This window comes from Trichinella spiralis (assembly GCF_000181795.1).
Source record: "Trichinella spiralis strain ISS 195 chromosome Unknown Scfld4, whole genome shotgun sequence".
Taxonomy (NCBI): domain Eukaryota; kingdom Metazoa; phylum Nematoda; class Enoplea; order Trichinellida; family Trichinellidae; genus Trichinella; species Trichinella spiralis.
Window position 1 is genome coordinate 3,317,295 of NW_003526943.1, and position 133,335 is coordinate 3,450,629.

At 32.1% G+C, this 133,335-nt stretch overlaps 32 protein-coding genes across 32 annotated transcripts in view; 16 read left to right on the forward strand and 16 right to left on the reverse strand.

The window, feature by feature from the left end:
• Nucleotides 1–784: 784 nt before the first annotated feature.
• Tsp_00891 (putative N-chimaerin) lies at nt 785–1,557 on the reverse strand. The gene is made up of 4 exons (XM_003376585.1): nt 1,477–1,557; nt 1,367–1,448; nt 1,020–1,165; nt 785–889 (listed from the first exon to the last, which is right to left on the reverse strand). Exons 1-4 carry the CDS (start codon nt 1,555–1,557, stop codon nt 785–787), a joined length of 414 nt encoding a protein of 137 aa, XP_003376633.1.
• A 1,241-nt stretch (nt 1,558–2,798) lies between these two features.
• On the forward strand, nt 2,799–4,121 carry Tsp_00890 (zinc finger protein). Its single transcript, XM_003376586.1, has 2 exons — nt 2,799–3,325; nt 3,434–4,121. The coding sequence occupies exons 1-2, from the start codon at nt 2,799–2,801 to the stop codon at nt 4,119–4,121; spliced, it is 1,215 nt and encodes a 404-aa protein (XP_003376634.1).
• Nucleotides 4,122–4,716: 595 nt separating this feature from the next.
• Tsp_00889 (phosphatidylinositol 3-kinase catalytic subunit type 3) lies at nt 4,717–11,260 on the forward strand. The gene is made up of 9 exons (XM_003376587.1): nt 4,717–4,966; nt 5,021–6,408; nt 7,757–8,100; nt 8,210–9,680; nt 9,744–10,009; nt 10,106–10,283; nt 10,367–10,565; nt 10,660–10,889; nt 11,126–11,260. Exons 1-9 carry the CDS (start codon nt 4,717–4,719, stop codon nt 11,258–11,260), a joined length of 4,461 nt encoding a protein of 1,486 aa, XP_003376635.1.
• Nucleotides 11,261–15,142: 3,882 nt separating this feature from the next.
• Tsp_00888 (homeobox protein CDX-1) lies at nt 15,143–18,934 on the forward strand. Its single transcript, XM_003376588.1, has 5 exons — nt 15,143–15,208; nt 15,695–15,979; nt 17,426–17,494; nt 17,610–18,201; nt 18,657–18,934. Exons 1-5 carry the CDS (start codon nt 15,143–15,145, stop codon nt 18,932–18,934), a joined length of 1,290 nt encoding a protein of 429 aa, XP_003376636.1.
• Nucleotides 18,935–23,135: 4,201 nt separating this feature from the next.
• Tsp_00887 (homeotic protein labial) lies at nt 23,136–25,920 on the reverse strand. The gene is made up of 3 exons (XM_003376589.1): nt 25,914–25,920; nt 24,247–24,657; nt 23,136–23,374 (listed from the first exon to the last, which is right to left on the reverse strand). Exons 1-3 carry the CDS (start codon nt 25,918–25,920, stop codon nt 23,136–23,138), a joined length of 657 nt encoding a protein of 218 aa, XP_003376637.1.
• A 1,032-nt stretch (nt 25,921–26,952) lies between these two features.
• Nucleotides 26,953–28,795, reverse strand: Tsp_00886 (hypothetical protein). Its single transcript, XM_003376590.1, has 4 exons — nt 28,649–28,795; nt 27,655–28,516; nt 27,332–27,393; nt 26,953–26,979 (listed from the first exon to the last, which is right to left on the reverse strand). Exons 1-4 carry the CDS (start codon nt 28,793–28,795, stop codon nt 26,953–26,955), a joined length of 1,098 nt encoding a protein of 365 aa, XP_003376638.1.
• Nucleotides 28,796–32,678: 3,883 nt separating this feature from the next.
• On the reverse strand, nt 32,679–33,644 carry Tsp_00885 (homeotic protein deformed). The gene has a single exon (XM_003376591.1). It carries the CDS (start codon nt 33,642–33,644, stop codon nt 32,679–32,681), a length of 966 nt encoding a protein of 321 aa, XP_003376639.1.
• A 2,727-nt stretch (nt 33,645–36,371) lies between these two features.
• Tsp_00884 (transcription factor WhiB) lies at nt 36,372–37,569 on the forward strand. Its single transcript, XM_003376592.1, has 4 exons — nt 36,372–36,395; nt 36,417–36,535; nt 36,767–36,829; nt 37,386–37,569. The coding sequence occupies exons 1-4, from the start codon at nt 36,372–36,374 to the stop codon at nt 37,567–37,569; spliced, it is 390 nt and encodes a 129-aa protein (XP_003376640.1).
• Nucleotides 37,570–37,714: 145 nt separating this feature from the next.
• Tsp_00883 (exocyst complex component 5) lies at nt 37,715–38,481 on the reverse strand. Its single transcript, XM_003376593.1, has 3 exons — nt 38,425–38,481; nt 38,268–38,328; nt 37,715–38,214 (listed from the first exon to the last, which is right to left on the reverse strand). The coding sequence occupies exons 1-3, from the start codon at nt 38,479–38,481 to the stop codon at nt 37,715–37,717; spliced, it is 618 nt and encodes a 205-aa protein (XP_003376641.1).
• A 2,506-nt stretch (nt 38,482–40,987) lies between these two features.
• Tsp_00882 (hypothetical protein) lies at nt 40,988–41,485 on the forward strand. The gene is given in 3 exon segments (XM_003376594.1): nt 40,988–41,014; nt 41,026–41,130; nt 41,273–41,485. 3 exon segments carry the CDS (start codon nt 40,988–40,990, stop codon nt 41,483–41,485), a joined length of 345 nt encoding a protein of 114 aa, XP_003376642.1.
• Nucleotides 41,486–43,756: 2,271 nt separating this feature from the next.
• Nucleotides 43,757–44,141, reverse strand: Tsp_00881 (hypothetical protein). The gene is made up of 2 exons (XM_003376595.1): nt 43,973–44,141; nt 43,757–43,899 (listed from the first exon to the last, which is right to left on the reverse strand). The coding sequence occupies exons 1-2, from the start codon at nt 44,139–44,141 to the stop codon at nt 43,757–43,759; spliced, it is 312 nt and encodes a 103-aa protein (XP_003376643.1).
• Nucleotides 44,142–44,389: 248 nt separating this feature from the next.
• Nucleotides 44,390–47,151, forward strand: Tsp_00880 (conserved hypothetical protein). Its single transcript, XM_003376596.1, has 5 exons — nt 44,390–44,752; nt 45,129–45,500; nt 45,659–45,844; nt 46,012–46,464; nt 46,582–47,151. Exons 1-5 carry the CDS (start codon nt 44,390–44,392, stop codon nt 47,149–47,151), a joined length of 1,944 nt encoding a protein of 647 aa, XP_003376644.1.
• Nucleotides 47,152–50,229: 3,078 nt separating this feature from the next.
• On the reverse strand, nt 50,230–51,356 carry Tsp_00879 (hypothetical protein). Its single transcript, XM_003376597.1, has 3 exons — nt 51,290–51,356; nt 50,849–50,981; nt 50,230–50,332 (listed from the first exon to the last, which is right to left on the reverse strand). Exons 1-3 carry the CDS (start codon nt 51,354–51,356, stop codon nt 50,230–50,232), a joined length of 303 nt encoding a protein of 100 aa, XP_003376645.1.
• A 2,673-nt stretch (nt 51,357–54,029) lies between these two features.
• On the forward strand, nt 54,030–56,826 carry Tsp_00878 (gastric triacylglycerol lipase). The gene is made up of 8 exons (XM_003376598.1): nt 54,030–54,095; nt 54,129–54,195; nt 54,353–54,538; nt 54,646–54,760; nt 55,441–55,591; nt 55,659–55,751; nt 55,813–55,968; nt 56,458–56,826. The coding sequence occupies exons 1-8, from the start codon at nt 54,030–54,032 to the stop codon at nt 56,824–56,826; spliced, it is 1,203 nt and encodes a 400-aa protein (XP_003376646.1).
• A 391-nt stretch (nt 56,827–57,217) lies between these two features.
• Tsp_00877 (Ion channel family protein) lies at nt 57,218–59,178 on the reverse strand. Its single transcript, XM_003376599.1, has 4 exons — nt 58,933–59,178; nt 57,937–58,129; nt 57,526–57,825; nt 57,218–57,477 (listed from the first exon to the last, which is right to left on the reverse strand). The coding sequence occupies exons 1-4, from the start codon at nt 59,176–59,178 to the stop codon at nt 57,218–57,220; spliced, it is 999 nt and encodes a 332-aa protein (XP_003376647.1).
• Nucleotides 59,179–60,562: 1,384 nt separating this feature from the next.
• On the reverse strand, nt 60,563–67,689 carry Tsp_00876 (phosphorylase B kinase regulatory subunit alpha, liver isoform). Its single transcript, XM_003376600.1, has 25 exons — nt 67,618–67,689; nt 67,201–67,296; nt 66,859–67,023; nt 66,086–66,385; nt 65,850–66,029; nt 65,527–65,727; nt 65,346–65,468; nt 64,480–64,575; nt 64,239–64,425; nt 64,047–64,181; nt 63,866–63,975; nt 63,633–63,780; nt 63,484–63,568; nt 63,271–63,350; nt 63,016–63,213; nt 62,632–62,944; nt 62,471–62,549; nt 62,259–62,336; nt 62,045–62,200; nt 61,863–61,992; nt 61,584–61,673; nt 61,410–61,510; nt 61,139–61,339; nt 60,879–61,031; nt 60,563–60,757 (listed from the first exon to the last, which is right to left on the reverse strand). Exons 1-25 carry the CDS (start codon nt 67,687–67,689, stop codon nt 60,563–60,565), a joined length of 3,672 nt encoding a protein of 1,223 aa, XP_003376648.1.
• A 3,025-nt stretch (nt 67,690–70,714) lies between these two features.
• Tsp_00875 (deoxyribonuclease II family protein) lies at nt 70,715–76,416 on the reverse strand. The gene is made up of 12 exons (XM_003376601.1): nt 76,289–76,416; nt 75,888–76,111; nt 75,649–75,819; nt 75,319–75,522; nt 75,033–75,259; nt 74,544–74,606; nt 72,383–72,483; nt 71,799–72,022; nt 71,584–71,748; nt 71,314–71,472; nt 70,972–71,198; nt 70,715–70,822 (listed from the first exon to the last, which is right to left on the reverse strand). Exons 1-12 carry the CDS (start codon nt 76,414–76,416, stop codon nt 70,715–70,717), a joined length of 2,001 nt encoding a protein of 666 aa, XP_003376649.1.
• Nucleotides 76,417–79,787: 3,371 nt separating this feature from the next.
• Tsp_00874 (deoxyribonuclease II family protein) lies at nt 79,788–82,751 on the reverse strand. Its single transcript, XM_003376602.1, has 6 exons — nt 82,632–82,751; nt 81,169–81,392; nt 80,955–81,119; nt 80,598–80,801; nt 80,321–80,547; nt 79,788–80,031 (listed from the first exon to the last, which is right to left on the reverse strand). Exons 1-6 carry the CDS (start codon nt 82,736–82,738, stop codon nt 79,924–79,926), a joined length of 1,035 nt encoding a protein of 344 aa, XP_003376650.1. The 5' UTR covers nt 82,739–82,751; the 3' UTR covers nt 79,788–79,923.
• A 2,180-nt stretch (nt 82,752–84,931) lies between these two features.
• Nucleotides 84,932–86,746, reverse strand: Tsp_00873 (deoxyribonuclease II family protein). The gene is made up of 5 exons (XM_003376603.1): nt 86,637–86,746; nt 85,750–85,973; nt 85,522–85,686; nt 85,218–85,427; nt 84,932–85,164 (listed from the first exon to the last, which is right to left on the reverse strand). The coding sequence occupies exons 1-5, from the start codon at nt 86,744–86,746 to the stop codon at nt 84,932–84,934; spliced, it is 942 nt and encodes a 313-aa protein (XP_003376651.1).
• Nucleotides 86,747–89,831: 3,085 nt separating this feature from the next.
• On the forward strand, nt 89,832–91,367 carry Tsp_00872 (putative U3 small nucleolar RNA-associated protein 11). The gene is made up of 8 exons (XM_003376604.1): nt 89,832–89,891; nt 90,155–90,216; nt 90,262–90,364; nt 90,497–90,613; nt 90,667–90,751; nt 90,844–90,944; nt 91,097–91,207; nt 91,272–91,367. The coding sequence occupies exons 1-8, from the start codon at nt 89,832–89,834 to the stop codon at nt 91,365–91,367; spliced, it is 735 nt and encodes a 244-aa protein (XP_003376652.1).
• A 260-nt stretch (nt 91,368–91,627) lies between these two features.
• Tsp_00871 (protein POP2) lies at nt 91,628–94,118 on the reverse strand. The gene is made up of 6 exons (XM_003376605.1): nt 93,798–94,118; nt 93,220–93,413; nt 93,005–93,166; nt 92,768–92,945; nt 92,639–92,716; nt 91,628–92,176 (listed from the first exon to the last, which is right to left on the reverse strand). Exons 1-6 carry the CDS (start codon nt 94,116–94,118, stop codon nt 91,628–91,630), a joined length of 1,482 nt encoding a protein of 493 aa, XP_003376653.1.
• A 579-nt stretch (nt 94,119–94,697) lies between these two features.
• Nucleotides 94,698–96,190, forward strand: Tsp_00870 (survival of motor neuron-related-splicing factor 30). The gene is made up of 5 exons (XM_003376606.1): nt 94,698–94,751; nt 94,802–94,975; nt 95,511–95,610; nt 95,673–95,914; nt 96,041–96,190. The coding sequence occupies exons 1-5, from the start codon at nt 94,698–94,700 to the stop codon at nt 96,188–96,190; spliced, it is 720 nt and encodes a 239-aa protein (XP_003376654.1).
• Nucleotides 96,191–101,207: 5,017 nt separating this feature from the next.
• Tsp_00869 (putative malate dehydrogenase) lies at nt 101,208–101,848 on the forward strand. The gene is made up of 3 exons (XM_003376607.1): nt 101,208–101,230; nt 101,409–101,544; nt 101,693–101,848. The coding sequence occupies exons 1-3, from the start codon at nt 101,208–101,210 to the stop codon at nt 101,846–101,848; spliced, it is 315 nt and encodes a 104-aa protein (XP_003376655.1).
• Nucleotide 101,849: 1 nt separating this feature from the next.
• Nucleotides 101,850–103,215, forward strand: Tsp_00868 (forkhead box protein B2). Its single transcript, XM_003376608.1, has 3 exons — nt 101,850–102,099; nt 102,992–103,037; nt 103,176–103,215. The coding sequence occupies exons 1-3, from the start codon at nt 101,850–101,852 to the stop codon at nt 103,213–103,215; spliced, it is 336 nt and encodes a 111-aa protein (XP_003376656.1).
• Nucleotides 103,216–104,269: 1,054 nt separating this feature from the next.
• On the forward strand, nt 104,270–107,139 carry Tsp_00867 (ecdysone receptor). The gene is made up of 8 exons (XM_003376609.1): nt 104,270–104,297; nt 104,450–104,758; nt 104,881–105,021; nt 105,074–105,177; nt 105,237–105,377; nt 105,431–105,592; nt 105,652–105,883; nt 106,535–107,139. Exons 1-8 carry the CDS (start codon nt 104,270–104,272, stop codon nt 107,137–107,139), a joined length of 1,722 nt encoding a protein of 573 aa, XP_003376657.1.
• A 704-nt stretch (nt 107,140–107,843) lies between these two features.
• Nucleotides 107,844–108,987, reverse strand: Tsp_00866 (conserved hypothetical protein). The gene is made up of 2 exons (XM_003376610.1): nt 108,924–108,987; nt 107,844–108,571 (listed from the first exon to the last, which is right to left on the reverse strand). The coding sequence occupies exons 1-2, from the start codon at nt 108,985–108,987 to the stop codon at nt 107,844–107,846; spliced, it is 792 nt and encodes a 263-aa protein (XP_003376658.1).
• Nucleotides 108,988–109,779: 792 nt separating this feature from the next.
• Nucleotides 109,780–113,355, forward strand: Tsp_00865 (putative H/ACA ribonucleoprotein complex subunit 4). Its single transcript, XM_003376611.1, has 16 exons — nt 109,780–109,795; nt 110,068–110,165; nt 110,513–110,590; nt 110,644–110,735; nt 110,859–110,976; nt 111,035–111,166; nt 111,193–111,355; nt 111,411–111,541; nt 111,892–112,075; nt 112,149–112,165; nt 112,291–112,411; nt 112,593–112,711; nt 112,777–112,880; nt 112,950–113,004; nt 113,068–113,163; nt 113,290–113,355. The coding sequence occupies exons 1-16, from the start codon at nt 109,780–109,782 to the stop codon at nt 113,353–113,355; spliced, it is 1,590 nt and encodes a 529-aa protein (XP_003376659.1).
• Nucleotides 113,356–113,608: 253 nt separating this feature from the next.
• On the forward strand, nt 113,609–114,438 carry Tsp_00864 (nucleolar MIF4G domain-containing protein 1). The gene is made up of 3 exons (XM_003376612.1): nt 113,609–113,712; nt 113,828–113,898; nt 113,972–114,438. Exons 1-3 carry the CDS (start codon nt 113,609–113,611, stop codon nt 114,436–114,438), a joined length of 642 nt encoding a protein of 213 aa, XP_003376660.1.
• Nucleotides 114,439–122,776: 8,338 nt separating this feature from the next.
• On the forward strand, nt 122,777–125,797 carry Tsp_00863 (nucleolar MIF4G domain-containing protein 1). The gene is made up of 6 exons (XM_003376613.1): nt 122,777–122,793; nt 123,454–123,655; nt 123,909–124,082; nt 124,332–124,502; nt 124,967–125,035; nt 125,303–125,797. The coding sequence occupies exons 1-6, from the start codon at nt 122,777–122,779 to the stop codon at nt 125,795–125,797; spliced, it is 1,128 nt and encodes a 375-aa protein (XP_003376661.1).
• Nucleotides 125,798–128,709: 2,912 nt separating this feature from the next.
• Tsp_00862 (solute carrier family 25 member 38) lies at nt 128,710–129,816 on the reverse strand. Its single transcript, XM_003376614.1, has 2 exons — nt 128,991–129,816; nt 128,710–128,729 (listed from the first exon to the last, which is right to left on the reverse strand). The coding sequence occupies exons 1-2, from the start codon at nt 129,814–129,816 to the stop codon at nt 128,710–128,712; spliced, it is 846 nt and encodes a 281-aa protein (XP_003376662.1).
• Nucleotides 129,817–130,363: 547 nt separating this feature from the next.
• Nucleotides 130,364–131,636, reverse strand: Tsp_00861 (nucleolar MIF4G domain-containing protein 1). Its single transcript, XM_003376615.1, has 9 exons — nt 131,581–131,636; nt 131,393–131,458; nt 131,286–131,342; nt 131,206–131,230; nt 131,083–131,155; nt 130,913–131,019; nt 130,734–130,812; nt 130,634–130,683; nt 130,364–130,438 (listed from the first exon to the last, which is right to left on the reverse strand). Exons 1-9 carry the CDS (start codon nt 131,634–131,636, stop codon nt 130,364–130,366), a joined length of 588 nt encoding a protein of 195 aa, XP_003376663.1.
• An 855-nt stretch (nt 131,637–132,491) lies between these two features.
• Nucleotides 132,492–133,335, forward strand: part of Tsp_00860 (nucleolar MIF4G domain-containing protein 1) — a 13,817-nt gene continuing 12,973 nt past the window's right edge. Inside the window, exons 1-6 of the mRNA XM_003376616.1 lie at nt 132,492–132,560; nt 132,615–132,758; nt 132,841–132,945; nt 132,979–133,047; nt 133,133–133,251; nt 133,314–133,335. The exon at nt 133,314–133,335 is cut by the window's right edge and continues 115 nt beyond it. Coding sequence (XP_003376664.1) covers nt 132,492–132,560; nt 132,615–132,758; nt 132,841–132,945; nt 132,979–133,047; nt 133,133–133,251; nt 133,314–133,335 — 528 coding nt within the window. The remainder of the gene's footprint in view (nt 132,561–132,614; nt 132,759–132,840; nt 132,946–132,978; nt 133,048–133,132; nt 133,252–133,313) is intronic.

Below are 133,335 nucleotides of genomic sequence, written 5' to 3' on the forward strand. Positions count from 1 at the left end.
GGTGCCGAAAGAAAGATGAACAATGGAATCGCAATTAAGCGTCCAAAAAGTCAGCGTCATGCTATATACCTGCCACAACTCCGGTGGTCAGCTGTTGAAAAGGCATCAAAATGAAATGTTTCTGACAACGCGGCTGTTCAGATGAGGCGAAGCCGCACAGTCCAAGCGACTGCGCAATCAACCCGATTCCTTAATTGTTTTTCGGAGATTTAGGCCACCAGATGCGGAGTCAGGTGAAGAAAAATGCATAAATAAGAGTGAGGAGGGAGGAGGGACAATCACACAACACACAAAATCACACGGAACACGCCGTCTATCTGATCGCTTGAACCGTTTTCTCTCTTGCTATCTTACTATTTTATTCCTTGCTTGAATTGAATAAATCGAATCTCATCACACACTTCGTCACCGATTATCTATAAATAAACTCATACAGTCCACTACAAAAGAGATCTTCAAGTTTGAACGAAAAATTTCCAAGCATTTTGGTCTTCTGAGCCGGAGTCGAACCAGCGACCTATGGATCCATCATGTGATCAAACATCCACATCCAGCGACTCAGAAAACATGACACACCACGAAGAGATCTCGTCCTCCACGTTCGACCTTAACCCTCCTGTTATCCTCCGGGTCATATTGACCCGTTTTGATTTTAAACATAAAAATTAGTACTAAAATTATTGTCTGCTGATGCTGAATTTTTTTGACTTTTCCTCATTTCACCTTATCTACATATAATGAAATTCCTGCGCCTCTGTCATTTACAGCAACTGCTGTATGCACTTTACGTATATGCGAAATCCACGGGGTCCCGTTGGCCCCATGATAGATCTTCTACTGCTGTTTTATCAGTATTGAAGGTAATGAAACATCTATCACTTTTAAGGTTCTATAGTTTATGGGATATATGGGTTAAAAATTACCTAAGATGTATAATCCTTCCGAAAATGTTGCAGTTGATGAGCGACTGTATCCTTTCAAAAACCGATGTCAATTCAGACAGTACATGCCAAAGAAACCGGCAAAGTATGGCAATAAGTTTTGGGTAGCCTGTTGTTCAAAGTAAAGCTACGCATGGTATATGCAAATATACACTGGAAAGCCATCAAGTGGAACTCGCGAGAAGAACCAAGGGATGCGAGTGGTACTCGACATGGTAAAGGGGCTAAAAGGTCATAATGTTACATGTGACAACTTTTTTACATCGTATGGACTGAGAGTAGAACTGAAAAAAAAAGAATTTGACTTTGGTTGGAACTGTAAAAAAAAGAAAACAGAGCTACCAAGGGAACTGCTGCAACTACAAGGCAGAACATTGGACTCTTCAACATTTGCCTTTTCTGAAAACTGCACCATCATATCATACCTCCCAAAAAAGAACAAGAATGTTTTGGTACTAAGTACCATGCATAATGACAACCAGGTTTGCGACGGAAAGGGAAGCAAGCCTGAAATTATTCTGCATTATAATAATACTAAAGGTGGTGTGGATAATTTAGACAAAATGACATCAACGTATTCCAGCCAAAGAATGACTGCATGATGGCCATTAGTCATACTTCACAACATCATTGACGTATCGGCATACAACGCCTACGTTCTATGGACAGAAAAACATCCAGCATGGAATGTAGGACGGCTGCATAAGCGTCGATTATTCCTGGAAGAACTTGGCAAGGCTCTAGTGCAGTGTTTCTCAACCAGGGGGTCGCGCCCCCCTAGGGGGGCGTAGGAAGGTTCCAGGGGGGGCGTGAGAAGTAGGAATTTTTATTCCTGCAGAGGTGTTTGAAATTCAGCTTGGTCCACTTCAGCTAAATTTTAACCGCCAATTGTTTCTGGTCATCTTAGTTTTAGCGTAACCGCGTTAGCTGTGCGCAATTTATAATTTCCCTTTGCACTAAAATCGCATTTGGAAATTCATCTGATGTGACGAGATACGTGAATAATTTTTGACAGAGGCATATGCACGATATTTATCAAACTCATAGAACAAAGCCGTATTTTGTCTAATGGTGGAAACAAGCAATGCGGTGAAAATTTCGCCTGAAATCGACCATCACACTTTATTTTCTCATTCTTTCCTTCATTCGACATCGCGGCAACACCAACTTTTGTCTCACGTGTGCATATATTAGCTGTTTATTTGTTTCAGTTTTCAAGAGATTTTGTAATATCAGTTGATTTCAGATTGTCTGAAATCACATCAATTCAGGTTTGGTTTTTTCCGCTCCTAAGTTTCTAAGTATTTTATTCTTATCAGTAATTAAATCTCCCACTATGATTATGGTTTTTAGCTTGGCTACTCATAATCGTGAACACAACGGTTTTATTACATTTCGCACCATGGTTGTTGCTTATAGAGTTTGTTATTATTTCCAATAGGCAAGTTATTTATTAGCGTACTGCTATGTACCACGAAGACATCCAGTTGGTAAACGAGCTGCGAAAACTAGTTAGATCGGATTATCCATACGACAGGCTAGAAAAGGAGGAAGTTAGTTAGCGTCTGTGTATATTCACATCATCAATAAAGTTATATTGGACGTTGGCGTGAAATACAATACGTACAATGGCGTCGAAAAAACGCAAATATGATGCAGAGTACATCAAATACGGCTTCGTGGCTATTGAAAAAAAACGGCGTTGAAGTGCCACAATGCGTTCGTTGTATGCCTTGATACACTCAGCAATGATGCTATACGGCCGACCCGACTGCAGCGGCATTTGCATCACCGCCATCCTGAGTTATCAAAAAACCTGTGGAATACTTTTGCGCTAAAAGAGATTCCCTTTCTCAAATGATACTTGACAAAAAAGGCAAGTATAATCAGGAGACTGCCAAGGCTGTGAAAGTATCATATGAAATAGCCATGTTGATTGCCATGAATAAGAAACCACATGCTATTGGAGAAAATCTTGTTAAGCCCTGCATTGTGAATGCAGTAAAGATTCTGCTTGGGGATGACATGGCGAAGCAATTTAAAAATATTTCTCTTTCTGATTCAACAGTTAAACGCCGAATCGATGAATTAGCTGATGATATAAAACAGCAAGTTCTTGAAAAGGTAAAGTGTTCTCCTTTTTTTGCTATAAGTTGTGATGAGTCCACAGACCAGGCAAACTGTGCACAGCTCATTGTATACGCACGGTTCATTGCAAATAACACAATTGAAGAAGAACTACTTTTATCTGAACCACTGAAAACTACAACGAAAGGAGCTGATGTGTTCCAAGCTGTGTCAAAATTTTTTGAAGTAAATGGCTTGATGTGGGAAAAACTTGTTGGTGTATGCACTGACGGTGCACCCGCAATGCTTGGCTCTCGGTGTGGCTTTGTGAAGATGGTCTAATCAAAAAACCCATCTATTTTTGCAATGCACTGTGTAATTCATCGGCAGGCTTTGGTCGCTAAAACTTTGCCTGATGATCTCAGAGAAGACCTTAATTTTGCCGCGGAGGTTGTCAACTATGTGAAAAGCAGTGCATTGAACACTCGATTATTTGCGTCACTCTGTGAAAGTTTGAATGCTGACCACATGGCACTTCTCTATCATACAGAAGTTCGTTGGTTATCAAAAGGAAACATGCTTGGTCGGATTTATGAACTGAGAGAAGCAGTGGCAGAGTTTTTGGAGCAACGAGGAAGACGCACAATGTGTCGAGCTTTCAAAAGTGAACATTTTCAGCTTAGCCTGGCATATCTTGCAGATATTTTTGAAGCACTGAATTTACTGGATTTGAAACTGCAAGGAGCAAACGCGAATGTTATGGCTCACTATGACATTGTTCAAAGCTTCATTGCAAAAATTTCCTTATGGTTAAAACAAGTTGAAAGAGGAAATTTGACATGGTTTTCAAGACTCAACGAGCTTTTCAGTGATAAATGTATCAGCGAAAATTTGAAAAGAAAAATAAAAGGGCACCTTAGAAGCCTACAAGATGAGTTTTTTTACTATTTTCCTGACGTAGAACCTGAAAACCTGATATATAAACTTGTGAGGAATCCATTTTTAGTTAATGTCGAAGACCTTCCACACGATCTTCAAGAAGAAGCCATTGAACTGCAATTCAACAGCTTAGCTAAAGATAGCTTTGAAAGTATGCCATTAGAAAACTTCTGAGTGAAGTTACAAGCAGAATATCCTAAATAAGTTCACAAAGCTTACGTATATTGGTTCCTTTTTCCTCAACGTACCTTTGTGAAACGGGATTCTCAGCTCTCATGACGCTTAATACGCAACATCGAAACAGGCTAAACGTTGAGAGCGACCTGCGATGTACCTTATCACCCACTCCACCAAGAATAGACAACTTAGTCGCAAATAAGCATTGTCAATATTCTCATTAAATTTTTATTGTGAATCATTCAGGAATGTTTTACTGTGGAAACTAGCTTGGCTTGATGCAACCATGAAGCAAAATGTTGCTTTGCGTACACTGAATACATACCGTACTACTTTTTATTAGAGGGGGGGCATTAACTGCCGAACTTTTATTAAGGGGGGCGTGCGCTGACACAGGTTGAGAAACACTGCAATAGGCAAAAGCACTGACAGTTCCAAAACAGTGATAGCTGAACAGCAAATGATGGACGCTGAACCTACTATAAATAAAGGAACATAAAGCAGATCTCACTCGGTAGACAGAAAACTGTTCTAAGTGCTCTGTTGATCTTTCTGTTTTCCTTGCGAATAATCTACGACTCAGCAATTGGACATGGACTTCGACACCGTCTATCGAGAAACGAGATCCGGGCGAAATGAGAGACAAATTATAGTTCTACCAGATCCTGATGTATCTGAACCAGATACAGTTTCAGAAGATGAATTACATCATACTTTTCAACAGTCTGACAGTTCAAGTGATGAGGAAGCCATTGATGAAGACGATGCTTCCGCCAATGCGAGAAGAAAATCATACATCTGGCGTCGACGACCATTCAACCCTAGAACAGAAGCTTTCATTGGTAAATAATCACTGCTATTATCTTACATTGGTGTTATACCATAAAACTTTTCAGAATCAGATGAGGAAATACCACCAGTCCTTAGGCCAATTGAATACTTTCGCATGTACTTTACACCACAGCTTCTTTCCCACATCTCATTTGAGACAAACCGTAAGGCCACTCAATGTTTGTATTCCAACTTGGCGACAACTGTAGCAGAAATAGAAGTTTTGATTGGAATGCTAATCACGATGGGCGTTAGTGAAATGCCACGGTATCGCATGTATTGGGCGAACCAAACACGTATGGACACTGTAGCGAATTGCATGAGTCGCAATAGATTCGAAACCCTATTGCGATTTCTCCACTTCAATGACAATGACAAGGTTGTCATGGACCGAAGCCATCCAGATTACGACAGATTCTACAAAATCCGGCCTCTTATAGAAAGCATCCGCAAGACCAGCTTAGAAGAAACACCGGGAGAACTACAAAGTGTTGACGAACACATAATTCCATACAAGGGCCGGTGCAAAATGAAATATTATAACCCCAGAAAGCCAGATAAATGGGGCTTGAAGGTGATTGCAAGATGCGGGAAAAATGGATTCGTCCATGACTTTTGGCTGTGTGATGGAATGGCGCCAAAAGTAGAAAACCCTTTTGGCTTCTTCGCGGCTGACGTTGTAATGAAAGTTTGTGAAACGTTTCCGAAGCACAAGGGGTACAAAGTTTTTTTTGATAATTACTTTGCTTTTCTCGAACTGCAAGAAGCACTGCTCAGAGACGGCATCCACTCTGTTGCAACCATACGATCCAACAGACTTCGCGGCTGCCCGGTGATGCCTTCAAACAAATTGAAACGAAAAGGCAGAGGTGCCACTGACTTTTGTTGCACCAAAGATAATAAATTGTGCGTTGTGAAGTGGTTTGACAACCGGGAAGTAATTTTGGCATCAACGTACAAGTGCGTGGATCCGGTAACGCCAGTGAGACGTTGGGATAAAAGGCAACGTCAATTTATTGACGTTCCTTGTCCACAAATTGTAAAGGAATACAACCAGTTCATGGGAGGTGTGGATTTGACGGGTATGTTGATCTCATTGTACAGAATCGACCACAAGTGCCGAAAATGGCACAGACGGGTATTTTTTTGGGCAATCCACGTGTCACTGACCAACAGCTGGTTGAAATATAAAGATGATTGCACTAAGAATGGATCAGCGACCAGAGATGTCATGGACTTGATGGAGTTCGTGTTATCTGTTAGTGACAATCTAACAAAATACGAAAAAACGTATGTGACGCGCAAGCGCGGACGGCGGTTATTGGAACCTACGGCTGAAGAAGAAGTGGATCCATCTAGATCCATTAGACGAACGTTACAGCCAGAGCATAATACACGTACGGATCAGACTGGCCATTGGCCAGAAATGATGACAACTAAAAAGCGCTGCCGTGTTTGTCAAAGAACATGTCAAATGCGTTGCATGAAATGTGATATACATCTGTGTATTGTTACCGGACGAAACTGTTTTTTTAGTTATCATCAAAAACAGTGATTTACAAAATGCCCATTCATTTATATAATAAAGTGCTATCAAATAGAAGTACATATGAATGTGAATATGCGCGCGATGACATGCAAAAAGATTGTGTTGTGTCATGAAACACCTATCCCGTTAATCATCAAAAATGCATCCTGTAACTTATCAAACATGGCAAAAAAGCCGCATGACTCATTTTAAAGGTCGAACTAATGCATTCAGGTAAAAAAATGAATAATTAACTTTTTACATCAAAACATCTATTTTTACCGTTAATGCCCAATGTTGCTTTTAAGCAACATTTAAAAAAAACAGGAAAAAAATTGGTCCTGAGACTTCAAACTTAAAGTGTGTTCTATTTCGATGTATTTTGACAAAACAAAACAAGAAAAATAATTGCATCCTCTGAAAAAATTTGGCATGAAAGGGTTAACACACTAACACATGACGGGTCGCGTTATTCCGTGGGGTTGCTATGGAAGTCTGTTACGAAAATTTTCCCAACAGTTATTTCAAGTTGATCGCATCACGCTGATTTAGAACAAGCAACTGTGTATTTTATTTTTATCGTAAAAATTTAAATTTGAAATTTTAGCAAGTATTTATTGACCAAATTAAGCATATGTATGATTAATGTGATGAACAATAAGAGAGGAGCAGCAACAATTTTTATATGAAATTCTACTTGATTATTATAAAACTACCGTACTATTATGCGCAAAGTTGTTTGATTTTTTATTTGGCATTTTCGTGTTGTCATGAATTTAGCAGACTTTTAAAGTAAGAATTATTATGCAATTTTTCGATTTATTTGAATTAATTTAAGTTTATGATTATTTAAATTTTAGATTCATCAATTTGCGTTATTACAATTGTGTAGATAACATTGTATGGGAATGTAAAATTTTTTAAAATTTCCGATCTTTTTTTTACCACTGATTTTATATAACGACATCACATTTAGCAATAAGACTTTTTAAACCAAAACTTTGAATAAACTTGGGAACTTCTACGTGGGAGTCATTTTTGAAATTTCATTGTGTAGCACTTTATGAAAGAATAAATTATTAATACTTTTATATAATAAAAATTTTTTCACTTACAGTTAAACTGCTGAATTTATTCGAAGTTGTCTTTTTTATTTTTTCAAAGAGCATTTAAAATTACCTATAAAATGATAGTTTTATTATGTGCTTTAGTTATTTGTCTTTGATCATATGCATTGACCATGTGAATTTAATTTTGTTCAATGATATTTCAGTTGAAATTGATGCTTCATTTGCTCATGGCACCCAATACTATGACCAACGATCGGGTCAACTATGTGTACAGTTGTGATGTTCATAAGCCGGTGAAATTTAAAATTGGTTGCTTGGAAGGCCTTCTTCCAAGATTTTCTTTGAACGATATATTAAGGGATCCAAATGCGGTAGATTGTCTTGCTTTGCAAGAAGAATGCCAGCCAAACATTTACGTAGAATGTCAGTTGTACTGTTTGGGTAGACCTGTTGGTCTTCCTATTGTCACTAGTTCGAAATATTTTACTACCTTCTACTGTTGGGATGAATGGATTACACTTCCGATAAAGTACAGCGAGTTATCTAGGTAAGTGTATAGAAATGTTCAACGGGTATATATTGATTATTTGTATTTTTGCTGTAATTTTATTTTGTTGTTTGATAAACGATCATTGTAATTTTTTGTGTTCTTTCAGAGATGCGCAGCTGGCTTTTACAATTGTCGACGTGCACAGCAACATGAAACGGCACGTCATCGGCGGCACCAGTATAACATTGTTCAGCAAAAGGGGCATACTGCGCTGTCGCCAGTACGACCTGAAGGTATGGCCGTTTCAGAGCGGCGACGGTACACCGGCCAACAGAACCCCGGGCAAGATGAAAGTGGGCGCTGGCTGCTGTTCAGAAACGGTTCGTCTGATGAAACGGTCGAAGCGCTACTTTTCCGGCCTGATGGAAAAGGTCGACTGGCTCGATCGGATCACCTTCCGACAAATCGAACGGATCTGCGCTCAGGAGAAGAGCCTTGGCAAGGATTTGTTCCTGTTGGTCGATTTTCCGGTCTTCCATTTCGGTGGCAACGATTTCTGCATGGTCTATTTCGAAACCGACATGGATAATTCCAAACTGTTCAACCGGTGCCCGACGTTGACGCGTTTCGTCGATTTGAGTTTGGATTTGGAAAATGTGTGCGAATTGAAGAACTACTTGTTGGCCAGATCGACGCGCAGCGTGATGGCCGACCGCGACATCAAGCCGAATCCCACGACCCGGGATCAGCTTGCCCGGGTGGTCAATTATCCGCCCAATTGCGAATTGAACAACGAGGACAAGGCGTTGATTTGGAAATTCCGCCACTATTTGAAAAGCAACGGCCGGGCGTTGGTCAAATTCCTCCAATGCGTCCAGTGGCAGTCGCCAGCCGAATTAGCACAGGCTGAGGAACTGCTGCACGAATGGGCGCCGATGAGCGTGGCCGACACGTTGGAATTGTTGTCGTCGAAATTCCAACAGCCCCTGGTGCGTGAATACGCGGTCGGCCGGATCCGCGATTCGTCGCCGGACGTGGTTCATACTTATCTGATGCAGCTGGTGCAGGCGTTGAAGTTCGAAGAGCAGGAACGAATCCGTGCCGGAACTGATCCGACCTTTGTGCAAAATATTCAGAACCAAGCACCGCTGCAGTCAAACCGTACGACCGGCGACGACGGTCCTGCGCCGCAGAGTTGCTCGAACGGGACCACCACTTCCGTCGAGCGGTCCAGTGAACCACCGTCTGACAAGGAGACCGATTCTGGCGTGGGCTGTACCCAGTCGGAACAGTCGCATCCGGAAACTGACGGTACCGATTTGGCTTCGTTTCTCATACGCGTCGCTTGCAAAGATCCCACGCTAGCCAATCACTTGTACTGGCATTTGAAAACTGAACGCGACTGTCTACATTTGGAAATCATCTCTAGAGAATCCGGAGGCAAAACGTCGGACAAAAGTTCACCGGCTGCGGATGAAAAACAACAACAACTGGAATGGAAACTGAGAGCCTACCGTAAGCTCTACTCGACTATGGTCGACAGGCTTTTGAAAGCTCTGGCACGCGGAGGGACCGAGGCTAAGCGCCGACGCAAGCTCATAAAACGCCAAGAGCAATTTGTCGCCCATTTGCTAGATGTGAGTGAGTGAATTTTTTGAAAATTCTCATTCCACTGCATTTTCAACTGCTTCATTCAACAGATCATGGGTAGAGTTATGCGAGACAGCGGACCCAGAAATCAAAAGCTGGCACATCTTAAAAAACTGTTGGCCGCCGAGGACGATCGTTTCAATTTGCACAATATGGGAGGCTTGCCTCTCCCTTTGGATCCTGGTGTCAAGCTGCAGTCCATAGTGGCCGAAAAGGCGACCATGTTTAACAGTGCAATGTCACCGGCAAAATTGACATTCAAAACCATCGACGGTGAAGAATACACAACAATATTTAAATATGGAGATGATTTGAGGTGAATTCTTTCTTCTTTTTGAAATTGTAAAAATCAGTGCTTCATGCAAAAACCTGTATTTGCTTTCTTCATGTTTTTATTGAATATTTATTTTAGACAAGATCAGCTTGTATTGCAGACGATATCGCTGATGGATGAATTGTTGCGGCGAGAGAATTTGGACTTAAAGCTGACACCTTACAAAGTGATCGCTACTGGTTCCAGTCATGGCTTTGTCCAATTCAAAGAGTCGATCACACTACGCGAGGTGGTTCACAGATATGGCACCATACAGGTAAAATTGTTTTTGATCTGGTGAATTCTTCTCATTTCAATCAACAAAAATAATTCTGGTATACATATATATGTATATTATAGGAATTTCTTCGTTGTCAAAAGCCAGCAACAGAAGATGCCCTGTACGGTGTTCATCCAGAAATTATGGACAATTACGTCCGTAGCTGTGCTGGTTATTCAGTGATAACGTTTTTACTTGGCGTTGGCGATCGTCACCTTCACAATTTGATGCTCTGCAAAAATGGCTGTTTATTTCACATTGATTTCGGCTACATATTAGGTGAGCTTTTTTTTGTAAAGTTTCTCCCCATTAAATGCTGCATATAAATTGTGTTCACGATTTTGGAATGGAAAATAAATGTAATAAAATTTAGGTCGTGATCCGAAGCCTCTGCCACCGCCAATCAAGTTGACAAAGGAAATGGTGGAAGCGATGGGCGGATTGCGCAGCATTTATTGGAGAGAATTTGTGAAATTCATGTACACCGCATTTCTTCTCCTGAGAAGACATGTAAATTTATTTGTAAATATATTCGCTCTCATGGTGCAATCCAGTTTACCTGACATTGCGTCTGAGCCGGAAAAAGCCGTTAGCAAGTTGCAGGTATATAAGCAGTATTGAATGTTTTTGAAATTATTTATTTAATAATCCACAGATTACTTGAAAAGTTTCTTATGATGTTGACAAGTCATTCAAAATTTGAAATTCATTTATTATTATTCATTAGACAGTAGATAATTGGATGAAAAAAAAATTTTTCATTCAAGTGAATTTATATTCCATTCAATTTAATTAATGCTGTAGGGAAATTTCTGTTGAATGAATTATTTTTTTTTCAGGATCGGTTTTTTCTTCGTCTCTCCGATGAAGAAGCGGTATATCATCTTCAGCACATGATTGAAGTTTCCATCAATGCCAAGATGGCTGCAATTGTAGATCTGATGCACGACATTGCTCAATTTTTACGCAAATAATCGTGCTGTGTTTTTGAATGAATTGAATTTTGTAAACTAAAAATTCTACAAATTCAAAAATTACAATTTGTTTCGAATTTGTTCAATTGCAAAATTACTTCAACCTGTATTATTATTATTAATCATCTTAGAATTAATTGTAAGTGAAAAGTAAAAATTTTACCTTGAAATTTTTTTAAAATTGTTTTTCACTAGACAGTGTTAAAAATGGATGGTATATTTTCTGTGGAAGCTCTGTTTCTTCTGCAAACAAGACGAGTATGAATACAGAACAGGCTCAATGTGTGTATACAGAATTTGCCATTTGTATGTGTATTGAAATTTCATTTGAAAATAGCTTCAAGAAAAGTATGCACGTATGAAATTTCAACAAATGCCGTTTTGAACAAAAAGTGAAAAGCAATTACAGCATGCGCGACGAAAATGGCACCCGGCAGTGTGATAAACAGTGTTAAACGTAAAATTTGGGGATACAGAAAAAGCACAGATTCACGGTGAGCAAACAATGATTTCAACATCGTCGACAAACAATTAATTGTCAATGGAATTTTTTAAATTTATTATTTGCATAATTGCATGTGTATTCATTTGCAAATAGATTCGAAAAACGTATCTTATTGTCATTTGAGAACAAAAATTGAAATTAACCTCGACAACAAACAGTGTTATTGTTTGCTTGAATTGCAATTTTCATCACATTAGAGCAGCAGTTCCAGTAAATAATATATTTTCGTGCTGTCAAATTTCAATAGATGCGATAAATTTTTTCTAATTTTTAATTAATATTGATAAAATTTTAAATTGCTTGACATATTTTTGAAACTATTTGAAAATAATACTGAAAATCAGATGAATATTTTAAAAAGAAAATTTTAAAAATATTAATAGTAATTGAGAAAAAAGGATCACATCGATGATGGCGGTATGTAATTATTGTATGCAAATGTTACATTTGTAAAAATAAATGAATAAAAAAATCATTTTATCGATTGTCAACAAAGATTAATTGAAGCTAATTTTGCTGGTAAAACATTCCAAACACAAAACGAGCAAATGCAATAATGCATGATCGATCGAAGTAAAATTTTTCAACTGAACAGTAATAAATTGCATATTACAAAACAGTGTAACTTGAAAGGAAAAAAAATAATATCTATTTTGAACATTTTACTTTGAAATGTTATTTTATTAATACAACTTAAATTGAAATTGTTAATGATACTCGTTGATGAATAAAGTTAATAATATTGAAGATGATGCATTATTTTTTGTTTTTTTTTTTGAAAATTAAGCATGCCGTTTTAGTAAAAAACAATTTTGGAATATATTCATGTTCATATTAATATTGAATAAGTGGCAATAAAACTTTGTTTTCAAAAAATATAGAAAATAATTATACTTGGAAGATAATAAGGAGAATAAAATTCAGGAAGCATATTGTTTTTGGCATTTATTACCATACATATATATAAATATATTACGTTATGAATAGATGATTATTGTGTGCTTGGTGGCAAGTGGCCGGCAGTTGAATAACTGCAGAAGCCCTGAGAAGGTGGAATTTTTTGCGCTGCTTTTCATTGTTGACCGGCACGTTAGCTTTCTGATTTATGGTAACCATTAAGTGCAAACGCCAGACTATCCAACCGACCCTGAAGACAATGCTAAGAAGCGATTGCGTCTTTTTATAAAAATGTGACCGAACAAGTTGACCCACATATAGCAATTAATAAAACCACATAAAACAATCAATGGAAGCAATAATAAAGCATCGTCAACTGCATCTGGTCATTTTCCCGACCAAGCTTTCAAAACAAAAAAGAATATAAGTAAAAATTATTAAACTTATTTTTTTCACTTTTCCATTGCATCTGTCCGTCATCAAGCTTATTTTGTTTCCTCTTGGCTTTCTTCTTTGTTTTTCGATTATTCACATCGGTTAGCCATATTTATTCCACATACGTAAGAAAGATGGATGTCAGTTTTTTATTATAATTTTTATTTATTACAATATTGTAGAAATTATCAAAAAGAAAACACCAAATAATAAAAATGACATAACTGAGAGTGTTTGAATAATAATTATTGTAATAATTTTTATATCTCTACTTCAACAAACAGAAATAGAAGAAAAAAGCATTTACAACAGAGGAGTGAGCATTTGACATGAGAAAGCTGTCCAACTGTTGGCAGTTTGCTGTTCTGTTCGCTTGTCTGATTGAAAGATCAATATTGAACTTTTCGCAAATGATAAACAAAAGCCGATGGCAAAAATGCGATGATGAAACAAAACGCTATTTTAAAAATTTGCATAATGATTCACAGGAACAATTTTGGTTTTTTTTGAATTGATCTTTTTTTATTCTATTTTTCTGTAAGCATTTTTCTACAGTATTGATGACAAAACAGTCAGGGTCAGAGGAGGCCAAGCGGAAAAACTGTACGTATGGGAAAGGCGAGAACAGCGGCCACGCTTAACGATCAAGATCAAAGAACGCCGCACCGGTTGTGCAAATTACCCTAGCAAAGCATGCCTATCTTGCATTCCAAATCTACATTAAAATCCACCAATAAACATGTATACGTTTTGCTTGATTTTTTTTCAAAAAAAACATTTTCATATATCACCATAATCGCTTGTACAATAATACGAAGTATTTGGTTTTTTAGAGCAATAGAACTTCAACCTAACGGTGACCACGCGACACAACCCTGTGACTGACTAGTCATTATCTAGTGCCAGTCACAAAATGAGCATAACTTCAACGGGGAATTAGTTGACGCTAATTGCGTTGTTTTGCACAAATTAATTATGTCTTTATTTTTTATTGTTGACCAAATAATCAAATTAACAAATTATAGATTTCAAATCCAATCAGAAACAAATCAAGCAGCTAATTTATGAATCAAAAACAGAAGTGAAATTTAATATTTGATTCTTTTTTTATATGTATTTTAAAATTTTTTTAATAAAAAAACAACCAATACAACAACAACAATTACTACATATAGCTGCAGATTTTTTCTGTTGCTGTTTCATTCAAATTTTTTCAAACAATAACATGCTATAAATTTTGAATATTCAAATTGAAAAAAATTCTCATTTTTTGTAGTGTAGTAGTAGTAGTAGTAATATTTTTCTTTTTTCAACATGAAAGTTTGATTTGTAATTGAAAAATTCCATTGCATCGACTCACACGGGCGGATCGACAAACAATGTCTTTCTTGCACGCAACGACCAGATGCAATTTTTGCAAACAGGAAATGAATGAGTCATACAATTAATGTTTCTCCAATGTTTCCATCATATGTTCCATAAATTAATTTTAAGAACATCTGAAGTCATAATATAAAATTGGCCACAAATTTCCATCGTAGAAATGGTCAAGAAGGGAGGGGAGCACCAGAGGGAGAGATAATACTTAGTTTTTTTTAAATTACCATAATATATAAATAATATTTTTTAATCTAAACTAAAAAATATAAATGTATCAATTAATTAGTTACATAAGAGGGAGAGAGAGGTAAGTAGGTAGGATAGAATTAATTAATTAACTAATTAATTAATTATAAAGGTGCAGAGGTGAGAATGGAATTTTGTTAATTTGTTTATTTTGCTTGAACAAGCAAACACAATGGGATAAAATAAAAAGAACAACAGTGACGACAAAGGGGGAGGGAGAGAGGGAAACAGTAGCTAGCAGGAGAAAAGAATAAAGCTGAGAAAAGCCGTTGGTTGGACAAAGCGGATGCCAGAAGGCCAGAAGTGACAGAAAGCGATACGTATGTTATAGCAAAGATTGTCCGGCCGGCAGAGAAGGATACGTACGTCGGCTAATTGGATTGACCAATTGGCTCACAGCTGGGCGCCGGTGAGGCGAAATGCCAAAGCGGCCGGCCGGCCGGCTGCTTTTGCTGATCTGCTCGATCTCCGTCCTTCTGGGCCTGGTGGCGGCGGAACACACGCGTTGTTCGCCCTCGCCAATCTCAACCTTTTGGCGAATGATCAAAAAGATGCCGCCGCATGCCGGTCGACATTTATTGGTCGTAGATCAACGTTGATTGGTTGACCGCTGACCGATGGTCAGCAAGCGTTGCCGGCCTCGACGAGCTGTGCTGAACAAGCCGAGCCGGTAAACACAATGGTCGGCGAGATCAAAGCTTTTCAATTTAGGTACATCGGCGCGTAAACTGCGCTGCGTTCACGTTGACACTGATGATAAATGCTGCCGGGCGTTTTGTCGCTCTGTCGCCATTCGACCGTTTATATTCTCACTGAGCAGTCGTCATCAGTGTAGACTTTGTTGCTCTTTCACTTCACTGCTTTTTTTCGACAGCTTCTCCCTCCCCTATTATACACCGCTTTGCTCTCACTGGTTTTCATTTCATCGACATAGACCACAACTTTTATTCAAATTTCATCCACTACCTCAGTGTTGTACATTTGGAATTTGTGAAGAGATGCTTTTGCCAGTCAACTCTCTGGTCAACAGTTCGACAGAATGTGCGACCAATGCTAATGGGCAAAATTGTTCCATGTGTTCACCTCCATCGCTGATGCACCCAAAGTCGACATTCCCGATCGACTTGACCGTACAGCATTGCTCTGTTAGCGGTCATACACCGTCGCCACCGTTGAACTTTTCACCCACGCTCAGTTTGAAAGTGGAACCACCGTTCGACTACATCAACCCTCGGCTGAACTCTTCTGAACGGACGGTAATAACTGAAGTATATTCTTTTTTTTTCCCCTATATTCGCACCATATCCAATAACCGAAAATTCCCTTTGAAACTATGCAAACGAGATCAATTATATGACATCTGTTCTGCACACAGCGCGGCTGGCTCTTTCTTAGTTACCCTTCTTCACACCAACGGCGCAAATGTTCTTCTCCTTCTCCAATATCATTTGTTTGTGCTGTGGGTGTGCATACGTGCGTGCTGCATTTGCTATTGCTTTTTGTTCTTGCTAACAACAACAACAATCGACGATCACATTTCTCGATCATCCAAGCTTTTAGCTTTTTGCCAAATTTCCACCTCACCACCACATTCGTTGCATGTGAAATACCAATATTCAAAAAGTGATCAACCATTTCACTGGCTGATTCATCATTTCCATTGACAATCAGCCTTCTGTATAATCGATCTTCTCAACAATTTTCCAAATTTTCACAACTGCTTGAAAAAAAAAACAAATTCCAACACAACTCTTTATTTATTTATTCAAAGTTTACCAACATTTCGTTACGGTATTCTGATACTGTATTTACTGTAATGAGAATATATGGAAAAAATTGTAATTTCAAAACAGCAGCAACATTGCTGTCACTTTGATTGTACAATAGAATTAAGCGAGTTTTAAAAGGAAATTTGAAATCATTCACCTTTAGGTTAGTTGGTTGGTGTAAAAACGAAGAACAAATATTACCATTAACCAAAAAAAGCAAATTTTAATCGCGTGACAATGAGAATTGCATAAAAAGCATGTTATTTTTTGCTCAGCACGCCAGCATAGATCTCTAAACATACACGTGCATATGTATGATGATGATGCTGATGGAAGGGATATTGTAACTAAAAAAAGTGGTGCTCATCTTTCACCGGCTCATAGAGACGACAGTCAGTCTAGTATTACTGTGTGGTTGTTCCATCTGAGAAACAGGATTGGTCTGGAAAATTAAAAATCCAATTTTTCACTTTTGTCGCACGTTGCGATTATTAAATTAATATCCACGTTCCAATTTCGACAGCCAAAGGGAAAAAAGAAGAATAAGAAGCGCGTTTTAGATAAAGAATAAATGTTCCCTCTTTTCTGAACGCGTTGTAAATAAGCATCTGTCCGTGTGTCCCTTTCAACGTGGACTTGTTCTTAAAAAGTGTGATGGTATCCTTTTTTTCTGTTTCACTTGATTACAGTAAAAATTACGTCAATGACAGCACATTTCAAGGTTGATAATTAATAATTTTCTACATAAAACACAACCATTGTCTACATACAACTATTCCAGTATTATCATGCAGATGCATTTTTTGTCATCAATCAATAGCAACAGTGTTCAGTATTTTTGATTAATTTCTTAAATTGGAAACGGAAAAGAAGCATTTTGATTGAACGTTCGTTCTTCTCTTCTGTAATTTCAAAAATTTGTTCTTCTTACAGTTTTACAGTTTCTCAGCGCCCCCACCTCATGATAGTGATTTCAATGATAAGGTTATCTACGAGCAGAATGTATTCTGGTGGGTTTATTTTGAGAGAATTGAGAAGCACTGTTTTCTTGCAACCAAGTAAACAGAAGTGAACAAAATGTAAATGTTGGTCTTTCATAACGGAATTTTTGTTACAGATGAACTTTGATTCGACACCGGTGAACGCAAATTCAGCGTACGACTTTCACAAGCTGCCTTTGTTCAGCAACGGGTTGTTTCCACAACAACACTACTTTTATCCAAATGTGAAGCAGACACGCCTCGAACAAACCCCATACCGCCAAGGGTCGAACAACTGTACCTCGTTGAATTGTGGCTTCAATTATGCGGTCGCATATCCGAGCTCCAACCCAGCCTATGAATCTTACAGTTGCAAACCGACTGCCACAAATCCGGCAATTTCGTGCGTACTGAATTCCACGGACAATGTCGAGACGGGTGGATTGTTTGTTCCAAGACCAACAACAACAACAACAATTACTACTACTACAACGAATCCGTACGTCAAAGCCACTTTAACGCAACCAATGCCGACCAAGTCGTCCATATCTTGGATGCGTGGAACGACAAATGAAGCGGCTGAAATTGCAAAAGAGCACAGCAAAACTCGGACCAGAGAAAAATATCGCATGGTCTATTCGAGTTTTCAAAGGCTCGAATTGGAGAAAGATTTCTGCTACAATCGCTTCGTCACTACTGAACGCAGACGTATTTTATCTAAACTGCTTGGTAAGCTGATGTTTCATTGTTATTTAATATAAAAAATTAATTTAGTCAGCAAAATATCTATATATTAATGTATGTATCTATGTATTAATTGCAATTAAACTTTTCCTATATTAAATGCATGTATTACACACCATTATGTAAATTTACACAAGTCGTGCTTTGTTTATATTCATTGTCTGTATTCATGTCACTGAAATAAACAATATAATTCAAAATTTTTGCAATTTTAGAGAAAATTAAAAGAAAATAAATTAATTGCAAGTTATTTCTTTCTATTCATTTTGAAATGTTTGCTATTCTCGTGTTTATTGTTCCATGAAATGCACATATTAAAACAGTACAGTTAATTAATATTGTAAATTATTTGAAAAATTGTTGTAAATGTTTCGAGTATGCTGATAGTTGCTATTGTGTAAGGGTTATTGAATTTATTTTTGCTTTTCTCTTGTTTTGAGGACTCACAGAGAGGCAGGTGAAGATATGGTTCCAAAATCGACGTGCCAAAGAGAAAAAATGCAATAATCGAAATGCAACCATGACGCAGGGAAATTGTTCACCAGTTGTTGTTGAACCACTGGCAAAGGGAAGTTTGCCAAATCTACTTCGCCCACAGCAAGAAAAGCTACCTCTGCTTTCTGGTACTACTGAACACCATCAATATACGACGACTGGATCATCTTGTCTATTACAATCACCGGACAGTGTACATTCGATGTCCAACAGTGGAATATAAATGCACTATATTCCGGCAGATATTTTTTGCTGGCTCTGTTTTTTTCTTTTTGAAAATATTCTTTTTTTTTGTTTGAAACATATTTTAAATATGTTTTTTTGATTCTGCGCAATTTATGTAAACACTGACGTGCCAAAGTTTTTTGAATAAAAATATTACTTAAACTGTGCCACTGTGAAGTTTACGCTTTTTTCAAGAAAAAATCTCCGTAAATACGTAAAAATAAAATAATTTTTAATTGGTGATTAAATTTCAGAGCAATGATTTACAATGCTAATGCAACGTCGCAATGGACTTGTCTTAATGTTTTGAGTTTAAACTGTTGAATAATATTTAATTTTCCCTTTGAAACTTTTTCATAAAATTTATTTTAAATTAAAATGTATGAGCATGTTGACAATAATTTTTACAAATAAATTTTGGATATAAGTTTCTCATTGATTACTTATGCTCGATTATTATTCACAATTCTGACTAATCGACGGAATGAACAATACAATATTTGGACAGTAATTTTGTTCAGTTTTCTTTCTGCAAAACTGTTCAAAATTCATACTTCAAAAATTCACCGAAAATAAATTAAATTACATTTCAGTAGAATCATCAGTATCATGAAGAATGTAATCATGTGGGTGCGTTTCATCATTTTCTTCGTTTACTTTAAAATATTTTGTGCATTTATTTATTATCATCAGTTTCTGCTTAGTTTAATTTAATATTTTCAACAGTACACTATGTGAAAATGAAGTTAAATTGACATTGGCTCTGATAGAACATTGAACTCAGTTCATTTAAAAAGTTTTGTTTAGAACATTTTTTTAAATAAAATAAATTGTTAATATTTTAATAAACGTTTAATAAAGGCGTGTTTGTTTCAAAAATTTAATTATACAATAATAAGAACAAGTTTGGTAGAATTATTTGTAATATAATACTGAATAATATACAAAAAAGTTATTGATTGGTGGTTACAATAAAAGATGGTTGAAAGGATTATTTCTTTTTGTGCATGCATATTTATTAAGATATTTTCGGAATCTTTTTATTCAGTTTAAAGAATATTTTATTAGCATATTTAAACTAAATTTTCCAGTTCCAATTATATTTCGAATTGTCATAAAAAGAAAAAAAATTTCTTTGCTAAAAATTCAATTGTGAAATATTTAAATTTGCACAGAACTTGCATTGACAAAATTAGCAAAGCAAAATGATTGCATTTTAATTTTTATTCAATTAAAACATTAATAAACTATCAAATTTCTTGTTAGCATTAATTGCATGATTTAGATTTGGAATGTAAAAATATAATTTGAAAATAAATAAATTCAAAAACGTAATAGTAGTAGTAGTAGTAGTAGTAATAATAGTGGTGGTGGTGGTGGTTTAAATTTGCAAAAAGTAGTTTAATGAAAAATAAAAATATGATAAAAGTGCGCGGCTTGGAGAAAATGAAAAATGATCTTCATTTTGGCGTAATAATCAGAAAAGTGCATGAGTGATAAGTTTGTCAGGGATGTTCAATCATCATGATTTGCACAAATGACGCAAGATTGATCGCTTCCATGGGCAGTGAAGTTTTCTCCATTGTTCAAATCGGATGATCAAAGCCATTTTGCGGTTTATTAATTGTTATAAATGAAAAATATGCAAGCAGGAAGTTGAACAACTTTATTTTCAACAAATTCTTTATAGAAGCCGCAAAAACAACAGCTGCTCGCTCAAGCAGTAGAATTTATTCACACAACTTTGACAGCAATATTCACTTGAAAATTGGAAAGGAAATTTTCATATAAATTCAAAATTTTGTAATATTCAATTTATGTTCTTTTTATTAAATCAAATTTTAAAAAAATTAACCAATTTTAAATTTTAATAATAAACATTCAAACTTACATTACGTATAAAAGTATTGTCAGGTTTAATTTTAGAATATTTTTCCATGCAATCTTAGGGTGACTTGAAGGGAAAAAAATTTTTTTTTTAAAGTAAGATTTTAATATCAAATATTTGTTTAAAACGAATTAAACCGTTCTTATGTACTATGTAAGATTTTCACTGAAAAACATGAATGCGTTGATTGATTTGTCCAAATTATGATTCTGTTATTTAAATTTCTATGAAGAAATTGATTAAATATTACAATTGTTCAGTTGTTGTGCATGGAAATTTAAATAAATGACGTGCACGAGATGAACACAGACGAAGCTTCGTTCTATGAGGGGATGTTCGGTGAAAATGGACAAAATCGTCCATTTGTCGGCTTTTGATTTTTGCAATTAAATTATTCAAATCAGAGCATATTTGCATACAAGTAAGTGTTCGTCATTGTTGTTGAAAATGAGTGAGGTAATTTTTGATCAAGGAAAAAAAATTATTGCTTGCCGTCGTTCGAAAGTGGAGCTGCTTTATCTAAAAAATCAGCATTACATATTTTTGACAAAGCAATAAATCATGATCGACTTTGGCCGTAGAGTTCATCACATTCTCACATTTAGGAAAAGTTCAACGAAAATTTTTAAACTTGAAAAAATACTTTTCTCGCACATCATTGGAATTTATTTCCTTGTATTATTATTATTTAAAAATTTGAATATTTCATTATACACATTGTTTTTCGTTCGAAGCACTTCAAAGTTGAAAAGTGAAAAATTAAAAATTTAACCATTGAAACTTTATGAATAAAAATTTTTTCTTTTTGTTTTTTTCTAATTTTATTCGCATAATTTAACTCTATTAATTTTCTTTTGTTTCCAAAATTTCATCTCACATAAACATTGAATTATTCTCATGTTGATTTGCCTAAAACTAAAAACAACTGTTGAAAATGCATGCAAATTATGACTACTAAAATAGTACAAAAAATATTAAATAACCAATAAATGTTTTGACAGTGAATATAAAAATGATTTATATTCAAAAATGAATTATTTCTTCTTTTAGCGTTTCGAAAGTAAAGAACTTTAAAATTTTTCAAAATTGATTTTAAAAAGCATAAAACATTTACACAAAATTTAATGAACAAGAAAAGAAATTAGTAAAATTTGATAACTTCTTTCATAATTCATTTCAATTCAGTTCAGTTACAAAAAGTAACTAGTATAATTTTTTTTGAAAATAAAAAAAACATTATTTTGATCATTTTTACAATTATATTCTTTTTTTTATTGCTTCATTGATTCAATGTTGAGACTAGAATAAAAAGAAAGAAATTTCCATAAAATGAAGTTCCATAAAAAAATTTTAATATAAACAAACATTTTATTTGCATACGATTTTGAAAAAAATGAACAACAAACAAACCGACAGCCAACGACAAATCACATAAATTTCAATAATTAATTCATCGTTCGTATGCAAATTTTGTTTTTTAATCAACTTGATCAATGAATTTTAAAAGAAAAAAAGAAAATCAGTGACGGGATTAAAATAAATTAACCGCAAAAACAAGAATTCATTCAGAAAAACTATTTCATTGACGTAATCGCTTTTTTCTTCTCAACAAAAAAATGCGTAAATAAATAAAAAAAATAAATTAACATAATCAGACATTGTTGAAACACGTTTTCACAGTTGTTTTTCTGCATTTCGAAAAAAAGTGTCGGCATTGTTGAAAAAATATTATGCAAGACGAAAGAAAATCAAGTTGACCCATTTTCTTCGCAAACAAACAAATAACCAGATTTTCCTTTCGGATTTGAAACAAAAAAAACCGTACCTAGTTTGGACTATTGAAATTAAATAATGTGCATATATTTGTTTTTTTTGGCAACAATGAAACATTCAATTTCCGGGTTTGCAAATTGCAGAGGTGAGTTTTGATTTGCAACATCCCGTCAATTTTCTCCTCTAATAAATAATAATAGGAGAAATTGCTTTTTTTTTCATTTTCGAGTTTTGAAAAAAAACGAGCAAATATTTTTTGGATTGCAATTGCGTGCGCAACAAGTTAAGTAAGTATTCTTGTTATTAATATTAATATTTTTTCTGCTGCCGCTGTGACGATCGACAATCGATCGAAGAAAGACTTGGTTGGTTTTGTCGGTTGAACAAATTATTATTATTATTATTATTATTTTAAAAGAGGAAAAAAATATATTTTTTTTCACCAACACTTCAATGATAATAATAATAAACTAGTTGGGTGGGGTCGAGGCAAGGGGAATGAAATTTAAAGTCAAAATAATGACCAGAGAAAATTTTACTATTCCCGATGACCAACAGCAAGCAAGCAAATAATAATAACAACAACAACAGCCAGATTAAAATAATGCAGAAGAACTTGCTTGTCCGGGGAGAAGTTTGTTTGATCAAAGCAATCCGCCGCCTCGTTTTGACACTTTTCAAAATGGGACGCCAGACGGGCCGAGCGAGATTTGCCAGACGGCAAGCCTTTTGTTAACGTTTCTGACGTGCGAGCGAAAATCGAAAACGCCCAGCATACTGTAATTTTGTACATCGACCGACGAAAAGAATTTTATCAATTGGAAAAGAAAAATTAAATTTTTAAAATAAATATATTTAAAGAATTAAAATTATCAAATCTTAAAAAACAACGGATGACAATGATAGGTTGTGTAATTTGAAACATTGTCAACAACAATAACAACAACAGTGTTGGGCAATTTGTAACAGTTGGCGAATAAGAAATTATCCACACTCGTCAACCTCATATTCCGTTTATATATTTTCAGACATGTTTCCACTGACTGGCAGGCGCCAAAACGCTGATCGATATAAACACACACACGTCAATGAACACAAAAATTGTTCGCCTTGCTCTCATCTATCTATCTATCTATCTATCTATCTATATTTATCATTCTCTCTTTTACTTTCAACATCGGCAAGCTTTTTCATCTTTTCTTTTCAATAAATTTCACCATCAAAAAAGACAACACAACATATATTATATATATATATATATGCAACAATTGATTTGCTGTTTTTTTTTCAATTGAAACTAACTTGAAAAAACACAATCCGCGGCAACTTGTGAAAAGATAAAAAATATACTCTGCCATCTAACAACCAATCTATATTATATATATATATATAAAGCGACAAAAGTTCAATTTTGTTGAACCTTAAAAAAAATTACAATTTAGCAAAATGCAAATTTCCATCTTTGGAAGCTGTTGTCGATTGGTGTTGTTGTCGTGGTTGATGATGATGATGATGCAACGAATGTTGGGTGTGGAGCAACGGGGATGAGAAGAAAAGTTCCGAAACCGACGGAACAACCACCGAAGAAGAAGAAGAATGAGCGGCAATGGAAGCCGACGAAGCAGAAGCAGAAGAAGCATGATGATGACCTGACGACGACAAAGCAGACGGCATCAAGGTGAATCCCTTCTCTTTCAGATGCTTCTTCTGCTTCATGCGACGATTTTGGAACCAAATCTTCACCTGGGTCTCGTTCAAGCCGAGCTGGGATGCGATTTCAATACGACGGGCACGGGTCAAATAACGATTCGTGTGAAACTCTTTCTCCAATTCTGTCAACTGCTTCGTGGTGAAGTTGGTGCGGTTGGGCACGGATGTACATCCACTGTTCAACAAGTTGCTGTTGTGCCCTTCTAACATAATCCCTTGCTCGTTAGCCGACGAAGCGGACGAAGAGCATCGTCTCTTCGACGGACCGGCCGCATTAGTACCACCAACACCAACACCACCACCGCCGCACTTTGTCGAAATTGAATTTTCCGGAGAGCCATTCACATTCACTGAAAAATACAAAAAATAACTAAATTATATGCAAATCAAATTCATAATAACAATATTTTGCATGCAAACAACTCGGGTATAAAATTGTTGAAACAAGCTATTTCTCCATACACAACTAGCACAAGTAACAAATGATGAAAAATAATGTTGTCAATTATATTTTTATTATGAAAAATTTTCTAAATTTAAAAAACCAACTGCTATCGATATATAAATGCTTTTCGCAATAACGTCATATCGTATACAAAAATTAATTAATATATCCACCAACATTGAATATTTAATTAAAGAAAAACAATGTTTTTTTTAAATTAACTTAAAAAATATAAATAAATGGATGAATATTTTAATCCTTTTCAAAGAAACATTTATTATTATTATTTATACTTATAGTATTTATTCTTTTGAGAGCACAGTTGCTTCAGAGCTTGTGATTTCAAGAGTAAAAAAAGATCCTTATCAGCAGCACATGCATTTGGATAATTTTTCATTTTGATCATCTGCGCGTAAAAGCAGCAGCAATTTCACTGATGTTGTTTGTTCAAATTAATAAATAGATGATGATTGTTTCGCCGAAAAGAAAAAGAAAATTTTCATTCCATGTTCACGTTTATAATAAAATGTTTGAAGAAAATTATGCAACTGCTTCTTCACAACACTACAATGACATTGTAATATAGGGAGGGCATGTTGTGCATAAAAAAATCAAATATCAAGGAATTATCACAAAATCAATATTAATACGCCAAAAAAGTGAATGATAAAAATCTAAAGCTCCTGTTGATTAAAGTTGACTTTATTATAATCTAGCAATTCCAATTGTCAATGTATACAAAAAGTCGATCTTGGCGAGGTTGTTTTCGATTATAATAAATTACCTGAGAAACTGTGCATTGAGAAAGATCAAATTGAAAAAAACTTCTACCATAGATTATGCTGCAAAGTGAATGTATGTATATATTATCCACACAAGAACATTGCAAAATTGAATCATTGTTGCATATTAAAATTGTTACATTTCTAACTTTGAATTAAACATACAAAAATATTAATTAAAAAAAGAAAGATCAATCGAAAAAATGTAAAATGCAAAACTAAAATTTGCTGTTAAAAACCAGGTGAATTTCTTATAACTCTGTCATGTTAAAATTCCATTATCAAAAGAAAAAAAACGCTTTGGCATAAAAAATAAAAATACTTTTTAATATTAAATTGCTTTCTGCATTTAATCACATCACTAAAGACGAGCACTTACTTTCCATTTGGACATTAATAACACTTGATGAGACACAAGTATATTTTCACGAGTTGATGATTATTTTAGATACATTTATATTCATGCAGATATATTTTTTTCAGCGTTTGTACTATTCGAATAAATGCAGAAAGAGACAAATTATAAAGAAGTAATAAAATTCATTAACAAAACTGACACAGCTACATTTTGATATTGTTGAAAACTGTGCAGCTGCAAGTCAATGTAGCACAATTAATTAATTAGCTTACAGATCGATTGTTGATGAAGAAAATATTATTTTTGAAATTGTTTTATCCGAAGATAAAATTTAAAAAAGACAAAATTAAGCAAGTCACCATGTTGCGATGATGAACGTTGCTTTTATCGATCCGTCATTTGAGCGAATCAAGATCGCTTTCCAATTTTTTTTCATAATTATTGATAGAATATACACATATATGCAGTGCAAAGAGAAAAGAAGCCGAAAAAAATTTCCACTAAACAATCATCTCTACAGTGCCAACTAGCATGAATAAACAAGAAGAAGAAGAAGAAGAAGTAAAGCGTTTACCTTTAATGTCACAACCTTCTCTTTATCGATTCCTCCTAGGGTTCAGTTAAATTACCAACTAATTAATCGCCACTTTGATATCAATAATTCATATATGCTTGACTTTCAAAGGCATTCGTCTAATAATGGGTTGCTTATCTTAAATGCATGTGAATATGATTTTCTGAAAAGCTTTCCACAACTTCTTGAATATAAACTATGCAACTTCACGTGACAAAATTCAATTCTTTTCAAATGCTACAAACTAAAGTGCAAATGGAAACATTTTTTTTTGAAAATGCAAACCATATTACAGTATGCCTAACAAAGGCGTTTTGCATTCTCAGTGGAATAAGTAAAAAAAAAAGAAATTTTTCCTATTCAACAACAACAACAACTATTCACCCCGTTTTCCGTTGTAAAATTTCACACAAAAGAAAAGAAAAAGCAAACGTAAAATTACATTTGAGAAGAATTATGCAATAGTTTTTTTTCTTAAAAAAAGAATTAGTATGCATTGTTGATTTTGAGTTGCTTGAAATAAAGTTTAAAAAAATGATCAGCAGCATCATAATTGACCAGCAGATATCAATATGCTTAAAAGTGAACAGTGTTGATATCTTTTCAAAGTATTCAACATGAGCAATAAATAATAATTTGCAATTTGTAAACAGGTTAGTTAAGTGATGAAGTCAATTTTGAACGGTGAAGCTCATCAATGGCGGAGGTCATTGACAGAGGAGCAAAAAGAGCGAAGCAATTGGAGACATAAACATAGAAACAAGGGAGAAAAAATGAAAATTATTCGAATATGAATATGAATAAGAAGAAAAAGAAAAAAGAGCCTCTTTCCGCCGGTGCTTGGTGATGATCTACATCTACAAACCGGCGGTTTCGATTGAACAGGAAAAGCGCGCGTCGTTGGAGCCGGAACGTGACGACCCAAATCTGTCACAGCAATTTTCTAGTCCCAATGCCTGGACCAAAAGCTGGTCGTCACAAAAATGAACAACAATCACTGTAGAAAACAAGAGGAGCAAAATGGGGGGACATTGGGGGAGAGAGAGAGAGAGAAATTTTAATTTAGGAAAAAAAATTGAACAACAACAATCCGATAATATGTTTCTTGCAACGGTTGTATTTGAATGAACAAAATAAAAAATAAACAAAAAATATATATACATGCATGCATACACATATTCATCTTACCAATACGAGGTGCACTGCGACGAATTTGCATCCATTTGTACGTTGTCGACGACGGTCCGGGGTTGGAAGAAGAGTTAGCCACGGTCAAATCGGGGCCGGTGTATTGTAATGACGCAATTGAGCTGGACGAACCGAACGGTGCTGGTCGTGGGTGATTGTTGTAGTCGACGGTGGTTCCGTTGACCACGCCGCCGCCGCTACTGCTGCTGTTGGAGGTGTTGGTGGTGGTGGTGGTGGTGGCATCGGTGACGGTATACGGTAAAGCCGAACAAATGGTCGATGGAGTTTCGTATGGACAAAAACGCAGTGGGCTTGTTATTGTTGTTGTTGTTGTTGTTGTTGTACAGATAACGTTGGCGGGCTGGTTGAATTTCAAATGGCCACAGTCCAACGATGACGTGGGTAACATAATTCTGTGCTGTTGTTGTTGTTGTTGTTGACAACTTGAAGATGTGGATGTGGACGATGGTGTGGAAGTTGAAGACGATGGCGACGACGATGACGGTCGGTTTGTGGAGGAAAATTGGCAACGGTTGAATTGATGATAGAACGCAGTGTTGGAATTTTCCTCTGCTGCCGTCGATGCACAGCCACCAGTAGAAGGGGACGGGTTCGGTTTGGCATCGTCGAAAGCGGATACATACGAAGGTAGTGTTGATGGTGGGGATGTCGGTAATGATTGCTGTTGCTGTGGATGCTCGACAACCGTGGACTGTGGCGCCTCCTCGATGGCCGCATTGCCATTCAAACTGTTCCGATTATATAACAAATAATTGCCATTTCCGGAAGCGTAGCCACCGCCACCGCCTCCACGTTCGTGGACTTTTTTGAAAATCATCTCGCAGCTCATCGGTAAAGTTTTCTTGTTAATTTAAATAAAAAAATAATTAATCAAACAGAAAATCGAATAAATATGCAAATTACAATATATAAAAATATGAATGAATAGAAATTTAAGGGGAAAAAAAATTTTTTTCGACGACCAAAATTCGACCACGACAACGACGACGACGACGACAACAACAACAGGAACACAACAATACGCGCGAGAAAAGCGGCCGACCGAGGCGTGACGACGGCGCACAGTGGGCCGTCCGGCGGCCGAACTGCGGCGGCGGCTGTCGTTGCACGGCGCAATCATAAATCAGAAAAAAAAAATCCACGCTGACAGTTCAAAGAGACCCGGCGTCCGCTTTTCGACCAATCAGAAACGTCGGCCCGATTGCACGTTCAGCCTGCGGCTTTGGTCTCAGTCTCTGTTTTTTTTTCTTCACGTTCACATTCACTACCACCAATAGCACTGACCAATCATTGATTAATATATTTGAAATGATCAATTAATTTATTAAAAATTTAATACAATTAATATAGAAAAATAAAATCTCACTTTGGCGGCAAGCCTTTCTTGTCCGATGACACCGACCTGAAGAAATATGCCGCCCCGCCACCGCCTACGCTACCCAGCTGCGTCGACGCGCCATGTCGTCGTCGTGACCTCGCCTGCTCCGGACGTCAACCCTCATAGAATGAACAAAAAAAAACAATCGTCCAAATACAGTATATCAACATTACAGAAATCGGAACTTTAAAATTCATATTTATCTTCATCCATGTATATATGTATTTATTTTTATTCGATAAATTTTTTTATCAAATGCTTGTGATGATGATAAATTTATAAACTAGTGCAACAAATTGTATATATATATGTATATGTATAATAATAAAGAGTGCTGACATTTATCTTTGTACGCTGTGTCAGGGCACAGTGTGCATTCAGAATTTGACCTAAAGTTCCTCTGTGAATAAAAATTGTAATTTCATATAAAATGATCACATTTCAAACATTTCTCCACAATATAATTTATTGATTATTGTTTTTTTTTGTTGTTGTTGTTGTATTTTTACTTGTTCATTATTATTAACAAGTGATCAATAATAAATAGATTGATTTGCCATAAATCAGTTAAGATTCGATGGTATCTGAAATGAACTACAGTATAACTTGGTGAAAAATTGATAATCAAATGACAAGTCGGCAAATTGGCCAAAGAAGTCCCATTTTATTGCAAAAAGGAAATCAGCAGAATGTCAAACATTTTCTGACTGGTCGACAATGGATTCTGTTCACTTGATTTAGTTTTAAAATTAGAAATTTCAATAAATTTCCTTATAACAATTATAATTGAAGATCGAAACTTCTTTTTTTTCTTCAAATCTTCTTCATTCACACCACTACAGTATTTTCTTCAATTTTCCATTTGTTTTTAAATGATTATTAAAATTTTTTTTTATTATTTTAACAAAAATAAAAATTATAATTTTTGTTATACTCAAAAGAATTTTTAATTAATCGTTTCCAAGATGTGATTTTCAAACGGCAACAGTTGCTTCGTGTGTTGTTGTTGTTGTTGCAAAAAAAACAATAAAAGTAAAAGAAAGATGAAAAGCATGCTGCTGTTGTGAAAGCATCTGCGATGGGGTAATTTTGAGAAAGAGAAAGAGAAAGAAAAATGCGCATTTCTCTGTCTCGGCTTTCAAAGAAACCGATTTTTCACCGCTTCAACATCTGCTTTCGACTTTTTATTGATGATACCACAAAGCTCATCATTCAAAATCGTAGTTGAAATTAAAATTTAACTAAAATATTCAACTTTTCCAAAACGTTCACTTTCCACATTATTCAAAAAATTGTTCCAACATTTACGCTCCAACATGCTTACTGTATATATGAAATTTGCATGCGAATAATAAATTTTGTTTTATTATTGAAAATTTAATTCTTTTTTTTTTTCTGTTATTATTATTTAAACAACATCTCTTCTGGTATATTTTTTATTTTAATCAATATAAAATAAATAAATAAATCACATTTGACAATTTTTTTTAATCGTCACTCACTTCACACCTGTATTCGGTGGTTTTTTTAATTGTTTGGTTTTTTTTAAATTTACCCTTTCAATTTTATAAAATTAAACATTATTATTTCGAAATTCGGTATGATTTATTAAATCAGAAGTTATTTTTTTTAATAAAATAAAAATATCATAATTTATTTTGCGTTATTATTTGCAGTAGATGCACTGTAAAATATTGAACAGACGAACAAATTGAACGGATATTGAATTGGCCGAAATTTGAATTTTTTTCAACAACATCTGTAAGAAATATACAATTAATGTTGAATGATGATTTTTGTTCACAAACATAGTTTTGAAAAAGTACGAATAAAATAATTTATGCATTTTATAATTTTTTTGCAAACCTCACAGATACATGTTATCTCTGTCATGTCATTCTTTCCAGTAATAACTATTCAAACATTTTTGAAAATTTAATAAATTCAAACTGTACAATAAAGAATGGAAAACAAATTTGCTACATTTTACAGTAGATTTATTTTGAAACAAAATTGAATAATAACTTTATATAAAAAATATATTATTACACAAAGAATGATTATTTTTGAAAGTTGGGTAAAATAGTTGTTTTGTTAAAAAGTGCCATTAAATGAAAATATTTTCATAAAAAATAAATTATTCATACTGCTGCATATTTAATTTCTTTTATAAAAAATAACTTTCACCGATTGCCGATTAATTTCTTGCTTTACTCTTTCGTATTATTTGCCTTGTCCTGAATAGGAAAACCTTGTTATTTTGTTTTTGTTTGTTTGTCTGGCAATTTGCAAACGATGTTTGTTTTTTCAACAGAAATTAATCAATTTTGTAAATAAAAAATTTTAATCGGTTCTGTTTGAGCGACGGGCTACGCAAGAATCAAATAACAACTATTTGATTTTCTGTTCATCGATTTGTTTGTATATTATTATTATAATTACTTTATTAAAATTATTTCAAAATTATGACAATAAATTATGTTTCATATTTGAATTTCTTAAAAATTCAATTCAATCGTGAAAATGAAATTTCCTCCAATTAGCCGGCTGGTAGATGGAATTGGTATTGCCAATGCCAGCCAATCAGGCGTTCTATTATTATTATTATTATTAATTCTTTTTTACAAAAAGAATCAGTGTAAACGAGTTTTCATCTTTCGAAAAATCTTGGAAAGCATTAGCTGACAATCGTAAATAACCAAATTCAATATTTCATACATTTGAATAATCAATTTTTGTTGCTAATAATCAAAATGTAACTAATGAAACTTTCATTTGATTTGTTTCATTGTTCTTTGTAACAAGATTTGATAAAACGATTTCTTTTATCAAGAGGAAAATTTAACAGCACATTTCAATCAAATTCAAATTATTGCAACAACGAAAAAAAACATTTTGCTTTCATAACCAAACTTGAAACAAATTTCATTCAAATGTCCACCTTAAACAAAGCATTCGCGCTCATTTTATAGTTATTAAAAAAATAATTGCTATTTATTGATTGATGCATGATCAAAATGAAATGTTTTTGTTTTTAAATTGCAGCTAATCAACAAATTTCCGTTATTATGTTTTAAATAAATCCAATCCCACCCGTGTACAAGAAAAACGAACAAAAAAATTCAATATTTTTTCTAAATATCATCAAATAACACACAGTTTATGAAAACAACAAAAAACCAATAACCGGAAATGTAACAACAAACAAATCCAGCATATTTGTATACTATTATACATTTGCATATATGATGTTAATATTTTCATCAAGAGAGAGGCGTATACGGTAGAAAATGCACCGAGTAAAAAATAAAAAAAATTAAGATTGAAAACAATATGTCACACGGGTTAAAAGAAAAGAGACTAGAAAAAAAGAAAACTGTTCTAAGTGAACTATAACAATAATGATAAATGAATAAATAAAAATATTAATAAAATTGAAATAAAAAGTGAACCAGACAATAATGAATATACAACATTTAGTAGGTAGGATAAATAATTTTGAGGTATTTATATAAACAAAATAAATATATATATATATTATGGCATGGACAACAAAAGAAGAAAAAATGAAATAAATAAAGAGGTCGATAGATGTGAAAGGATTAAAGTAGATTTTCGAAGATTGTCAAAGAGAGTCGTACAGTGAGCAATGATGGAAGGCGGATGCAGCGGCATTTGGCATCCATGGTTGAGCGCATTCCAACGAAGAAGGCAAACAACTGTCGTTCAAACTGATCATCGGAGGCAATGTGGTAAGTCGAAAGGGGGTTGCATTGTTATTATTATTATTATTATTATTATTACTGTTGTTGTTGTGGGATGATGAACAATTTGCTTGTAATACACCAGCAGCAGCAGCGGCGGCGGCGGCGGCAGCAGCAACAGTTGTATTCCTCTGTTCCAGTACAGTATTGTTCAACAGCATAGACTCTAAGCCCAACTTTGCACTGGTGGTGGTGGTCGTGGTAGTTGTGGTCTGATTTCTGAAATCTTTGCCATTGTGATGACTGTTGTTGTTGGGGGTGGTGGTGGTCACTTTGGACAGTTTCTCATAGCACCCGTCGTAAGCGAAAAAATGACCCAAAGCCGACGACGAAGGACCACCACCACCACCATTACCGTCCAGCGATTGGCGTCGATGATTGGTCGTCGAAGCCATCGCGGCAGCCGGATACGCAGCCGACATCATCGTCTGAAACACCACCGACGGAGACGGGGACAAGCCGAGCTTGGCGACGTCGAATTTCTGCCGTGCGGCCGGCGACACTACTGTCGACGGGGTGGAGCTCAAATCCAACACTGCGGGGGCGGTCGATTTGCGATTTCGTTCGTCTTTTTTCATCTTCATCCGTCGATTTTGGAACCAAATTTTAATTTGCCTCTCGCTCAGCGACAACGATTCGGCCAATTCTTGACGTCTCGGCTTGCTCAAATATCTGCTGAAGTGGAATTCTTTTTCCAATTCGACCAACTGGCGATTCGTATACGCGGTGCGTGTGCGTTTTTGGACCAGAGAAAATGATTCTGAAAAATTCGATACAATCTCTTCACACACGTTATGGTTGTGGTGGTAGTATGAGAACTTTTGCATTTCTCTCTCTGCCTGCCTATCTGTCTGCCTGTCTGTCCGTGTGCGCTACACTACAGTATGACAATTCTGCACTAGATAAAATTCAAAAGGGAACCGACACGTCAAAAATATTTCACAAATTAAAGCAACGGGACCGACCAGTCAAAAATAACGAAAAACCTGTCCTGTCTGTCCATTTCTATCTCACTCTCTCTGTGTCGTACGTGTACGCACCGCCAATCAGCACGAAGTTGAAAAAATTTGAATATTCAAAAGAAAATTATACAAAAGATTGAACAATATAATAATATTAATAATAATAATAGCAAATTATTACACAACGGCGTTTAAAAATTTTTTTAAAAAATACTAAGAATTTTCTTTGGAATACACAAATTTTTTTTTCTCACTCTCAACAACCGACTGATTTCCTCACTGCGAGTGTTAAATTTATTTGAACTGTTGCCAAATCTCATAACAACTTCACAAAATATATACACACATATTGTGATAGACGTTATAACAATATCGAGTGAAAATGTCGAAATCAAAAAGAAAAGAAAAAGGAAATTTCGCTTCGGGCAATTTAACAGCACATTTATTTTCAGAACACATTCGAAACCGGTTTGAATTTAAACGATTTTTTAAAAATGGAAAAAAACCACAATTAATTTTCAATCTGAAAATAACAAACATTGTACTGTATCGAATAATTTCACTACACACACATTTATATTGTACTTTTTTCATTTTTAACTGACATGGATGAAACAAGCCGTGTACACATACACACACATGTTTGATTATTATTATTAGCTAATGTTGAAAACAACATTTCACCAAAACTTATTACCCACAAATATGCGTTTTTTCTTTACTTTACTTTAGTGAAAAATTAAAATTTTTTCTACAAACCTGTTCAAGGTTAATACTATAAATGAAATCAGCGAATGCAAATTCGGCATTATTGTATTCAATAAAAACTGGTCCATAATTGCACCTCTGAATAACAACAGCAACAACTAACTGTTCATATTAAAGTTTAATATTTCACCATGATCGACAAGAAAACAAGTAGAACAACACATTTTGAAAACCCATAAACCTGACATCAATGGAAAAAGCCACAACTGATTTTCTACATGAAAATTTGAAAATATCATTCATCACTATATGTTATCAGATTACAAACGAAAAATTATTTCTTATCAACTTTTTTTTCTTTTTTCAAGTTGATCATTAAAAAAGTGAACTGGTAAAAATTCAGTATTTTCCAAATTTTCAACAAATAATAATATTTAAAAAATGAAAACGACACAAAATAAGCAATTGTTGAACACTTTTTTCTTCACTGATTAATTTATTATCGTAAATTACAAATTTACTTTCTAATCTATGTTCCACTCGATTGTGCATGCACACACCAATCTAGTGTTTTCAAAATGTTGAACTTTTATTAAATAATAATAATTGAAAAATTTTAAATTAATTTACAAATGAATGAAAACTTTCAAGTTCAAGATAAGAAAAAAATGTATACTATTATTTATTCAAAAGAACTGCTTTCTCCCTATTCTAATTTCAAGTTAATTCATCAAAGCTGACGGACGGCTGTTGTTGCTAAAAAAGAAATCGGTGAAAACACATTCTACATAAAACACACAACATAACATAACATAATATTGAAAAAAATTTTTTTTATTCCATTTTCACTCTGCTGTCCATGATAAATTAATTATTATATTATGAATTTGTAATAACTTTCAATATCCCTTTTGTTTTACAGTCAATTAAAACCCAAATTTAATTATGCCACAAATATTCATTCTTATTCACAAAGAATTGCAAAATATTTAAAAGAAAAATTAAATTATTAAAATAAATTTCAAAACAAATATTAATAATAATAATAATAATCGCTTGATTTCAAAATGTTTTGCTTTTCTTTCTAAATCTATTCTAAAAAAGATGCTCAGATTATTATTATTATAAAAGTAACACCAGGCAATTGCAAACTGACTACGTAAAAGCGAGAGCACGACGCGTTGTTTCTTCTCATAATCAACAAATTCAAAAAAGCTGAACATTTCACCAACCAACCAACCAACAAATATGCAAAACGCAGTTGTTGTTGATTATATATGCTAAATTATGTAAAGATTAAAAAAATAATTTTTTTCAAAATTCATGAGCCGAAAGATTTGATGATAAATGATTTTTTTATTTCTGAAACAAGTTCAATGTCACATGACAACATCAGCATATATATAAACAGATCAAAATCTCGCTCAAGGAAATGTTGCTGAGTGAAAAAAAAGCCGATTAATTAATTAATTAATTAATTAAATTAATTATTGTGCAATCAGAAATAAATAATCAGCTTATAATGTCAAAACACTGTGAATAAACGACAACGTTCAAATTTACAACAAATAAAATTTCACAGCACTCATTATACGGGAAAGTGATTGATTATGAAAACAAGACTAACCTCCCTCTTTCTCTCTCTCTCACATACACACGCAACATGAGCTTTAATTTGAATAATAATAATAATAATTGTAAACAGTTTAAATATAAAAATCAATACTTTCTTTCTTCCAATATATACATATATCTGTTGTGTGTGTGTCTTTCTTCTGTTCGCTTGTGTGTTTGTGCTTATTTTTTTTTTATAATTTAAATAATTTCTTGTATGATTGGAATTTCTCCAGGGGAATATAAACTACTTATTGGCAGAAATGAACGATGATGTGTCAATCGAGGAATCAAGTTTCTGCTTTTCTGTTTCAGGAGCCCTTCAGCAATCTTACTCTGTGTGTGTGTAATCCTTTCATGAAAGCACAATGCCGACAATTTTTGATTGAACTTATTATTACTGTTCAAAAATACATATTTCGTCCAATTCATAAGTTTTACAAATAATACCACCATTTCTCAAAAGAAAAAATTCCAATTTATACTATAATTCATAAAACGTTTTCAAATTTGAAATATGTATTTTTTTTCGTAAACAAAAGAAAAACTCTGTTGTCCTGTGTACATAATAATGAATTGTGAAGAATTTGAATGAATTAAATTAATTTTTGAAAAAATCATTAACAACCAACGTTGCATATTTAAGAAGAAATGCATCATTTCAGTTGGAACGTCCAGGATGAGGGGGAAAAAATGGCCTTTTCATGTTCTCCAGCTGGCGTTGCAAGGTCAACTGCTTCAGAACAAAGTGTGCATCATCTATCTATCTATCTATATATTCATTGACGCATTTTATTTCATACAATAATTGTCTGCTTTTGCACTTTCACTGATGCATTTGCAAAAAAAAAATACTCTTTTCTAGATCATTCTTACACAAAGCCTAGTATTAATTTGCATTTTTTTTGAAAAAAATATCTAAAACCGTTGTATAATTTTCAAATAAAAATATTTTAAATAAATTATTCAAAATTGGATGTATAACAAAAAAAGGCGTTTTTTAAAAAGTTAAATTCGAAACGTGGAATAATAAGAATATATATGTATGTATGTTTTTGAATGCAGCTATTGCTGAAAGGCGTTTGTTTGTGTCATCACATTGAAACAATTAACAATTGTAAAAAAAATTTAACAATACGTAATATGTTGCATAATTTGATGATCATTCAATTTGAACAGAAATAAATTTCCGTCCGCTTCTTTCACAAGTGATTATTCAGTTATTGGAAAAAAAATTTTTTTTTTCATTCGACATGTAAAATTAAAAAAAAAGAATTAATTGAGAAATAAAGTAGAAAAAAAAGCCGTTTGCTCGAAATGCACTGTGTTTTCTGCAACAGCATCCCAATCAACAACAGCCCTTGATATAATTTATCACTTTCTTCAAAATGAAACGTCACTCCACATGCCAATACATCTGAAGAAACCGAAACTTGTACAGCATATCACCCCGCATGTAAAAACATAAATCATGAGAGATGATAAAAAAAAGAAATAAATAATTTTTACACTGTTCAACATTTTTTTCGCAATTATGAATCGGATGTTTCGTCAATGATTAATTAATTGATTAATTGTTAATTGACAAAAGAAATAAACAAGTGTTTTTTTTTTCAAATCTTACCAGAAGAAAGTTTCCTGTCGTTTGGAATTATTGGCGGTGATTGGGATGCTTCTTCATACGTTCGCTGTGAGCGCAGCTTTCCACCCGGACGACTGTCTTTCATCCAAGGGAAAATCAACTGGGCGCTGGTTGAATCAGATAAAATATTATTATGCTGTTGTTGTTGTTGTTGTTGTTCTTTGTCAAAATCCTCAACAATATTGTCCCTATGGACAATAGCTGCGGTTCGACTTTCACTTTCCGACACCGGTGATTCACGATCAACAACAGCACCGGCAGTTGTACTTGTAGTAGTTGTAGTTGTAGTTGTGGTATAATATTCACCGGATGTTGTTGTTGTTGTAGTATTATTCGTGTTATTATCATTTTGGTTGTTGTTACCATCATCATTATTCGACGATTGTCCATTTCCAGGTGAAGTCAAATAATCATCCACTTTGACAACAACAGTTTGTTGTTGTCGATGATGATCCATACGTTGTTGTTTTGCTAAGAATAAAAGAAAATAAATATATATATATATTAAATATTCCACTGGATACGACAGTATTTGTTGTTCTCGGTAGTTGGGGGTGGGTCGCGTTTTTGCGTGAAATCAATCACCTAAAAAAGCACGCAGAAAAAAGTAGTTGAAAAAACTTTACACTCTCACGAAGATCATATTTCTTGTTTAATTATAGCCTAGTATAAAAACAAAACGCCCAACAATCGACTAAAAGCCAGCCAACCAACCAACCAGGCAAGCAGGCAAGTCATTGAGGCAAGCGAATCAGTAAAGCAGTGGGCTAAGTTGGGCAGACGCGCGTTGGGCAAAAGGCAGTTGAAAAATTTTTTCCACAAGTCGAGGTATAGGATGAGGGCCGATTGGTGATCATCAATCCCCCTCCCCTCCCCGTCTAAAGTTTGTTGCAAACGTGCTGGTCCGGTCAAACGTTACAAGCTGTCGACCAATCAGTGAACGACAAATTGATCACGTGACGCAACTGTTCGCTAATCAGAAAGCGCCGCAGTGGATAGCATCGAAAATTTGCATTTTTAAGTAGAAGAAAAAGAAATTTACATTTTTCTGTTTTGTTTTGTTATTTTAAATTTCACAACAGTCGGTTCGGGTGTAAAAATTGTACCTGTTGCCTGATGAAAATCAATTCTATTTCGGTTTGAATTTTTTCTGTTTCTACTCGAAGAATAAATATCGCTAATGTGAATATAATGAATTGTAAATTTAAATTTAAAAACAATAAAAGAAAAAAGAAAAATAAACAATGATGATAAGTGGTACGATTATAAATTATTAATATTGTTATTAATTATACATGCCAATCGGCTGTCAGTGTCGGTTGGCGCGCGTTTGGCACGGCCGAGTGGATTTTCGCCGCCGCTGTGGCAATACATCAAAAGAGCGGCGTCCTTTTTTATCATCGAGGCCACGGCAGCAGCGGCATCAGTGGCGGCTGCGGCGTTTCCCTTTGAGCCAATGACGATGAATGATGATCGGCTGACGTGTTGGTGACTGGAAAAAGTTCGAAACGAAAGCAAGCGTTCACCACTACTACTAGTAGTAGTAGTAGTAGTAGGTAAATTGGCCGTTGTGCATTTCGGTAATGGACACGTCTAGCCGCCCTTCGGGCCGTTATCTATTAATCTTTTCTGACATCACCAGCGGCAAATAAGTGGAAGAGAAATTAGGCAGTTGGAGCAGTGGCAAACAGCACACCACTCCACTTGGTGGTGGTGGTGGTGGTGGTGGATGTTGGTGGAAAATATTCCATTTTATTAATTAATAAACATTCAGCAGAAGAAGCAGAAAAGTTCTCTTTGTGAAATTCACGCTTTTCAAACTTATCTTCAATCTGATTGGTTAGTTTTGAAAATCGTTTTCATATTCAAATTTATTTTCTATCAACAAAAGAAGACGGAAGAAAAAACAACAACAACAACTTTCTCTTTCACGCACGCAACTACTTTTTTGTTCATTCATTCAATGTATCAATTGTTTTCAACGTTAATTGTGTTTTGTTGGTTGATAAAAAGAAAAAAAAATTTTTTTTTCATCTCAACAACGCTCTCCACATATATCGAACGTTTGCTTCTTCTTCTTCTTCTTCTTCAGGTTCAACATTGCCGCTGCTTGTTGTTGTTTGTTATGATTTGCAATTTTCTGTTGCTTTTGACTTGCCCTGTAGATTCGGGCTTTTGTAGATGGGCAAATTTCTTTTCAGAAGCTCGTTTCTACAGGCATGTCAGAAGCGCGTTTTCTTCTTCTTCCTTGTGACCTTGGACAAAAACAACAAATGAATCGAATTCATCTTATGCATCATCATCATCATCACGTCACGGTAAAAATATGTATTTTTTTAAAATTATTATGTGAAATATTTTTCAAAATTTTTGTTTTTTTTCGAACGATGAATAATAGTTAATAATTGTTGCCGGCGGAAGAGGAACAATTGCACAATTGGTTCACAATAGTAATAGTAATAGTAATAAAATGCTGTTCGCGAAATGGTTTGTTTAATCGTTTAATGCAACTGTTCCGATCAATAGAAAATGGTGAATTGAAACGCATTTCGTTCAAATGAGACAATAAATTGTTCGTCTTTTGATCGGCCGCCATTTTAATGTCCACTTGCATTGGTCGACAAGAGCGTTTGGAGGCGTTGTTTAACAGCAACGAATTTACATTCTAGCAAACAACATTGCCGTATAAAAATAGAAAAATATATTTGACGACGAAAATTTAACGAATAATAAAATTATTACAACGAACGAACGCCCTGGTGAAAAGTTGTCGCTGCTGTTAAAAGTTTTGTGGAACATTTGCACATTTTTCACTCGAAGACTCTGTCACACGGTGTTCATCAGTGGCAGGCAGTATAATTTGGCAAAATTGACTTTTGTTATTTCGATTTCAATGCATCCATCACCGTTGAACAGTTTCATAAATTTCCCTACAGTGATTTATTGTTGACAGCTTGCGGATGACAACTGGCGGCATTTGCACAAAGTGGATGAACAATTTTTCAATTATCAAAAGCAAAAATCCATCCATAAATCGGCACACAAAATTGATTTGTTACTAAAAATAAAATAAATTTCAAAGTACCTGTTTATGTATGCATAAATTAAAATTTTATGATTACGAAAAAAAAAATTAGAACAACAACAACAACAGAACGCGAGTTGGAAAATTAATTTTCCTCCACTTTCAATCAATCAATCAAAAATAAGCAAACATTTGTTTTTTTAAATTGTTTATTAGAAAATGCCAACCAGAAGGCCATCATCAAAAGTGGATAACAGCTTCGGGCAGGTGCCGTGACGGTTCGACTTCGAGCGTCCTCAGTTGACAAATTGGCTCGTTATGCACTGATTGAAAGACCCCTACCCGCCACTGCTACTACTACTGTTTGTTGTTGTTGACGGAAGGCCCGCCATTTTGTTTTTTTTTCTTTCTCTCTACATTTTTCTTACACGCGTACTTTTTTTTTTCAATCATAGCATAAAATTGAACGTATGAAAAAATAATAATAATAATTCTGTATTACAGAATTGTATAAATGGGGGAGAAAAATTTTATATCAGTAAATTTCTTCTCGAAACCAAATTTTCATTACAAACAATGAAAAAAGCATATATTTATTGTTTGTCCGTCTTTGAACAACCAGACAGACGTGAAAATATTAACGGCCAGCTCAATGACAAATCGCTTTTTGAAAGTGATTCATCATTTTCCACTGCACCGACGGCAAAACGTCTTTGATATATATATACTTGGATTGATGAGAAAATTATTTCACGATGAATTGTAATTTATTTTTTTCTTCTTTCAAAATTAATTACATCCACATATATTGCACAATCCAGTAGATTTTTTTTTAAATTTAAAACTTTAAACTGGAGAAAGTGAACTGCACCAAACCAATGCGTTTGAAAATTTTGAAATGACAAAAATTAATTGATGATGAATGTTTCTTCTTTTCATATTGCAATCTTTAAAATTTACTGTACAAATGACACTGCATTAGAAAAAATACAAAGTTAATAAACTAATTTCAATTTTATTTAAAATGTTAATTTACTCTATAATTGCAGAACGTTTTGCTAATTTTTGTAAAAGGAATTTTAACGATTTTTTTCATTTCACTTTATGCATTGCTGAATATTAAACGTTTTTGAAGTTTGCAATGAACTTTACAATATTGAGTAAATTTGTTTCAAATGCGGTTTCATCCTGCATGCACGTATTTTGTTTCTTTGTGAAAATTTCTACTGTTTTTGTTTTTTGCCGAATCTGTATTTCCTATTGTTGAACATTTTAAATGGATTATTAATGTAAACGAGCTACTATTCAAATGAATAACTTTGGAACACTTTTTTTTTATCAGCATTATAAAAAAATCAAATTTTTATTATAATCTTAAGAATTGCAAGGACACTCTCTACGAACAGAAACTCGATGAAACAGTCTCGAACGTAATTTTCACCCTTTGCATTGAACAATATACTTTTGCTTTTCTAAATATTATTCACTTAATGTATGAATAGTTTTTTTTTAATTTATTCATGCGTAAATTTTCACTGCTTTGTGAGAAGAATATTTTTAATATAACTAAATTACTGATGATGCATAATTTTTTACAAGAGAACGAAAATATTCATATTACGCTAGTGCAAAGAAAAAAGAAGCGGTGCAATAAACGAACGTTAAATTAATTTCAGCCGAATTGCCATTTCAAAAGCTGATGGCAACTGCCAGCTTGCATATGCGCAAGAAGATCAACGTTATCAGTAAAATCTTAATGCGCCCATTGCAAGCAACAGTTTTATCTCAAAGAGTTGGAAAAAAACTTTTAACGTCATTGATAAATATCTGCCTTCTTAACGTAAAGTTCATTTTCAATTTTGCTCTTGATGTTTGCGATCAAAAAGTGCATATCTGATTTTAAGATAGCTCAAAAATGAAAATGCTCCAATTTGAAACACTGAAATTATGAAACAGTTATTATTGCTACTTGTGAAACGTTTTTCAAAAATTTATTATACCTTTGTAATGCTTAGCGATTAAGATACAATTTTATAAAATATTTCACTGACTAAGATGATCATCGTAAATTAAAATTGCTTTTAAAATCACATACACTAATAGATGAGATAAATTCATCACTGGAGTAGTGTATTTAAATTTTTACTTTTTGTGTGCCATTCATTTAATGCTAAATTTCTTCATTCTTTTTCATTATTTAGTTTGAAATGGGTAAATCAAAAAGGACATGTAACTTAAGATGATCAAAAGGGAGAAGCGCATTTAAAACAGTTTTGCATCAAATATAATTGTTATGAGCGTAATCGCTTGACCTAAATGGTAGCAGTAGACTACAGTAATTGTTTCTGCTGTTAACATGACTCCTTTATCATGATTAATAGACGTTCCAACAATGTCTATTCAATCACATTGAATGATGCAATTACCTCAAAGCAAAATGAACTGTTTCTCAAACACAATAATCAAAAAAAGCTACTGCAGCTTCATTTGTCATAAAACAACTATAATACACGCAAAATACGAACATTCCTCCCTGTATTAATTTATCTTTTGCATTTTCTATTTTTATGTTACAGTATCTATTATTAATTCTCAAGCTTAACTAGTGTATATTTCGTGAGTAAAATTATGAACTTGACTTTTTAAATTTCCTTAATTTTTTACATAACTGAACTCTACATCCAATTTAATTTAATTTTCAAAATATATATTTTTTTATTAATTTATATCATTAAAAACAGTTTTTAGAACTTATCGTATAATGCAGTTTTATTGATGATTAAAAGTAACAGGATCGTTGGAAATTATTCGGCAGTGAACCTGGTGGCCTGTACTTGAACGCAAGTTACGGTGCTTACTGTACAATGAGGAAGTAATGGCTGAGTTGGCGAGGAAATGCGCGTGTTATTTGAGTGATTGTGCCAGTGTGTAACGCTCTGTTTCGTGTGTATTGTGTTATGGCTTATCATTGCACCTTTGATTCTGTTCCTAAGCCTTCATCTTCTGTAACAAGCCGCTCCTTCGAGCAGGCTCGTTCACTTCCTCCACCGTATTATTGGCGCGGTTGTCGCTATTCTGCGACGGGCCGGTATTGACCGGCGGGTTTCCCTTTCTTTCTGATTCGCGCTTTCCTGATGGCATAGTAGCAATCAAACAACAGGCAGTAAGTATATTTTTTATTTGCAACCGCGAGCAAGAACCGACGACGATGTGTTACCACAAACTTCTCCGACAGCACGACGAAAACTCCGCACACGTACGTCTGTACTATCGTACTCCACCTCCGATCTTCAAGTCCAAGTCTTCTTACGGTAGCTCCACTTTTCTTCCGCTTCGTTGTCTGGAGGAATAGAGTTGTTGGCTCGGTCCGCATCCGCTACACTTCGCTTTGTAAAGTCATTTTCCAGCGATTTGTCTTGCTTTCTCTAACGTTCGGAAACGAACGTAGCTCGGATTGCGGTTAGGTAATCATTGTTGATTTGACCGGCCGCCGAATAAAAATTACAGTCTACTAGCTTACAAGCGACAACGGTTTTGTCGCTAACATTCTTGTCTTCCGAGCCGGAGAAGTAGGTTCTGCCGAAGTCGAACCTTCAGGAAGTAGGGCTAGTGGTGTCGAGAATGAGAGTTTCGCCAATGAAGAAAAGGGTCGAAATCCGCCGTTCGACTTTGAAAGTGAGGATGGAGGAATTGGAACTCCTCTGGAAAGAAAACGCTTTTTATTTGGAACTTCACTTATATCTGCAAGAGGCATTGACTCTCTATGGGCAATTGGACGCTCTCCAATTGGAATTTGAAGAAGAACTCGAAGCGGAAGACTCAGAGATCGAAAGGCAGATTTGGACAGGTCTAAGAAACCGTTTCCTGAGCTTGCGAGCGCAAGTGGAATCGTCCATGGCCGTCAAGGAACCGACGGATTCGGTTGGCCGTGAAGACAGAAAGGTTCGCCTGCCACGTTTCGAACATCCGAAGTTCGATGATGACGTGTGTTCTGGGATCAGTTTGAAGTTAGCGTCCACCAACAGGTGGATCTGTCTAACGCGACGAAGTTCACCTATCTTCGTGGTTGTCCGACCGGCGTAGCGTTGGATGCGTTACGAGGTCTGTCGGCAGCAAACCAGGGGTATGAGCTCGGGGTGCAGCGGCTCAAGGAGCGTTTTGATCGCCCTCAGGTGGCAGTTCGAGAGCACATCCTCAGATTTTTCCACAACTTGAGCAGGACTTCTGATCTCTCGGACATTTGTGATGAATGTCATAAGAGGGTGTGCTCCTTGACGACTCTGGCAACGGCGGCCTTTCGGTGGCGGATGTTATGATCACAACCGCGCGCGAACGACTTCCGAACTTAGTTCGTATTCAGTGGGACAAGTTGACCATGGAGGATGGTAGCTTGGTAGCGGACCTAACCGTCTTCCTGCGGTTCCTTCAGGAGCAGTTTGAGCTCTCTGATACCGCGAGAAGAACGAAAGATCTGAGATTGGAAGAGAAGCGGTCGATATGTGCATTGGAGAAGCCGAGAAGTTATAGTAAGAGAAGAGGCTGTGACCTTTTTCCATTCCGCGGTAGAAGTCGTCTGCGGTTTCTGTCAGAAGCAGCACACGCTTGCGGAGTGCGCGAGATTGAGACAGGCGAGTCGCCAGAAGCAGCGGGAGATAGCAACCCGCTATCGGCTTTTTCTGCTTCAAACCAGGGCACTTCTCCTCGGCCTGCAAGAGTAATCGTCGCAGGAAGAGTCCGTCTCCGAGGGACAACAATTCGGTTGTGCCTATCGATGCCGCGACTTCAGAGAGAGTGCAGGAGATCCCCATGGCTGAGTACAAGTCATTCGCCGTTTTGGTGATGCACGCCAACCTGACTTCAGAGAAGCTGCGAAAGATCAACCGTTTTCAGAGGATTAAGACAATGGCCTACAGTGCTGTGGGTCCTGGAATGACCGTGACGTACCTGTTGGACACAGGGGCAGAATACTCGTTCGTCAGGGAAGATGCTGCGTCAACACTGGGCGTGTTCAGAGAAATGCAGCTAGTGATGGTTGAAGGGTTCGGTGGTGCAACCCACGAGCATCCCAGTTCCCAGGTGGTGCAATTTTGGCTGTCTGACTTGACGGCAGCCAGAGTACAGAGCGCTATCCTCTGGAGGCGCTGACCGTGCTGAGTCTCTGCTATCGAATTCCGGATTCGAAGATCCCGACGAGCGAGTGGGAGCACTTGCAATTCTTGGATCTGATCCTCGATGACGAATAGTCTGACGAAGTACACGTCGTGATTGGCATCGACTATTACTATCGATTCTTAGGAGACGCGATCCGAAGAGGAAGGCCAGGTGATCCGGTTGCCGTGGAAACTGTTCTGGGGTGGATTATCTGCGGTCCAGTGAATCCTCACCCAGCGCCCAAGACAGTTGCTGCATTCAGCGCTGTGGTGGAGCCGAAAGTCGAAGACTTGCTCCGAAGCTTCTGGGAGATTGAAGGGATGGGCGTCCCTTTCAGAAGCGAGTCACATGAAGTCGAATTGCAGTGGCGAGTTTGGAAGTTAGAGCTTAACGAGTTGCACTGCATCGCTATGTCCAGGGCGTATTTCCCGTTCTTACCGGCAGAAGCGAGCCGTTTAGAGCTCCATGGGTTTGGTGACGCCTCTGAAGCGGCGTACGCTGCAGTGGTGTACTTGAGGGCGGTGAAAACCCCAGATGACGTCCAGGTGAGTATCGTGATACCGAAATCCAGAGTGGCGCCGCTGAAGAAGTTGAGCACTCCTCGGCTAGAGCTGATGGCTGCTCTTCCTTGTGCCTGACTGGTCTGTTACGTGAGAAAAGAGCTGGCATTGGACGTGGAAGCATGTCATTGTTGGAGTGACAACAAGGTGACGGTCTCACCGCCGCAGGATGTGGCCAATGTCATCAATCCGAGTAGGTATTCCAGTTCTGAGAGGTTGATCCGAGTGACCGCATGGTGCCGACGTTTTCGGCATAGTACGACCCTGCCTGCAAGCTCAAGAAAAACAGGAACTGGGTTGACGTTGGACGAGTTGAAGGAAGCTGAGAGAATTTGGATCCGGCAAGAGCAGATCCACGCCTTCAGCTCGAGAGAGTTGCTGGATAAAGCGATGACGAAGATGTTGTGCGGTCTCAACCCTTTTCTGGATGAGTTCGGAGTCTTGAGAGTAGGTGGACGTCTTGGCAGAGCTCAGTTGGAAGAGGAAACCAAATTCCCAGCTCTGCTCCCTCGAAAAGGGATGATCGTGGATTTGCTAATCAGACGGGAGCACAATCGACAGTTACATGCCGGTGTGGCTCTTGGAAAACGCTGGGCCTCTTGGAACCCGCAGGCGGATGAGCGCCTCATTGACGAGCTGACCTACGACCAGCGGTTCGAGTTGAGATCGTGACTGCTGCAGTGAGCGGTGCCGTCGTCGCACGCGGTTATCCGGCGGATTGCCATATACCGATATATATTTTTTTCATTCTCAATCTAATTCTAAAGTTTATAAAATGTATTTCACACTAAATAGCTGAGGTTGAAATATGTTGTTGATGGATCTTCAGATTAACTGTGAATCTATAATTTGGACTAATAGTAAAGTTTTATAAGAACATCTATGATTCTAATTCTTCTTAGAAATTTTTAATCTGGTTTTAAAGAGGCTAAATGCTTTTATTGCTTAGTACTAATCTGATGGCCCTATAAATAAGCAAGCATAACTTTTGATGATTTAAAATTAAGTAAAGTAAGTGCAAATCAAAATTATGCAGTGTGAAAGTTATAAAGTATAAATTTAGTAGTTTATCTTAATTTACTGACACTTTGTAAATTCTTGTCATTTTGATCACATTTGTTTTTAATTTTTAGTGCTACTCTTTTTATTAACTATGCTTTAAAAGATGTTCACTCTCCTCCTTTAAGCATTACTTTAGCAGAGCTTTACTGATGGGTTGAAAAGTTTATATTCAAAACTGCGCTTGACATGTTAGTCGCATTCTTTACTTTGTGATGGTTTGATTTCAAATAATTTTTTAATTAAAAAGCTCTTTTTAATTCATAAAATTTTTTTCTTCACTTATCTAACAGAAAAAGTAATATGAAATGTTTTTAAATAACTTTGAATTGAAAATGACGACATTTTATTTAAATATAAGAATTATATTTTCTTCTTTACATTGTCTTCGGTCAGTAAGCATTTGAAGAAATTAATTATTTAAGAGTTGTAACAATTATATTTGGTTCATGCTGACAGTTCATACATGTTCCTGAAAATTATTTTTTATTTGTAATAGTGTGGGCGTTAATATCAGAAGCTTATGGTTATCATTGCTGATGATATGTAACAGTGGTTTTCAAGATATACTGTGAGCTTGACTGTAATTGGCTAAGTTACATACCATGAATAAGTCAAATTGTTTTTGATTTCTCAGCACAGTACCAATGGACCCTGATCAATCACAAATTAGAGACATTTGTTGGCATAATGTTAGACTGACAATAATTTCATCAGAATTTTGTTGTGTTTTAACTGATATCACGTAGTGGTGAAAACAGATATTCCTAAAATTCTTCTAAATGCTCCGTGTAGATGCCTAGGATGTAAGTTGATTCATTTGTAAAAGATTAGGGAGCAAGGAATCTTTTCCCTTTCACATTTCAAGAAGATTCGTTTTAATATCACATGCTTTCTTTCTTTGGCGGTCAATGTTTGACAGGTTCATAAATTCAGGCATTGTGTTGGTAGCAGAAATGAATTTGCTGTAAAAGCTCATTTTAGAACAGTGGTTTCCAAAGTTGAACTGGCCATGGACTCCCTCGGTTGTCCTCATGTTGCCGTGGACCCCTTGCAGTTCATTTGATGTGTAGGGAAAAGCAAGGAGTACGGTAAGGGGACTTGAAACCAGAGTAGTTGTTGTATTGCATATAATGAACTGAATGTGTAAATGAAGCATTGACATGGCATGGCATGTCATGTTATGTCATACAGTTCTTAGCAATTTTAATTGAAATTAAATAAAATGAAGGAGTGGACATCTGAAAATGTTTTCGTGGACCCCCAGCAATGCCTTTATGGACTCCACGTTGGTAACCACTGTTTTAGAATTACTATCAAGTTAAGATTATAAAATATATAACACGTAATGAATATATACATAATCACATTACGTTTTACTTGTTCCCTACACCTGCTGGAACCAGCCAACTTAGATCAACACTGATGAAAAACTTTTTAGAGCAGTAGCACATTTTGCGTCTGAACTATTCTAATGACATTCAGTCTTTCATGTGGTGATTGGTTGAGTGAGAACGATGTTGTGTACGTCATTTATTGTTGCGCTGTTTACGATTTGTGTTATATATGTGTGCATATAATTGTGGTCCACATTTTCTTCACTGCTGTGTTTATTCATCTTTGTTTTAATCACTGAAGCAATCATGATCTCTCTATGTATCCAAACGTATACATTTATTTCCATTTGTCCTTCCAAGCAAATAATTTGTTATAACCTTTTACCTTTGGAGATAATTTTTTTCATAAAAGCGCACTGCATTATTAAATTTACTAATACGAAACTGCATAATTTTTAATTATTCTTAGATAACTGTGCAGACCACCTTGCTCAAAATTCAATACATTTAATTTCTCATGAATTAAGGTTGTTGCTATGTAATGTGTATAAAATACGTAAACGTTTATAACTTAACGTAATATATTAAATGCAGTTCTTCAAAGTGTAATTCTCTTATTAAAAGTAAGTTGTTTTACTTTTTGCGATGAATTACCATCTTTTCCAAAAATTAATTTTTCTCCTAAGACATGATGAAATTCTCTATGAATTGTACAGTAATTTGTTATGACTAATGGATAGCGATTACCAGTTACTCTTATGTTAAAGCTGATAAAATTCATAGATGTTTATAATATCAGATTCATATAATCCATAACTAATAGCTGAAATATTTTAAGATGGAAGATGGAGAATTTTTCTTGAGGCCGTTTCACTGCCTAAGCTTACATTGCGTACCTCATTTATATTATTTCTCATTTTATACATCAGAGTGATTGTTGAACAACGCTAGCGTGTGTTTTTCATCAAAATAATTGAATCACGAGCTCATTATGCATTGTCTATTTTAATACTTTGAAACTTCAGTTTCAAGATAATATTTCTTTAGATATTTTGAGGTATTTTTAATTAGTTTATGATTTTGATTATCCTTAATACTGCTAATAAAGCGCCCTCTGTAGGAAAGCCTTTCTCGTGTGCAATCATATTATTTCAGATCATAACACGTACCTTTCAGCAGCGTTCATTGACCTGTTCTGATTTACTGTCATTGCTTTACTCTTTCAATAATATTCATTTCTTTTATAGTAAATACCAATGAATATTTTAAGCAGAGTATTTTGAATACATTTTTTTCTTTAGTGTAAAAATTTTAATTGCTTATTCTCATTACATATAACATCTGTTTTGTCTGCTTATGAAGTATAGTTATGAAATGCTTTGCTGCTGTAGTCTTTCTGTAAGCCACTTTTTTCAAAATCTTTGATTTTTTGCATTACCTCTGATGAAACCAAACTCCTATAATAAATGAAATTAAAAATAGATATCAGTCATTGCAAATAAGAATGAGAAGTATAAAATGTTGCACTGAGCAGTGCATTTTTCAATTTTTACAAAGTAGTAGAATTTTAGCACAAAATAAGATCTGAAATATGTAGAAATGTCATTACATTAAAAGTTTTGCTACTTTACCATACTGAATTATTTTATTCTATCGATTAACAGACTGTTTTTTGTCAAAAGACTATTTTGAGTGTTTGAATTAGTTGCTCTTTTAGTAATAAACTTATTTTTTAGCAATAAAGCCCGTATTTTAAATTTAGCTTTATTTTTTGAAAAGATCGGTATTTTAATATTACAGTAATCTGATGGTTGTTCAGTACTGATGCAAAATTCTTTCTTGAAATAAATTTAATTAAATTAATAAATAAAATAAATAATTAAAAAACTTTAAAGATAGCAAAGGTTTGATATATAACAGCTTTTGAATAAAGCCTCTTAGAGATTATACTATTACTAAAAGTTTACACTCACATAAGTGAACAGCTGTATCGGCAAGATTCATATGCTTCACTGCATATTAGACGTGTTGACTGTATTTCACTTTCCTCATAGCATGCACGCTCTTCTTGGCATTTGCTGTAGGCACAGTAAGCATATGTTGATTCTAAAACCTGTCAACGTATTTTATTTTAGGAATATTTTGTAATAATTATAGTTATTAAATTATTATTAAAATTATAGTGCATAATTTTAATGGTAAAAGTAATGAGTGCATAAGTTCATAAATGCATAAATTATCTTTGACTGTGAATGTTTAAGAGGTTCATAAATTCAGGCATTGTCTTGGTAGCAGAAATGAATTTGCTGTAATAGCTTATTTTAGAATGAATTACTTTCAAGTTAAGATTATAAAATATATAACATGTAATGAATATATACATAATCACATTATGTTCCACTTATTCCCTACACCTGATGGAACCAGGCAACCTGGATCAGGTTTGGTACTACTCGGTCCCGCTTTTCTCTCATTGGTCATTACCCACGCTATTTTATTGGACCGTCAAATCTTAATCACAACTGAAGAGTTTGAATCAATGAGCAATTAGACAAAAAAAACCAATGCGACAGACTTCACGGAGCAATTAGACAAGGAAAACCAATACGACAAAGACTTCACGGCCAAATAAAATGAAAACCAATACGACAAAGATTTGACGGTCTAATAAAATAGCGTGGGCAAAGACCAATGAGAGAAAAGCGGGACCGAGTAAAACCACCCCCCTGGATCAACGCTGGTGAGGAATTGTGTAGAACAGTAGCACAGTACAATCACTAGTAGCTTTTAAATATTTTTTTGTATTAGTTGAAATTTCTTACTGTAATTAATATTTTAATTTGGCAATGTATTTTGATTTTTCATTTTGGTTTTTATTTCAGTATATTAGTAATTATTTACATTAGTGGAAATATTAAATTTTTAGTAGAGAGTAAAAATTATTACAAATTGTCAGTCATGATAAAAATTATTACTGAACTTATTAAAAATATAACATAATTATTAGCACCAGTATAAACATAACAAAAAAGGCATCAAAATAATTTAGAAAGCAAAATTCTAAATAAGTAAAAGTAAAAAAATATTAATTTATTTTTTCAATTTTTATTAATAAACAATCTGCCTTCTCATATATTTGTAGCTGCTTTTGTTACTAACTGAGATAAAAATATTCTTGGTGTTAAGACATTGGCAGCTATGCTTAGCATACTTGAAATAATGAAATACATTATATATATATATAATTGTATTGTATATATATATACAATATTTTATATATATATACAATTGCATATATATAAAAAATGTGTATAAATAACTTTTTAAATATTTGTGAGAAGGTCGTCTTAATTACTATTTTGAATTAAACCGATAATTTACTGCTTAATTTATGAATATCTAAATTCTAGTGATTTTGAAATTTTTCATTTCAATTATTTGTAAATTGGCAATAACTTTTGGTATATACTGAAGAAAATTTTAGATTAGAGTACATCATCTCTTGACACCATCTTCACAATATTAATAAACAGGCATAGTTTAAGATAAAATTTTGTTTCTCATTTTTTACTGCAAAGAAGAAAAACGGCAGAAACTGAAAGAAAGCTTGGGTCAGTGTAATGAAATGGAATAAAAGAAATATGAAGATGCATAAAACAAGCAATATCATTAAATAGCAAGCTTTTCTTACTTTATAGATCCATTGTTATTTTGCCATTTGCTTTTACTTTTATCATCACTGTTTAAAATTTATATTCACATTGTTTAGAGATTAAAAGAGCATAAATTCAGTTTTAAACGAATCTGTGAATCTTTTTAAAGAGTGGAACTTACGGTATCTTTTAAAACTGCCATTGTTACCTATAAAAATTGAAATCAGCCATTATATACAGAGCTATGTGTTTATCTAAATCTACATAACGTTGCATATTTCATAGTTTTTTCATAAAATTAAAAGCAAAACTTTTAAATGAGTGCAATTTGTAGTTAATAGCATTCAAAAATATTTGTTAATTTTTTTAGAAGCTGAAGTAAGTTAAATGAATTATTAATAAATGTCACAATCAACTAATGTGTTAATCATTATCAAAAACATATTAAAATTCCATAAAATCTAAAATTGCATCACTTTTTAAATGTAAAACATATGAAATATTTTCTTTGCTTACTTTATGCTGCAATCCAGTTAATAAAAATAATAGTATTGCTAACATCATTTCACAGTGATGAAACGATTCAAGATGTATGGACTGCTGAACTGATGCCTAATTGATTTATAGTATTTTAGAATAGTTTGCTTAATTTTGATTACAGTAGAAATAATTGCGGAAATGCATATGAACATTTTAATTTTAAAAGATTTCTATTAGACGTTTTTGCTGTTTTTTGCAATTAATGAAATTCAAATGTTGTCTCAAAAAGCCATTGTATGATTGCAAATGTTAATAGTGATCATTAATGATTTTACTTATTTACGAAGCAAGCAAAGTGAAATCAAACTGCGCCATTAATGGTGCTATTGATAAATGCAAAAAATCCAAAAAGCAGTTTAGTGAAATTTTTTCAAATTTCATAAAATTATTGAAATATATAAAGAAAATAGTAAATAATTAATAACTTTTTAGTCATAAAAAATTCATTTAAGAATTAATTACTTAAATTTTTATGTTTCTGTATTGATGAAAATGTATGCGCACATTGAATGCAGAGGAAATTCCAGTATGATTTTTGTATCAGAAGTGAAAAATATTGTTTGAAATTTGCTTATTATATTAATAATAAATTTTCTAGTGAAATTCTTTTTTGATACAATAATAAGATACGAAATATTAAGCTTCACGTTAGAACACTTAGAGTTCACCGGAATTTTAATTTGATGATAAACCATAATGATAAAAGTCTTTATTCAAAATTACTAAAGATTATTAACAAATTATTAAAGATGAGATTTATTGATGTTACAGCAACAGCTTTCTGAAAACTGCGGATTGCATGCTGCTGAATCTTCATAGAATCGTTGTCATTTTTGTAGAATAATACTTGATTATTTGAGTACTGTAACAAATATTTTATCAGTAGGGCTTTCGTATTACATTCTGCTTAACGATATATTACTTAATTTATATTTACCATGGTGAATATTTTTACCAAGTGATGAAATTTTGTCCATCATGTGTTTTATGCCACGAAGTCGATGACTCTTCCGGAAATAGTAGAAAAGTTTGATTTTCTTTTAATTGTTGCCACATTCAGTTGTTTTTTACAGCTGTTGAAGACTGTGGACGAAGACATTTGCCAGAAGAAGATCTTCAAGCGAAAGGTGTTGTAATTATTAAATTATTTTATTTTTTTTAATTTTGTTTTAATAAGAAACGATTTAGAGATGATAAATGTTTGCCTTAAAAAATGATTATTTGTTTTCACTGTGAAATTGTGGAAAATTTGGTTTCATTTTCATTAAGTAATTGTATTTTAAGAAATTATTGAATACCATGGATATACAGCTGAAGAACACGACGTGACGACAGTTGATGGTTACATTATTCGCTTGCACAGAATTCCTGTATCCATTGAGAACGCAGGAAACGCTGCAGTGTTGCTTTTGCATGGTCTGGCTGCGAGTTCAACGAGTTTTATCACGAATGAACCAAAGCAGTGTTTAGGTAAATTGTTCTGACGTGGTTGTTTTCATGCAATCATTTCTTTGAATTTATAAAATTTTTCTCATCAAGAATTGTATAAATTTTGCTTAATATTAATTTGCTTTTAGCATTTTTACTGGCCGATCGTGGCTATGATGTTTGGCTTGGAAACGTGCGAGGCAATTTGTTTTGCCAGCAGCATCGAAGTCTCACTTCTGAAGACCCAAAGTTTTGGAGATTCAGGTTTGTTTAACTGATTGTCATTTTACTCAGGTTACGGTTTTCTATGTCTGTATTTCAGACATTGAGAAGAGTATTTTAATATCTGTAAAACAATTTATGATCAAAAAAAACTTTTGTTCAAGAAATGAAATTCTTTTCTTAGCAGCACATTACTGCTGCGTAATGAAAGAAACGATTTTATTGATACCCTAGTTGATGACTGGACACTGGCTGAAATTTGCTTTTGACAGATGTTTGAAATGAATTTGTCAGTTTTCATTCAAGCATGCTTCATCTCTTAAATGCAGGCACATATAAGAAAATGAACATTTTTAATTTATTATGTAAACTTTTGAGCATTTAATTCTCTCGTATCAGCTGTAAATAGCATGCTTTTACTAGAAAACGATGGATAATTTACATTTTATTATTAGGCCTTTTAAGAATCTTTTTTATTTTGAAAGCCTTGTTATATGACTTATTATTGTCAGTATTAGTATACCGAATGAGCATTTGTAGTTTTTGAAAAGAAATTTATAATTTTAGTTAAACATTCATAGAACTCACTTTTACAACAGTTGTATTATTATCTGATAAAGATGTAATTTGAAGTTACGATTGATTATATAATAAACTTATTGTTATATACTCTTGATTATATATTGAAAATATGATAAATGTTTGCTTTTCGATTTTTATAGCTGGGATGAAATGGCTGCTTATGATTTTCCAGCTACTGTTGATTATATATTGGAAAAGACCGAAAAAGAAACACTGCGTTTTGTAGGCTATTCTCAGGGTGCTTTGATTGGTTTTGCCGCACTGTCACAGTTACCCGATCTACGCCAGAAGGTGAATTGAGAACTATCGATCTTTTTTAAATATTGTAGCTTGTAAATTTTTTCTTATTTTTGCTTAGATATGCTGCTTTGTTGCGCTCGCACCAGCCGTCACTTTGGCATATTTCAAAAGTCCCCTGCGGCATGTGAATCGTTGTGTACCATTGATGGAAGTGAGTCGTTGAAGGAGCATTTGAAAACCAAGCATTTCCATGCAAGCATGCTTTTTTTCAGAGATTGTTTCGACGATGCGGTGAACCGCAGCACGGTGATGCGACGAAAATGTCAAAATACATGAAGCCATTTTTGAAAAATGATCCATTCGACCAGCTGAGTCAGAACATCATTTTTCGTATGATCGGCCCGGATAGCAGAAAATACATTGACAAAGTTTGCTTTCGTTTTTTTTATTTTTTTCACAGAATAAACTCAATTTTAATAATTACATATATAAAATGTTTATCAAAATATTTCTGTTCTTAAATTTAGATAAAAGCGAAACTCTATTTGTTTATTTGACATTTTCAGAAATCGTTGGATAGAGAGTGAATGACAACTGCATCTTCGAAACAATTGAGCAGCAGCATGTTGTTACATTATATTAGCTTAGTGACATGCTTTTGGCTTCTGAGATTATTGATCAGCTATCAGACTAGAGAAATGAATTTATTGAAAATTAAATATGTGTTTGTGCACATAAATTATAATATTTTTAATAGAAAACTTTATTTCTTATAAAGTTTTAAAATTTCAGAAAAATTCTAGATGAGATTTAAAGTGAAACTCATGCTTAGAAAAATAATATCTGAAATGCTTGTTAGAAATATTTGTTATTTTTAATTTTAATTCATGAAAATGAAAATTTATTAACAATTTTAGGATCGAATTCCTGTTTACCTTTCTCATAATCCCGCCGGTACGTCCTATCAAAATATGGTGCATTATTTGCAGATGATGAATTCAAAACAACTGCGTCATTTTGACTATGGTTTGGTGAAAAATTTTCTGAAATATGGTCAAGCCAGGCCTCCGATTTATCCACTGGAAAATGTCGACGTGCCGTTGTATATCATCTGGAGTGAAAAAGACGTTTACGCAAATAAGAAAGATATCGAATTGTTATTTTCACGTGTTCGGCATGCCAAGGAACTGAAAATTACTGACTACAGCCATCTCGATTTTCTCTGGGCCAACAATGTTGGAGAGACAGTTTATTCAAGAGTAATTGAATTTTTGGAACAATTCTAATTTTATCCGACTTTGTAATTTATCCACCACATTCAATTAGCTTGCCAGTTATTGTTGTTTTTTTTGAAACTGATATCTCACTTTTCAGTTATTGTTGTTGCTGTTATTAGTTCACATGATCAGTATACTGGATATACTGGAAATAGTAATAAAATTTCATCCACTATTATTCTTTATCGACAAAATGTACATTGCTTGCTATGTAAATTTTATAGCTGCTAAAATAGGCACTCGTAAAAAAATTCTTCAGAAAACTTGAAAAGCAATATTGATAATTTTAATAATGTGAGAAAAATAATTCTGCCAACTTCTTTGGAATTGGTGAAATTAATCAAAATGGTGTGCAATGATTGAGCTTGTCAACGGTGCGAATGTAAGTAAGTATGCAAACTCAGTTTGCTTCTTCTTTGCTTGTACTGTGCGATGGTTGCCATCGTCGACGTTGTTTCACTATTCCTGCGCTGGTTTTCACCTCTGCCAGTGGCGATTCATTGTTGCAGTTCAATTCCACAGCGTTTGTCACTTGCCCATCTAAAGTGATGATATCTGTGGAATCTTGCTCCACCGCTTTTCCATTACCAAATTTTCTCAGCATCAGCCGATCTAAGCAAGCATCGATGCGACGCCCGAGCAGATCGAAACACAGCGATACTAAAGCTAAACATCCAATAATGTACAGTATGCAAATGAGGAAATAACCGTCATGATTGGGAACGATGTCGCCGAATCCTATCGATGTGAATGTGATGAAGCTGAAATAGCATGCGTCGACCCAGTCAAGCTGTTCCAAAAATCCAAAAAGCACTGTTCCTGTGACCAAACATGCGACAAATAGCATAGCCACAAACCGTCCCTCAGACAGACGACAACGATCTGCCAAAGCGACCAAAAGACGGGAAATTTGTAAAAGCAATGCTATCATCAACGGTATACCGAAAAGCCCGTAAATTACAGTGGCAATTTTCCCTTCTCTTGTCCTTGGCGACACATCTCCGAAACCTGCATTTGAACTCTCATATTCATTTCAATTTAAAAACAAACTGTATTTATAATCTGATTATGACTGACATCTACATTCATAAATATTGAAGAAAAACCATGCAAACTTACCTATAGTTGTAATTACAGAAAATGCATAAAATACTGAATCTGTTATAGACCATGGATATTCACTCCAAACCAGATTGCGGTTGCCGAGATGATCAGCTAGTTCATTCAGCTGACGTTCATAGAAGTCGACACGTTCATTAGCAAGCTGATTCCAGTCGTTTTCAGTGGATACCAAAGCGTGAGCCCAGAGTGCCTTATAAAATATGAATCTTATCAATAAAAATAAATAAACAATAGCAATAACTTCAAATAAAGTCTACCTATAAATAAACATCATTAATTAAAAAAAATGAGATGCATACATGTGGACAGAATTAATGTTAAAAATAAACCAAATTTAGTAAACATTTTTATGAGATGATAAAACATTGAACTCTCAACTTAGACATAATATGTTTATTAAAAGTTTTTTTACTGTACATGCATGCAATTTATGAATGATTTATTTACAATATATAAACATATGCATTTTTTTTCAAATGAATTTGCTTGAAATTAGCCCAGTATCCAGAAGAGAAATTTCTTAATTTTTACAGGATTTCTTTTTTTAATTTTAAATATAAAATTTTCGTTAAATAACAAAAAATCAAATTTATGTTTAAACATGTAAAAGTCAAGTTACTGATCAATCAGAGTTGTTAGCATTTGTATTTAATTTAAAAGTTGTACAACTGTAAAGCGTTAGTTTTGATTGGAAAATTAAATTAAATTAAAGTTCCCTTTTGTGCTGCAACACTTAGCATATTTGCTTGGTTTGAAAAATTTTATTTTTAAGAAAAATGCAACAGAAACAATGCTGCTGCGATGATGCCGCCTACACGAATGCAACCGAATACTATGTAATATGTTTTGAAAGAAGAAATACGTAAACTAGTATTCAATTGAATAATTAAAGCAAAACAATACACTAAGATTAAGAAGAAATTATATTAGTATTAGAAATAATAATAAACGTTTTGCCAACATAGCAAGAATTGAGGGAAGAATTTAAATTACCTTAAGCAGATCAGCCCGAAATTGTTCGAGCTGAACGTTGGCAGAATAGAGATCTCGAAGCTTCATTTCACGTTCAAAGTATTGAAAAAGCACTGCCCCGCCAAACAAATACGCCACAGATATGATGAACAGAAACAATACTTTTATACTATGGCCCAGGATGTCTTTCCTAGAATCAATTTGTTGTTTTTGCTGTTGTTGGCGTTGCTGCTGATGTTGGTCATCATCCATTTCTGAACAATCCATTTCTACATTGATAATGACTGGAAAATAAAGTAAGTTATTTTAATGCTTTTTCAGAATTCGTTTTCTGAACATTTTTAGTCAACGAAAACTTGCCAAAATGTGAAGCAGCTTTACATGCCACGTGACCGCAGTCAGCACGATGTTAACGCAGCAGTTAGCTGTTGGCTGGAGCTTATATGATTGTTAGCCGACCGGCATGCAATGTGTTTGTTCACTTTGCCCCAGGACAGAGCAACTGGATTCTATTTCATCGTTGTTTCGCTTCTCAACTAGTCAAGCTTGCAGGAAGCCAGCGACGCGCTCTGCTTTGCTGTGGAAGAAAAGCACAAGCGTAAAGCAGTAGCAGTCTTTACGAACAGCAGACGTGCTTGCTGCCTGCCTTCCTGCTTGCTCGCTTGAATTTTATAACCAACATTTTCGGCTTTGTTCGCTCAGCACGAGCAAGAGTGCTTACTGATAGACGGCATCTGTTGTCACTTCAACTGTTGTTCCGCATGTATCTCGAAGAGAAACCTATTCAAAATATTTCAACAACCATAATATGCATTTTTTCAAAGTATATGTATATTTGAAATATATTTATTACTTTGTTCTGTTTAAATTTTTCGTTAAATTTATTTACTCAAATGATCTGTTTTTTTTTAATTTTTTTGGGGTAGTTTTAAAAATTTACCATGGCAAATTTAAATCTGGGTAATTTAAAAAGAAATATTCAACAAACAACAAGAATTCAGCATTTTCAACATTATGATTTTGTTTTCTATTATTTTTACTTATAAAATAACAATAACATTTAAAAAACAATTTACATTGCATTGTCAGATGTCAAAAATTACGGTACATTATAGATGATTTGCAGGTAGTTATGAATTCAAATTACATAATATGTAGTGGTTTTGATTCGAATGTTTTGCTGTGCACATTGCTTTTATCATTCGATATTTAAGTAAAACAATTATAATAACAAAGTAAACTTGTTACAATGATCAAAGTAAAGCATCACCACAAAACAAAATAACAATGTTGGAAATACAATTTTAATACGCTCTGAACAACCTCAACTTTTAATTTAAAGATCAAATGTTATTCGATTCAAGTTGAATAAAATCGTGGTGAGTCGTTTCAAATAAAGGCACCAAACCTTCGAATTCACAATGATAACTTTGAATGGCACAATTTTGAAACCGTTGAAACAGCAGCGAAAAACTCCACTTATCAAAAATGCATGATTCACATGCAACATGTAAACAACAAAATCACTTTCACTTTTTACATACATATTTGAAAAATAGCTAAAAATAGCTTTTTCCACTACATGAAAAAGAAAGATGCAAGACAATAATGGCAAACTTGTAACTTCAACTTGTTTTTCATCATCAGCTAGCTAGCTGACAGCACATTCAATATCTTCGCCCAAATGAGGCATAATTGAAATCACTGCGCGACACATGTACGTTATAGTACCATACCGACCCGATGGAGCCGAATCGTAAAAGTGACGGCAGACCCCATTCGTACCGCCACAAGGATCTTTGTTAGATTTAGCACAACACATGACCGCATCACCATTCGCTTCTTTCTGTATGGAAAATGATCGATTATGCGCGGAATAGAATAATATATAAAACAAAATAATAATGTATTACTTGATCAGAAAGAAAAAATTCATTCGCTTTGTGAACAATTTGATCGACTAAAACCAAACCAGGACCAAGAACAACGTTAGTTTGATTTTCAGCTAATATAGTGAGCACCATCAAAGCTTCGACCAACAGTTGCCGATATTCAGGATCCGGAATTTTGTTTAGCACCGATTCAACTCTCAGAGCAAACTTCATCTCGCCAGTTGTCATCTAATTACAATAGAAAAAACAACAATAAACCAAAATTGAATCAAGTCTGTTTGATGTGAGTGAAAGAAAGTTTATTAATTAAAATATGCAGACATATTACAACGTACCTCTTGGGTCAAGTTTTGATGAAGAACCTTGTCGCCAATTAACAAGCCTTCGCATTTGCGCAGTATGAGCCAAATTTTTGAATAAAATTCTGGCGGCACACGATTCAGTGCTCCATCAATGCGTCTACGGCGCAACCATTGCAACCAGTCCATATTGTTATCCATATTCATTTCTTCCTTTGATTTAATGACGTCAACAATCTTGAAAGCAAAAATTAACATTAAATTGCTTGATAAAAGATAAACAAAAAGCTTCATCATCTCTTTTTACTTTGTGATCTTTCATTCGTTTCCCCAACTGCATAATACCAGTTCGCTCTGCTTTAGTCTTTTCTGTATAAGTGATCATTTCAGAATTTTCTTCATCTCTATCTGAAGACACAAATTATACTATGCATTATCGTCAGCCACTGACCATTACTAGTCTGTTTCGTTTAGTCTTTACCTGCAAATTCTTTACCACTGAGAATGTGATGCAACAATGTCTTCAATTCGTAGGGGCTCAAATTAGTGACATTGGTTGCAGCTTCCTCACCTAAAAAAATAAAACAGAGAGTTGTTCCTTTACTAATTTCTGAAGAAAAAAAAGAAATGAATCTTCAACTGATAATAAACAAGTGAACATTAAGCAAAAAATTTGTTTTTAACACGTTTGCATTATTAGGCATTGTGTAATAAATAATATTTCACTCAAATATCTTCTGATTCAACAATAAAAAGCTACCTGAACAATGCAAGCCGCGAGCAAGTTCTGTAATCATGATCTGAATAATTAAACCAACCCGAAGGCGCAGCATCTCTGTAAATAAGTGCGGTTCCGTTCGAATAAACATGCCAAGATATATGAGAATTTCCTAAAAATACTTTATTAATAAAAACATTACAAATAAAAATCAAACAAACTACCTGAGTGAGCATAATGCCGCATTCGTCTTCCACAAGCGCTGCTCGAATCACTTTCAACAACTCTAATGGGGGTAGTGGACACGAAATAGGCTCCTCATGAATGCTGGGCATTCCAACCGTGATCTGCTTCTGTCGCACCAACAAGTCCGTAACTGCCTAAACCAATAAATATTATTCCATATTATATTTTCTTTTCATTTAGTAAAGTGCTAACGTTCGTCAGAGATTCAGTAACTTTGTTCAACAAACCCGCAGTGTGCCGTACCAACCACCAAAGTCGTTGATGACAAGCCTAGACAAAACCCAATTACAAATCACTCACATTATTTATTGTTGTGCTTTTCCAATAAATAAATAAATAAATAAATAAACATCCATTTGCCAGAAAACAAAAAGAAATTGAAATAAAAATAAATCGTGACAAACTTTTTGATACAATTCTTCAACCAATTTCCGCACCGTTACTTCAGCTCTTCCGCCTAGTTTGGTATCCCAATTTGATCCTCTGAAACAAAAACCAACATAGTATATCATTACAGAAGAGTGAATTAAGCTTCATCGTTTCCATCACTAATGCGTATACGTACTGTTTCAACCACAAATATTGAACAATATCGGCTTGTTCTTCTAAAATTTCCGTATCCAGCAACATCTCAACCAAGTCCTTGCAGTCGACTTCGTTCAGATCTTTGGTCCCATATTTATTGTTAGCATTGTCCAAAAGATTCAGTCGATTACCCGACGCCGACGTTCTCAGCAGAAGAGGCGAAGTGGGCGACAAAAGTGCCACCGGCGGAGATGAACAAGGCGTTGCCTCTTCGTCCGTATTTGTAGAACTTTTCCGACCAGTTGAACTGGAGCTAACGAAACTGTCACGTCTATCACGCATTGTTATCAAAGCTAAAAAGATGAAACCTCGAGATAAAAAAAAGAGCAATCAAAACCAAAAAAACAAAAAGCACCCCACTCACCGACTTCGTTCGGATCAAGCATGATGGACTTGTGCCTTTGTGAAATGCCACGCACAAAAGAGTACTTGCGGCTCCGCTCTTCGCTTTGTAATCCTATAGAGTGTTTGACTTTGCTCGACCGCCGCAAAATGCCGCCGGATTCTGTCCTTCGACTGCAAAGCACGCTTTTCAACAGTTCACTCACCTTCGGATCAATATCTGAATTCCAAACAAAGTTGATTTTAATAACGCTGTTACAGAACAATACCAACTAACTTGATTCATCATCGGTAAGATAGTGAAGCTTGATGATACAGCTAGTAGTGACAAAGTCGCTAATTTTACCCAAAATTGTTCTGAAAACAAAGTAAAATAAATATTCGTCAAATAGAACTTTTCTTTACAATAAAATGATAAAGTTGATAATTTTCTTTTCTTACAGCTAGCTGATTATAAGTCAAAATTTCTTATCTTTATAAAAAGAATTACCTCGTTCCACTGATGTAACCGCTTTTCATTTTTTTCAATGCACCAATCATTCCCAATGGTACTTTTTTACTATCGTCGGATACGTCTAAAGCAGAAAAAATTATGCAAAATAAGAACAATAACAGTAAAAACAAAAGCAATATACTAACTGCTGATCATCACATTCGAAAACACCATCACTACCAATGGACGACCAGGCACATTCCAAGAGGTTTTCACATAGAACAGTTCCGCCTTCATGGTGTCAATTAAAATGTTCACATCATGAGTAAGGTAAAACCGTTGCCAATCTAAAAACTGAAGCACAAAAGTCAATAATTTAAATAAATTATTTATTCTCCAAAAAATAACACACATTAAAAAATTTTTTTTACATCATTACCTGAGGAGTAAATACGAAAATTCTATCTTGAACATTGTACATTTTGCTAGTGCTCAACAGTCCGACATCCGTAGACATTCTTCCACTAAGTTTCATCTTGGTGCTCCTTCCTTGAAGAATAAAATTTTTTGCTTTTTTAATAGACATTTCCAATCACTGAAAAGAATATAAATATTCATACCCAATTGTGAAAAAAGACGACCAAGTACATGAGCAGGTTGTACTATGAACGGTTCTACATTCTTTAACAATTCAACTTCGATCCCTTGTGCTGCCAATTTTTCTTTCATCTCTTCATCCTCCGCCAAAACCACAACTATATCAAAAAATGCTATTTACATAAACAACCAGCCATCTATCAATCAGTTGATACCTTGAACGACGGTATCTGGTCTCTTTTCAGTAGAAAGTCGTCTATTTAAAGGATCCAGCTCTGCAGCTTGAATGAAACCTTCTTCAATTAGACAAGTCAATACATAAAGCGACTGTGCCCAAAGGAAAGGTATAGATCCAGCTGCAACACGCGTTTGTGAATGTGGACATGCTATTTCTTCATCTACCTACAAAACCTCTACCTGTCAAAGATCTTTTGATTACCTAAAAAGAGAACATACCAAATTCGAAGGAACAGCATAGAGTTCAGGTACAAGCTTCAAACCATCCTCTGATGTTATCACTATTTCCTCCAAGCGTTCACGATAATATTGTACCTATCAGTATCAGAAATAAATAAAATAAAATATTTTAAAAAACAATATAAAAACAAACAAGGTATCCGAAAAAAACCTTCAAATTAAAATTTACAGATTATTTATCTGTCTAAAATATACCAATACATTGCTTAGGTTTCCTGAAAAAGGGCGGTAAGCGAAACTGCGTTAAACCGAGTCGTTATAACATGCCTTTATAGTACATCGGTTCCAATGAAAGTCAGAATATATACAACAAATTTTGTCTGACGTCTTTATAAAAATGTTACATGCTTTATTAATCACAATTATGATTGTGATGAAGGACGGGCCTTTGGTTCCTCAAACAAATTATTTTTCCTTTTGTTTTCTCTCATGATGAATTTCTTTACAGCAACATAATGACAAGAATGCATCAAACAATATATGATAAAATATATAAAACCTAACAGAATACAAGAACTCCAAACGAATTGCCATGAATAAATTCACCGACTGACTGAATATATATCAGATAAGTCAAGCGACAAGAGAACTGCCGTTAAGTGAGCACAAATGAATCGTGTGACATGCCAGTAAGAAACAACGCTAAGCAGGGTACTGATGTATATTTCAATTCATAACTGATACGGCTAACCGATGAATTACATATGGCTTCATGAACAAAGCAATTGTAAAATATCATTAAAAAATTAACAAATAACTTTGCATTAATTTTGAAAATTAAAAAATGTTCAACGATTCAGTTTCATAACAAATAAATGTTTCGTTTTTATAGTAATGCTAATTACCTGTGACTTGTTGTTACTGAAAAAGCCATCCAGTATAAAATAGCAAAAAAACAATGGCCACTCGCATTCGATGTTTTCAAACTGTTGCAGTTCGTGTGGTTCATAATACAAACGATTTGGATCCTGTAATAGTGTTTGAAAGTTCAAAATCTAGAGGAAATGTCTACAGAAATTAAATTACCTCTCTTGGAGTTTTATATCCATCTCGTAAAAATCGTCGACATCCATAACGTCCTTGAAGTTTGTTCATAATCGTTGCCCGAGTGGTATTGATCTGGGTCCAATCTTCCATTGCGAATGCGGGGTATGAAATGATGCTCAACAAAGCGGCATCGGTTTCTTTCGAATATGATTCTCGTGGCAACAAAGATTTCAAAACAGCCTAACATAAGAACGTTCGTTTTCAAATTACTAATTATTATATAAATGAAAAGCCACAAACCGAAAGGAAAACAGAATTTAACCATTCAAAGAAAATGTACGACTTAAGTAGATAAACATTACCTGACACTGTTGTATTTCATCAATCATCACATGTATGACAGAGTTTGGAGAACCATATGCGCCAAAAAGATCGAGATCATTTAATGCTTGCAACGCTGCTTTCGCCATACCTATTGAACTGGCGTTCAACTCTGTAACGCCGTGATTAGTTTTGTCACCTCGCTCCCAGATACCGTAATCCTAAGAAAAATTCAAAATTACAAAAATTATGCAATTATGCGCAGAAATAAAAATACTGGAATGCGGTAAGCATGTTCTATGTAGAAGACCAAATTTTGTACAAATGCTACTTCGTCAAGAGTAAAAATGATCTGCATGCCCGATGCGGTCATCTGCGCCAAAGAGAGCAGATACAATGAGATCGCGTCGATTTGCAAATGTCCCCATTCATTGTCACCCACGACTGTATTCCAATTTCGAGCCGAGTATTTCGCATGCAAAGCATCTTTCGGCAACTGGGTCTTTTTGAAAGCCTCCACCTTGTGAGACTGACGCATAAAGCATTGCAGCAGCGAACGCATCACTTTTACGCATGTCTAAAATATTAAAAAATTGAAATGAATTTTATCAAAATTTATTAATCTTTAAAATAAAAAAATATATATAATGTTTTCCACTATTAGAACTTGCAGTCAATTATAAATTTACAGTAATACAGTATTATTCCAAAAAAATTTTATACTGTCAAAATGCAAGTGTAAGCCTGCGAATGAAATTATGTTTGACTTTTAATGGAAATCAGTTTTCATACAATAATGCAGACTGCGTAACACTCACTGTCAGCACTGATAGAATGCCAGAAAAGCGTGAAATGATCATTACAATCGGCAAAATTTAAATACATTTTTAAATGTCATGCTTACAAAAATTCGACTTTAAAAATAATTTTTGACATAAATACAAATAAAATAAAATGAAAAAATCAATTTTATACTATGAAACTAAGAAACATGCAACGAAAATATGCTATATTATGGAATAAAATTGAATGAACAGCATGAAAATTTACTTGCTCTAGTTCATGACATTTCGCACGATCTTCGTCAAAATCAGCATTTTTCTTATAAGCTAATGCTAAGCCCCAGACTGCGTGCACAGCGTAGACATTGTCACGAACCCAAGCGTGATCTGCAAAACCAGGTAATGGCGAAGAAAATAAACTCGTCACTGGATCCTAAACAAAATTTACTGCTGTCAAATGTTACAAACAAAAATTCTAGTTATCCATTTTTACAACATATATAATATTTAAAATGTTTCATAATCTTTTAAAGTGCTTTGCACTTACTGATTCTGTAATATTTTCAACTTATACAATTTATTTTACATATTCTCAAAATAATAAATGTACCGTATGATTCAGAATAGTTTTCTGCACCAGACGCATATAATAGTCCAAACGGACTCCAATGTTGGTTCGGGAATGCATATTTCGAATGAATAATTCCTAAAAGATATTATATTTTGACCTCAAGCATTGAAAATTTACCTATGTAATGCAAATTGTATAAGCTGAAAGCTTTTTATTATTAAAAGATAAATTCATTTAATGCGAGGTATACAATTTGCAAACCAATTCTATAGTGTAAACAACATTTTTATATAGCAATTATAAAATAAAAATTCAAAATATTTGCCAATTCAAATGTTGCAATATTAATCAGCGCTAAGAAACTCAAGAAATAGATCGCAGCACTGCATTTCAAAAAAGAAAAAATTTACCCAATGCAATTTCTAACCGACAATTGCTTTACCAACATATGATAACTTGATTCTTGCTCAACATCTGTGCATAAGGCACATCGTCAAAAATAGCAGAAAAGTTGACTCGTCCGGGCATATTCACGCATATATATACATATATTAATAAAATAACTTAATATAGTATGTTAGTAATATATATTGGAAAATTAAACATTGTTAAACATCATTAGCTGAACAATTATACTAACCCAATCTCAGTAAACTCTCCAAAATGAATGAGAATTCGAAAATTCTAATTATCTTTCAGTTTCACCTTTCATATACCTCTAGATGCGGACATGCAAAAATGATAAAGAAAGAAAAGTTAATGGAAGTTTGTTGTTGAACGTCATCTGACATCGTATTTGAATTTTTTCCAGTAGCATAAAAACCAAAATATCTATACACCGTTGAACATTTCAAGAAACTGCATCAACAAAGCAAACGCGCAAAATGACGTCGAAAACTTCACTTCAATAATGCATGCATGCATCCAGTAGTTTGTGAAAAAATCCAACAGCCTTAATTAAATGAATTGTAGTTAAAAACAAAAAACAGATCAAAGTTAATTAATAATATTATTTTTGAATATGAAAAACAGATGTGCTGCACATTAGTAGCATTCAAAAGTTCTCCCAGTTTCAAAAGTCACGCATCTTTATTTCAAAAATAAAATTTAATAAAAATTGAAATCTAGCACGAAGCTACACAAATCTATCTATTTATGACAAATTTGTTTTGTTTAATCTGAGATTATATTAAAATAGATTTTCATTTGAAAAAAAATCAATAATGAAAACTTACTTGCAATAAATATGTTTAATATTTTTTATTTTTCATACTATACCTATGCCAATTATGGTACATTTCAAGTCAAGTTAAATGAGAATAAATCTCCAATTATTAAAGGCATACTGTATGAAACGCAGGCATGCAAAAATTAAATTTCATTTTGTAATAAATTTTGAAATATATAATTATTTTTTTTCTTAACAAATGATATGTTTATATGATTAAAAATAAAACATACCAAATAATGAAGTTGTTCCAAAATAATCTAGAACATGCATATTATAAATGAATGCATTGATGATTCAATTTGTAAATAAAATTGATTTTTTACTTCAAAAATGGAAAAAAAACAGACAAAATTTTTTCATTTTTTAGAAAGCACACAAAGAATCAAAAATGAAAAGATAAGAAAGTGAAAGAAAAGAAGAACGCAATTCATATTCAAAATAAGATTCCATAAAATCTCACCTCGTGAAGAGCCATTTAGTGGTTGTTTTCCTCTTTTTTTATTGTAATAAAGTGAAAAACTAATTTGGAATGCTTCTAATAAAGCAAAACAATATTTTCAATCAGGAAGTGACCATCACGGCTACTCTGCTCTGAAGCAGTTTGTGCGACAATTGAATGTTAGCGGCTTAGCAAGAAAGCTACGAATCAATAACAGTGCAAATGTGATTGGTCTCTTTTGACAGATGATGATTTTCAGTCTGGTTTCAATTTTCACGTGCAAATGTTTTTGAAATAAAAAAATTTTTTCCACTCATAAGCATTAGCTTACTGGAAGAATCCTAAACGACGCTTTTATGACAAAGAAAAGCAAATAAAAGCATCACTTCTTATAAATGCTTTTCCAGTTTATGTGAATTAACATTTCCTGATTTTAAACAATATTGATGTTCAAGTGAATTCTTTTATTAATAAGCCGGAAATTTTTAGTTGTATTTCAGCACTTTGGTTTATAAATACGAAGTGTGTTAAAATTAAGATTACGTCAAAAAATTGCTTTATTACATTTCAGTGAACCGATGCAGTTATTTAGAAATAATATAACATGAAAGAAAAATAAAAGGTTTAAAGTCATATACGCAGTAAATTTATTTGAATAAAAATGTAAATAGAAATCAGTAGTAATATAATAAAATTTAATAGATCATGTTTTAAAAAGCTGCTTATAAAAAGAATAACCATAACTTTTTGAAACTGATTTTAATTTTTAAAATATATTTTAATAAGATGCGTTAATTTTTTTCAGAACTGAAATAATCGTTAAAAAAGCATTACTAGTGTTATATTGTCACCACCCCTGCAAATGTTGTAGTATAAATGCCACTTTAATACCTTTTAATACCATTGCAAGTGGAGATCACTTGATTTTAAAAATAAAGGTTTGTTTGTTTTACAATTAATACTACCACTACTACTGTTGCTGCTACTACTATTACTACTAGTAATAATGCAGATATTATTAATATAATTTATAGAAATGATATAATAAAAAACAATTTGATATTTGTAAATGAATTATCTCAATAAACTGTCTAAAACGTATTCTCAGATGGGATTATTTACAATAAAGCAAAATGATAAGAAACGAATTTTAATTTTAATCGGCTTACACGATTTCATGGGGATTTTAAAAATTGTTTTATATTTATATTATATTATATTTTTTATACTTTCCATTTTGAATTAGAAACATTACAAGTGAGTAATAGTTTAAAGAATGTTTTAAAAAACTGCTAAATAAAATTGAATCATGCTCTTGCCAATCTTTTTTTAGATCATTTTTTAATTCTGAATTTGAATAAAATTCCTTGATTATATTTATTGTAAGGTTTTGCAAAAGCTCAACTGATATTTTAAAAGCACTTTAAAATGTGAACACCTAACAGTCATCATGCAAAGATTGCTGAATTTACAAAGAATTTGAATGAGCAACACTACCGCTGAAATATAAATATATTTAAGAAAAACTGTAATTTCATTTTAGATGTGCTGCTCTATGTTATTATTGGTTTATTATGCTGGTGATGAAGAGGTAGAAAATATTTCGAAAATGTTTTATACTGAATACTAAAACAATTTTATAATTATTTTAAATGCACCATCGGTGAAGTATTTTTTTAAAAAAAGCAATCTGCAGGAATTGGATTCAAACTTATTAGCGCTACTTATCGCGCTTGGTTGCTTCTTTTAAGCAATGCTAATTCATGCATCAGCAAATTCTGTTTTCACATTTTGTGCAGTTATTCTAATTTATTTCCTCTATGAATAAAGACAAGACATTATTTCTGGCAGTGATAGTTGTATCGACTTATCAGTTGCGTTGCTTATGAATATGGACATGGTATGACGTTTTTCGCCATGTCAGCAAAGCTTGAGCTCAGTGCATGCTGTGTAAAGCATACTCCTGCACCAGAAAATAAGTACTGTTCTTTCTAAAAATAACTTCACATTATTCAAAATCACATATAACAACTAATTTTCATTTTACCGCTTGATAAAATAATGACCGATTTAAAAATAAATTGCTGATTTTTTTGGATTTTTAAAGTTAAATTTTTTTATAAAAAATAAAATCTCTTACATTATAATTGTTAGTTGTAAAACAAACTAGAGGGTGATTTTCCACAGACACCCATTGAGCATAATCTGCTTCTCTTCTGCTTTGCTGACCATCAATAGATATTGGGCTTTGGACCAGTTTCACATGACCAATTTTTCCTCCACAAGTTGAAGTCAAAGTTCCATCAGTTCGACTCCAAATACGCAAATTGGCTTGCAATTGTTTGGTGAGCAATCTGCCATAAAACTCTGAAAATATTACTTTTATTGACATTTAACAATAGTTTACATCGTTTGTGAAAAAAAATTTCACCTAAACGAGCCATTGACAATTTTGAATATATGGAGATTGGTACTGGCATACCGCTGGATAGTGTTGTAATACTTTGCAAATGCCAAAATGGAGATGATGTAATTTTTGAAAATCCATTAATTAAGTTCATAAGAGTGACTTGTTTAGGCTGTAGAGCAACATCAATATTAGAGAAATAAATCACTGGCTGTTGGTACGTTAAAGATGTGGCTATAAAATTAATTGAACATTTTTAATGATAAAATTTCCTGAAATTTACTATAAAATTTATTTTATTTCAATGCCAAAGCTTTTTAAGTGAATCCATAAGGGGAATTTTACCAATGGACTGTATAGTTGTAACAGATACTTCCATGCAAACTGCCATGTGTCCTTCCCCAGTTAGTGCTGATGGCCATGTCCATGCGACTGCGTTTGCCAAGAATCTTGAAAATGTGTGAACAAACCAAAATGCAGGTTGGTCATTATTAGACATCATAATTATTCCTGTAACACTGTATTATTTAAAAATTGATTTTGAATTCTATTCTACCAACCCTTCACAGTCGATTGAGTTTTTATTCCGCTAAGATAAGGAGGTTCATCGCTATAGCCTAAAGCGCTTAAATTATTTGTCAGGGGCACCAACCAACTGTCAAGAGTAAGTGCTAAAGCGTGCCCTTGGTCTGATGTCAGTGGAGCTGCGTCATCAGTCCAAGGAACATTCATTGCGCTGGATATTTTTGCGGTAACGTATCCTGGAGCTTTATAAAATACGTACCTAAATTTACATTGAATGTTTAAGCGATTTTTTGTTATGCAATTGACTTCAATAATGCATTTTACTTTTGTAAGGTAAGCTAGTTAGTTTATTCTAAGCTTACACTAAGACGGTAATAATTTACGTTTTACTTTAGGAACAAGGTGGATCATTTTTAGTTGAAGTTAGTTAATTAATAAACAATTGATGCTAATTTTCAATTCTCATAAGATCTGGTCTTTAACAATAGTTAACCGAAGAACATTTTTCAGAATATTATTTTAAGAAAAGCATAAGAAATGCAAAAGATATCTTTCTTACAAATAAATTTTGAATTACATGTTAAAAATTTTAATTTATAGCACGATAAAAATTTAGTACCAGTCAACATTAGCGGTCGGTGTGATAGTGCAGTGAGCATCCAGAGCATGAACTTTGGTTTTCCAAAGCATTATCATTAGAAATAATAACCATTGAATCAACTGTAAATTTTTCATCATTTCGACAACAGATACGCTTGAATTTCATAATTTGAAACTTATTTATAGGCATTTTCTTTTAAAATAAATACGACAGACTTTGCTAAAACAATACCAAAATTAAAGCTTAGAGAATATGTGCAAATTTGACTTTTCAGTCTTTCGAAACTGAACTTACTAGTGAACAGAGGAACAGCACAAAAGCGAAAGCTGACTTGGGTTAAATTTATCAAAAGCTGCTTAGCGCAAATATGCAATTTATACTTCGCCAAAGCTGTTAAAACAGCCTTATCATAGGCACTAATTAATATCTTCGTGCCTTTTGCTGATGGCAAAGAATACTTATTTTTGCAAATTGTGAATCTACTTCGATCAACGAATTGTTCTTAGTAAATTCATATCTAATAATAATCAATGAATTTTCCACTTGTATTAAACATTAAGTGTTGTTTTTACGCTATTTTTTTCTTTTTTAAAATAAAGGTGAAAAAAGGAAACTTTTTTAAAAGAAAGATAACCTCTTTAAGGTTATTTATAACAAATAAAAGTTTTAATTGCATGTTTATAAATACGCAAAGTTTGTTAATACACAACATAGGTCTATACTTTATGCTTTTCTTTAAATTAATTTAAATCAATCAAATTTATTTCGTTTTGATATTTTTATATTTAAATGCTTATGGGGTTTTAGAGACATTAATTTTAACGCGTTGTTTAAATGAAGTTTTTAAATATTCTACTTCTGTTAATTGTTACGTAACAGAGCATTACATAAAATGAACAAATATATCCTACAGTCTTTTATTAAATTAAAAAAAGTCTGAAAAGTATATTTAATAGTAATATAGTATTTAATTTTAAAATGCTGTATATTATAATAAGCAAGCGTCAGTTACAAGAAAATCATTCATAAAAATGTTTTTATTCACATAGTTTCAAGGTCAAAAATTTTTTAATAAATTGAAGCATTATTATTTATTTTAAAGATTGGCTTTCACCATGTGCAAGTTCTTTTTATTATTTTCCAACTGTAGAAGCAATTTTGTTCAAAAATTTAATTTCTATCATAACTTTTTATTCTTTAAAATGATTTTCAAGTGATTGTATGCAAATGCTTTTCATTTACATATACAACTTGAAATTTTTTGGTTACATTTGTCAGAATAGTTTATTAAAAATTTTTATAGCTTTAAAAATTAAATATTTATAAGCGTTAAAAATTATTTCATTATTCTCAGTTTTATTCTAAAGTTTATTTGGATTTAAATTTATTTGCACTTCTAAAATTTGATTATTTTTATAGATTGTTTTAGCTACAGTTTGAAAAAAAGAACAACAAATTGATTTATGTAGAAATTGATCACATCAAAGACAGTTTTTATTTGCCAATAATATCAATAGAAATCAAAAATTTACATATTATAAAATTAATTAATTAATTAATTAATTGAATTGAAATGCAGGTGGTTAAATGAAAATTACCATATTTCACTACATACCATACTGTACACTAGAAAACTTTCTGTTTAGAATTTGTGATTGGTGAGTTGACATAATTTCTTAAATAAATGAAACACTTTCATGCTGCAATGCAGAAAACTGATTTTCATTGATTTTTATATGCTCAATTGTACATTCTCTCACTAAAAGTATTAAATTTTACTTACTGCATTTTACTTATTTCTTAATTTATAAAGCAAAAATGCAATTATTTTAAGTGATGAATTAGCATATTTGATAAGATTTATTAAGTAAACTATTGTAAAATAAATTAAAACAGATGTTTTTTTGCTTTTGCAATGCATTTGCAATGTTTTTATTTGGTTGTATGTAAAATATTTTATATTATTTTTTGAAATGATATATGACATTTCAAAATTTTGCATAATTTTTTTTAAAAAACTGGTCGAAAATATTATCTGCTCAAAGAAAATGTTAATCTAAATATTCTCTTGTAATCTTATTCTTACTTCTCTTGTAAAAATGAAATTATACAAATTTAAATTTGTCTATTATGAACATTTATTTGTATGAACGGATGTATATAAACATTTATAACTTACAATGATTCTGTTCAGAAGTGCAATTAATGTATTGGACACCAACATGAAACTGCTATTATGTAGCTTAAAATATTTTGCATTAATAATTTTCTTAAATAATGAATGCATATTTATTTTATAAAGCACTACAAAAATAAATTATGGCAGTCATTTTAGCAACATTTTCCACTTGTATCATACGGGCAAGGAATAATGTTTGCTGCTATGGTAGAGAAAATTGTAGAAAGTTGGAACTGTTGAAGACAAATTGCTGCGCCTGCTGCACTTAACATTTCTTTACGCTAAAGTTATTGAAAAATTATGTTCAAGTCGTAAAATGGAATATTTTGATGGACTTTATCATTCATTGCAATACTTAGTAATTACTTAGTAATTAAATGATGTATTTTCATTTAGACTTGATTATGTAATTCAAACAATTATACTTTTAATATAATGCTTAATGTTATTCATTTCATAATAATAAATTAAAATATTTTTAAAACGTACAGTATATTTGTTGGTTGTAAAGCAAAACGTAGGTTGATTTTCTACAACTATCCACTGTGACTGATCATTCACTCTTGTAGCCTGCTGGGTACCAACTAATATTGGACTTTTTACAACTTTGACAAAGCCAATTCTTCCACCGCATGTTGTAGTTAAGGTTCCATCAGTTTTAGCCCAAATACGTATATTTGCCTGTAGCCTTGTTACAAGTAATTTGCTATACATTTCTAAAAAACGGCATTTTGATATGAGCACTGTTTTGCTACAAGTTACGAATAACACAAACCAAGTCGACTGTCAAACATTTTTGCATAAATGTTTATTGGTACTGATGTTTTTTGAGTTGTTATGGTTTGCAAATCCCAAAACATGGGAGTCTGAACTTCTATATTTCCTTCAAGGAGCTGCATTAATTCTTGCTGCTCCGTTTGAACAGTTTCGTTCATGGAGTAAAAGAAGATTAATGGTTGTTGATATGAAAGGGATGTTGCTATAGCAAAATAATTATAATTAGTAATTGTTTTGAATTGCTACTAATAGAAACAATGCAATAGAGCTGTGAAACACAAATAATGTCAATCTGTTATTTACTTGTTTATTTCATATTGAAACCTACCTATTGAAGCAATATCTGACTCAGATATTTGCATGCATAAACCCATTTGTCCCTGACTTGTTAGTGTTTGTGGCCACACCCATCCTACACCGTTTTCCAGAAAACCGTCCATCGTATAAACAAGGTAAAAAGCTTCATCTATTGTTTCTGAATTTGTTAACATGAGTATTCCTGTAATTTTATCCTGATATATTAAAGTGTCTTTTAGATATTTCAGTTGAAAGATTCTTTGAAAATACCTTTTGAAGTTGAGTGTGTACTCATGCCCGTCATTGAAGGTGGGTTATTATTGTAACCAAAACCGCTGAGATTTTCAGACATTGGTTCAATCCATCCTTCAAGGGTTTCAACTAATGAATTGTTTTCTTTTGATGTCAATGGCGCTTTATCGGCTGTCCAAGTAAAAGTAGTTGCACTGATTATTTGTGCTATAGTTTTTTTCGGCAATTTGTAGAAAAGAAACCTGCAAATTTATTTTGTATAACATATACATAGAACACTTTTAAAATTCGTTAAAATAAACTAGCATTTAGACACTCTCATATTATATATATATAACTTTCATGCTAGATTTAGGAAATAAAACTTTTATATTTTCTTCATATTCAAATGATGAAAAAGCATTTCAGAGTGTGCATACCAATCTACAGCTTTACCAAGAGCTTTGCATTCAGCTGTTGCATTTGTTGCCTTTCCTGCTGTTGCTTTTACCAAAATGAATACAGATATAAGAAAAAGAATAAGGTGTTGAGGTTTTATGAGACTCATCTCAAAGCAGTATTATATAAGATAAATTTTATTTTCAACGTAATTTATATAAAATTTGTATTGCCACAGACGCAGATGTTAATTGATGAAGCATGGCTTTGCAGTATAAAATTTTCACGTGAACGACTATCAAAGCAAACTGTAATCCTTCACCCCAAGATTTCCATTAAAAGTGCAAAAACTGCTAATAATATAAATTCAGTCAAGAATGAATAAAACCTTTTAGTTTAAACATTACAAAATCATCAAAAAATTCACTATATGAAATATAATTTAAATATAGATAACAATTTTTTACGCTATCTTGCCTAACGTTATGTAAGATATTAATCAATTAATAACGTATTTAATGTAAAAAATATATGTATTAATGAATAATTTATAATAATATTATCGGCATTTTTGTTTTGTCGTTCTTTTATAAAGCTTACGCTGCGTTTTCTCTCTCCAAGGGACTTCACTGCTTTCCATGGTGTAAATTCACTTTCATTCACCAATACTGTAAAAATTCATGACCATGATATCTTATAATTTTTATATAATTTACAGAAAGTGAACAACTAAAAATTATTGTATTTTTGTGTTTTTATATTCATCTTTTATTTGCTTTAAATATTCTAAATGTAGCAATTTGTGACTGAATGTAGCTTTGAATTATTTTTATCTAAAATTTTAAAAATGCATTGCCCTTTAAAAGCATAGGTTCAGCTGGGCATCATGCGATGAATTCATTCAAAATAGGGTTGCATTTTTCATGAAATGAAATCTGCAATTTACTTTCCGTTACTACAAAATGTTTGTTTGGTGTGTGATGCTATTTATGAAATATTATTAGCAACAGCTTCACATATCAATAAATAATATACAAGTGTAAATGTCAATTATTATTACCTCCAAATAATGCATTGAATAATACAAACCATGTGGTTACTAAAAATTAGAATACTTATAATTTTTTTAATATTTTATAAATAAATTTTATTTTATTAAATCTGATTTTATGAATAAATACATAAGTGATCTATATGAATATTATGTGAATAACAAAAAATGAATTATAAACTTCAAAAAATTATAAAGTTGCAACGCATGATTTTATATAATGATTGGTGTTTGCTATTATATGTGACTAAAACATCAGTATTATAAAATTATAATAAGCATTATTATAATAGCAAATATGATTTATGTTAATTACATGCATTAATTTGTGTTTTTTTGAACTTTAAAACTCAGAAACTTCAGCTATATTTCATTATTGATATTTATTATGCTTTTCTCGCTGTATTGCTATGCTTTACTTCATCTATTCATTTCAGCTTATTTGTATTTTTTAGGACTTCTCTGTGTTATAATTTACTTCAGCACCTTTATGTTGAAATATATTTCATTATTTAATAATTTCTAATAGTAAATTTTATTTAGAGTTTATTTGCAGTTCAGTATATTTATAACAATAAAAACTGAAAAAAATAGTTTAAAATCGTAATATAAAGTGAATTTTTTTAATCTATAAAAATTTTTTAAACAAAGATTTTCAACATATAATGATATGTTGCTTTTGTATCTAAGAGGAAATTTCAACAAATACTGTTAGGTACCGCTAGTCATACTCTATAAACTGCACATTATTGAACCTATGTGAATAAAAGTATGAAAACCTATCTTTATGTAGTATTATATATTGTAAAAGCTTATGTCAAATTTATACCATGCTAGAGTAGCGTTGAAGTAATTAGCTAGTTGATTAAATTGTTGAAATGTTACAGAAGCTAAAATTTTTATAAAAAGATTGCTACAGGTATTTCAAATTTTCTGGTTTAGTTTCTACAAATTATCTTTGTGGAAAATGTGCGAGTATCATATACATGATATTGTACATAAATTTATGCACTGTATAAAAATACTATGCAACAAAGAAAAATATGGTAAAAGCTCAAACAATTTTAATTTATCATATCTAAAATCAGTGCAATTCGCAGTCATGCATGTTTTGAGTTGTTTTTGTTTTTAGACTGAAATTATTTGATTAGAGAGTCTGTCTTTTATTAATTAAGAAATTTATGCTATGGATGTACAGGACCTGTTTCCACTATTTATAAATTGTACTTATTAAAATGTCAATATACTGATTAATCATTTGTAAACAATATTTTATGTGCCTAAATAATATGAATGCTTGACATTTTATAAATTTCTACATTATTCATTTTTGATAAAATACTTTCATCTTTCATTGCATTTGTAAAATTTTATTGCATAAAAGTAGTTTGCATTTATTAACTAAAATTACACTTTACATGAAGTTATCTTTCTTACTTTAAATATTTCAAGTACTTCATTTCCAAAATATTTTGGAATACTATTATTAAAAATTTTTTAGCATTTTTTTATGAAGCAATTTTTCAGACATAAGCAGAAGCATAAATCAGATAATTAAATAGGTAGCAAATCTGAAATTCTCATTCTGATTTTTTGCATTATATTCATCTACATAAGTTATAAATATTATACATAATGTATGGTTCATGCCATCCATATAGTATAAATAATACACGGTAATACTGATGCTAAAATAATAATAAATGAAGACAAATTATATATTGTAATGAAATTATGCCGTACTTTGGATTTGTGAACATCTGAGCATAGACTTTACAGCTAAATATCTTTTATAATTTTTCCAAGTATGAAAATTTTCTCCTAAATAAATAATAATTAGATTAAACAGTAGCATATTAGCAATTTGAGGTGGTGACAAATCAAAAATCAGAAATCAAATGCAAAAAGAAAATGGCATATAACACGATATGAAGCTAAAATATTTCCGTCTTATATTAGACACAAAAATCTAATTGCTAAACAGTCTGCTGCTCATTTCTCTCTATTTGCAGCTACTTATTTATTTTTCATAGATGGATTAATTTCATCCATTTTTGTTAAAACAATAAAGCAATGCGATTTACTTTCTCGTTTATTATCTGATTAACAAAAGGGCAGTCAAAATATTAAATAGTAAAACAGAAAATTAATTAAACAGTAAATTTAGAATTCATTTAATGTAATTCATTTAAAATTGTTATATTTTATAGTTTATTTCTATTTGATAATTTTTTTGCAATGGTATTTGTTTTTAAATGTAGATGTATTGACTGTTCTAAGAATAAGAATTGAACACTTTCATAGCAGTTATTTATGATTGAAAGAGCGTTTATTGATATCATAGATTTAAGACGTGTTTTGTGCATTTATGTTCTAAGATATGAATAAAAATTAAGTTTATAATAAAAATGGAGTGATCTGTGAATTTTTCATTTTTGAAAATCAAAGCCATTTTCAGTAAAAATTATCAAAAAATCAAAAAAGTGAAATCATGATCACTTATTTTATTATGAAATTTCTTTTAGAAAGTGCAATTCATTCATTTTAGCAAACGCAAAGCTATTATTAATATATTTAAAGTAAGAAATTTGTATTATATTTTCATTGTTGAAAGCTATTCTTCTATTAGCTGTATGGGCAAGGAATAAAATTTGCAGCAGAAGTAGCAAACAAATTGCTGACTACTTGTTGAGTAATGCATGTAGCACTTCCAGCTACTGTTCTCTGTTTAGTCTAAATTAAAATAAAGTTATAAGATAAAATTTAACAATCATACAATATGACTATATTTACAATCCATCTTACTTAAAAAGTATATAACAGCTTTAGCTAATAACTTCAACTTTTAATGAATTTACTATTTATAAATGAACTAAAATTAATAAATATCATGTAGTTTAACTGTTGAGCAATATTTTATAACATATTTGAGTTTTCATAATTTGTAATTAATATTTATAAATAATGAATTGACAAGTTAATGCACATGCGTATAACTATTAATGTGCATGAAGCAACTTACAGAGTAACCATTTGTTGTAAAGCAGAACACAGGTTTGTCATCTATAACTGCCCATTGAGATTTGTCTTTGCTTCTATCATTTTGGGTGCCATCAATGGTTACTGGGCTTTTGACAACTTTGACGAAACCAATTTTCCCACCACATGTTGTTTGGAGTGTATTATCTGTTACAGCCCAGATGCGCATATTGACTACCATAACTTTAGCGAGGAAGCTACCATACATTTCTAAACATAACATATTAAAATAGATTTATTTTTTTAGTGCATTCTTTTACCTAATCGGGATGAAGATGTTTTGGAATATACAACTGTTGAGAGTGCAGAATTTAGGGTTGTAATAGTTTGCTGGTTCCAGAGTGGTGGTGTTATTGTTGGCAGGCTCCCATCAATCAATGATGTTAAATCAGCAAATTCCGTTGCCTTTTCTGATGAGACTTGACCAAAATAAATTACTACTTCCTGATATTGAAGTGCAGGAACTGAAATATGTTTTAAATGTTAGTGCTGCTTTAAAACCATTCTGATTACTTTCATATCTTTATTTATACCAGAAAGAGTTTATATTCAGTTACTGTCATTTATTTATTTTAAAATGTTCAACTAATGTAATGTAGAAATGATTTAAAAAATACCTATTAGTGGCACATTATCTTCAGATATGCTTAAACAAAGAGCCATGTGACCTTCTGAAGTAAACTTTGAGGGCCATGACCAGGCAACGCTGTTTGGAAATGCTCGTTCAAAAGTGTGCAGTAACCAAAATCCATCCGTAGTTTCATTTCCAAACATTAAAATACCTAAAATTAATATGTCACGTCAAAATTTAAAGGTATTTGTAGTTCATACCTTTAGATGAAGTAGTCTGAGATGTAATCGTAGATTTTGGAGGCGTGTTGCTATAGCCAAGAGCTGTCATGTCATCAAGTATTGGCCCCATCCATTCAGCAAGCGTTTGAACCAAAGCGTGGCCGGAATCGGTGTTCATATTTGCTCCATCATTTGCCCAACCAGCATTAGCTGGAGAAATTATCTTAGCCTTTAATAGACCTACAGGTTTAAAAAGTAAAAACCTAAAATAAAAATGACGTGAAAACATTTTCTGCTTCATTTTATATAACTCATTTTCATTTCATAACTTATTTTGCAGAAATTTAATAGTTCATTAGAATAGCATTATCCAAAAAATCCAAAAAAATACTTTTCAATGCAATTATCAAATATGACTACATTCATTAAACTTTTAAATTTTTCAAACAAAATTGTTTTTGCACATGTGAAATATAATTCATACTACAGTCGAACTTGGTTAAGTGCACATAGAATTTGGCAAGAATTTCCATGCACTTATCCAAGTTGTGCACTCATCCATAGTTTGGAATTATGCAGGGTAATTGAAAGGAAAAATAACTGCACATGTACAAATAGGTTTAATGCAAAAAAATGTCCATTTATTTTAAGTAAAATAGTCAGAAATGTAAGATTGAATTATATTTTACCATATCATTATTACTGTGTACCAGCATTATTAGCTGATCTTCAATTTAGTCTAGGTTTGTCTGATTTATGTTGATGGTCCTAAAAATATGACTGAATTGTCACCAGATCTGCGACACTTCTTTATGAGTAACTGGTATGACTTTGGCGTAGTTCACCTTTTCTATAATACGCGTGCTTATTCTGATATAAGGAGCAATAAACTTTGCTGAGTATCAATAGTTGTTATAGCTGATGATAGACATAAAGCGACCAGGAAAGAACCTATTGTGCACTTAAGGACTATATTTTGCGAAAAGTAAATCTGGTGGACCTCAGCAAAACGATGCATTTAACCAAGTTGTGCACTTATTCAAATGTGCACTTATCCATTATTTTACCGTATAAGAGGGAATTTTGTTAGGCCAGAAATTTGTGCACTTAAGGGAAAAGTGCGCTTAATCAAGTTCGACTGTATTACTATTAAGTAATAAAATAATTCTTGAAAATATGCACAAAAATTTATTACTTGAATAATCGTTGTGTATTTTTGATATGCATCATATTTCATATTATACTTTATGCAGAATGAACAAAAATGCTGCATTTTAAAAAGTTTTTAGTGCAAATGAGATATTTTAATCAGTTTAAAATGAAAATTTGATCAATATTTCTTGAAAATCATTCATTCATCAATTATTTAAAAATATAACTGACTTTATAAATTCATTTGCATTCAGCAAGCTTTTGCTGCATGGTAATGTTTTAAAATGCTCATTTATGAATTTCTTTTAAAAATATTTATTAAATGCTGAAAAATACGCTTTTCCACTTACCATTCTGTATCATCTGTAGCAGTTCTGCATGTACAGTTAGCTGCATGAATTTGCAAACAGTTGTGCAAGATGACCCAGAAAGCACTAAGAAAAATGTATATTCGCATAACTGAATATAACTGAAGTTTAGTAATTTTTCAGAATTTTAATTCTTATATAAAACCATATTCGTGTATTCATTTTTATTATTACTAAAGCTATTCTGTTACATTACAATGATGATATTGACTTACCTTATCAGAGTTAGATATTATTTAAACAATAAACATGGCAAGGTAGAATGAAATAAATACATTCACATAGATACAGAAAGGTGTATTTGATACTTTATGTGTGCTCATAAAATAGCAGCACAAAAGCAAGAACATAATGCAATTCAATTACTTTTGAGTTATGCTGAATGCGTTGAAGATGTGATAAAAAAAATAGGACTACGAGAATACGCAAAATATGATAAAATTATATTTGCATAGACACATCAAAGGCTGATACGCGTGCTTTCTGCAACCGCCAAGGACAATAGCACAGCGAAGCACTGCAATGCATTGCTTTGATTTAATTATTCTTAGATATTCATTTCTTTTTATAGCATTTTATTATTTGTTAAATAATGCTTTACTTAGATGAATTTTGTATCACTTGGAGCAGCAATATAGTACTGATTTCCCCCAATGAACTCAGCCTACTTTTTCTCGTCTGAATTTCATTGGTTGTCAGTCTGATAGGATTAGGCTGATAAATCACTATGCAAATTCATAACTGAATACCATGCTTCATTTCAATGAAATTTAGTTACGTGCATCAAAGCAGCAACCATTGAAATTCACTGCAAAACTGTAGGCAGAGTTCATTGGGGAAATTGCGTCTACCCAAAAATTGTATAGTTTAGTTCATTTTCAACTAAGATATCTTAAATTAGGCTAAAAAATAAGTCTGAAATCAAAAATTATGAAATATGCTACTGAGATATTGACTTTATTAAACAATTAACCTTGCATGTTACATAAATAATTATATTTTCTTATTACACTGTGATTGGCCCTAGCAGTTATATATTATTGGTTAAATGTATTTCCTTTAATATCAGTCACCTTTTCTGCTTCATGTGAAGTATCTTTCTTTCTTTTACTTAATGTGTTTCGAAATATTTTATAATTTCTTTTCGCCTTCATAACGCATTGTTACGTTAATTTTATTTTATCTTTAAATTAACAAAAATAATTTTTTCATTAAATTTTTTCTTTAAATTAACAAATTTTATTGATAAAAGATAATTAAAGTTAAATAACTAAACAAAAAATCAACGTAACAGTTTGTTCTGCTCCTAAATAAGTTATAGATTTTTTATTTCACATTATTATTGCATAAATACGTATCTTGCTTTAACTGATTTAATTAATTATTTTGAACAAGATTTGCTGAATGCCAATAAATGATGTTAGAGATAGATAGGTTTAAAAGTTAAATGCAGTAAAATTCCGTTATAACAAATACCGACAAAACAAAATATTTGATATAACGAACATTTTTGGATTCCCCAGCGATTTCTTAATAAATTACACGAATTTAGAGTAAATTTCAATACAGTGAAATATTCGTCACAATAAAAAATTCATGAATCCCCTCTGAGTTTGTTGTATAGGAGTTTTACTATAAATGCATGTTAATGTCATCTGTATTTTAATAGAGTTTAATGTTGCTTCAATAGAACTTTTATAAGGTTATTAAGATTTAATTATAGCATTATTTACTTTATTTTAATAGTTTCTTTAATGGACATTAATTTTAAAATATTTGATAATATATTTTTAATCCTGCAGCATGTGATATAATTTGATGCATTGTCATATAAGCATTTACCATGTCATTTCAAAACTTAAATTCACATCTTGACATATGTCACTTTATTAGATTGCTTGTTTTTAAATCAGCATTTTTTCTTTTTATTTGACTTTCACTCATATTTATAACCCAAACACGCATCAGTATCAGATAAACAAATGAAATATGCAGTGAAAAGTATCATAAACATTTATAATTTTAAATATTTTTAGGAATTTGCAGGTGGTATCACATTAGCAGCTATAGCTGCAAATGAGTCGCTCAAAAGCTGATGTTCTAGGCAAATTGCCGTTCCAGATTTCATAAGCTGCTCTTTCTGAAAAACATCAATATAAATAAAGAAACCAATGATATATAAACCGCTAGAATTAAATATAATTTAAAACACCTTAAAACATATTATTATGCTAATATTATTAAGAAATCCTTTTGAAATGTGCAATAGTAATGGAAATTTATCATACGTTATAGCTGCTGGTCGTAAAACAGAAGAGGGGCTTTTGTTCCACAGATACCCACTGGGAGCAATCTTTTTCTCTAGTGCTTTGCTGATTATCTACTGTTATTGGACTCTGGACTACTTTAACGAAACCAATTTTTCCACCGCTTGTCGAACTTAACGAATTATCTGTTTTAGCCCAGACGCGTATATTAGCTTTTAACTTTGAAGTCAGGATTTTTCCATACATTTCTGAAAGAAAAAACAATAATTACAGAAATTTCATAAATTCATTAATTGACTACCTAATCGTCCTGTGGATAGTTTAGAAAATATTATTATAGGCACTTCAGCACCAGCTGCTAATGTTTTAATAGTCTGTGTATTAGCAAATGGAGGGGTCAAAACACGCGTCATTCCACCGATTAATTTCATCAAAGTTTGTTGAGTAGCTTGCAAAGCTGGTGCAATGTTTGAGAAGTAGATCAACGGATTTTGATAAACAAGTGCAGATGCTGCAAAATTATCACGGTTAATAATATGTTAATGACATTCTTTGTGAATTTAATGCAAGAATTACTATTGCTTTTAGCTTCTATATCTAGTTACCTATTGATGTAACAGTTTGTGTTGATACATCTACACATACTACCATGTGACCTTGCGGTGTCAAGTCTGCTGGCCATGCCCAGGCAACTCCATTTGCTAGCGCTTTTGGCATTGTATGAACTAACCAAAATGATTGCGGTTGTGCATTCATCATCATAATTATGCCTAAAAACTTGTAATTGATGTATTTTTAATGTTTTTTATTTTTATTCCTAGAATAATAGAGACCTTTTGAAGTAGAGTCAGTAGTAAATCCAGAAAATCCTGGTGGCTCATTATTGTATCCAACTGCGCTTAGGGAATTATGCAGTGGCGCAAACCAACTTTCAAGTGTCGAAACTAAAGCATGACCTGCATTTCCAGTCAAAGCTGCTCCTTCGTCAGCCCATTGAGGGGCTGCTGATGTTTTTATTTTTGCAGTGATTTGGCCAGGTGTTTTGTAAAGAACATACCTAAAAGTTAACTGATCATGCATGATTTTCTTTAAAAATTAAGTGTAACATAAATAAATAAATGGATAAATGAATAAATAAAATTACGTATTTAGTATGACATTCAACACAGCCAGGTATTTAAAGCTTAAAAATTACAATATGAGTATAACATTTATTCATTAAGCCAGCAGTTTTATGTTGTTATCTGTTATATTAATATTAATATTGTTGTATGAATAAGCATGATTATGCTAAAAACGTTTTATAACATAAATTGGTGGTAAAATTTCATTGAAAATTTATGCAAAGTTCTCAGACAAATGCTAAGCATATTTGGTTTTAAAGGAATAAAAGATGTATTGCTTTGAAATTATATGCATACATAAGAATTGTGAAATACTAAGAAAATAAATAATGAAAACCGATTATAATTAAAAAGCATATCTTTAATGCATGTATGTTTTACTGCTTCATTTAATTTGGTATAGTTTTTATTAAATTCACTGTTTATGACTGATTTATAATGTAAATTCAGTAATAAATGAAGACAAATCTACCATTGCGTTACGTCGAGAATGCTAATTCAAATTATTCTCAGACTTTTGAATATTAAACTTATACAATTTATTTTGTTAAATGAATTTGTCATCATAATTTTAAAAAACATTAAATTGATCATACCAATCTACGTTGTTTGCTGCTGTTGATTTACATTGAGCATTTTGAGTTTCGCTTTGCTGAACAATTAGCAAAAGAGCAATTACAAAGAATTTTAGTGAACAATCCTTCATCATTGAATAATTTCGCGGAACTAAATTACAGTCAATGGCAGAAACTTTTAAGAAGTACTTGTTAGCTCAAATGCAGCTGCCACTGCTTAAACATTATTTGTTGTTATTATAATTGTGAGTAAATTTCATGGCAAAGTTTTACTTGAACAACAAAGTTAACAATTCTTTTTTGTTAGATTAATATTAGTTTACTTTGCAAAGCATGGCTCAGTGAGTAAATATATGAAAAAATAATGTTTACAAATTATCTTCAATATTTATTGGACAGAAAAAGCTCATTCTGCATTTAATGCATAAAACAGATTCTGAAAAAGTCTTCTTTTAGAACACTAGTCAAACTGATAAGTGAATCTTATTATTGAAATACTGTTACACTTTATCTGTAACTCAGTGCAGTAGATTCATACTGTATATTTATAAAAAGTATTTTAACTGTAATAAGTTATTTCTTTTCATTATTTTCGAAGCATTATTTTTAAAGTTTCGAATAGCAGTAACATATGAATAAATGTAGTTATAAGAATCTCATGAAATATGCGCAATTTTAATATTTCATCGAATGCCATCTTATTGTGAATCAGTTCTTTCTTTAGGCGCTGCTTTTTTATTCAAGGATTTCATAACATAGTTTTAAAGTATTTGATTTTCTGTTATTAATGAATTACTTTTCTTTGTCACTAAATTCTTAGTTTTCATTTATTCAGAGAATTAATAAATTTAAGTTCTGTAAATGTAGTTTAAAAAACAATAAAAAGCAATAAGGCATATTTAGTGTGTTTTTCTGAATTCTTCGTGATAAATCATGGTGATACTTTTCTTGATAGTGTTTATGGATATCTCAGGCGTAATTTTTGATCATCTAAAGCAAGTTTTTATAATAATGATAAAATTTATAATTTCATTGATTTATATTATTCATCTGCATATAATTTTATTTAATGTTATTCCTTTATAAATTTATGATTGATAAAAATATTTTTGGTATTAGCAAATATTTATTTAGTTTTATTTTAATTTCAAGTAATATAAAAATTATTTTAAAAGCTACTTTTAACAATGATTTCAAAAATTAAGATAAAATGAATATTGTAGTCCTTAGATACTTTTCATTGTTGCTATGCAAGAAAAGACAAACATTGTTTTACTTTTAAACGTCGTCAGTTCATGCTAGAGTTGATATTTGTAGTTTTAAATGTCACATTATGGCGGACTTTTGAAACTCGTTAATTATGTTTTCCTTTTCCAAAATAGATTGATTAATGTTTAAATTCATGTTAGATGAGTAATTTGAAAATTGAAGCGTAACCATTTGTTCAAAATTTACAAAAAGATAACAATGGATGATAAATTTTATCAGCAAATATTTGATTAATAAAGCTATATATAATAAGTAGCAATCATTAAATGTGAGATATATTTAACAGAAATTTTTGAAATAGAAATTATTTTGTGAATGATTTCGTTCCTAGATTTTTATACGAATTTTGATTCGTCTGATATCAATAAAGCTATAATGGTAAATGAATATCAAAGCTATATGCAGAATAATTTTATGCTGTTAAATGCAATGGTTTTTTGATAAACAGAAGCCTTAAAGTAATTATTTTTTATCTTCAAAATAAATTTTATGCAAATTTATTTTTACACATATTTCTAATTATGCATCATAATTTTTTATTTATCCCTAACTTATCTTATTCTTAATTTCTAAATAAAAATAGTTAAATTATTTCAAATGTATAAACTATAAAAAAAATTCGGTATCTTATATATAATGAATTTTTCATTGAAAATGGAACAAAGTGTAAAATATGAAAGAAAGCAAATTATATTGAATTAAAATCATAGAAATGCATATTGCTTAGGGATTTTGTTATTTTATATTTGCTTGACATAATCTGTTAATAGTATTTTTTATTAGTTGTATTGATTTAATGCATATAGTAAAGTATTATATAATAAAATTAAATTTAACCAGCATTTTATTAATACTTTCACATTCTGCTGTTTGCTAATTTTACGTCCGGTATGTCGACTCCTAGAAAGAGAAAAGTTTTGAGTATGGAGCAAAAATTAAGTAAAAAAGCAAAAGCTGTAAGTCGTGTAAATAAAGAGTGACCCTTCGTTGTTGCGATCGTTAGCAACGATCGACAAGTCCAGCGGGCTGTTGCAATAACGTTGGAACCAAAAACAACGTATAATGTAACAAAAGTAATGGCAGAAAGCCAACTAAGGATAAACCAAAACAAAACAGGAAAAATCACTAATACTGTTGCTAACAGTGAAACCAATACGCTGAAATGCAGACCGTTGAGATTATGAAGTCAGTTCTTTAGAGAACAGAAAACGCACTCCTCAGCCAAAGTAATACTACTTCCCCGTATTATCACGAAACATCCGGCTAACATTGCCCAATGCTTTACATGATTGGCACATCTGAGTATTTCTTTAATTTCATTTTCATATTTATTATTTCTGGTGAAAGCTTTTTTGCTACAATAAAGATATGCAGAAGACTGATGCAAGATCTTTGGAAAGGTGTGTTGCGTGAGAGAAAAAAATTGTAAACATCCATGTGATTGGATTATCCAGCTTTTATATTCCAGCGAGTTGCTGTGGACATCGTAAAATTTTAAGATATAAATATCATTATGGCAATAAGCATTATTTCACGTTGCTGTTCAAACATAATGCTGTAGAACATACAGTATGATATGAAGTTGTATTAATAATAAAAATAAAGATGAATAAACAATCAAATGACTCTGTATTTTTTTAAAGATATCCTTCAAAAGATGATAAAAACACTGTCATGTAGAAATTTTTTTAATAATAAAAAATAAAGTACAACCTTGAAAATCAAAAATACCACAGTATTGAGCGCAGATAAATTTTATTAAAATACCCAGTGCTTTATTCTGGTTCAAAATAATTCGAAAACAACGAAATTAATGTAGTTTAACAAATAATTTTTTGATGCTGTGTTAATTTTTTAAACGTTTTATCTTTTCTTCACTGAAGTGGCAAGTTTGAATGAAGCTATTAGTTGTTTTAGCATTGTTTTTTTAGTTTTTTCTAAAGCGGAATGTCTTCGTTAAAGAACGTGGATAAAAGCGTTAGTAGAGTTCATCGAGAACGTTCTCAGGTAACTTTTTTATTAATTTTTAAACTATATTTATTGAGTTCGTTTATTTTATTAAAGCTCATTTGCACAGAAATAACTTCATAAAACGGGTTTTATATTTTACCTTTGCCTAAGCTTAACTACTCATGATGTCATTTTGTTGAACTAATATATTATTTAAGTAATACGTTTTGCTTAAGAAGATGGATGGTTTAAATTTAGATTATTCTACTGTATATTTATTAGGTGTTATATTGTCCACTGTCTTTCTTTCGTTGTTTTAGCTTTCAAGTCGCAGACGGCTAGGTGAACTTGAAAAGAAAAAAGATTACATAAAACGTGCAAGGTATGCTGGTATTTGTTAGTTTATTGTCCAACATTGTGCTTTTAGGTCACATCAAATTAAAGAGAATGCAATTCGAAAGCTTCGTCGCAAAGCCTTGGAGAAGAATCCAGATGAATTTTATTTTCACATGATTAACTCCAAAGTTGAGGTATACACTTAAGTGATCTTTAGCAGATGCTGTTTTTGCCCGTTTTTTTTGTATTCGTACTGTTAAAAGAAAAAACAGCGCATTATTTAAAAAAACGGTTATACCTAATTACTTTTTATTCATATTTTCCAGGATGGAGTTCACTATGAGAAAGCAATTGGCAAAGATGAAAATTCTAAAGAACAGGAAAAACTATTGCAGACGCAGAATCTGAATTATATAAATTTCAAATTGCAAATTCAACGCCAAGTATATTTTATCCATTTTTAACGACATGTATTATATATGATTGGTGAATTTAGAAAATTAAGAAGTTGTTAGACGATTTTGGCTTTTTATTTTCCTTATGTAAGGTGAATTCGGTGAAAAAGCATTCTAAATCAGAAGGTAAATGAATTTTTAAAAAGCTTTACAGTTTTGAGATGTATTTCTTAAAAGGGAAACCCTTGTAAGCTATGTTAAATTTTAAATGCTTGCAGAAAATGAAAAGGCAAAGTCGTCGAAAAAGTTCGATTTGGAATTACTCAAAAAAAAATTTCCCAGTGGTTTGAATTTTAAGAAACTGCAATCAGAGCTTCAAGTAAGTGTGAAGAAAGCAACAGCATTTTATTTTTCTGAATTTTGTTTCAATTTTTACCACTCCATTGAAGATGTCTGCGTAAGCTCAGATCAATAACGGCTTACTTTTGATATGCTTAAAGTTTTATGATATGGTTTTCTTTGTTGATTTAGTCATTGGACAAAAGCAAATTGAGCAGTTTTCAAGAATTGTTGAAACGCTTACGAGTTGAAAAGGAATTGTCAATTGTGGCTGAAAAACTTCACATGAAGAAAGAGTTTGCGGTAGTTGAAAATTTGCATTTTTTATTTTAAAAAAATATTGTTGTTGCATTTTTTTGAATTTCAGAAAAGCAAATCAAAAGGAATAATTCCAAGAAAAAAGCGCAAAGGTACTGCTATCCGAGCTCCAGTTTACAAGTGGCAGTTTGAACGGAAGCGGTGACAACAGTTAATTTAGCTTCTTCGTATTTCGAGCAACTAACCGTACTTAAAACGCAAATATATATTATATTCAACAAAATTTTCAATGCTTCTTTTTGTTAAGTTGAACATTTTATTCATCTTTTCAAAAATGTTCTCAACATATATTAAAAGTGAAAAAAAAATTCTTTTACTGTTTGTTAAAAAGAAAAACATATATGTATTTGTCAGTATAAAACTTTTAATTGGCTTGGATGGCAAGTTGTTTTTCTAGGACGAACGTCATGAATGTTCTTGTGAATGCTTCCTCGTATTTTCAGAAACAGTAACCGCACATTCTGATTTTGAAGTGATGGTTAAAACTAATTTTTCTGCTGCTTCTTTGTTTCCTTCTGTCAATGATTCCGCTTTTAAAGATACGTCAGATATTTGTGGACTAAAAGTGGAGCTTTCTGCGCTAGTAATTGATCTCTTTTTCAACTGAAAATTCACAAATGATGCTTCACTGATATCTACACTGGAAATGGACTCAGATCCGTTGACTAATGATTGGGAATCATTTGCATGAAGGGTAGCATCTTTATCTACACCATCATCATCGTCACTATTTTCTTCATCCACTACTTCTTCCTCGTCTAACTCCTCTTCGTCTTGCTCTTCATCATCTTCGTCTGATGATATATCTGAATCAAAATCTCCAGTAGATGAAGACTCATCACTACTCGGCATACCATCAGTCGATACTGCATCCACGAGATTGGCGCCTGGAACACTTAACCCAAACAAATAACCAGAAAACGTTTGCTCATTGATATTTCCTTCAAACAGAGTCTAAAACACGTACAAAATAATGTTTTTTTTTCAATTTGGCATAAAAAATTCCTGATTATAAATAACAAACAGTGCTTGCAAATAATGAAATCATAAATATTACTATAACAATTCGACACAAAAAGCAACATCTGTACTGTGTATTAACGTTTTCATACAGAAAAACAACCAATAATTATCACAGAAGTTCATAAATAATCATCATAAAATATTAATTTATTATTCAGCCTCATTAATGAGGGAAATGTTACGTTTAATTGCTGGTGTTTTGCATTTAAAGAATATTACTGTAGACTGACCCTAACTAAAAAGGTCGCTGACCTAAAAAAGGCCTTTGTTAGAAAATGTTAGATAAGCTTACAGCTTCTTCGTTAGAAAAATAAAGAAAAGAAATCAGCTTGAAATACAGTAATGTGCATAATTTAAGTTGCTGCGAGAAAAGAAAATTTCAAATTGAAATACCTGCTTCATCTTGAAATAAACTTTCCCAGTAAGCAAACTATCACTTCCTGCCTGATGCTGCGGGCCGACACGTCGAACCTTGTAAAAGAGGGTTCGTTCAACAAAAGTAAAACTTCGTTCATTTAGTACTTTCATTTGGTCTGCAATCTCCTGCAAGCCTCCTTTCAGATGTCGGGTTGATTTCATTAAGTATTTCAGATCAAATATGTTGGGGAAAAACCGACGCAAAATAATGAAGAAATCGGTCTCGTTGTTGGGCAGGTTTCGGTTGGTCAACATTTTGACCAAATAGCCAAAGTCATAACCACTAAAAATATAATGTCGGTTTAAATTCGCATTTTGTCTTAAATGAGCAAAACTGTAAACCTGTGAAATGAAATCCATTGAACATTGTCGAGGAGAAGCAGGCCAGAACCGTACATCAGCTCGGCAAAATCGATTGGATTGATTCCATCCGTTTCCAATCGTTTAAAATCTATACCCGATTTTTGTAAAAGCGCAATGGAATCCTGCGCATACATGTCCTCTCTGCAAGGATTAAATTATGATAAAACAAAAATTATTTACCGTTATTAATTTACGCTAGGCTAAAATTAAAATTAAACTGCCAAGTGGAGCACTCGCTGGGTGTTTCTCCCTGGTGATTGAAAAATGACAACCCAATCTGTATGATTTTTAAAAGGTCCACATTTGCACGCATTAACTGATACTGATAGTCGACTGAACTGCGGAATTCGCCGTACGGACGTGCAACGACGCCAGGAAATTCAGTATCCTAAAAATAAATAATCATCACTGAACGAATATTATTTTAAAAACTTTTCATGAAAAAACAAGCTTCGTTTCAATGATGACTTCTCTGCAAAACAGAAAAACATACAAAAAGCTATAAAACAACAGTCAGTAAACAACAATACAACAAGTAAGCAATTTGCATGATAAACAAACAATTTTACAGCAAATTTGCTTATATACAGAATTTGAATTAAAAACATTCCGGAGTTGGCACAATTCACTAAAGCTGAACTTTTCTAAAAACAATTTTCTATTTGTAAAATTAGGATGCAATTAAAACAGCCTGCATTCCATATTTCAACACTTTACAGGAATTCTTTCACGGATTTTTTTCAAAAGTAAAAATTTATACAATAGTGCATACCATCGCAACAACAGGATAATCAGGAAGAAGTCTCATAATTTTGCGGAATTCCAACAGTAGATTATGAGACCAAACATCTCTTATGCGTGTTTCATCACTTCTGCGAAGAATTGAACTTGGTAAATGAGAAATTCTCCTTCGGTCGATTGAAGTCTGAAGGGATACAGTCTTTGGTAGGGGCGGCTTAGAGCCTGCCATCCTACTACGGTATTCAATAAACAACAGCTCCCACACAGAAAAATGAAATAACAATAAATCTACAGTAAATCGTTGGAAAATACATTTAAGTAACAATAATATTAGGTTGACGAACGACTGCATAATTGGAATAAAAATATTTTTAAAACTTAATTGAATTTTTATTTGTCAATAATTTTATTTTTTAATGCTTGCATTTTCATAAATTATAAGTAAAAATTTCCTTATTCTTAGATGTTGTATTAATTTAAAATTAATTATAATAAATAGAAAAAAATAAAATAAATGAGGCATATTATATGAAAACTGAATTTTAATAAGTAAAAATTCATTTTATCTAAATGTTTTTCAAATTAAAAAGTGTATTTTTAATTTCATGCGGATGTACTGTAATGAATCTTGCACTTCATTATGGTATATTGTGAGAAAACACTATGACCTAATGATGAAGTTATGTGTTCTTTACTTGAGTTTTTAAGGTTTTAAAATTTATACTTCTGTATTATGAAAATTTTCAAACTCATAAAATAATGTTATTTTGCAATTTATTTTCAGTGCAAGCCTTTTTTGTGCTATTATATTGCTTATTGTTTTCCTTTTAGATTTGCGAAGAAGCGTATCTCAATTTTGTTCGATAAAGGAAGAATATCTGTGAAGTTCTAAACTAATTTAATATTTTGAATTGGTTATAATATAATTACGATGAGTGACGATTTGCAAGCTAATTTGGATGATTATTTGGTGCAACTGCAACAGGTAAGCCGTTTAATATCAAATTGTTTTTTTAATTGTTACTTTTTCATTAGGTCGAAGCGGCTTTAGTAAGCGAACCAAACAACGAAGAGTTGGTGAAGTTGAAAGTCGATCTGGAGGAAGTGATTAATATCACGAAAGAGTTGATTCAATCAACAATGGGATTGCGTGAACCGCATGTCGACAACTCTGCTTCAGAAGAGCCTAAACCAGTAAAAGATTGGAAGGTAATGTGTTCAGCTCTCCGTTTATCTCCAAAGACACACAATGCGATTTGAATACGAATTTGAATTGATGATTTTTGCTTGTTCAGATACTTCGTTTTGCCACATCGAATTTTGATTGAAAAGCGAGCGAATTTTGATATGCATGCCATGTCAGGTATTTTTGTTCTTAAGAGCGTAACTTTTCCTACTTTTGCCCACTTGAGGCTATATAAGTATCGAACATCTGGAAATTACAAAAGTCATTGGTGATGAAGTGAGAAGATTCATTTTGTCGTTAACGATGATGTTGCAGTAGTACGGCATATCTTCTTTAACTCAGATTGAGAATGTTACGTACGGCATGCATTAAGCAACAATATGATATGATTGTAATTTGAGAAATATGAGAAACGTTGTCCATGTTAAAAAAATTTTTTTTTATTAGTCTTTAAGTCTTCAGAATTTGGTTTTAATTCATTATTTTGGAATATTCATTTGAAATTTTTCACTTGAATGAACGTTTTAATATTTTGTTTGTAATAGCTATACAATTTAGGTCGGTGATAAATGTATGGCTGTGTGGTCGAAAAATAATCAATTGTACGAAGCGGTTATTGATGGTATATCTGAGGGAAAGGCAGCGGTGACTTTTGTTGGTAAAATTTTTATATTGAGAAAAAATATTATTGAATAAATAACTGAAGCGTTGAATTTTAAGGCTACAATGTAACAGAAATCAACAAATTGCATTTGCTTCGTATATGTGAAAACACCCAGCCGAAACGTTATCTTTGGGATTCAAAGCCCAAAGGGAAATCGTTATGGCAAGTGGAGAAGGAAAGACGACGCAAAAAAGCACAGAAGAAAGCACAACGACAAAAACAGTTGGAAGAGGAGAAGGAACTTGAAAAAATGAAATGGAAAGATTTCAGTTCGAAAGCAGTTTCGAAATCTTACAAAGTGAATACTTGATTGTGTTATTTTTAATTTTAAATTATTATTTATTGGTTGATTGGTGAATTGTTAGCTTTCAATGAGCATGTTGATTGTTTATTTGAAAAATGTTAACTGTGATTTTGTTTCAAGGGAGTGAAGAAAGAGTCGATTTTTGCGTCGCCAGATACAGAAAGTGGGCGTGTAGGTGTTGGAACGTGCGGTATTTCTGGAAAGCCGATGACCAATTTTATTAGTCACGAGAAACTTGTGACAGGAAAAAGCAGTCAGTTGAGTTTGTAGCTTTTCTCATCGTCCAGCTGCAGCATTCAGTTTTGTATTTTACATTATTTTGTTTCATTGTGTTCAATTTAAATTTCACGAAATTGTGAAGCAATTCCAAGAGCTGCTTTTTATACCATTTTCTCTGGCTAGTGTGAGAATGGAAATTATTGATAATAGTGCACTTTCATTATTATTTAATAGTGTATATGAGAAGGAAATTTCTTTGTGAGACTGTTTTCATGGCCGTTGTTGATATTGCTTATAAACAGAGAGAAAATTATTAATCAGTTTACTCACTCTGTATGGGTCAATTTATTGTATTAAATGTTTTGTAAGCGTATTGTTTTGCTGTTGATTGATTTTTAATTTTTTTTCTCGGCCGTGTCAGTTATGTCAGCATTATCCAAATTTTTGAAAATATAATGCGATTAAAAAAGAAGAAAGTTAAGGTACTTTTAAATTCGAAGTTATTCAATAGCGTTACGTTAGTAAATAAAAGTAACTTTTTTAACCACTGTAACCGTCAAACATTCGCTTCATCTTCATTGAATTCAAGCATTTATACATCCTGTTGAAGATTTGGCTTTAATTTCAAAATGTGAAGTGCAATAATTGCCTCTTTTTCTTACGCTTCGCTATGCATCTCTCTTCAACATTTTTAATTGATGAAAGACTTTATTCTGTTAGAGTGTCTTCTTTTATGGTAATTTGCATTTGTTGAACTGTTGTTTATTAATGTTGTTTGTCTATTCGATGCTTTTCTACAATAAATCAACATCATTTACAAATCAAGCAAAGCAAATTTTAATAGTAAATACTGGAAAAATATGAGCATACTAATGATATTATTGAAAGAACACTGCAAGCTGAGGAAAAGATCTAATAGTGGGAAACTAACTAATAAAACTGAAGGCGAAAGCATAGAGTTTTCCACTATAGGAAAGTTGAATGAAAATGTTTTAAATTTCCTGCTGAACACCAGTGTACTAAAAAATGTATAAATGATTTTTTGATTTACTGTAGTTGTTAAAAATCTAAACATTCTTGATATTGCTTTCTGTTATTTTTATTTCATTTTCATTAATTCAAATTTATTATACAGTTCTCAGTTTGTTGCTAGTTTTATTATTCTTATCTTATCTTAGCAGAAATGTAGTTAGTGTAAATTTAATCACAATAAAACGACAGAAATATGAAAATTGAGTGGCTTAAAGTACCTATATGTAGTTTTTACTCTCAAAATGCTGCGCATACTATTTTTGGGGGGGCATCAGTGCCAACAATCTGATACATTATTGTTGACAGAGAGAAATATGCTTGCATACATAAAATCAGAGTTTTTCATCTGTCTTTTTTGTTCTGCTGCATAATAAAAGCATATTCTAAAGTTATTATTAAGCTTTTTGGATTGTATGATATTATTATTATTATTATTTTATTGGTATGAAGTCATTGTGCATGCTACGAAGAACCATAACAGAATATTGCATGAAGCATGAAGAGAAGAAATTTGCACCGGTCGCATTGCAAAGCAGCTTATGAAGTTTGCCAGAAATGTTCTCATTGCAAGCATGGCTCTCTATTATATATTTGCTATGCAGAAATAAACTTTTATGCAATTTAAGTTTTTATAAAAATTGCAGAGATGCCATGCTTGAAATGCATCGTATGATCAATCGAAAAATCAAAACGTAATCTGATGATTAAATTGTTTGAAACTGCTTCAAATAAAGCAAATTTAGCTTTAATAGACATTATTGTGCTTTTCTGTACCATCATGCGATCGGTTTTTGCAGAACTTCAAAATACATTAATTTTAGTAGAAAACTAGAAATGTTGCTGTTTACATTATTCTAAACTGTCTTTCAAAAAATAAATTATTTTATTTCTTTATTAGAGCACTGCAATTCATCAAAGCAAATGATAACCTTAGCAGAAATTATTGAAGTATAAGATAATATAATTATACTGAAATAAATATATTTTTATCAATCTTTTTTATTCATATGATTTTTAAAGTGTGCTATTTTTATTATTTGATTTTAAAAAAAGTATATTTTAAAAATTAGTTTCAGAGAATGGACAGCTTTGATATTATCAGTTATTAATTCTTGCCTCCAATATTAACCATGATTATCTATTCAAGGTCAGTTTTTAAAAATATGCAAAATGCGCCATAATAATGGTATTAAAATATTATCACAGTGCTATTTCTTACAGATGAATTTGTTGCATTAGTTTTACTGTATCTTCTTCCCACTGAACATTAAAATGCAAATTAAAATAAAGTTTTTCTGCTTCAAAATAGCAAAACTGTCTTTATGATTTATGTTTATGTCCATTCGATATAATAATTGCGTAGGTGGAAGGGTCGAAACGAGTCGGTGCGTACTAAGTAGAATAGCTGAGGCCAAGGACAGTCGTATTTACGAATAAATTTACAAGGCTGCATGCAGATAAACGCTGACAAAAGTTGGTGGCTTTTTACGTTTGCTTTATGCTATTCAGTGTAGAAAATAATTTAAAATTTCAACCAATTACAATTGCAATTTTGCTAACTAGTTGAATTCAATTTGTAGAGCGCTTAATGAAATTTTATTTCTATAAATATCTGTTGATTTTCTGCTACTGAGAAATTTAAGTAAATCATTACAAAGTGTTTTAATATTTTCATCAGTTGTAATCATTTTTTCAAATTTTGCATGATTATGTCATTATAAAGCTTTCAATAGTCCGTTCTATAGCAAATTCTTTTGTAATTAATTGAACTTTTTTGGATGATAAGCATATTTTAGAAGAAAGAATTAAGATTCTATCAACATGCTGATTTAGCAGTTGATAATATTGAAGAATGCAAGGCGCAGTACATTAAAAAAAACAAAAACAAAAAGTTGCTTGATATTTTAAATGCTCTTATAAATTAATAATTTCTCTAAAGTATTATGTTCTCATTATAATATTTTAATTGCATTATTTATTGTATTTTATTAAGAAAACAGTAATTATCAACAGAACATATTAACAAACATATGGATAGATATTGATTTACTTTGGAAATCTTTTAATTCTGAAATAACAATAATTTAGCAGTAAGAAGCAACATGATTGTACTTATTGTAAAATGACTGGTATAATTTATATATTATAGAAAGCGTGTTTTAATTAAAAATGAACTTAACAATATTAATATATTTAAAGAATTTTTTATAAATAATGTGATTCAGAAATAAAAGTAATATAAAATTTTAAATTATACCGTTATTACATAATGCATTTTATGAAGCACGCCAGCATTTACTAATAAAAATCTAGTTTTTATCTCATTTATTAATACACATGACTAATAAATTTGAAAAATAATATCACTGCTTTTGTATTCGATATTTTAACGCTTCTAAATTTTATCTAACTATTAAAATCAGTAAAAATGGGCCATTACATTCTCAAAGATTTGGGTGCAGTGCATTCCTCTAAATTTATATGCAGTTTTGTTGCATTTTATAAATGCAGAATATGATAAGCCATATTTTAAGTAGAATGAATGAAAATAATATCAACATTTTTATAAGTTTCTTCCATAATCAGCACCAGCTAACTAATAATTAATTATGAATTTGTTTTAAATTAAAAAGTGATATTTAAACATTAAAAATCGATTATTCAGATATCAGAATGCCAATATTTATGCATATTAGTAATCGTTTATCAATTTCTAGTTAATTGTTCTTTCAACTTAATTTCAGAAATGAAGCATAAATAGAAAAAGTACAGATAATGTAGTAAAAGTTATTCATGCAATCTTTGTTAACATTCAATTAAAAGCATTTGATATTTTTTTATAAAAATAAGAGTTATACATTGAAAGTTATAAATTGAAATTATAACTGATTCTATATTGCAAATAAACGAGTCTTTAAATTATAGTTATTTTGTGCTTTCATTGAAAATTTTTTCATAAATTTAATGCATTCAGTGCTTTTGATAGAATTTTAGTTAAATCGATTTGGTTTTCAAAATGAAACAAATGATGCAGTTTCGGTGAAAAAGACATGCGCATTATGTCCAAATTTGAAAGCTGCTGAACAATGCTAATCATTATTAACTGGAAACATGCCCTTTAATTGCATTCCTGTATATTTCTCGCAAAAAGATATTTTAAATATTTTGTAAATTGAATGAAATAATTAAATTTTTATATAAAAATAAGTACCACAATAATAAAAATTGTTCATGCAAGATTATTGTAGTAGTAATAATTATCAGTAGATTATAAAATTCAATTGCATCACTAGTGAGATTATTATTCAACAGATGCATCTTATCATTTTACAAGCAGAATTGTTTCAAAATAATGATGACATGAAGATTGATTTTTTGTAGGTAACAGGAAGCAGTGCAAATCAAGCAGTTTTATTTTTAAAATATTTCACTAAACCAAAACCTGATTTAAAATAATGAAAAAATCATCCGAAAACAAATTTTCAAGGAATTTCAATTTATGGTCTCTTTCGTTTCAGTCGTCGTATATAATAAAAACTTCCCATTTTAAGCGAAACATTCTTTCTGAAATTCTACAAGTGAATGCAAAAAATTTCTCTAATCTCTACTGATAAATTAATAAGGTAAGTTTATTTTTCTGGAAGAAATGCAGCGTTTCAAAAATATGCAAATGTTCTTTATTTTTCCAATACTTTTCAAATGCTTGGCAAATATGACATTGTTAGAGTTGCGGCAATTCTGAAAGCTTATATATAGAGAAATGAATGTTTGCAAGGCCACAGTAATGTTGAAGGTCAGATTCCATATTAGCAATATTTATTCCCAGTCTGTTGAATGAATGGTTTGTAGAAAGTTGTGGTGGTTGTGGTGTTAAAATGGACAGTTGGTGAATTTTTATTAAAAAAAATCAATTATTCATAACATATCTGCACCATGGAGTACAGAAGTAGCAAGCATATTGATGTGTTCGGGATGTGATGGATGGATGATGATTGGTTGAAAATATTCATGAAGAGCTTGTTGTTTTTTTCCATATATGTTATTTGTTGTACCAGTTACGTAATTTGGTAGCAGTAATGCATAACTGGATATTTTGGAACTTTCACCAATGATTGGTGAAACCGACCTTGAGCTTTTCTACTTGTGCTTGCCAGCCAGTGACAGTCACTTTGGGCAGGTTTGGTCGCGTTTTACAGGGCGCGTGATGGGCTAAAAATTTTCGACAGGTTCATCAAAGCGGGTCACGGTACGCAAGCCTGAAAGGAAAACCGGCATCAAGCTGCAGGCTATTCGTCGCCTCGGGTATGCAGGCTTTTGTAGACCGGACTTTTGAGGACGGTATATCGTCAGTGGATGGTAAAATTGTTCACCACGTGTGTCGACGTGTTCTGTTCTGCTTCCTTGGCGTGGCTTTTATTTTTTTTTGCATTCCACTTTTTTGCTCATTTTAATATTTTAATTTTAATATTGAAACGAGAAAAAATATCTTCAACGCGAAAATATTTTGCATTTGTTTTTAAGAAATACTGTATATTGGCGGCAACTCTGACTGGACAACGGTCAGCAACGGTTCTGGTGACAGTTTCGACACTGACCCTGTTGATTTGTCATTGCTTTCGTTTGCCATTTGCCAACATCGTTGCCAACTCTGATCAGTCTACCAACTCGCCGAGTTGAAATGGGCTCAATGGGCGTCACCTATCAAGAGTTGCCGCCTATGACTACGTGGGTAAATTCGGCGCATCACCAGCATCAGGGCCATGCTCCATCCCAACCACCACCACCACCACCACATCAGACCATACAAGATCAGATACCACGTCCTGACATGCCCACAATGCCTTATCTCATTGCAGAGCAAACACCAGGTCAAGCTTATGAAATCGATGAGCATCGTAGCTGGTCTGCATGTACCATATCTCCTGAAGGTGAGAAAAGAAAATTTTTTTTCTATTTTTCAACTTCAGCTAAACATTCTCTTTCCCTCTCATTTTTACATTCCACGTATTTATTTGTACGCTTATAAAATTTTCAAATTATCATTTGCATTTTCCTATAATTTTTTAAATAACAAAATCAGCATTTTATGTTGTGATTTTCAACTTGTCTGCACTCGCATGCATTCCAATACAGGTTTTTGTTCTTTCTCTTTGAAATTATTAGCCTGTAAAATGAATACATTTTGCATAGAAAAAATTGCAAATCATTTTCAAGAGATGCTACAAAATTTATCAATATACCTGTGCAGTTTGCAAAATAGACTGTAAAATGACAACTGTACTTTAAAATTAAATGGCATTTGAAATAATTTTTTTAAACTTTCGTTGTTCATATATTTTTCTTTCAAAAATGTAAAATAATTATCATCATTCCGTTATAATAAATAATTATTATAAAAAATAATGACTCATTAATAAATATTAGAAATTTGAATGCTCATTCATGTTTCTCATGTTTCATGTTGTTTAAAAATGTTCTAAATTATCATAAAAGCAATTATTATTGCTATTATTTAATTTGACGCTTATCTTCAATACTTGAGCAAACATCTTTAATACTAGTGTTTTTTGTACATATACGAGGAACAAAATTTTTAGGTGCTTCTTGAGATTACAGCATGCTAATTCTGAAATGGGAAACTTTTTAATTTTAATTAATGCTACTATTTTTTTGTTTGAAACAATAAATTATATGCACAAGGAAAGCAATATTTATAAGAAACAAAATTAATTAATATTCAGATATTATGAACAAAAGTTTTTGAAGTTAATGATTCACATATTTAGCATAAATGATAATAACTTTAAAATTGTTACTTAGTGTTGCCTCTTATTCAGGATGAAAGCATAAATTTTGAAACAGCTTTGTAAGTTTAATCAAGTAATTTGTTTGGACTTCAATTTTTATTAAAAAATATTTCCTGTTAAGCATATTCATATTAACAGAGAAATAGATTCGACTGATAAATTCATTTGGAACTAGTTTCATAACTAATTTTTATCAGACATCATACTTCATGCTGCATACCATTACCTCTTTGTTAGTTAGATGGAATTGTTTTTCATTAAACGATACAAAAATTCTTTTTTTATACTTTTCAATATTTTGCTTCATATATTTATGAACATTTTGCATATTAATTTTAATATCTTTGCAAAAAGTGCTAAAACACGAATTCATGTTTTGTAAAGTTTATCATTTGAAATACTTCATTGTTTCATTTATTTCTGTATTACATAATTTTACATTTTTGACAATATTTCAATATAGCATTGTATGATATCTAAAAAAAGTGATCAAAACAGTTCACAACGGTAAATAGTTTTGAAGCATTTAATGTAGCATGCTTAACAGATGGAAAATAAATCAATTATAAAATGTCATCTTTGAGTTAAATCAAGTGTAAATTGTTGCTACTTTATGATGACCTTGCCATGATGATGCAAAGTTTTTGCAAGTTCTACCTGAGGGATATGATCCATTGTTTGTGTAGTCGGTTGTTTTGATGCAGATTAGAATAGCAAAGACCTTGGCTTTGCAATAACCACGTGAAATAGAGTTGCTTGAATTGTTTGACAATGAATCGTCAAGGTTGGCCAAGGGGTCGTTGCCGTTTTACAGGAGTGCTTGGTTTCCGGTGTGTATGCGTATGCGTATGTGTATGTGTATGTGTTCACGTTCATCTTCATCAGTTCAGCTTTTAGCATGGACATTTTTACCATGCCCATTGTGACCTAATTAAAACTTTTCTCAAGGTTGCACAATCACCAGCGTAATCATTTTCTCATGGACGCATGCTTGGCCTTCCGCCTTAAACATGAACAAAATTTCCATTGCTTCACAAGATCTATCCATCTGAAGATTCCAATACAGCAGTATTAATTTCGAATAAAACAGAAATAGTCATAAACAAGGAAAGAAAAAAGAAATCAATTTCACCTTCAATAATGATATTTTTGAATACAGTCAAATTTATTTATGCAGATAAATTGCATGAATTGATTCTAATTTAACTTTATTTGAAAATTAATAAAATAATATTTATTTTAACATATACCTTTTTATTTTTATAAACATATTCAAAACAAACATGCAATAATGCAGTGCCATTTGAAATCGTTTTTAAGTTAATAGTTTTGAAACAAAGTTTACTCAAAAAATTAATATATCATATTTTTCATAATTGCAAAAGGAATTTTACTCTATTATTTTTCATATACATTATTTAGTTATCAAATGCATTGCATTTTAGATGAATTAAATGATTTTTTAATTAAGGCCACGGTAACCCCAACCAAGGAATGTATCACACGAAAAATCCAATTATGGACCACTGGTTTGAACCTGTGAGTGTGGGAACACTAAAAAATTCTCATCATTCTTCTTATTCGGCTACAACTTATCATCGAGCCGCACCTCCATACGTAGCTTCAGCACCGCCTGATTCACGACTGAAAAAGCGATCCAGTAATTATCGGACCCATGGAAACGGTGCTGCCGGTACATCACCTGAAGAGCTTTGCCTAGTTTGCGGCGATAAAGCATCTGGTTACCATTATAATGCCCTTACATGTGAGGGATGCAAAGGTAAGTTTAGTTTATGGGTTCTACGCAGCAAGGTATTAAATTAATAAACTTAATCAACAATAATAAAATAAATCATAAAATAATATTATTGGTGTAAAATAAAACTTAATGTTTATTTTAAGGTTTCTTTAGAAGAAGCATTACAAGGAAAGCTTTATATTATTGTAAATACGGTGGACATTGTGATATTGATATGTACATGCGTCGAAAATGTCAAGCATGTCGTCTACGGAAATGTCTCGATGTTGGAATGAGACCTGAATGTAAATGTTTAAAATTTAAATTGAAAATTATTATTACCATTTTTGATTTAAGTGGTTATACCAGAAGAACAATGTCGTATGAAAAGAGAATCGAAAGGAAAATGCAAAGCTGGTTCCAAAGTGAATGAAGATGGAACAGTTAGCAGTCCTCCACAGGTAAAATAATTTTTTTCTTAGCAACAGTATTTATCATAAAGATTATTTATTAATATCAGGTGACATCAACTGATTCATCGAGTCCTAATCCAACTTCAGCTAACAGTTTTTCACCTGAGCAAAGAGAATTACTGAATCGAGTTCTTCTTTGTCAAGAACAATTCGACGTTCCTTCCAATGATGACCTCAGCAAGCTAACGGTGCTAAATGCATAATTTATTTTTTTCTTTTTCTTAAAAAAATATTTTTCAAGGTGCTATCAGATGAAAGCGGAGCATGTCAAGCAGCAAATTTTCAACATCTGGCAGAATTGACCATTTTGAATGTACAGCTTATATATGAATTTATAAAACATTTGCCTGGCTTTGCAACACTTTTACCAGAAGATCAGAATTTGCTGATTAAAGTAGAACACGTTTTATTATGCAAAATGAGTTTTTTGTTTTGAAAAACATTAAACAATAATTTTTTTAGGCATGCACTACTGAAGTGCTGATGATGAAAACAGCCAGACGGTACGATATAAAATCAGACACCATTGTATTGGGAAACAATGTTACAAACTGGGCCTACACTCGTCAGACGTATCGACAAGCAGGATGGGGTACAGCTACAGATCCAATATTTGAATTCGCAAAGTCGATGGCTAAATTGAAAGTTGATAATGCTGAGTTTGCACTTCTCACTGCCATCAGTGTGTTCTCAGGTAATACAAATTAATAATAATAATAATTTTTCATAATCTTAACAATATTAAAAAAATACATATTTTTTTCTTCTAAACACTTTGACACAGCTTTGTTATTTTGTTTACGTAAAATAAAATAAATTAATATTGATCTGCTAAAAATAAATCACTGCAATACTAATAATGACAACTGTTTTGTTTAAATTGATGCCACCTGGCTTAGCTGCATGTTTTACACTCTAGTTAAAAAAAGTGTTTTTTGCTAAGAACTGACTGTTGCTTCTAGACTGTTTTGTTTCTAGCCTATTTCATTTGCTGACTCGATTCAATTTTCACGTGGAAACTATTTTTAGAATTGCCACAAAATAATTACTATTTATAATGTTTTATGTATTTTATTTTTCATTTTCTACAGTCTTATGAAAATTGGAATTTTTAAATTAATTATTGTCATTGACAAATCGTTTAATGGAAAATTAATGCTATTCCTTTACATGATCATAGACTTTTATGTAACGTAAAGATGCATTTTTTTAATATATACATTACGTAGCCAGTTAATGGTGTAAGTGTTTCATATTGTAGCAGTAGTGAATATGAAATGATTTTCATTTATTGAAAAAAAAGTTAAAGCATTTTAAAGTATTTGAAAAATTCTTCAACATTCAGATAGACAAGGTCTTCTGGAACCAAGGAAAGTTGAAGATATTCAAGAAGTATATACAAGCACGCTCCAGATTTACGTCGACATACAACGGCCAAAGATGCGCAACATGTTTGCTCGTCTGCTGATGAAGCTGACAGATTTACGTACGTTAGGATCTGAACATGCAGATAAGTTGTTCTCGTTGAAATTAGAAAACCCAACTCCCAGTGGGGTTGATCTAGATAGTGCGGTACCATTTGGCTTAACGAAAGCCGGTGTTGTCAAGTCGACCAGTCGAACATGCCGGAATCGGCAAACTGAGAACAGCAACGTTGGTGAAACGCTTCCAGCACCTGGTGGATATAGAATCCCGAACGTGAGAATAAAAGTTGAGCCATTGGAAAGACCAACTTCAGCTACACATGGTCCGCCGACGGATGCATCCGGTCGTTTTGCATTTTTTGAACAGCCAACTTCTCTCACCAACGGCGTCTATTTATCACATTCCACAGCTTCCAATGGTTTAGAGCCAGCTGAAGATTTGCTACACGAAGCGGTGACGTCAACATTGGGCTCTTTTTTCAAGCATGACCAACCAATAGCCACAGTTGACACGCGTTCGACATGAAAATTACACTATAAAAAGGCAAATTATATTGCAAACAATAATATAAATATTTGAAATATTCACTTTGATGTATTTGTTAATCGTTGTTATTGCGTCATTGAAGCCATTAGAAATTGACACTGCTTGATTTAAAATTCCCGTTGTTAGTTTTTAATTTTTCTGTTTTCAAAATTATATTGTTCATTAGTTGTTTGCTTTTTTATTATATGTACTTTGTTTTTATTCAAACTGAACTTTTATATTACATTTTTCTTAGTTGAACAATCTTAATCGAAAATGTACGAAGTTAGACTTTTTTAACAATAAAATTTATTCCTTTCACTAAATTGTCAATTGTTTGATTTGGTTTATTTTAAAGTAATAAATAAATAACTTTTCAATGCAAAGTAGGCTTTTATTAATTAGACAGTCGTTAAAGAATGACTTTTATTTTTAAAATAAATCAAACGCAAATATATAGCCTTTTTTTGTATTCAATTTGAAATTAATATTTGATAGTCAATGTTTAAACCATTTATAAAGCTGTATTCTTTGGAGCACAGCGGTTAAATTATTGCGCAATATTCTTCTGCTTTGATTGTATAATTTAAAATAATTCCAACCAGAATAAAATTCAATATAACTTTATTATTTTCTGATTTCTTAAAAATTAAAAATTTCCGAGTAATAAATTTTTTTACAAAACATTTCATAATACTTTAAATTCATGATCTACTAACAGTGTTCTGACAAATGCATCCTGAATCATGGCATACTTGATTAATCATGTTAAACAAACATAACATGACAGGCTGCAGCATCCAAAAAAAGCTACTCATTGCATTCCGTCTAATTTCCCAGACTCCACCGAGAACTTCGAATAGCCAAGGAGTGTTCAGAATAATTATCGTAAAAAATATTACTTTAAAAATCCACTTGTGTGCTGTAATTCGACGTCGAAAACGTAAAGCAGAAAACTGATCGTTGATGATGGTTCTTTTTTGCAAATGCCACGCGGAAATGAAAACTGCAAGAAGAGATAAAGCGCTTGAACATGCCATAAAAACAGTGAAGCCAAGCCAAAATTGTCTTTCTACCACGTCGACAAAGTAACAACTATTCACAAACTGATCGCCTGACATTGAGGTGCTAAGCCATAAGCCAACAAGCCAACATGTCAGAGATAAAATAAAAAATAAACAAATGGATATATTCCTCAAACGTCGTAAGAAAAAATTGGAGCTCCTTATTCTCGATTCTGTGAATATAATTGTTGACAACGCGATTACTGAACATTCCATCAAATGATTTCCAATCAGATAAAGTTGCGCATTCGGAGCAAAATAAAAGCAGCTCATCTTGTCCCTGTAAGCTGTGGTTGCCCAAAGTTTGCTACATTTTTCACATTCAAATGCCAGACCAAGGCTGGCAATGGCACTTCCAAAAGCATAGACTGAAAGGCGTAGATTAGAAAACAACAATATTCTGCATAGAATTCAGTCAGTACAATAATTAACCGCAAATTTTAACTCAAATACAATTAATTAGCAGATTATTTTAAGCTTATTAAATATAACTTTTGTTTGCATTTGAAAATATATAAAACTTAGCTTTCTTATTTTCTAACTTTAAAATTTATCATAAAATTCATCGAGTACAGCATAGATTGAAATACATATATTTAAGATGTATAATTTTTCAAATTTACCACAAGTAACTTTGTACAAGCAGCATTTCATACTTCTTTGCATGAATAAAATCAAGCAGTATATCTGAGTAAAAAACGTTATTTGGCCTATGCATACATTCAAAATATCTAAAACTGTACGCTGTGCGGGAGTTGCAACAGTGATGCTTTTCAAGGTGCATCTAGAAATTAAAATGCATTTTGAATATTTTTCAAAATTGCAAAAATGTATCTTATAGAATAGAATACATATTTTAATTATAAGTGAAATATGCAATAATTTGATTAATTCCCTTTAATGCCAAATGAAATAATAATAATAGTAATTAAAAATAATATTACTCTGTACAGTTGGACATTCTGATGACAAAAAAGGCTTTTGAATTTCGCCTGTCTTGGACAAGATAGCATTGAAAATAATCAGTACTAGCTTATGTAAAAATAATTTCAGGAAGAGTAAATTTTATTTTTCCAGCAATTAATTTTAAATCAGATTGATTAAGCAATAAACGTTGAAAGGAAAATTTCTTTCTTATATTAGAAACTGATCGAAAACAACAGAAATTTCTAAAATAACAATTATTTTTTAGTGCTTATCTTCATATTTTAATTTTTTCTTAAGTAAAGTAGAAAATAATGATTGCAATAAATATACTGCTAATGCGGTATGATATGCAGATAAAATCAAATGATTATTACTATTTTACTGCTAAAATAATTACAATGTATTATTTTACGCAGGCTTAAATAAGGATCATTGAATATTTATTTCTGAGTAAATCAAGGAATATTCCTTGCACACAGTAAATTAATGCATAATGAACATTACATTAAATGAACATTGCTTATATCAAAGAGAGAGAGAGAAAAAAGGAGAAAGACATGTTTATTAATGATATTGAAAAGAACTTCAACATGAGATAAATATATGTCGATAAAGACTATAAACGCAAATTATTTCGCGTATAAATGCTATGAACTCAATTTATAGTAAGAATCTGTTTTAAAAATAGATAAAAGCAGCTACTGATAATTTTAAGAACATAAAAATTCTATGAAAAGTAAAAAATACGCTTTTCAATCAAATTTAAAATACATGCTATTTATTATAAAATTTACTTAAGATGAAATGATTATTACCATTTCAAACATAAACTACATGAACATGGCTGAATATTTATCTCCAATATATATATAATTTATTACTAAAAAATAAATAAATATTTTAGACATTAAAATTTAAATTAAATAAAATTTTAAAGCTGTGTTTTTCAATAGAAACAATCTCCAAATTTTAACTGTAAATGCAAACCTGAATATTTGTACAGTACGACTTGATGCTGCACTTTGTGTACAAAAAGTAAAATCAATACAGAAATAAACTTTTAAATTACATAAATATGTAGCATTTCTGTATAAAAATACTTATGTAAAAATGAAAAAAATGCCATGTAAAAAATTTCACTTTTTTGCTTTAACTTATAATGATTGCCAAGTCATTTTGCGCAAAATGCTATTCTTTTTTGTCAATTTTTATAATTAAATTGAATGCTGTTCTTTTTAATACTTACCTATTCGTAAATAAAAATTTTCTTAGCATCTGGTAATAATATTCTTAAATGAAATATCATTATATGAATTGTTTCGATTAAATTTTCTGTAATACTATTCATGTTTGACTTTATAGAAGTACAGTTTACGACATAGATGTCGGAAGAGAACTGGATTAAACCTTCAGAGAAGCCCCCGAAATTGAAGACCTCAGAATGGCCACTTTTACTCAAGGTATTGACAAGTTTAGTATTTTTTCTCAGACATTCCATTTGTAATATTTTAAGGATTATGAGCGGTTGAACTCACGATCAAATCATTTTACACCAATTGTTGCAGGCAGCTCTCCTCTGAATCGAAATATCAAAGACTATATCAGGTTATTTTTATTTAGAAAATTTTTATAAAATACAAATACACTATTCTGATATGATGAAATTAAATTAAAAGTTGTTTATTTTTTAAATCGTGAACATCGTCATCATATTATCATTATCTTCAGTGCCGGTTTCATCAACTTGGACAAGCCTGCAAATCCTTCGAGTCATGAAGTAGTTTCTTGGATAAAAAGAATTCTTCGTGTTCCAAAAACTGGACATAGTGGTACTTTGGATCCAAAAGTAAAACGTATTATCAAACTAAAAGAGATTAGTTATTTTTTAAATTATTTTAATTGAGGTTTCGGGATGTTTGATTGTTTGCATTGATCGTGCGACGAGACTGGTCAAATCTCAGCAAAGTGCAGGCAAAGAATACGTTTGCGTGTTTAAGCTACACGGATCAGTGGAAAGCAAACGCAAAGTGGTTGAAGTAAGCTGAAGTTTATTTATTTTTAGGTATATTTTATGTTGTTTTGTTTTTTTCTTTTATTGGCATTGGAACGATTAACTGGTGCACTGTTTCAAAGACCGCCATTGATATCTGCCGTGAAGAGACAGCTTCGCATTCGTACTGTTTATGAAAACAAGCTGTTGGAATATGATGAAGAAAGAAATATGGGTATTTTTATATTTTAATGTCGAGCACTTTTTGATTTAAACTTTCTATCTTACAGGCGTGTTCATTGTGAAATGTGAAGCAGGCACGTATGTGCGAACTTTGTGTGTTCATCTTGGTTATATACTCGGCGTTGGAGGTGTCATGCAAGAATTGCGTCGCATTCGTTCTGGCCATACTTCAGAGAAAGTAACTTTAATGTTTTATCTTCAATTTGCATGCAATACGCATAGATACGTTGCTTTAGAAGCAATTTTATACTTGCTTTGCATATTATTTAATTTTTTTTGTTTTTTGTAAATGTAATTTTTGTATCAGTTGGAAAGTATTCATAATATGGTTTTATGTTTCATAAGTACTAGCATACTGATATTTGAACAAATAATATCATGAAAATTATTGAGCGTTGATTTGCATTTGATGAATGTTTGATTTGTAAATTGTTCCAAAAAACTTCAGCATAATTTTTGCACATCATAAAGACACTTGCATTTAATTATCAATTCACGGGTAATGAAAATGTAATATTTCTTCTCTAGGACAACATGGTTACTATGCACGATGTGATGGATGCGCAGTGGTTGTACGATAATTGTCAAGATGAGTCGTATTTACGTTATGTAATTTCTCCTTTGGAGAAATTGCTTGTCGGTATGAAACGCATAGTAGTGAAAGATAGTGCCGTAAGTGAACAGTTTACATTCATTGTATGCTATCGCTGCTGTAATTTATCTTCATTTTTCATTGATTAGCAGCATTTTATTTGATTGTATCAATTTATATATTTTAATTTTAGTTCGCACATCTGATAAGGTAGCAACTGATTGTTGTTGCTTCAGATAATGTGCTATATAGTGTTTGCAAAGAGTGATGACTGAATAATTCGTGATGATTGTGGTGTTCAATTTCGCTTGATTGCAAACAGAAATTTTTTTTAGGTGAATGCCATTTGCTACGGGGCAAAAATTTTACTCCCGGGCATATTGAAATATGAAAGTGGAATTGAATTAAACGACGACGTAGTAGTGATGTCTACGAAGGGAGAGGCCGTATGTTTGGGTGCGTGTTGGAAGTTTGAATTACCTTTGTGTTTGTTTTCACTTGCTTTATAACAAACAAGCTTAATTTTTATTCGAATGATATTTTGCTTGGTTTCTTGATAATGTGAGATGAAATTGTTTAAAAAATAAAAATAATGCAAATATAAGTATTCAATTTTGAATCATACTGCTTTTTTCAGGCATTGCGTTGATGACTTCTTCGACAATCGCAGGATGTGATCACGGAGTGGTGGCAAAAATTAAGAGAGTAATCATGGAAAGGGATGTATATCCGAGAAGATGGTGTCTAGGACCTGTAGTATGTGATTTGAAAATATTGACCGAGTGTTTGTTGTTTTAATTGAAAATTTTTTCCCTACACAGGCAATGAAGAAGAAGCAAATGATCAAAGCAGGTTTACTGGATGAATTTGGCAAGCCCAATGAACGTACTCCATCAGATTGGCATAAAATTTACATCAATCCAAAGTAGACACTTTTAATTAATTCTGATTTGACTGATTGAAATGTTTTTTTTCAATTACTTTATATTTCTAGTGTTAAAGAAACATCTGAATCAGAAAATGCAGAAAATGAAAAAGACAAGCGAAATGTAATATTTTACTATTAAACTTGAATGTTTCATTTAAGATTTATTTTTTTAATTTTGTTTCAGGATGATGAAGAGGAAGATGATGGTAATCAGCCAGCCAAGAAAATGAAGATTGAAACTTTACAAACAGTACAAAGTGATAGCGATGATGAAGCACAGGTAATGTATATGAATGAATAAATGTTGTGCAATGGCTATTGAAAATCTGTTGTATTTGCATGTGCCATTGTATTTTTTTTCAATTGGTTTATTGAATATTAAATATTATAATGTGAGTTTATTCAGGTTGAGATACCAGAAAAGAAAAAGAAGAAGAAAAAGAAAAAGGAAAAAGCACTTGAAGATGAATGATACTGTTGAAAAATCATCGTTTTGCGTGTTCTTTTGGAATAAACAATTTTTTGCATTTGTAATTTTTGTCGGTATTTGTTAATGATAGCTTGACTTTTGAGAATTGATGAGCAGTGCGTAATATTGACATGTAAAAATAGCGCAACAATGGCAGTTTTTTGATATAAAAGTTACAGATTACGAGAATTTTCATAAATTCTGTATGTTGTGTGTAGATTTTTGGGGAATTGAAATGTTTTCAAATTATCATAAAATGATGAGATTATTTTCATCTTCTGTACGTAGAGATTTGTCTTGTCGATTCATTTCAGTTGGCGAAACTGTGAGAAAAGCAATAATTCTCAACTTTCCTTCGATGTGAGTGAAGTGAACAACGCGAGCTGAATAAAGATTGCGGTGTGGTTTAAAGTTTTAAATTAGAAATAGCTAGGGAGTAGTAGTTTAAAATAGAATTTTACACTTTAAAATAAAGCGCGTTAGCAATGGGCAAAGTTGGAAAGTTGATTCATTTGGCGAATTGTTGTGCTGAGAAGAAGTTGATCGGTTTGATCAAGTGAAAATATGAATTGGTTGTGTTGTTGTTGTTGTAAAAAAAAAGCTAAAAATGAATCCACAGCCCCGCCCCCTGTGGAACCGATTACCAAAGAAGAGCCTAAACCGGAGGTGGTCGATGCAGCTCCGAAGAAGATGGAAAAAGTGCCACGCAGCGACGATTATGACACAATAAAACCGAATTTGTCGAACGTTTTTGACAATTTTCAACAACTCCAAGCGCAAATGAAAGATATGGCAGGCCAAAATCCGCCAGCTGCGGGACCAGTACCAGCAGAAGCAGCAGCCGCAGCTGGCGTGGTAGCGGATCCCAAAAATAAACCTGGTGGTAATTTTGTAAGCAAAGACCAACTGGAAGATTACATCACTGTGCAGTCAGGAAATACTATTGCATTTTTTGTTCCGAAAGATAAGCCACAGGCTGCTGGTGCTCCCAAAGTGGAAGGAGGGAAAGACCCCGCTGAAAATGATATGAAATTTAAAAGTGCCCAGGAACGTACCGCCATCGAATATTTGCATTCCAAGAGATGAATTTGTATCAAAATTTTAAGATAATTAAGACTTTTTTAATCATATTATTTATTTAATTGTTTAAATAATTAATATATTGTCATTATGTTAATAGACACATTGTATGCATGCATGTATTTGTTGCGTTTTGTTTTTAATTAAATTTAAATTTACACTTGTTTACAATAATCAAGTAAAATAAATGCTGTTGAAAAATTAATAATAGCGCAATGATGGCACGTTGGAAATTTCGTATAATTTATTATTTGTGTGCAGACGAAATATTGTAAAACTGAAGTGCATAATCAAGCCATTTGTTTTTTTTTCATAAACATGAATTTCAACAAGTTACTCGTGTAATTTTTTTAAAGTGATTAGAAAACTTTTACTAATTCTCTCAAGAATATTTATTTGACAGATTGTTGATTCAGAATTTGTCGATCATTTGCGAAAGGGTTTTTTCAAATCATAAAATCCATCTTCGTTCAGTTAATTTATATGGGAGGATGAAATTTTTTTTTCTTAGGATGCATTTATTCAAATACATATTGGAGTAGTGATTAACTTTATGGAATATTTCGCAAAATGTGCATGATCAGAAAAATGATCATCAGTGTAAAAATAAAATTATTTCAGAAAAAAAGCATCATAATTTTATAAATTACAATGAAACATTGAATGCCAACAACTGCTGCTACAAGTGGATAATATTGAATTCGACTAGATTGTTTTTTGCTTCTTTTCTTGTACATCGTGTTCAGTTGTTTTTAATAAAAATGATTAAAAATAAAATATTAATGAGCAATAAAGGCAATTTTTTTTATTGTACGAGTTGTAAATGAAATTAATTTTCTCAGTTTAATCAAAATTACGTTTCATATTTACAATGAAGAGTGCTTTTGTAAATTTCATGTAAAGCAAATAAAATTATAAAAAATTAATTAATACTCATACAGACTTTTTAATAACAAAATAGAAAGTTCAAATGGTAAACTGAATGAAATCAGTAATGTGGATTGGATTCAATCTATCAAACGGTTAGCTAGTTGGTTAGTCCATCGATTAATGAATAATTATGGGTGTGACAATTGAAAATGTGTAATTTTATTGAAAACTGATTGAAATTTCTAATCTGAAACAATGCAAAAACGAATGCAATAATCCGAATTGAGTTTTTTGTTTGGAAAATTTAAAAACCAAAAAAACTGTCAGCATAATTAAAATATTTCTTTGTTTTTTTTTCTTATCAAAAGCGTTGGTCATGTGGAATTTCAAAAGCAGTGCTATTTTTAGCCGTATAAGTTAGACGAATAATGGATGAAATTAAATATTCCTTTTCGAAATAAGCAGTGGGAGAAGATGAATATATTTTTTTTCAAATTTCTTTTTTTCCAAATCAACAAATCATCCGTATCCGTTTTTCTACTGTTGGTACCACCTGTATGGTCGGCCTCTATGCAAAACTGAGGATGCATCAGAAATGTCCGGCAGAGATCGATGTTTGGGCTTTTGATTTTGATTGTTTTATGAAGAAGAGTTTGGATCAAATTGCGATTGTTGTTGACTGACAAAGCGGACATCATCATTTGTCAAACGATCACTTCCTGCCGAACGAACGCTCTGCCCCGCCGTCTACACCGCAGCTTTCCACGCTTTGGCTAATTTTGCTAGACGTCGTTCAAACAATTTTCCACAACGGCTTCGTTCAAATAACGCGACTGAAGACGCCAAGTAATAATCATATATTATGCATATATATACACACACACACACACACACACATGTATATATTTAGAACAAATCGTAGAGCCCACTTGCTCAGCATGTTGCCAAAACAAAATTAGCCAATCACATTCATCTACTCTTTCCAACGAATTTCTAACAAACCTCAGAGCGTCATACAACTTGTCGCATGACTATTCACCTCATCCAAGGTACTACATCCAGAAGTATATTCAATTCATTTCAACAGTAACAGGTTGGATAATTGTTTGTTTTTTTGTCTTTTATACTTTTTTTCAGTTTTATATACTTTTATTTTATCTGCGTAAAATTTTGATATTAAACTATTTATTGTAATTTCATCTGGTTTTTTTCTAAATAAATTATCCATCGAAAGGTATTTTAATTCTTTTTTTTTTCTTTTAATCTTGAAAATTGAAATTTTCTGTTATATTATAATAAAGTAGATTAAATAAATTTCGTACAATTTCAATTACAAGCAAAAAATTGTAAAGATTAGATGAGGTGAAATTAATTCATATTACTTTTGAAAAGAATAACATCAATAATATGCTAAAATTAACAAAACTGCAACTGCATTTGCTTTTGAACATGCACAGATGAAATAAAAATGAAAACTTTTATTTCAAATATTCACAAAATTATATTATTGCATAATTTTTCAATGGAAAGTTTGAGGATATTATTTCAATCTATCAACACCACTATGCCACTATCAAATTTCACCGTTTTCTTATATTTGAAAAAAAATTATTTATTTCAAAATTCTTTTCAATTTTGTTTTTACAATGGGTTTTGAAAATACTGTTTTCTTTACGTCTTTGGAATATATTTTTTCTTCAATAGCATCTGAATGGCCATCATAATTTTAAAAAATTGCATTCCATGTCATTTTACTCTTCTTTGAAACATACTTTTATGCTTTTGCTTGTTTTTTTGAATATTTCGCGTCATAAAATAATTTAATTCGAATGTTTGTTTGTTTGTTTGTTTATATTTATGTGTGCAGCTTTTCATACTGTTTTTTGCTATAAATATATGAGGGGTGTTTGCTTGATTTATCACCACTGAATTGCTGAAACTTTTTATGTTGAAAATATTTTACCAGCTATTTATAGAATTTATATCAAATGCTTATAATTGTTAAGCAGAGGCGGATTTCTTTTTTTTTCTTGTTGTTCTTCTTGTTGCTTTTCTAATACAATTTAAGCTTGATTATTTATTTGTTTTGCTTTTTTTCGATGATAAAACTTTCCAAATTGCTGCACATCCTCGAATCTGATAAATTTGTTTTCTTAATTTGCTTTTTTTTCCGAACAAAGCTCAGATGAAGCTCCATCATTGAATGACTAAGTTCCTATGATAATAATATTTTTATCGATTTCAAACCGAAAACAAAAAAAGCATATTTAAATTATTACTTACAAATTGGTTATTCAATTTTAAGATAATTTTCTATTTGAGAAATTATTTACTATTTTAATGTTAAATGTTTATAATTGAACCAATTGAATTGCCTAATTGATAAATTTAAATCTTTTACTGCATGTGACGTAACTGAGAGATTGGAATTTTTCCCTTTCCTTTTTTTTATTTTTTATTTCAGAAGAAAATTCTTTCTTTTTCAAAGCTGTGAAACAATGAACGTATACACTTTTTATTTGTGGAACCGCATAATTTCAGAGTAAAAAGTTGTTTACCGATAATATATTTTGTGTATAAATTTTTAAACAGCTAAATGAATCAAAGCAGTACAGGTGCTGCAATTGAATAAGAAAATTACTTGCTAATGTACCTACCAGTGGTGGTATATATGTAAAAGCGGAGCAAAGAAGCTCAATGAAGACAAGTGAAATTTTCTTATTCAAACTACAAATATATAGATTTGAGCGTTTGATCAATTTAATAAACAAAACCAATCTGATCAGCAACAAGCATTCATTTTATGCAACGCGTTAATGAGCAGCACAATGGGCTTGCTGTTTGCTGATTTTGAAATGTAACTTGTCACGATCATTGTTGTGCAGTCATTGAAAATTATGGTAAAGCAACGTTCGATGAAGCAGAACACATTCGAGACACTTCACTCGGTGTTATAATTATATAAATCATTATCAGCACACAATACAGTCAAAAATTCAAAAGCTTCTTTTGGTTAAAGTTGACGATTGCAAACTTTTCCTTTCGTTGAAGAATGTAGCAAGTTTTCATTTATTTTATAAAGTACCCTTTTATAGATATTTCATTTCCAATGGTCTTTTGTTTGTGATGATTTAATTAAAATGGACATGCATTTATAAATGACTGAATGGGCTTTATTTAAAACATTCAATGGTGGATAGAAAAGCGATTCGTGCATTGATGATGACAACAATATTCTCAATTATTTTGTTTTCAACAAATATTCAAATAGAAGAAACAAAGAGATGCAGAATTGAATTTCTCAAAATTTACAATATTTTTTCTATAATCGAATTAACTTTTCAAATAAAAATATATTTTTCACGTCCACATTGCACTGCATACAATAATAATTAAAAATGAATAAATAAAGGTACAGTTTTAGTTGTTTAACAATATTTGATTTCCTGTTCACATGAAGAAAAAATAAAAGAAAGAAATTTGGCATAACAGATAGGTGGGTGTTTTTTGGATCTTTTCCGTGTTTGCTGAAAGGAATGTTTTCAATTTAAATTCCGTCGCATGTTCACTGTGTGTGTGTGTGTGTGTGTGTGTGTAGGGGGGGGGGAGGGAGGGGGAATTAAATTGCAGTTAAATAAAAATAAAAATTTCAAGTTTATTTCAACAATGAAGTACAAGAGGAAGAGGGTAGAAATAAAATTACGATGGACAATAGTGAAAGTAATTTTTGGATCGATTTGGGCCCCTCCCGATGGGATTTTACGGCATGGGCTGCTGACCAGCTAGATAAAATGCATCGATCGAAAAACATTGACCTAATGATCCAATTTATAAATGCGTCCCATTCGATTTCAGTTCTCTGCTATTGGTGCTGCTATATTGCTGGGACTGATTTCACCGTAAAGTTGATGGCTGAACAAATTTCTCACTTGACGTCGCTTGTTTGCTTCTTTTTTCCTTGTTTCACTGCTACTTTTCAAATTATTGTGAAAATTCTTCTTCATAACTTATGCACAAATACAAAAGATGATTTCATGTATTATAATTTTCAAAATTTTTTCAAACAACTCTATTCTCATCATAATTGTTCTGGTAATATTATATTTACTCGACGGAATAAAGTCGGAATGAAACCTCTGATTAGCGTAGGCGGTTGTCATTTTGCCAGAAATATTAACGACAATGGCGCAACGCAAACACAGCTGCTTGGGCGATCTTTAAATTTTCACTTATGGCCTGAAACATATAGGCCAATAAATCTTTATCATAGTGATTATTCAACTTCTTCTATTCTTTAGCCAGTTGTGTTTATTCAACATGCACCATTGCTTCTATTCTAATGTTGTTGCGCGCATCTTTGAGAATTCTCAAAGGGTTCCATCCTCAAAGGTTTTTTGAAAGAGGGGGTGCAAAAATTGTTCAGCACCTTGTATGCAGCAACAGATTGCAAAAAAGAAGAAATTCATTTCCGTCCATTTGCTAAGGTGAGAAGCAATTACTTTGTACCCTTCCACAATGAGATAAAGATGATTGTTCTTTTTCCAACTTTTTTCTTCCTCCCCTACTCTCCTACTGGCACATGCTTTCATAGCATACATAGTCGGCTTATAATAATCAATTATATAAATTTACCTCTGTTGCATAGACACACACACACACACACATGCATAAACATGCTGCTGCTACCTAGGAAAAGATGTGACAAAATTTTGAAAAGTTGCTGTCGATAACACTTCCAAGCATACACTGGCAATCAATCACTAGCTGTTGTTGTTGTTTTTAAAAATGATCAACGTCTATATGATTACGTGATTGATAAATCTTTTGAAGATGGATCACTTTCAAATTATATGAAGCTTTGCAAAAAAGTTCAACAGCTAATATGAATAGTTCAACTTTTTTGCAAAGAAAGCTTGACTAGCTGAAAAATTTTCCCATCTTTTTCTCATTTTTTCCATTTTATTTTTCATTATACAAATTCTACTTTCCATCTTATCAATATTTGACCAATTTTTTTGTAATTAATTTTTTCTCAATTTTTTTAAACGTTATGATGATCACTTTTGACAGTTTTTATTATTTTTTTTATAAAAATTGAAAATTTATTAGCAACAATTTATTACATTTAAATGCTGTTGTTCTAAAGTGAACTTTTCCATTTGTTCCTTGCATGAACTTTGCAGCTTAAAATTCAAAATCTTCAAATATAGACCTTTTGAACATGTTTATTTAGCATTTTATATTAGATAATTTTGTCACAATTTATCATAAATTTATGTTTTTTTTTAAATTAATTTTCCTCAAGTAATAATCACTGCGAATGCAGTCAGGTTAGCGTTTATCTTTTGAGAAAAATGAAAATAGCTTTTGTTCAAAATTAGAATTTTACAATGCCTGGATGTTTGCTTAATTTTATCATCCATAATTAGTTGGAAGTTGCGCATTTCGCTTGAAACGTGAGATGATGATTTATTGGGAGATGTTAATTTTTTGAAAGTCAAACTTTTTCTTCATTTCCAATGTTTCAATAAGTGTAAAAAATGAGCATCCCGAATCAAGTCAATAAAATGCAGTTTATTTTTCAACTCAGTCTCTCTGACAGTCGTCATTTTGGAGAGTGAAGAATTCTTTCATTTTTTTTATTTTTGAAAAATTCAATTATTTCTTTTCAATTCTCTTGACAATATTTGCTGTCGTTTCAGTCGTCGTATTTTATGAAAATTTACGCCGGTGATGCTTCTTGCTTAAGTGACACTTTATTTTTTACAAGAAGTTGCATTTTTTTTAAATCTTGTGTAGCACAGCAGACAATGGATGGAAAACGGACAAATTTTGAAATTGTTGTTTGCAATGCTTTTGTTTTTGATCAAGTGAGCTTCAGCTATTAATTCACTTAATTGCTGTAATAAAATTGAATAATAATACGACGTGTTGTTTGTCTGTAAATAAAATTTCACTTTAAATAGTTGGAATGAAAATTGAAATCAGTGCAGTTGCATTTTGAATTATGAACGCTTGGGGACGATTTGAATTTCCTTTCATCCTGCCGAACTATTGCATTTGCTTGAACATTCACTTTAGCATGGAAATGTCAGCAAGGGTAGATGTCCATTGATTTCTGCTTAATAGGGTTGTAATTTTTCATCTGCAATGCACAAATACTTTTAGATTTTAAATATTTCGCTTTCTTTGTTTCGATGTCTGTGCTAAATTATTACTGCTATTACGTTGCGAGAAACGTTTGAAAAGCTAGAAAGCAAGTGTATTGCATGCAGTAAGATAAGGCTAGGCAGCATTATGTTGTTCATTGGAAAGCGCTCATGAGATTATACAAACTATACACAACTATGCTGTTGACTGGAAATTATAATTGCAAGTGAATGAAATTTATTCCGAATGCTGGTCGCATCTATTGAAAAATATCAAATCCACACCTTGGAGAAGAAAAATTTCAATGTTCAACATAACATTAATGCTATTATTCAACTCTTGAATAACAACCATGTAATAAATAGCAGAGCAAATTTCACTATGGTTAGTTTCGTTCATTTAATTTTTCCGCAGTGTAAACGTCAAAAGCTACACCAACAATGCTTTGCTCAGATTTTTGTGCAAAGCAAGAAATTGGCAATCAAGCACTTTTAAAGTAATTTCATTTTCTCATCTTCATCTGTGTTTATCAAAATTTTATCAAACTTTGAAAAAAACATTCTGATGATGAATGAATTTTACGCACTTTTTAATATTCATTCTTTCAATGCTTTTCTTTATACTACAGTCGACTTTCTTTTCTCTTCTGAACAGGAATTACGCATTTCCTGCTTTTAGAGCTTCATTAGCTTTGGAAAGCGGAGGGCGAGAATTTTCCAAATTCGAACAATTTGATGAATGAACGCTAATTTTGAGGGTAACTATTTTTTAATTTGTCAAATGCTGCTTCAACAACAGCAACTTCGAAAATGGCCAATGCTTGTTTTTTTTTTGATGAATCCAAGTGAATCTTTGTGAATGAATTAAATTGGTCGTTGTTTGCAAGCAATTGAAACTTTTCACAATTCATTGAACACTCCAGTAGACGTTTCATTCAATTCTGATTACAAAAAATTCAACATTATAAATGCTCAATATCTGCCTATTATTATAATTATTATTGCACTGTTGCAAAATCTGGTTGAAATTTTATAATTTTTTTTAGATTGTAATTTCTTGCTGTGGATTGGATTTGTTTAATAAGTAAAAGCACTTTTCAAATTATAAACAATATTTGAACAGTACTCTGCTCTCAGTTTTGTATTGCTTTGGCTGAAATTTTCATTCATCTCTTTTCGCAACTTTTTCATTCACTAGGAGAAATGAATATTCATTTATTTGTTAGTTTATTAAAATATTTCTTCTGAACAACATAGCGACAGCCTCTTTCTTCTTCTAATCCCAAACAGTACATCGCACTGTAAAAATTATTGAAGCATTAGAAATGCAATTGCAACGATTGTAATATTTAAATTTTATTGTTGAAAATACTTCAGCGCTGAAAAAATCAAGTTTAAAATTTCAATTCCCACCTATTATCATTAAAACTTTATGTTTAAATTTATAATTATTAAAAATTTGAATAATTTCCATTTTGATAATGCTTAATTACTTAATTTTTTTAATTATTAAAACAGAAATGCTTTCAGTATTATTCATTGAAATAAAATTTTTTAATTGAAATTATTGAGAATTTCTTTGTTTACGAAAGGAAATAATAAGAGCAGTGAAACATAAATCAAAACCGTAATTTTTATGTTATCTTGGAAGTAATTTTTTTTCATAAGAAAAATTTAAGTTCTGATTTAAAAAAAGTTATTTTCTCGAGCTTTAATGTTTTAATGATTTTTGTCCTTTTCCTATTGGTAAAATGGAATGAGGAAGCTTTTTTTGTTGCAAACATTTTATAACTTATTTAAATGTTTATCAGAAAACATGACTGGAAATTTCAAGCATATTTACTTATTTATTTGCAGTTTTGTTGGTGAAAAGTTTCGCCGTGTGCTCATAAACTGTTCATTGCATCCAACAACAGCTAACAATCATATATCAGTAATATATATTTTTTTAATTTATTACACTATTCAGCATTATTTTAAAAAAAAATTATTTTTGAAATAGAAATTGGCCATTTTATGATTTGATCTGCTCAAAAGCATCAAAAATGTTATTCAGCCAAGCTCATCGAAGTCGTTGCAGTCGATCGCATAGTACAGTCCACCGTCCATCACGTCTTCCGCCGGTCAACGATGTTGCAGTTCAAAGAACGTTCAGTGTAAACTGGTGCTGTTCAACATTTGCGGTATTAAAATGGATGGAAATTGTAAGTATTTGCAGTACTTTTCACTTTTTATTCATCAACTAATACAGATGTTAAGCGATCGTTAATATTAATTTCAAAAAATGGAAATTTCTTCTTAAATTATTCAGAAATAAAACTTTTATAATCATAAAAAATTCCTGACAATTTAATGAACGCAGTATTTGATAATAAAGTTTTTGAAGAAATTTAAACAACTCGTTATGGCATCTCATCAAAACATACTGTAGCTATGTATGAATTACATCATTTACAGGTATTGTGCATTTTGGCAATTGCATTAATCGAAGCTGGAGTGCAGATGTGGCGAGCGTATGGTTTTATTCTTTTCATGTCCGCTTTTTGCTTGGCAATAACATTTGCGGGCTTGATTATCAAATTTTGCCAACTACAGACTGGCGAAAATAGTGCATTTCCTTTGCAAAAATTGGTAAGCAGTTGTTAATTGGTATTCTAATCAACGCTTTAATTTCCATAGCATGGGACTTTTTGAAATCTTGATATGATTAATTTTTGCTTTTAATTATCATAGTACGAAGTTTTTAATTTTACAGAATATGTCTTTTAAAAGCTTTTTTTTACTTTGAATCTTAACAGTAATTGTTACAAAATGTAAGTTTTGAGATAATTTCTTCGATAACTTTTAATTGTGAAAAAGTATGAATTACTTGATTTTCAGGAAATTTCATTCAACATTTTTGCAGTTTTTGGATTTTGTATTGCATTTGCTTTGTTGTGCTATGATTGCATAAAGCTTTTTGATGAAGCTGAAGATTATTATCAAGCTAAAGAGAATCGACCAGATTCAATTGAGCTGAACGACTGGCGAAATCGAATTGTCGCTACTACGGTAAAAATTTGACAACTGAAAATTGTCAAATCAAATTTATTTAGCACTTAAAATATTACAAATAATATTTAAAGAAAAAAATTGAAATTTGTGCAATAGTTTATTTTATAAAATATAATTTCCTGTTAATTAGTTGTTTTTTGTTTTTTGAAATTCAGGTACTATGTGCAAGTAATTCAATGCTTTACTTAATGTCAGCGATAAAGTCAAGACATGGTTATTGATAAAAGAACGGACAAATTTATGTGTGCATTCCAATTTTGACTTTCAGAAGAGAATTTTATTGAAAAGAAAGCAAAAGAAACTCTTTGAATGCACTGTTTGAACACGCACTGAACTTCTTTGGCCAAGCATACTTTCAATTTCATGAATATTTTAATTTGTCAAAAGTTTTGATTATTATTTTAATTTGAGATAAATTATTCATTTTTTAATTTATTTATGTCTATTTTATTTTATTCAAGCTGCCCCAGTTGATTGAAGTTGGAATGAATTTTCAAATTCATCCGTGGTTTTTGTACAACAGTTTTCCTGTTATTGCAGTAAAAATTCATTAAAATCAAGCCACTCGACTTTATTATTTGGTCAAAGCTGCGAGTTGAAATTAAGTTTCATAAGTTGAGCTAATAAATTGACGAAATTGTTTTTGTTTTGTCCTGCAAAATTTTGCTTATTCAGTGTAAATTCCATAAAGAACATATTACAAATAAAAATAGTATCCACTGTTTTACCGAATTGATCACTTGCATTGCTGGAAAAGGTGGAATTTAATTTCTTATCATTTTTTAATTCATATTCAGGATATATACTGTATTTTACAAATTAGCACCACTGGCATTGCTGATACGTTGCGTCCGAAGTCCACCTGGCCAAACTCTGATCGACGATTGATTGACTTTTCTGTTTTTCACATCAGTCAAATTTTGTGTAAGCATTCCGGCTGCAAATCCCGCTCTCCAATGGCTGAGCAAAGCTTGTGGTCTGCTTTCACTATTTTTCTTCATTCGCAACAGTCTCGAAGCGAACACCAGCCTCTCAATTGCAATACTGACTGGTACCAACACCAGACTGCAAATGAGTATCACCACCGCCCAAAGTGGCATGGATACAGGATGGGAGGGCTTATTTTGCTCGGCTTTATCGAAGCTTCGACCAAGCTTGACGGTGAAATCATGCAACAAATCGTACCAACTTGTTCTACGTTCGATGAACAACGAATCGCCGGACAAAGTCAAATGCACGTCCGGATCTCGACGAATCATTTGCAAAAACCGATTGCTGAAACGTGCAATTAAAACGGATCTGTCGGTTTGATCTGAAACGATCACAGCTATATCCGTAGTGCAGGAGAAATTTTTTTGCCAATAATTTAAAAATTCCGTTCCGTGACGGTTGAATTCGTCCCAATCAGAAAATGCGGGCGAGGCCAGTTGATCAGCCAAATGTGACACCCAGATGCTGAAATTAGCAAATGCTGCAATGGTTGTTGGCTTTGGAAATAAATTTTGTCGGACTAGGAATATGAAAATTTTCCACTCTGCACACGGTTGCAAACCGAAAAGTCCATCTGGATTGCAGAAGCAACTTGAAAATCGGCCAGATCCAATCAACTCTGCATGAATGAGATCCGCTTCGGTGCGGCTCATTATTGCAAACGAATCGCAGAACAATGTACTGCCAAGATAGATCATTGAACACATGGACATCAAATTCAAACTTGTATTCGTGCAAGAAGATATCGGTTCAGTTGGCATCTTTTCATCTATATTTCAACTTTTCTTCTTAATCTGAAATAATAAATTCACACTATAATAATAATAACAAATAATCAATCTTGTTCAACTTCTTTTTCTTTTCACATGCTTCATGTTATTATAACATTTGCATATTATTTATTATCCAAAACTAGTGAATAAAATTATCTTATGTAAAGTGCGGTTTGCTGATTTGCAATTGCTAATCATAAGACATTGATTGTGAACATTTCCATTTACAAATGTTAAAATAAAGTAGAGTTGATCATGCTTGGAAAAGGCGAAACAATGATTTTATTCCATGCATCAATAATTTACATAATTATATGGTATATTATTTCTGCTAGATGTCAACGTTTCCAGTAAAGTGAGCATGTTGAAGCCATTTAAGAAAAAAAAGAATATTTAATAAAAGCAAAAGTTTGAATCAATAAATTAATTTTAAGAAAACAATTTATGCCAAGTTTTGAATATTTTTTAAATAAATTAAAATTTTATTTAGTAAACATAGTGTACTGTGATCAAGTAATTTTGTTCGTTTAAAAAATGATTTTGAAAAAATATTACTTAATAATAACAATAATGGGATAACTTTTGCTTTGCAATAATGATGCATCATTGAAAGATGTTTCGTAAATTACTTAATTAATGAAATAATTTTAAAAATACATACCGGATGTTTTGTTTTCTTTTTTGTTGTGAATTAATACACAAGTTTCAGTGTTGAATTTGTTCAAGGAAACAAAAATGAATAAGTTTAAATTGTTGATATTGTTCTAAAAATAGAAAAATCCTTTTCACCAGCGCCGCAGTTTGAAAAGACCTCTCCGAGATCAGCTTATCATCAATGGCTTAGCGGGCTTTATCAATGCTAACTGATGAAGTGGCACTCGCAGGCCAATTACAGTCGTCAGCTAACACTATTATTGCTTTTATAAATAAAAGTAATCCATCCATCTTTCAAATTCACTTCTTCTCCAAGTTCTGTTTTCCTCTCGATTATTATTAAGGGAAAAAATTTGATATCACATGAAAATTGTACTGCAATGTTTTTCGTTTAAATAATTTTCTTTTATTTGCTATTTTTTATTTATAATTCTTTCATGAAAAAAGAAAAAGTTTTCAACTTCAGTGGAGCAATTTCAAAAGCAAATGAAACCCTTGATGAAATGATTAAAAAAAAGTCAAGTATTGCTTTATGGTCGGATATTAGCTTGTTTGAAACGTGATTTACTGTGAATCACGTGACTTATTGATCTCGTGTGATTCTTCCACCAGGCATTGTATCAGTTGTGGAATCATTAAAAAATCGATCCCGGGCGATTGTTAGCAACATGTTCAAGAGAAGTTGTCTTTTAATGTCACTGGCGAAAGCAGATTCCAAATTATCTCAGCCGCCTTGTCCACAACTGCAACTCAATTTCACCGCATGCGATGTGTCGCACAACCAAATTGAACAACCCCAAACACAAGCAGCATATTCTTCATTGGATAATTTTTCAATCTATAGAAGTTCATAATTATGCAAATGATAATGGAATTTTTTTTACACTTTACCCTTACATTATTTGTTTTTATTGAAAATAATACTGAACTTTCGTACCACATCACATTATTATGCATCATGTTAGCATTTTATTTTTGATATGTTAACGATCAATTTACACATTTCAGTTGTTGAAATGCACAACATCATTCACTGATAACTGAATTGCGCAGTTTTGATTTCGATTATTCTGGACGTGACGAATTACTTACTCCCACTGAATAGGACAGTTGATAAACAGAGTTTCAACTTCTCCACTGGCAGAAGATGAATAGAGTTCGAAAATCTAGCACAACATATTTTTGAATCATTTATTATTAAAATATGCAAAAATAAACAAATGCAAATTGTTAAAATTGTAATGAAATTTTCAAGAAAACCAATTCGACAATTTCACGCAGAAATTTACATACTCTGAGGAAATATTCAGCACTTTAACGTCTAAAACGTTCATTTTTACCCCTCTTTCGAGTGACATTAAAATTTAAATAAATCAAATGAAAAACTACTTTTCCGCAATTGTCACTTGAAGAAGACCACTTGGAATAATTGGAAACAGCTTTTATTGAAAAATAAAAATTGATTCTCAATTTCTCTGTTCTGATAATTGAATAATTTTCAGCATGATACAATAAATCACATATTTATTACAATATGACACTGAATAAGAATACATACAAATACGAATGTTCTAAATCCTTTTTCCCTTATTTACTTTTGTTCAGGATAATTTTATCAGAATAATGTAACTTTAAATTTATCGAATTTAAAATAAATTAAAAATACCTACCTGCTTATTGATTTAAACTACTGATTTTATCGTAATATTACCTGTTTCAATGGAATGCCATGCTATGCTGATAAGATTATGCATACTGTGTTGAACAAAGTTTAAATTATTAATCAACTAAAAATAATTCACTATCGCTGAAATTAAATAATTCTTCTAATTTAAATATTCTAGAGATTATAATACGAGGCTGTTAACAGTACTTGTTTAGCTGTTTGAAAGTTAAATAAAGAAAATGAGTCTTTTAAAATCCTTTATTGATAATCAATATAAACCATTTATGGAATGGCGTAGAATGTGACCTGACAAAAGAAATGTTAATGAATACGCAGTAGAATAAAAAAACTAACTGAAAAGATGTTAACTTTTGCGCTTGTTTTCTGCCCATTCACACATACGATCAAATAAAGTCCAATTCAGAGCACTCATCAATGATTTTCTTGCCATGCGCAAAGTATAGCCACGAAATAATGCCAAAAAACCGCCTTTGGTTAACAGCTGTCGAGCTACCAGTAAAGACGAATTTTCAGCAGTAGAGAAAAGCTGCATCCTGGATCGTACAGTATCAAACGGCTGAGTTAGCAAACAAGCCACACCACCAGCCAGAAAACCACAACCAAACCGTTGCATGTCCGTCAATCGAGTGTCCAATTTTTGTTCCAAAAATCTCATTTGAAAACGATAAAACAGCAAATAAAGCCCAGAGTACGGTGCATCGCGAAGTATTGTTGGTATAATACCTGCGGTCAAACCGCGTATGTGTCGTTTGCGTATAATAAGACGAATCGCCTGAGCTATGGAATGGTAAGAATAATGAAAACTTTCGTATCGAGTTTTCACAATAGTCAGCGGCATAAAAACAACTGTGGTCAAAGCTCGGGCGCTGAACCCGACAAGCAAATGACGCAAATTCGGCTGAATACTAGCTGACAAAAAATTGTCAATTAATTGTACTTGAAAAAAATAAAATCCGACGCCTGGAACCATTCTACACAACGTAGGCCATGTACCTTTCCAGAATCCTCGTATTCCTTCGCCTTTGAAAGTGTGCAAGCTGATTTCATAGACACTTGCATGACGTAAAGCAGGTGAAGGATTTTGAAAACGCGTTTTAATTACATCAAGTGGCTGAAATAGCACAGATGAACACGCACCAGCGGCCAGACCAAATATAATTGTATATAAGGTTGGCTCTTGGCTTAATGTCGAAGCATTCAGCTTCATGACGGAATAGATAAAAATTACGTTCTTTAGAATACAAATTCTGACGAATACTTCCAAAGTACATTTTACTTTATTATTTTTCTATTAAAAACGCTATTTACTTTGTCAATTGAAAGAATCAACCATAAAAAATTACACATTTTCAGACTAGACTGAACGAAAAGATTACACGCTACCGTAACGGATTAAAAGGTACAAATTATTTTTTCAAGATTACAAACTAAAACTAAGATGTACAGTACTATAATTCTACAATACTAAATGTGCAGAATTCTTAAACAAAAATGCATCCTAAAGGCATTAAATGAATGAAAACAATGAATTTACCTACCAATAAACAAGGAATGGTCAGTGATGCGCAATTACGTAAATAGCAAGTATGTTAAAATGCTAAAAGCTGCATTACATAACATTTTTTTCATTTCTTATGTATCAAAACTGTAGTTTCACATATATTCACACTGAAAATAATCAAGACGTCAAATGAAATCTTCAACATTTTTCACACTTTAAGCAGACATCACATTAAAGTCGTTCTCTTTTTACACTAATTTGTTTTGGCGTTCAGTTCTTCATACCGTTTCAACCAAATGGAAAATTTTTCATTTGCATCAGTATATAGCTAAAAAAATTTTTTAATTAGTTCCACTTCTGTTACATTTTTATCGCATAAAACTTTATGTGGCGTCAACTTCAAAACAATATCTCATGAGACAAATGTCACTGCATACCCGATTGCTGTTCAAAAATATATAAACTGTTGTTTCACATAAAATTTCCTTATCGATTAACTATTGAAAAAAATATAACTTCTTACCACTTCTGGAATTTTCACAGCTGGAACAGTAAGTTCTCCTTCGAAATAATCTAACAAAAAATTTGCCGTAAGAAAATTCATGTGAAATTTTGACACATACCACTAGCATTTTCTAAAGTATCAAATGTTTTGCGCTCCTCTTCCTGTACTGAAACTTTTCGTTCATTTTTCTTTTTATCCTAAATATATTTCAAATAAAAACCCAAACAATATAACACGATAAACATAAAAAGTAGGATATTATAAATGTAAAAATCCTGCCATTTTTCTTTCGTGAACTGATGAACGAAATGCCTGTGGTGCAAAACCACTTTTTTCTATTTCACTTATCTCCTTCCATCGATCTCCTTCTGTCAACATGTTTTTCACCTCCTTTTCCATATTCGCTACAAGAAGATTCATTTATATTTACAAATTTAAAATTGTCAGAAAAAAGTTCATTAATTTACCGTTAGTTTTCATATAATTTTCAGCAATTTTTAGGTCACTCTTTATCTTGTTCTTCAACAATTCAACTTTTTTCTAAGAAAAACAATCTTTGTTTATAATCTGCTAAAAATTAGTCAAAATACTACCATTGTGTTTTTCGAAGAATGTCTAAATATAATAATTATCATAAAAAATTACAACCTTAATAATATCACAAACAAACCTCTTGAATGAATGATGGCTTTTCGAATGAGAAGACTTCTCACGTGAGTTTTCTGATCTGAAACATAATTATTGCATTATAAATATTAACGGTATATATTAGCATACCTTCGTCCGGAATATTCATCAGAGCTATCATCTGAAGATTGAGAACGACGGTGTCCACTATGACCACTAAATTTACTAGAGTTTAACAAGCCAGATAACACACAACAAAACTTATAACATTTTTACATTTAAAAAATTATACTTATGAAAATTATACGTTATTTTGAGAAGACTAAAATTTTTATTACTGTCTTGATTTCCAGTCGTCTCTTTTCTTGTGATGTGATGATGAATATTTCGACATGCAAACGAACAATAAAATTGAAATAAGCAAACTTGATGATTGATTGTATAAATATAATAAGGTACAAATGAAGTACTGTACGTTAATGGCAGTGAGAGCTTTGACTATTTACAAAAAAGAATGAAGACTTTCTTACACAAATTAAATAAAAGTTCATTCAAGTATTTTACAAATATCCTACTTCAAATTTAGTAAATAAATCGTACAAGCACGTAAGCAGCAAACAGTCAGAATTAGCCAATTTCTGAGGACGAATTTTTCCTTTACACTAGTTAATAAAAAACATGATGCATTTGTGATGAAATAAGTTAAACAAAGTATGACAGTTCGCTTTAGAATAAATTAGCATTATGATGTTGAAAACCAACATATTATTTATTTTCTTTAGTCAGTTCTGCAAAAACTGAAATTAATTGTACTTGCATGTTCACTTACTGTATTGTATAATCATTGTAATAATGTTACAGTTTAATACATGAACTGTTTTCATTATTTATTATGTGATATTTTTTATAATACACAATTAAATCGTAATTAACGATCGAAAGTCGTTATTTGTTAAAAAGCCAAGTTTATTAACTGGAATTTGTTTAAATTGTTAAAAAAAATAATTTTAATAAATATTAATTTCAGTTCAATGTATAATTAATTTGATCTATATGTGTGCTTTCTTAACGAAAGAATTACCGTACATAACGACCTTTAACTTTACCTTTTAACCAACTTTCTTACTGTTATTTTTTTCCAAAGAACTTAATTTCACGATTGTATTTTATTTAGCTGTTTCACGAGAATGTGTTGTCCAACGGAATTTATATTTACTTTTGCAGAAAACTAAAATTATTTTTAAACGTTATGAAAGCATTCAGCTTTCAGAAACCACTTGAGTGGGTTAGCTCTCTTTTAGCGCGATTTGAAGATCAGGTAGAAAAAAATTGACTATGTTGATCAACCGCTGCTTAGACTTATTCATTTAAGTTACCTGTGAAAACAGGCCCTCTAAAAAATCAAAGCCGTCTGTTGTTGGAGCAAAGTCGAGCATGTCTTGTGAACGTTTCCAAGTTGAAATTTTCTATGGTAGTGGGTGGCCTTATTCGCGTTTTGCAAACTGTAAATTCTATGGTAATTAATTTTTTTATTTTATTTTTAATTCTACAGTTGTGAGAGGAAATGTTTGAATTTACTGATATAAATTGAATTACAGAAAACATCTTCTGAACAAGATCTCTTCGATTCACAATGCTTTATTTTGGACACTCTTGAAAGATGTTTGGCTGGCGTAAGATTAATTTCATGGAAAATCACGAACGTTATACTTTCTCTTGTTATTACATGCTTATAGCCACAGGACGTATCCAGTCGTATAGATGAGGCGAACAATGTAAAAATTATAATCCATGAAATGTGTCAAGTATGTTTCGTTGTTTGTCAGAGATGTATTCTTGATGAAGGTTTTGACTGTGATTGCGTATAAGAAAAATTATGTTAAATTTTAGTTTATTCAACTTTCATCTGACAGCAATCAAGCGATTCAGTTGAAAGAAAAAGCTTCCAAAGTGATATACAATTTAAGCTTGTCAAGTTTTAACGTGATATTTAACCGAATTGTTGCGAAGTGAGAAATATTTAATTTATACAGTATGTGAGTTTTGCAAAATTTCAATTTTAATATTTCAGGCTGAAAGCTGTCTCTTGTGAA

Excerpts from the sequence above, each read along its gene's own strand:
- Tsp_00868 (XM_003376608.1), top strand. The coding sequence starts at position 101,850 with ATGGGCTCAATGGGCGTCACCTATCAAGAGTTGCCGCCTATGACTACG. Across the intron at positions 102,100-102,991 it reads ATGTACCATATCTCCTGAAG|TGTTGCCTCTTATTCAGGAT; the intron begins GTGAGAAAAGAA and ends ATTGTTACTTAG. Across the intron at positions 103,038-103,175 it reads ATAAATTTTGAAACAGCTTT|ACATCATACTTCATGCTGCA; the intron begins GTAAGTTTAATC and ends AATTTTTATCAG.
- Tsp_00869 (XM_003376607.1), top strand. The coding sequence starts at position 101,208 with ATGTTATTTGTTGTACCAGTTAC. Across the intron at positions 101,231-101,408 it reads TTATTTGTTGTACCAGTTAC|CGGGTCACGGTACGCAAGCC; the intron begins GTAATTTGGTAG and ends GGTTCATCAAAG. Across the intron at positions 101,545-101,692 it reads ATGGTAAAATTGTTCACCAC|AAATACTGTATATTGGCGGC; the intron begins GTGTGTCGACGT and ends TTTGTTTTTAAG.
- Tsp_00862 (XM_003376614.1), bottom strand. The coding sequence starts at position 129,816 with ATGAAGCTGAATGCTTCGACATTAAGCCAAGAGCCAACCTTATATACA. Across the intron at positions 128,730-128,990 it reads GAATTGGACTTTATTTGATC|CGATAGTGAATTATTTTTAG; the intron begins GTATGTGTGAAT and ends ATTTAATTTCAG.
- Tsp_00883 (XM_003376593.1), bottom strand. The coding sequence starts at position 38,481 with ATGACTTGCCTGCTTGCCTGGTTGGTTGGTTGGCTGGCTTTTAGTCGA. Across the intron at positions 38,329-38,424 it reads CTTTTAGTCGATTGTTGGGC|GTGATTGATTTCACGCAAAA; the intron begins GTTTTGTTTTTA and ends GTGCTTTTTTAG. Across the intron at positions 38,215-38,267 it reads CGAGAACAACAAATACTGTC|CAAAACAACAACGTATGGAT; the intron begins GTATCCAGTGGA and ends TTTTATTCTTAG.
- Tsp_00880 (XM_003376596.1), top strand. The coding sequence starts at position 44,390 with ATGAGAGTTTCGCCAATGAAGAAAAGGGTCGAAATCCGCCGTTCGACT. Across the intron at positions 45,501-45,658 it reads GAGTAATCGTCGCAGGAAGA|AGGATTAAGACAATGGCCTA; the intron begins GTCCGTCTCCGA and ends AACCGTTTTCAG. Across the intron at positions 46,465-46,581 it reads AAACCCCAGATGACGTCCAG|CTGGCATTGGACGTGGAAGC; the intron begins GTGAGTATCGTG and ends GTGAGAAAAGAG.
- Tsp_00867 (XM_003376609.1), top strand. The coding sequence starts at position 104,270 with ATGCAGTGCCATTTGAAATCGTTTTTAA. Across the intron at positions 105,378-105,430 it reads ATGACCTCAGCAAGCTAACG|GTGCTATCAGATGAAAGCGG; the intron begins GTGCTAAATGCA and ends ATATTTTTCAAG. Across the intron at positions 105,593-105,651 it reads TGCTGATTAAAGTAGAACAC|GCATGCACTACTGAAGTGCT; the intron begins GTTTTATTATGC and ends TAATTTTTTTAG.
- Tsp_00863 (XM_003376613.1), top strand. Across the intron at positions 123,656-123,908 it reads TATTAAAATGGATGGAAATT|GTATTGTGCATTTTGGCAAT; the intron begins GTAAGTATTTGC and ends CATCATTTACAG. Across the intron at positions 124,503-124,966 it reads ATCGAATTGTCGCTACTACG|CTGCCCCAGTTGATTGAAGT; the intron begins GTAAAAATTTGA and ends ATTTTATTCAAG.
- Tsp_00888 (XM_003376588.1), top strand. The coding sequence starts at position 15,143 with ATGCCAAAGCGGCCGGCCGGCCGGCTGCTTTTGCTGATCTGCTCGATC. Across the intron at positions 17,495-17,609 it reads AGGTTATCTACGAGCAGAAT|ATGAACTTTGATTCGACACC; the intron begins GTATTCTGGTGG and ends TTTTTGTTACAG. Across the intron at positions 18,202-18,656 it reads TATTTTATCTAAACTGCTTG|GACTCACAGAGAGGCAGGTG; the intron begins GTAAGCTGATGT and ends TCTTGTTTTGAG.
- Tsp_00872 (XM_003376604.1), top strand. The coding sequence starts at position 89,832 with ATGTCTTCGTTAAAGAACGTGGATAAAAGCGTTAGTAGAGTTCATCGA. Across the intron at positions 90,217-90,261 it reads GATTACATAAAACGTGCAAG|GTCACATCAAATTAAAGAGA; the intron begins GTATGCTGGTAT and ends TTGTGCTTTTAG. Across the intron at positions 90,945-91,096 it reads AACTGCAATCAGAGCTTCAA|TCATTGGACAAAAGCAAATT; the intron begins GTAAGTGTGAAG and ends TTGTTGATTTAG.
- Tsp_00876 (XM_003376600.1), bottom strand. The coding sequence starts at position 67,689 with ATGCCCGGACGAGTCAACTTTTCTGCTATTTTTGACGATGTGCCTTAT. Across the intron at positions 67,024-67,200 it reads AAACTATTCTGAATCATACG|GATCCAGTGACGAGTTTATT; the intron begins GTACATTTATTA and ends AATTTTGTTTAG. Across the intron at positions 62,201-62,258 it reads TTACTGAATCTCTGACGAAC|GCAGTTACGGACTTGTTGGT; the intron begins GTTAGCACTTTA and ends TTATTGGTTTAG.
- Tsp_00866 (XM_003376610.1), bottom strand. The coding sequence starts at position 108,987 with ATGCACCTTGAAAAGCATCACTGTTGCAACTCCCGCACAGCGTACAGT. Across the intron at positions 108,572-108,923 it reads CAGTTTTAGATATTTTGAAT|TCTATGCTTTTGGAAGTGCC; the intron begins GTATGCATAGGC and ends TACGCCTTTCAG.
- Tsp_00878 (XM_003376598.1), top strand. The coding sequence starts at position 54,030 with ATGAAATTTTGTCCATCATGTGTTTTATGCCACGAAGTCGATGACTCT. Across the intron at positions 54,539-54,645 it reads TGAACCAAAGCAGTGTTTAG|CATTTTTACTGGCCGATCGT; the intron begins GTAAATTGTTCT and ends ATTTGCTTTTAG. Across the intron at positions 54,761-55,440 it reads CCAAAGTTTTGGAGATTCAG|CTGGGATGAAATGGCTGCTT; the intron begins GTTTGTTTAACT and ends CGATTTTTATAG.
- Tsp_00861 (XM_003376615.1), bottom strand. The coding sequence starts at position 131,636 with ATGTCGAAATATTCATCATCACATCACAAGAAAAGAGACGACTGGAAA. Across the intron at positions 131,156-131,205 it reads CTTCGAAAAACACAATGGTA|AAAAAAGTTGAATTGTTGAA; the intron begins GTATTTTGACTA and ends TGTTTTTCTTAG. Across the intron at positions 131,020-131,082 it reads AAATTATATGAAAACTAACG|CGAATATGGAAAAGGAGGTG; the intron begins GTAAATTAATGA and ends ATCTTCTTGTAG.
- Tsp_00887 (XM_003376589.1), bottom strand. Across the intron at positions 23,375-24,246 it reads GTCTGCTTTGTCGTCGTCAG|TATGCTGGGCGTTTTCGATT; the intron begins GTCATCATCATG and ends ACAAAATTACAG.
- Tsp_00885 (XM_003376591.1), bottom strand. The coding sequence starts at position 33,644 with ATGCAAAAGTTCTCATACTACCACCACAACCATAACGTGTGTGAAGAG.
- Tsp_00882 (XM_003376594.1), top strand. The coding sequence starts at position 40,988 with ATGCCAACCAGAAGGCCATCATCAAAA. Across the intron at positions 41,131-41,272 it reads CCGCCACTGCTACTACTACT|AATTGTATAAATGGGGGAGA; the intron begins GTTTGTTGTTGT and ends TCTGTATTACAG.
- Tsp_00877 (XM_003376599.1), bottom strand. The coding sequence starts at position 59,178 with ATGGATTGTTCAGAAATGGATGATGACCAACATCAGCAGCAACGCCAA. Across the intron at positions 57,826-57,936 it reads TTCTGTAATTACAACTATAG|GTTTCGGAGATGTGTCGCCA; the intron begins GTAAGTTTGCAT and ends GTTCAAATGCAG. Across the intron at positions 57,478-57,525 it reads CATCGTTCCCAATCATGACG|TATCGCTGTGTTTCGATCTG; the intron begins GTTATTTCCTCA and ends GTTTAGCTTTAG.
- Tsp_00870 (XM_003376606.1), top strand. The coding sequence starts at position 94,698 with ATGAGTGACGATTTGCAAGCTAATTTGGATGATTATTTGGTGCAACTG. Across the intron at positions 94,976-95,510 it reads AACCAGTAAAAGATTGGAAG|GTCGGTGATAAATGTATGGC; the intron begins GTAATGTGTTCA and ends TATACAATTTAG. Across the intron at positions 95,915-96,040 it reads CAGTTTCGAAATCTTACAAA|GGAGTGAAGAAAGAGTCGAT; the intron begins GTGAATACTTGA and ends TTTTGTTTCAAG.
- Tsp_00881 (XM_003376595.1), bottom strand. The coding sequence starts at position 44,141 with ATGCGGACCGAGCCAACAACTCTATTCCTCCAGACAACGAAGCGGAAG. Across the intron at positions 43,900-43,972 it reads GTTTGTGGTAACACATCGTC|GAAAGCGCGAATCAGAAAGA; the intron begins GTCGGTTCTTGC and ends CTATGCCATCAG.
- Tsp_00891 (XM_003376585.1), bottom strand. The coding sequence starts at position 1,557 with ATGACTAATGGCCATCATGCAGTCATTCTTTGGCTGGAATACGTTGAT. Across the intron at positions 1,449-1,476 it reads AATTATCCACACCACCTTTA|GCTTGCTTCCCTTTCCGTCG; the intron begins GTATTATTATAA and ends GAATAATTTCAG. Across the intron at positions 1,166-1,366 it reads TTCTTGTTCTTTTTTGGGAG|CCCCTTTACCATGTCGAGTA; the intron begins GTATGATATGAT and ends ATGACCTTTTAG.
- Tsp_00865 (XM_003376611.1), top strand. Across the intron at positions 110,736-110,858 it reads AATATCAAAGACTATATCAG|TGCCGGTTTCATCAACTTGG; the intron begins GTTATTTTTATT and ends CATTATCTTCAG. Across the intron at positions 112,412-112,592 it reads GGGAGAGGCCGTATGTTTGG|GCATTGCGTTGATGACTTCT; the intron begins GTGCGTGTTGGA and ends TGCTTTTTTCAG.
- Tsp_00864 (XM_003376612.1), top strand. The coding sequence starts at position 113,609 with ATGATGAGATTATTTTCATCTTCTGTACGTAGAGATTTGTCTTGTCGA. Across the intron at positions 113,713-113,827 it reads ATTCTCAACTTTCCTTCGAT|CGCGTTAGCAATGGGCAAAG; the intron begins GTGAGTGAAGTG and ends TTTAAAATAAAG. Across the intron at positions 113,899-113,971 it reads TGCTGAGAAGAAGTTGATCG|CCCCGCCCCCTGTGGAACCG; the intron begins GTTTGATCAAGT and ends ATGAATCCACAG.
- Tsp_00889 (XM_003376587.1), top strand. The coding sequence starts at position 4,717 with ATGGACTTCGACACCGTCTATCGAGAAACGAGATCCGGGCGAAATGAG. Across the intron at positions 4,967-5,020 it reads TAGAACAGAAGCTTTCATTG|AATCAGATGAGGAAATACCA; the intron begins GTAAATAATCAC and ends AAAACTTTTCAG. Across the intron at positions 10,566-10,659 it reads TGATTTCGGCTACATATTAG|GTCGTGATCCGAAGCCTCTG; the intron begins GTGAGCTTTTTT and ends AATAAAATTTAG.
- Tsp_00890 (XM_003376586.1), top strand. The coding sequence starts at position 2,799 with ATGATACTTGACAAAAAAGGCAAGTATAATCAGGAGACTGCCAAGGCT. Across the intron at positions 3,326-3,433 it reads CCCGCAATGCTTGGCTCTCG|AGAAGACCTTAATTTTGCCG; the intron begins GTGTGGCTTTGT and ends TGATGATCTCAG.
- Tsp_00871 (XM_003376605.1), bottom strand. The coding sequence starts at position 94,118 with ATGCAGTCGTTCGTCAACCTAATATTATTGTTACTTAAATGTATTTTC. Across the intron at positions 92,946-93,004 it reads CAATGGATTTCATTTCACAG|TGGTTATGACTTTGGCTATT; the intron begins GTTTACAGTTTT and ends TTATATTTTTAG. Across the intron at positions 92,717-92,767 it reads AGATTGCAGACCAAATGAAA|GTTCGACGTGTCGGCCCGCA; the intron begins GTACTAAATGAA and ends CTCTTTTACAAG.
- Tsp_00875 (XM_003376601.1), bottom strand. The coding sequence starts at position 76,416 with ATGAGTCTCATAAAACCTCAACACCTTATTCTTTTTCTTATATCTGTA. Across the intron at positions 76,112-76,288 it reads CTTGGTAAAGCTGTAGATTG|GTTTCTTTTCTACAAATTGC; the intron begins GTATGCACACTC and ends ATAAATTTGCAG. Across the intron at positions 75,523-75,648 it reads GTCAGATATTGCTTCAATAG|CAACATCCCTTTCATATCAA; the intron begins GTAGGTTTCAAT and ends ATTTTGCTATAG.
- Tsp_00886 (XM_003376590.1), bottom strand. The coding sequence starts at position 28,795 with ATGATTGCGCCGTGCAACGACAGCCGCCGCCGCAGTTCGGCCGCCGGA. Across the intron at positions 27,394-27,654 it reads TCGCAGTGCACCTCGTATTG|ATTTGGGTCGTCACGTTCCG; the intron begins GTAAGATGAATA and ends TTGCTGTGACAG. Across the intron at positions 26,980-27,331 it reads CTGTTCAATCGAAACCGCCG|CAACTCAAAATCAACAATGC; the intron begins GTTTGTAGATGT and ends CTTTATTTCAAG.
- Tsp_00873 (XM_003376603.1), bottom strand. The coding sequence starts at position 86,746 with ATGAAGGATTGTTCACTAAAATTCTTTGTAATTGCTCTTTTGCTAATT. Across the intron at positions 85,687-85,749 it reads TACTGACTCTACTTCAAAAG|GCATAATTATGATGATGAAT; the intron begins GTCTCTATTATT and ends ACAAGTTTTTAG. Across the intron at positions 85,165-85,217 it reads ACTATCCACAGGACGATTAG|AAATGTATGGAAAAATCCTG; the intron begins GTAGTCAATTAA and ends TTTTTCTTTCAG.
- Tsp_00879 (XM_003376597.1), bottom strand. The coding sequence starts at position 51,356 with ATGACCAATGAGAGAAAAGCGGGACCGAGTAGTACCAAACCTGATCCA. Across the intron at positions 50,982-51,289 it reads AGGTTGCCTGGTTCCATCAG|AATCAACATATGCTTACTGT; the intron begins GTGTAGGGAATA and ends GACAGGTTTTAG. Across the intron at positions 50,333-50,848 it reads CGATACAGCTGTTCACTTAT|GAGTTTGGTTTCATCAGAGG; the intron begins GTGAGTGTAAAC and ends CATTTATTATAG.
- Tsp_00874 (XM_003376602.1), bottom strand. The coding sequence starts at position 82,738 with ATGCGAATATACATTTTTCTTAGTGCTTTCTGGGTCATCTTGCACAAC. Across the intron at positions 81,120-81,168 it reads TCAGACTACTTCATCTAAAG|GTATTTTAATGTTTGGAAAT; the intron begins GTATGAACTACA and ends TATTAATTTTAG. Across the intron at positions 80,032-80,320 it reads TTACAACAAATGGTTACTCT|ACTAAACAGAGAACAGTAGC; the intron begins GTAAGTTGCTTC and ends ATTTTAATTTAG.
- Tsp_00884 (XM_003376592.1), top strand. The coding sequence starts at position 36,372 with ATGATGTGTCAATCGAGGAATCAA. Across the intron at positions 36,536-36,766 it reads ATATTTCGTCCAATTCATAA|TTGGAACGTCCAGGATGAGG; the intron begins GTTTTACAAATA and ends GCATCATTTCAG. Across the intron at positions 36,830-37,385 it reads TCTCCAGCTGGCGTTGCAAG|AAATAAAGTAGAAAAAAAAG; the intron begins GTCAACTGCTTC and ends GAATTAATTGAG.